The sequence below is a fragment of the Vigna umbellata genome, chromosome 1, assembly GCF_029865625.1.
Source record: "Vigna umbellata cultivar VRB3 chromosome 1, Vumbellata_1.0, whole genome shotgun sequence".
Lineage (NCBI taxonomy): Eukaryota > Viridiplantae > Streptophyta > Magnoliopsida > Fabales > Fabaceae > Vigna > Vigna umbellata.
Genome location: NC_142165.1, coordinates 69,851,288 through 69,988,768, shown reverse-complemented (window position 1 = coordinate 69,988,768; position 137,481 = coordinate 69,851,288). Strand labels below are relative to the sequence as shown.

Here is a 137,481-nt window from a genome sequence, read left to right as displayed (position 1 = left end):
ATTGAAATCTCGTAAGTGCTTGCTGCCAAAAGTGTGCTTAAGATAAATATATGAAATTATATGAACCTTAGTCCAAGCATGACATTTGATCTACACCTAAGGTGCCAAATTACATGTGAAGATAACATAGGAAATAGATTCAATCTCAGAGAAGCAAAAAGGACGCTTCTAATCATTGGGATGGCTAAAGCGGTATAAGATATCTTTTACCTGTGTTTAGAGGAAGGATTTCAACAATTTCAAATTTTAAAAATATGTATTTTAAAATTAAAATTTAGAAAAAGTATTAGTTAAATTTAAATATTAAAATAATGCTTAACTAATTAATTCTTTTGATATGTACACGTGTATAATGTGTATAGAGAGTAAAGTTGTCAATTTAGTCCAATCCATAGAACTTTGCTTTCATTCATATAGATTTGAGTCAAAAAAATTCCAAAATTTTAAAAACTCCACATAAAAAGATCTACAAAGTCAAAAGCCAAAATAATCAACTTAGGTTGAAAGTTGAGTCGAGTCAATCTGAACTGAAGATTAAGTTGAGATGACTAAGGACGAAGTTTGAACCAAGTCAATCGGGTTGAAGAATCAGTCCGAACCTCATGCCAAGTCGATCGGGCCAAAGGTTGAGCAGAGTCAACCTAATCAAATGTCAAGTCGAGTTGATATAGTCGAATGACAAGCTGAGTCAGCTTAGGCCAAAGGTCAACCCAAATTGATCGTGCCAAAGAATTAAGTTGAGTCACCCAAACCAAAGGTTGAGGCAAGTTGCCTTAAAGGTCAAGCCTATATGACTCGGGTTAAAGGTCGAGCCAAGCTAGACCATGGTGAAGGTAGAGTTGAGCCAACCCAAGCCACCAAAGGTCGAGTCAAGTTGGTTGAGACGAAGAATTAAGCTTAGTCGGTTGAGCAAAAGGTCGAGCCAAATTAGACCAAGTCGAATGTTGAGCCTTTCTAACTCTAGCTGAATGGGCCAAATTTTGAGCCAAGTCGGCTTGGGGAAAAGGTCAATTAGAGTTGATGGGACAAAAAGTCAAGTCAAGTTTGCTTAGGTGAAGCTCGACTCAAGTCAGTTGAGTCGAAGAATTAACTTTAGTCAGCCTAGACCAAAGATTAAGACAAGTCAAAGCAGATTAAAGGTTAACTTAAGTTAGCCCGAGTGAAGGTTGACCCTAGTCAGTTTGAGTCAAAAAGTCGACTCGAGTCATTTGGGTTGAAGAATCGAGTCAATTCAATTTAAGCAGAAGATCGAACCAAGTTAGTTTGGGAAAAATGGCCTAAGCTGAAGGTCAAGTTGAGTCGATTGAAGGTCGACTCGAGTCGACATGATCGAACTAAGTTGCTCTAATAGAAGGTTGACTTGAGTTGATCCAATGGACTAATAAAAAGAGAGCTTATTTTGAAATGAGGGAGTCAAGAGTGTAGCCATGCAAATTAACACACTTTTATGTTGTATTACTATTATAATCGTAATATATATGAGAAATGGTGTGTAGAGAACATTCTCATAGAGTTAAGAGTGTGTGTGTGTGTTATGTTATATTATTGTTATAATCATAATTGATATGAGAGATGGTGTGTAGAAAACATTCTCATAAGAGTATAATTTTGAAAAATTGAAGTGTGCGAGAGTTTTTAAAAAGAAGATAATACTATAATATTTTAATAGTAATAGGTTTGAACTAAAAATAAGTTTCTGATAATTGAAGTTCATTTTTATAAAATTATGATCTCTTTAAAACCTTCGTTCTTTACTTTCTCTTTACTCTCTCTCTAAATTCCTAACCACAATCTACATCCTTTTGAAAATCAAGAACCATAGGATTCTTTCTAGCTAGGAGCTCTACGCACCCATCCGATCAAAGAGTCGATCATAGTAAGTTCTCTTTTCACCCTTTTTTAGGTGTTTTAGCTCTTTGGGTTACAGGTTATAAGGCTAGGGATGCGACTCAAAGGTGCTCTTGGTGAATCTTTGTTGTCATATTATTTTAATGACATGCTTAGGTCTCCTATTTGGGTCTTTATTAGTCAGTTAGGTGATCTTATGGTGTTTAGAGCTCTAAGGAGCATGAGAGTGAGAAAGGCGTTTTGCCTTAAGTGAGGGAAGCTAATTTTTTCTCTTTCTTGAACTTTGGTTGGTTGGTTGCATTGTGATTTTGAGTTTAGAATTGCAAATCCCTTTTAAATTGAGTGGGTTGAAATTGGGTGTGAATTGTTGAATGTGGAATTTGTCTTATATGTCCAATTTGATATTAAGATGTGAAATATGGAATGAATTTGTGAATGTGATGATTCTGGTTGGGATGATTGGTTTCTACCTGTAATTGGTATGTTAGTGATTTGTTTGAAGCATGAGATGAACTATTGAAAACGATTTTGGCAGAGAGTTAAAGCAGGCTTGCTTATTAGGTGAGCAGACTCTACTTAGGGAAAGCCAAACTTGAGTTAGGCAAAGATTCATGGGAGGAGGACTTATTGGGCGAGTCTATTATTGTTAGAAAAATTATCTTGTATTTTGTCTCAATGCTAGACTCTTTGGGCCAAATACCAAGTTTTTGAGCGAGAAACCCTCTAAGGGAAACTCATTGGGCGAGTAAGTGATCTCGTTTCACGAATCTGTTAAATTTTAAGATCTTATATCTAGGATTGTGAACCACTTTTCTAACCGTTATAAGTGACCTCACCCTGTCATAAGGGAGGAAGAACCATGTTCAATTTCTAATTGTAACATTTAAGGATTTCATTTTAGATGACAAGTGCAAGGCTTCTAAGGCCTGAGTCAATGTATGAATTCGGGTAATTGAGTTTGTTATATATGTATATATATGAGTTTTATTATGTGATGTGTGCAAAACTAGTTGTTAGTTTGGTTTGGTAAATTAGCATTGGAGGTCATTTTATACAAGAGTTATTTATGTATGCTTAAAGTTATCATTAACTTATCTTTCTTATTTTGTTGGATGTATGTTTTCTTTTACAATGATCACTATTATGATATAAGCAAAAGGAGCTACAAAAGACAGTGAAGTTAAGCCATATGAGTAATGGTAACACGAGGAATTTTTGAGTTATGTTTAAATGTATATGAACAATTATGTATGGTGTAGTGATATCATTTTTATTTTGTAATTATGAGTAAACAAATATACTTGAATTTTGAGAAACTTGAATACTAAGAATCTCAACTACATTATGTATGTTTTCTTTGCTTCAATACCTATAATGTATGATTACTATAGATAAAACTTCTGTGTTTTTAGGATATACAATATAAATATATATATATATATATATATATATATATATATATATATATATATATATATATATATATATATAAGTTTTAAAATTTGAAATCTAGTTATTTTAAATGAAATTTTATTAACAATATTTTTTTTAACTCATCAATCATTTAGCTGTTCATCGAGTAATTGGATGAAATAGAAAATGAGGAAACAATTTGATAAGTCAATTTTCATATATGCATTCATGAAGTAATTATTTTTAATTTTCTTCATCATTGTTTAGTACTTTATCCTCAATAATAAAGAGATTTTTTTATTGACAAATGTTAGTTGTCAGTATTTTGTTAGTAAGAGAATTAAACTTGAAATCTTTCATCGTTTTTTTTTCAAAATCTTTCAAACCAACCTTACATCTCTTAATTCAATCTATAACTTTTTTCATAATCTTTTCTAACTTTTACCATTAAATCAATCTTATAACTCTTACGTACAATTCCATTTACAAGTAAAAAAAAAATTAGAAGAATCCATATGCATATTACTAATATCCTAAATACTAAATTATATAAAGAAAATTGAGAGAAAAGTATAAAAACAAAATAGGATTCTTCATCCATTAACAATCAAAGCATGATATATATTATATACTATATTATTAAGATAATTAAATTTAATGAAACTTTAAAGTAGTGGAAGTGGAATAATTAGGAAATAATTGAATTATTAACCTTGCTCGTAGGCATCTATGACTATACTAAAATATATTATTTTTGTGCCACTAAACTAATAATCAAATAGATGCCAATAAACAAAGGTGTTTAACACTTTTGACTGTGGCAAATGTACGATCACCAACACAGAAAAATAAAACACTTAAATCATATCTGCCAGCTGTTGACTTCAGTGCCATTAGGCATATTAATTCTTCTGGATAAAAATAATGTTATTATTTCACAATAAAATAAAATAAAAAGAAATGAAAAAAAGATAAAGGAGACAGTTGACATTCTGTGCGTGAGTCATAGCTTAAACCAACTTTCCTAAAACATATTTTATTAATTTAGTTTGTGCATCTTCGATAAATTAAATATGTTTTTTTTCTCTATACGTTGTAAACTTATATTTTATTTTTAAACAAAATTATAAAATATTTTTATGTTTATATTTTATAAAATAATGTAAAATATTACTTAACTATTTATTACGTATAAAATATTTTATATATGATTTGTTAGAAAAAGTATTTTATATAAGTTTAAAATAAGCTATTAAAATTTAATTAAAAAATATATTATTTTATATAATAATTTAAAAGTTAAGCTTCTTCATTTTATTCTAAAGTTAATCCCTTAATAGATTAATTCAATAGATTATACTATATAAAATATTATAGAATTTGCTATATCAAAATAGCATAATGATGTGATAAACAAACTTCAATACAATAATTCAATACATTAGAATTTTTCTTAAAAGAAAATAGTAGTTTTTCATTTTCATTATCTTTATGTAATGATGAATATTTGAAGATGGAAAAACTCATTTGTGTCGGCAACAACAACATGCAGTCCTTTCCCATTTCGTATCTTTTTTTTACACTTGGTGTCGGCAAAACATTCACATCCATGAAATCAAAAGACCGGGTTACAATAGATAGTGTCGTAAAACAAATAAAAATAAAAATTTTTAATATAAGTAATGTACCAGTAGAGACTGGGCAGCGAAATGAAGTTGTCATACAAGAAGAAAAGTCAGGAGCTTAGGAGAGAAAGGGCGGACGGGGGAAAACCGGACGCTTCGGCGGGAAAACCGGGCGACCCCAGACAGAAGGAACCACGTCGAGGACTCCGCTTTCAGCAGTACACCCCTTTAAACGCACCCAGGGAGAAGATCCTCCGAGAAGCGCTAAGCGTGGATTTGCTCCCAGAGCCCACGAAGCGACCTACTCCGTCGGGCGTGGACGGAAGTAAACACTGCGGATATCACAAGAACATGGGTCACACCACTGAAGAGTGTGTGACCCTGAAGGACAAAATTGAAGAGCTAATATGGGCAGGACAACTTAAAAAATACGTTCGAGTTGACCGTCCTCAGGCACCCGGGAGCGACCCAGCCCGCGGCAAGCGTTTAGACATGACAGGTCTAGGGACTATCGGACCGATCGCACGCGCTCGGAGCGGAGACGAAACAAAAGCCGCAGCAAAAGCCACGATCGTCCTTTGTAGGTACACATTAACACCATTTCAGGAGGCTTCGCCGGGGGAGGGTCATCTTGTCAGCCCGGAAGCGTCACGTGCGGGCTTTGCAGTCCGTTCACTCGGTGGACGTAACCCATCGCACGATGCCGCCTATGACGTTTTCGGACGACGACTTTCATGCCCCCGACCCCGACCAAGACGATCCGATGGTGATAACGGCCGAGATCGTCCGGTACGGTGTTAGCAAAGTCTTGGTGGACCAGGGAAGTTCAGTGAACATCCTCTATTGGAAAACCTTCCAGCAGATGGATATATCGGAGGATCTCATCGTTCCTTATAATTGGCAAATAGTAGGGTTCGCGGGCGAGAGGGTAGACACCCGAGGATACGTGGAGTTACGCACTAGATTGGGGACCGGGCGGTCTAGCAAGGAGAAGAGGGTCCGGTATTTGTTGATAGAAGCCAACACCTCTTACAATGTGTTGCTGGGCCGGCCGTGCCTTAATGCGTTTGGAGCGATTGTCTCCACTCCCCACCTCACTATGAAGTACCCCTCGGAGAAAGGAACAATATGCACCGTCCGAGCAGATCAGAAGACAACCAGGGAATGCTACGCCGCAGGACTCAAGCTTCATACCCGACAAGGGAAGAGAAGAACGACCGATTCTGAAGTAGCCATGGCTGATCTTGATCCAAGGACGAACACGGAGGACCGGCTGGAACCTATAGGAGAAACGCAACCCGTCCTAATAGGGAAAGATCCCTCCCAAACTACCACCATGGCTAGGGGCTTGGAGCCCGAGGAAGAAAAGGAGCTCAGGTCGCTCCTGTGGAAAAATCGAGACTTGTTTGCGTGGATAGCGGCCGACATGCCGGGGATCCACCCCTCGGTCGTGTCCCATAAATTGGCGTTGTTCAAGGAAGCTCGCCCAGTGGCACAGAAAAAACGACGAATGAGCGAGGAGAGTAGGAAAGTCGTCGAAGAAGAGGTGAGTAAACTAAAGGAGGCATGATTTGTCAGGGAAGTCACCTACACCACTTGGCTAGCCAACGTGGTGATGGTAAAAAAAACCAGCGGAAAGTGGCGCATGTGCACTGATTACACCGACCTGAATAAGACCTGCCCGAAGGATTCACACCACTTACCAAGCATAGACGCTTTGGTGGATGGCGCCTCCAATCATCGGATGTTGAGCGTCCTTGATGCTTACGCGGGATACAACCAAATTTCGATGTACGGGCCAGACCGGGAGAAGACGGCCTTCATCACCGAGAGGGCGAACTTCTGTTATGAAGTAATGCCTTTCGACTTGAAGAACGCTGGGGCCACCTATCAACGCTTGATGGATAGGATTTTCAAAGAACAAATCGGCCGATGTATGGACGTCTACGTGGACGATATGGTCGTTCGCTCGGCGGACGGCGTAGGTCACGTGCAGGACTTGGAGGAGGTGTTTCGCCAAGTCAGAAAGTTCGGGATGCGACTAAACCCGACCAAATGCACGTTCGGAGTAGCTGCCGGAAAATTCCTAGGCTTCATACTTACATCCCGAGGGATTGAAGCTAACCCTGACAAGTGCGAAGCAGTGTTGCAGATGCAAAGCCCGACCACTCTTAAGGAGGTCCAAAGACTTATCGGCCAGCTCACAGCGTTGTCGCGATTCATCCCGAAGCTGGCCGAAAGGGTCAGACCCGTCCTGCGAAAAATGAAAAAGGGAGCTGGCTCCATATGGGATGCTGAGTGTGAACAAGCATTTCAGGACGTTAAAACCATCCTGCTTAATCGACTAGTGATGAACTGCCCCGCACCGGGAGAGGATTAGCATATATTTTTGGGCGTATCGGAGTCGGCCATTAGTGTCGTGCTAATACAAGAGCGGCCCCAGCCAAGGCTCGTATACTTTGTCAGTCGAACCCTCCTGGATGCCGAAACTCGCTATCAACAAGTGGAGAAGTTGGCGCTGGCTTTGCTAAACGCATCTAGAAGGCTTCGGTCGTACTTTCAAAGTCACCAAGTGATCGTCAAAACCGATTTCCCCATCTCGAAAATCCTCAGGAAACCCGATCTGGCGGGGCTCATAGTGGCCTGGGCGGTAGAGCTGTCGGAGTTCGGCCTACGATATGAACCAAGGGGGTCGATCAAGGGCCAACACTTAGCCAATTTTGCGGCAGAATTGCCCCTCACAGTCCAAGATGAGTGGAGCCTGTATGTGGATGGGGCGTCCGGCAAATCAATAAGTGGGGAAGGCGTAGTTCTAGAGGGCCCGAACAGATTCCTGTTGGAGCATTTCTTGATATTCAAATTCGAGGTGTTCAATAACCAGGCAGAGTACGAAGGCCTGGTCGCCGGCCTAGAACTGGCAAGAGACATGGGGGCTCGAAAGGTCATGTGCGGGACGAATTCCCAATTGGTCGTGGGCCAGATGAATGGCGATTTTCAAGTAAAGGAGGAACAGTTGCTGCGGTACTTCCATCAAGCAACGGAACTGGCGAAGTCGTTCGAGAAAATCGACATCCAATACATCCCATGGAAAGATAATACCCGGGCAGATATGTTATCCAAGCTCTGCTCGGGAAAGGAAAAGGGGCAGTTAACGATTGTCGTGCGTCAAGTGCTACTACAACCATCGGTCGAGTGCCTGGCGGTGTCGGACGAGGAAGGGGACTGGCGATCGAAAATTCGGGAGATAATGTCCCGACAGAATGACGGACGACCCGTTAAACCAGGCGAAGCAAAGAGGATCGCCCGCTACCTCCAATGGGGAACGACTTGTACAGAAGAGGGTCCTCCACCCCCTCCTCAAGTGCTTGGAAACGGAGGAAGCGCGTTACGTAATGGACAAACTCCACAACGGCATCTGCGGTCTCCATACCGGATGGAGGGCTTTGAAAGCCCGGGTACTAAGAGCGGGGTACTACTGGCCGACCATGGAAGCGGACACAAAGACGTTCGTACAGAAATGCCTAAGTTGCCAAGCGCACGCTAACAATACCCACCTGCCGCCTCATACTTTACATACGATAGCGTCGCCATGGCCGTTCGCTCAGTGGGGCATGGAAATTTTTGGACCATTCCCCATAGGCCGGGCCCAGAAGAAATTCCTCCTAGTAGTAGTGGACTATTTTACAAAGTGGGTGGAGGCCGAGCCGTTAGCAACTATAACGGCTTCCCAGGTTAAGAAATTCTGTTGGAAGTTGGTGTGTCGTTTTGGTCTCCCTCAGACGATCATCACAGATAACGGCCGGCAATTCATCGATAAAAAACTGGTCGAATTTTTCAAAAACTTAGGGATCAAACACGTCACCAGTTCGGTGGAGCACTCACAGACGAACGGTCAGGTAGAGGCCATGAATAAAACCGTGGTTGCCGAGCTGAAACGGCGATTGGGGGAAAGAAACGGAGCTTGGGTTGACGAGTTACCAGAAGTACTATGGGCCTACCGATGCGCGCCCCATGGAACGACCGAAGAGACCCCTTTTAACCTAACGTACGGTACTGACGCCATGTTGCCCGTTGAGCTAGGGGAGCCCTCGTTACGATGTTAGGTAGAGGACCTACTGTTGAACGACCAAGAGCTGCGAATTGAGCTAGATTCTCTGAACGAAAGGAGGGACTAGGCGACATTAAGAGCCGAAGCATGCAAACGCATGGTGGAAAGAAAGTATAACTCCAAAGTTCGACCGAGGAGCTTTCAGGAGGGCGACTTAGTGTGGAGAAAGGTTGGAGAGGCTCGACGAGTGACCACTCACGGCAAATTGGCGGCAAAATGGGGGGACCTTTCCGGGTGGTAGAAGCACTGGGAAATGGAGCGTACAGACTGCAACGTGCAGATGGACGCCCAATTCCAAACACTTGGAATGCCACGCATTTAAAGTTTTATTTCAGTTGAATTACTCATAAATTGTACACTCATTTTTCAACGATTAATGAAATGGCAGGACGTCCGTCGTCTCTCACGACTAATTTCAATAAACACGAGGAAAGCACATCCACAAAGACCAAGATGATGAACGGAGAGTTCCCCCGGGAACCATTGTGAACTTTGCCAAACGGTGAACGGAGAGTTCTTTCCGAAGAACCACTTTCGTCCGAGCATCCAAAAAGACCAAGATGATGAACGGAAAGTTCCCTTGGGAACCATTGTCAACTTGGCCGGACGGTGAACGAAGCGTTCTTCCCGAAAAACCATTGTCGTCCGAGCATCCAAAAAGACCAAGTTGATGAACGGAGAGTTCTCCCGGGAACCACTATCAACATGGTCGGACGATGAACGGAGAGTCCATTCCGAAGGACCACTGTCGTCCGAGCATCCAAAAAGACCAAGTTGATGAACGGAGAGTTCCTCTAGGAACCACTGTCAACTTGGCCGAATGATGAACGGAGCAAAACGCGAAAATAAATCAATAGCAAAGCGCGGAAATAAAAATAACTAGATGAATAAAGAGAGATTGTATTCATTAGCATAGGCACCAAAATCGCCATCATTAACAAAAGGACGACCCGGCCAACACCCTGACAATTCGAAATGTTGGACGAGCGGCCTCAAGAATACATCAAAACATCTGAACAAAAAACCCTAAAAGCAAAAAGCAAAGACCATCAATTATCGTCGTCATCCGCCTCTTCATCCTCGACCTTCACCGCCTCGTCAACTACCGTAGCGCCGGAAGGCCCTTCAGTCTCCGGGCCCTCGTCATCCGCCATGGTGTTGAGATCAACCAAGACGCCATCGAATATGTCTTTCTCAATGTCAAAACCCAAGGAAAAGGGTTCATGTATTCCAGCAAGGACGGACGCCTGACGAAGGGCCTTGTTGAAACCCTCCTCGTGCTCGAAGACGATACTCGCCTCTAATTCGGATATCTTCTCCTTTGCCTTAGCGAGATCGTCGGTAAGAGCTCGATTTGACCGGAGAAGCCCGTTCTCAAAGCTTCTCTGACGAGAGACCTTCGCCTTTAACTGGCTGCACTCTTCTAGGAGCCGTTCATGATCGTTTCGGGTACGGCCAGGCGGTCGCTGGCATCAGCCGACTCCCTCTTGGCCTTCTCTAGGTCGGCCTCCAGAAGTTCGATCCTCTTGTCGTAATCGTCATGGGTTAGGATCAACTGTTCCATGGCCGACTAGAGGGACGCAGAGTTCTTCTTTTCGGCCAAGAGCTCGGCACGGACGACGTCCACCCCCCAGCAATAAGCAAACTCCTTTAGATACCAGGCGAGGGAGGCCGCCCAGGTGGACATCTCTAACATAGCGTTGGTTAACTCCACCTCAGAGAGCGGCTCGATCAAAGCTCGCTGAGAAGAGCTCATATGGAATTTTGTTCGGTCACTCATGTTGAATGCCAGACTAAATATCCCACCCGGTAGTGGCGGTGAGGGAACCTTCTCCTTTCCCTTACGGGCCTTCTTCGACGCCGACCAAGACGAAGAGCCTTCTTTATCTTTGTGACTCTCACCTACAGGCTCTTTCCTTTTTCGCACCGGGGGGCAACAGAGGCAGTGGCCGTCTCAGAAGACGGATCCACAAACACAGCCTCAAGGCTCAGGACGGGATCTACAACAGGCGCTCGACTTACAGGAGCAGGTCCCCAGTCGCCTTGACGGGAGGGGCTGATTGTGGCTCCACAGCGGATACAGGGGGCAGCCGACTAGTTGATGAAGACCACCTCACGAGAGGAGGGCGAGGAGCGATCGGTGCCCCCTTTTCCTAGGCCGACGACGAACTGACCCCGGCTCCCTTCCTGGCGGCCATAAAGTTGGATTGGCGGGGGGCAGGAGCTGTCATTAGATCTGGAAAAAACAAGAGAACTTAGATACGTTAAGGTCGACATACTAAAGAAAAATGAATTCAACATAATAATACCATATCGAATGTCATTCGTTCACAATTCTCATGACGAAGGCATTCAACCAAGTGATGGACAGAAATTCGGCAGGGGAGGGCGTTAATGGTGCGCACGGCCTCTAAGTCAGCCGGACCCAACACTCCCACGGGGAACACTTTTATTTTCTGGGGTTTCCTCGTCCAGTAAGAAGGGAACAAGGGGTTCCCCGCAGAGTCATGGAACTCATGACGACCGGAAGCATCGATGATGATCTTGAAGTAGTGTGCTTGAAGTTCTTGAACGAGTCGGAGTACGGACGGAAGAGTGTCCTATCCCGAACGGAAGTTAGAGACCCAACCGCCTTGAGGGAGCGGACGGACCTCGAAGTAGTGAAGGAAGACGGGGATTGTCAGAGTAACTCCCACGGCCAGGCACATTGCTAAAAATGCTTGCATGACCGCCCAAGAGTTGGGATGCAGCTGTGTCAGAGCTACGTTGGCTTCCCGAAGGACGGCCATCTGAAACTCCGTAAAGGGCACCCGGACGAAGAGTTGAGCAAAAACATTGGCATACATATAGAAGAAGTCGTCCGGGCTCGACCTCTTCCCGTAGTAAACTCTCTCGTTCCTCATACTAACCCCCGCCCGGACCAACCGAGAATCCCCCACATCCCGGACGATGTGAAGACGGTTGACCCTCCAGGCCAGTAAGTCGCAGGCGCCGTATGCGGAAGCAAATATATTAGCACCATAAGGAGCCCAGTCGTATTCTGTCACCACACTACCATCACCGTCCGGCTCAAATGGGGAACCATCGATGCGAATGCCGCCCTTGAGCAAAAATATGGGGATTCTGTTGATGATCCGACCATCCGCCACGCCCGGAGAGCTAGGCTCCCGTCCAAAAGACCAGACGGTCTCCTCCAGAAATGACGACGACACCGAACTCGAAGAAGCACCGGGCTCACCATCGGCCCTTGCCGAACTCCCCTCGACGACTCAGAAAAAGAATCAATATGGACAACAGCCATTTATTACCTGAGGGAAGAAGAATACTGAGCTCGAACAAACACGGAGAAAGTGAAAATGACAGCACCACATCTCCCTATTTATAGAAAAATTTATGTAATCGTCGAACACATTTGCGCCGTTGAAAGCCAGCACGAGCAACGCTCTAGATGCGAGGCCGCTTCAACTTCCGCCCCGGCAGACGCGACATGTGTATTTCCCGCCCAAATCCAAATTCGATAAAAATCGAGATCCCAAAGCCTATGAGATCCGGCCCAATACCAGTCCACTGACCCTTGCTACCCCACAATCAGGGTCAATGCCACGATCAAAACCCTACGTACACTGCATATACTAGGGCTTGGGGGGCTTGTGTACTAGTAGGGACTAGGTAGCGAACATACCGGACGTCCATAGGTTCGTAATTGTCCAATCACGCTACCTTGCCGCTCGTCATCAGGAGGGGTCGGGCAGGGATAGACCGAACGTCCGTAGGTTCGTAATTGTCCAATCACGCTACCTTGTCGCTCGCCATCCGGATGAACATCAACTCATTTGAAACCGGCCGACCACATCGTCAATTAACCATATTGCCTATATGGGCCTGTCGGTCGTAGGACCAAACTTCGGGAGGCCGACCGATCACATCGCTAATTAACCAGTTTAGGATTAAAATTAAGGTAAGTAGTCACTAAAAGCTATTGGGCTGAATTTGCGCCGTGATTAACTTTTCACCAATCCCAAGCCCATAGCAAAAACTATAAATACAGATCAGGGTGAGTGGCAGACAGGTTCATTTATTGCACATTTATTACTGTACTATTGAAAATGCCATTGCTCTCAAACTGACTTTGGCATCGAAGAATCTTTGGCAAGTCTTCTCCCACCCGCTGACAGAAGAGTGGAAGGAAGAGTAGATAGCGGACGGATGGCAAAGAGAGAGACGAAGGTGATAGACGACTCAACCCACAACCGAAACAAGTAACATATGATAAATATTACAGGAATATTATTTGGAAAACTTTTAAAAGGATAAATGAACTCTTTGCTAAAAAGGATAAATGAACTCCACTGTAATTGCTAATGCATTTTGACATTGTTTTATAAATAAATAAAAAAGATATTATTGATTGTTTAATTTATTCCCACGACCCTTTTAAAAGAATAATTTAACTAAATTGTGAGAAGTAGAAATTTAAGCTTTTAATATTGTTTAATTAATCAGGACACCTTTAAGATTTTATTGAAAATATAACCTAAACACTTCAAGTGAAAGATGTTTTGATTTTTTTAAAAATGGGTTATTCTTTTTAAGAAGAAATAAGGGTAATGAAAGTTTAGAGGAGAAGTTTTTTTGGCAAGTTGTGGTTGTGATGGTGTTTTAAAGTTGAGTAGTGTGGGTACGTGAAGAAGATATGAAAGAATAGTTACGTTTTGTTTCCTTTCATTTTAATGGTTCAGAATGCTCCTTTTATTTCTGCGTTCCAAATTCTGGAATATAGGCTCTTGGAACATGTATCGAGTATGAAAAAAAATTGTATTCTAGAATTTTGTATCTAGAATGAAAATGTACGATAGATTGTTGTACTCGGAAGGTTATTTTGTAAATTTAGAAAAGCACATTGTTTGGGAATGAGAATATGAAAACATTCTAAAATAATAAGGTGCTTCTCTTCTTCTGCACCTCCGTCTCTTTTCTGCATCTAAAAAAAAACAGCTTTAGAGGCAAACCCTATTCTAATAGAAAGTGTTGAGTGTTAAAAGTAATATGCGGATATTACAACCATGAACTGGTTGAGACTTAGTGGTCATCCTTGTGCTGGTAGATTAAATGCTCCTAAACAGTTATTACTTGTTGACATGACTAAGAGTCATGTAAAACCTTCAAATATTTCATTGACTCTAAAAAAAATTATTGATTCTAATGTGACAACAATAAAACAATCTATAATGCAAGGTATACATACAAGCGGTCTTTAAGAGGATCGAGAGATCAAGATAAATACATCTAATGGAGTAGTTATGTGGTTAATTCTGAGGTGGTAAGTGAGCTTTTCTAGATCCATGTTTAATGCTTATGTTGATTGCCTTTAGTATGTTTCTACTACACGGTCTTTGTTCTTGGAATATGTCAGACACACTTGGATCATTCCGTGTAAGGCATACATCGTTAAGGCGTGGACGAACAATGTTATGCATCTAGGCAACACAACAACAAAAAGGTAATTGTTATTGTTATTTTTTTTACTCATTTATGTTATATGTGTTATAACATTGTTAATGTCATTTGTATCAGGGTTGAGTTTGCACACTAGAGCTGGAAGAGAGTATTGGGGACCAGTATGGAAAACCTATATTCGTGTTGGGATGTTATCCATAATGTCATTGTCCTCCCTCATAATAAGATAAATGTGTCATTTGAAAAATGTCATAACCTCATGAGTGAAACTTATAAAGGATATAGATATAAAAGACTTGTTGGACACATTTCGAGATATGCTTTGGCACTCATTACTAACGAATTTAAATGAGTGAAGCATATAGGATTGAACAATGGACGTTGTCGATGTGTTTTGAGATCAATGTATGGTCTATCCTATGCTTGTGAATTAGCACGATATGACCCTGGAAGCATTTCTTTGGCAAAAATTCATGTCATATGGACTAGATTGAGCTTTCCAAGTATTATGACATATGAATCGCAGCCATAGCTATGCATTGACTGTGAGCTTATATAATTCACAAACGCTTCAAGAAGGTTGACATCGGAGAAAAGATCAACATCATGTAGAAGTTAGTTGAAATTGCTTGCCCTACAATGACATCTATGGTACTTCCTTTGCATAAAGTCAAAACCAAAGGTGCACAAAAGAGTAAATTTCACCAAAATGAAAGGTCTATGAAGCGTGACCCATCATAGTTTGAGCATGTGGGTGGACAATACATGCCTCTTTCTTATACCAAGGAAGTGCTCATAAATTTAACTCTACAAAAACATTACATAAATTGTTGTATACATTCCAAAAATATATGAAATAAAAATGGTTGAGAAATTTGTACTGGTAGAAGAGTAGAATATGTAATTATTTGCTTCATCTCAACAAAGTTGATATCTTCGAGTTACTCGTACATGTGGGCAAGTGCAACAACGTCCTAAGCATATCCGTCACAGGCGTGCAAGTCTCTAGACAACATCGGATACGATACACGTATAAAGGTGACACTTTCATTCGTGAAAATAGTGCATCCAACCAGAGGCAACAATTATGCTCATTTCACGCACTTCCAGTGTTATTGCTCACAATATCCTCCTACTCAACAACATGCTCCTGCTCTTCAGTAACATCATGTTCCTCAATAACATCAACATCAGCTTCTTTAATCCGTTCTCTACAAGATGATGTTGTAAGTCTTCTTTTTCTTTCCTGTAGAACTCTTACTATATATTTGCCTCTTGTTATAATCATATATATATATATATATATATATATATATATATATATATATATATATATATATATATATATATATATATATATATATATATATATATATAACCACCAAAAAAATATTCAAAACAAAATATATTAAATATTTAAATATACAAACAATAAAAATTAATAATATATTTAAATATTTCAAAAAATAAAATATAAAATAAATATATTAATAATAAACTTAAAAATCTATTCTCAACACATAAATTAACAAAACAAAAAACAAATTAAATTTAAAAAAGAAACAACAAAATATAAAAATAAATACAAAATTTAAAAAAAACAATACATAATAGATCTATAAAACATTTCGCAAGATAGAAATTAATAAAAAAAATAAAAAGAAAAATATATTTTAAAAAAATAAAAAAATATAACAAAAAAATCACAAAATTTGAAAAAAATAAACAAATTATAAAAAAAAAGAAAAATCTAAAAAACCTATTCGCAACAACATACATTAACAAAAATAAAACAAAATAATTTAAAAAAATTAACCTAAAAACCTAAACAAAAAAAAAAACTAAAAACCTATTTAAAATATAAGAAAAAAAAGTCTAAAACCTATTCGCAACAACATACATTAACAAAACAAAAAAAAAATAAAAAAAACAACAAAAAAATTAACCTAAAAACCTAAACAAAATATAACAAAAAGAAAATATAAACTAAAAACCTATTCTAAGGAAAAAAAACCTAAACACATTTTCCAATTACATAAATTAAGGAAAAAAAGCAAATAATATTTAAAAGAAAATAATTCAAATTCGTCCACTCTTTAATAGTATTCGAAAACAGGTGAAGTCTTAACTAGTTTTCAAAAACCACTTAAGAACTCACCGATTGTCGAAACCTATTGAGTTTTTAACTGATTTTCGAAAATTTCGTCACTTTTTAAAAATTGGTTAAGGTCTCAACGAGTTTTGAAAAATCAGCGAGTTTTTAACCGGTTTTGAAAAACCGATGAAACCTTAACGATTTTCGAATACTAATGAAGCCTTAACGATTTTTGAATACTAATGAAGCCTTACGGTTTTCGAATATCAATTAAGCCTTAACGATTTTCAAATACTAGTTAAGTCTTGAACAATATTGAATTTTCTTTCCTTTTTCAGAACAACTATGTACAATGCATATCAACCCACAAAGAATGTTCTATTATAATCATTCTCTACTATTTACAATTCCAAACACTGAATCAAATCCACTTACCTAGGGGGAAAAGAACGACGTGCAAAGGAGGAAAGGGAGGAACGATAGTAGACCTTCAATGTAAGTGTGAAACGAGCAAAGGAGAGAAGGAATGAGAAAATGAAGTAAACGAATAGAAAGAGAGCTAAGAACAACGTCATGGGTGAGGGAAGGAAAGGGAGAAAGTGTAGAAAACGTGCAACGAAATATTTAAGCGTAGGACAAACCAAGAGGAGTGAATTGGTTCGTATCAAAAGATTCTACGTCTAGTTGTTAATCTCTCTAAAAGAGGGATTAACTTTTTCACTAAATATAAAACAATTTACAAAAGATAATAAGAATGAGAGTATAAAACACTTCTCTTAATATATAAGATATGACCAACACCTTCTTTTGATCCACAAAAGAATGAACAACTTGATTCTACTTGGTAGAGAGACACCACGAACTTAGATAGACTAAGTAACAACTTCTCCTTCTTCAAGCACTGAAACAATCAAGCTAGCTTAAACACTCATAGTATTTCAAATTATTTTATGTGCTCTGTAAAAGTTTAAGTTAATTATTTATACTCTTGCATTTGAAAATTAGGTCAGAAAACTAAAAGTCAGGTTCACAACTATCACTGATGATCGATTATTATAAGTGATAATTGATCATTCCATAAACATTTTAAAAAATAATTTTTTCGTACTATGATAATCGATTATTCTTAGTGATAATCAATTATGACGGAGACTTTTATGAAAAATAAAACTTTTTCTATGTACTATGTGTTGGGATAAACTTAAATTTGAGGGTTTTATTAATATTGTAAGGGTGTTGCTCCCTCCACCACCACACCTTTCTCCCTCCACCTCCCCTTTACTATTTTACCCCTCAGTAAAATTTTATTTTTAGGAGGATCTTTGTTTTTTAATTTTACTCATTCATAGCCTATTTCACTGATAACCTATGTAGTTCCTTGCATGAGTAAAATATTTTCCTTTCATTTTAACATTATACTTATTCCTTTCTCTAGTGAGATACTACAAGTTGCAAAGGTCGGTGGTGGTTGAAAGAATTATCAAGTAATCTTCCTCTTGTGATGATATAGTGTTGCTCTTGTGGTGCAGTGCGTTTGTGGTACAGTGCGCTTGTGGTGCTTCCTCTCCAGGTGCGTAGTCCAATAATCCTTCGCATAAGACCTAAAAACCTAAAATAAAAACGAAACCTTTAATGGATGACAATCGTTGAAGGATGTCATCCATTAAAGGTTTCGTTTTTATTTTAGGTTTGTTTTATTATTTTATTAGATATTTTAATATTTTGATTTATTATTTTTGAATATATTTTTAATGTATTTTAATAATGTATATTTATATTAGTTTATAATTAAATTTTTAATTTTGGATGTTATATATAATTAGTTTTTAAACGTAATAATTTTGTAAAATATATATTTTTTATACATGATTTTTGTATCTTTAATTCTTTAACAATTTTATAATTGTATAAAAAAATTACTTATTACTTTATTTATATCAAATATATAATTTAATTATATTAATATTTTTATATTTGTTTGATTAATTATTAATTATGTTAATAAGGCTCATTATAATTTTGTAGGTGATTATTATTTAAAATGGATGAATATCTTCATATGGATTCTCAACTGGTTGTAGTTTGAAATCTGATTTGTCTTCATCAATTAGCAAAGTTGTAGAGAGGGATTTAACAAATAAATTTACAACAAATGAAATATTTTGTTCACGGGAGCACTTAATTCAATGGGTAAGAGGGATGACTTATGATTTAGGATTTGTTGTGCTAATAGTAAGATTTGACATAGCTACTAGTGTACGGGAAAGAAAAACGTTCGTCATACTTGGATGTGAAAGAGGGGGAAAATATAGGAAATACAAAGCTGATGCAGTGGCTAGTGTATACGGCACTCGTAAATGTGAATGTCCGTTTAGATTAAAGGGTAAACCATGTTCAGATGGGGTCGGATGGGTGTTGAAGGTGATGTGTGGACATCACAACCATGAGTTGGCTGAAACTTTAGTTGGTCACCCTTATGCTGGCAGGTTAAATACGAGTGAGAAGTCATTACTGGTTGATATGACAAAGAGTAAAGTTACACCTGCAAATATTTTATTAACACTCAAACAAAATAATGATCGAAATGTCACAACGATTAAACAAATCTACAACGCAAGGCATGCGTATAAACGATCATTAAGAGGGTCCAGAACTGAACTACAACAACTTATGATGTTGTTGGATCGGGATAAGTACATTCACTGGAGTAGGTGTGCTGATGATTCAGAGGTTGTTACTGACTTGTTTTGGACACATCCTGATGCGGTCAAATTGTTAAACTCATTTAATGTTGTATTTATGATGGATTCCACATATAAAACAAATAGATATAGACTTCCGTTGCTTGAGATTGTGGGTATGACGTCTACAGGGTTAACCTTCTCAGCAGCATTTGCTTTCTTGTCTACTGAAAGGCAGAGTAATTTCACATGGGCTTTGGAAAAGCTGAAAGGTTTATTTTTAACATCTGAGGGTGGTCCTAAAGTCATTGTCACTGACCGAGACTTGGCTTTGATGAATGCCATAACAAATGTATTCCCTGAGTCATATAAGATGTTATGTCAGTTCCACATCCTTAAAAATGTTAAAGCTAAATGCAAAATGTTAGTTCATTCTACTGAGGTTTGGGAAGTGTTGATGGATGCATGGGAAAACGTGATGGATTGTGCTGATGAAAGCTTGTTTGCTGAGTATATGAATGGTTTTCAATACGCAAGCAGTTCATGGCCTTTGTTCTTTGAATATGTGAATCAGACTTGGATTATTCCGTACAGCACATACTTTGTAAAGTTCTGGACGAACAAAGCAATGCATTTAGGGAACACAACCACAAATAGGTATGTTGTAATGTTATTTTATTTATTTGTTTTGTAGATAAATATTTATTTGCACTTGTTGAAGTTTTTTTTTTTGTTTCAAGGCTGAATCTGCTCATTGGAGCCTGAAGAAAGTTTTGGGCAATAGTATGGGTGATTTGTGTTCTTGTTGGGATAATATTCATAGCGTCATTATCCTACAACACAACAAGATTAAGGCGTCATTTGAAAGTAGTTTGTTGCTCAAGAGTGACCATTTTAAAGGCTACATATATAGAGAACTTATTGGACGTGTGTCTCGATATGCATTGGATCTCATTGCTAAGGAATTGAAAATAGTGCAGCAGATAGGATTGAACTCCTCAAAGTGTGGATGCGTATTGAGACGTACATTTGGTGTCCCATGTGCATGTGAATTAGCACGATATGATCCTAGGATGATCCCTATAGGTGAATTTCATATCATGTGGCGAAGATTGCATTTCTCAAATGTTGAATTAAATGAAACTGAGCCTCAGTTATCCATTAAAGATGAGTTGAAACAAGTAGAAGAACGATTCAATGAGGTTGACGTTGGCGGTAAAGTCACCATCAAGCAGAAGTTACTTGAGATTGTTTGTCCTACAATGACATCAATGGTCCCTCCATTACATAAAGTCAAGACAAAGGGTGCACAAAAAAGTAAAGTTAAACGAAATGAAAGGTCTACTACGCGGGATCCATCATATTTTGAGTATGTGGACATGATGGAATCCTACTTGGCTTAGTCTTCCTTTTGTATTTTTACTTTTCCTAGCTTAGCTCTTAAGGAGTATGGGTTACTATAAATACCCAACTCCTCTCTTGTATTCGGACTTTTGAGCTGAATGAGAATTATATTTCTGAAATCAGAATAATTCTTTCTTGAAAGTCATAGGCTAGAGAGTCCAAAGACTCCCTCTAGCCACCTTCCAAGCACACTCTCATTCTTCCATTTCTTCAAACTTCACGGTGCTTCTCTTTCATTTCCACGCTGAGCCTCCACTGCCACATCTGGCACGCGTCAGCTGCCAGTACGTCTCCATTCTCTCCTTCGCATTTCATTCTCGCGTCTTATTCCACCACAAAACAGATCTTCATTTCTTCACATCTCAGAATCCACATCTTTCCCTCTCACGTTGCACATCACAGAGCATCTCACTATCTCTCGAGAGTTCTCATCATCGAGAACCATTGCTTCCATCACAGTAAGCCTCTATTCCATTTCTCTCTTCACAGATTCCACATCCTTTTCACCATTTCTTCATTTTCTTTGAGTTTTGACCGATTAAACACCTCTCCAACCTTCGTTCTTTCCTTTTTCACCGTTTCAAACACCATTTCCACCGATTAATCGGTCAGTTTAGTGATTCCTCACCGTTCTAGGGTTTCCTTCGTGTTTATAAGGATTTCCACCGATTAAACTTTAGATCTTAGGGTTTTCTTGAGTCTGTTATTAGTTTAACAGTTTTCCTTCGAGTCAGCTCTCGATTTAGAGCTTCGTTTCCACTCCGCTGCGTCTTCACTCGTCGGAGAGAGCTTCGAGGAGGTTCAGTTTGTGTTCGCGCATCTTCAATCAATCTCTCCTCGGCGTTCGTCCATCAAGTGGTATTCAGAGCAAGGTCGAACACGCTTCGAAGGTAAGTATCTCGGTTCGTCTCTGTTCTGAGTTTTCTTCCATTATTGAGTTGTTTCGATTCTTCAGTTCTTGCGTTTGATTCGCGTCTCTGTTTTTGTTTCTAGTTATGTATCGGTTTGATTTTGATTCTGAGTATTTTGTGTTGTTTCTTTTCATTTCTGAGGTGTTCATTATTTTCCTTCATTGTCTTGAGTGTTCTGATTTGTTCTGTGCCTGGAGTCATTACTTTGAGTCTTAGTTCATTTTAATTCGGTGAATCTTCTTTGTTTGAGTCTTTTAATTTCTAAATCCATTTCTGTTTTGTCTATGTCATGTTACATTGTTTTAGTTGTCAATTAAATTCGAGTTTAACTAGCTGATGTTGGTGTTTTGTGATTCATTTGAGTTGCCTGCACTGAGTAAGTTCTGTTCACCATATATAAGCTATGACAATTAGATAAATGAGCTTGGTGGCAGATTTCAGTGGTAGAGATAATGAATCTCATGTTTTTTAATCTGTTTAATGATAGCTTTGTTTGGTTTCTGCCTAATCAATAACAAGTGCATACCAAGTGAGCAATGAAAGGCTCAGCCTAGCTCGGTTGCACATTGATTAATCAACAGATTTGTGATTTGGCCAGCTACACCGAACTGGTTTTTCTTTGAAGAGTCTGTGAGTCATTCATATTTGGTTTTAAATTCTTTGCCAAGTTCTGATTCAAATATTTTTTTCCAGTATTGTCTTCGTTTCATTGGCATCTATTGAGGTATATGAATCTGCAGAATTGCATTAAAACTGTTTACAACAGTGATTGAATTTAGTTTGAACTTCTGAGTTTGTGATCCATAGTGTGCATTCACTGTTTTCACTTTGCTATCAATTCTGCAATTGAGAATAAATTTTTGTTCACTCAAGGAAGCCTAAACCAGTGATATTGAAACTATAATTGTGGCTGAGAGTGATTAACCTCTTGTTTTTCCTTTAGATTTTTTTTTGAGTTGAACCATGTTCACTTTCCTTTGGCAAAAGTCTGATTAAGTTGCAAAACTGATTAGGTGATCTGTTGTGAATTGTGACTAAAAATAGCAAGTTCTAAAGTGTTATCCAACTCAGATTTGGCTATCAAATTGAAAAAAGAAAAAAAAAAAAAGCAAAGAGAATTGGTGCAATTCACATTATTGTTCACTGTTTCAGTAAACTATTTCTGCCAAAATCAAATCAGATATAACTTTCTTTAGTCATAACTGGTTCAACTTAAGTCCTTTTTATTGTTTTTAAAATCTGTTCTAGTTCTATTCCATAGGTTCTATTTGTTGTGCTTACTTTGATCAAAAGCTTTGTTTCTTGCTTGTCTTGGTTGATAACTCTGGTTTTGTCTCAGTGCACGTGTAAACTCTGATCTGCTGTTCTGTAATTGAGCTTTTGTTTGCTTTCATAATCTGATCTTGAGTCAGTTTCTCTGCTGTGTTGTCCTTATTTGTGGCTGTCCTGCTCTGATTTCTGATTTTTTTTGACCTTAGCCTAGCCATTCTTTATTGAGAAGCTTTTACACCTTGGTTTCTGGAATTTGAAAGAAGGTTTGTGTGCTTGGTAGCATCTTAGGTGGTGGTGGTCTAAAAGACTCTCAAGTCTTGAACTGCCAAGGGAGAATCTCCCTTCCAAACCTTTCATTTTTTTTTATGTGCTTTAAATTTCAAAAGAGAAGCCTGAGTGTTGTGAGTTTTGTAAGGCTGACTTGGCCTAATTTCTTGGCAATTTGAAATAGAGAATTTCATTGTTCATCTAACTGTGTTGCTGATTGTTCATTGTGCAGGAAAAGGAGTTTGAGTGATCAAACTAGAGCAACTGTGATTGTACTTATTTTAATCTGCTCTTGCATTCATTTTGAACCTTAATTTGTTTGCTGAATCACTGCTACTTTACCTGTACTGATTGCATTTTGAACTTCTTCATTTCTGCATCAACACTGTTTTAACTCCTAATTTTTGCATTGCATTGGATTGGTCAGGTTTGATTAATATTGAACATTGCTGTCACCAGTTTGGTCCATTGATTCTGACCAGTTTAATTCACTGATTTGCTATACAGGCTATACTGGTCATTTAATTGTGAATCAATTTTTTTTTCTTCATTTTTTCCTGCATTGTATCATGTGGTATATCTACTGTTTTTGGTGTAACTGTGCATATCTGATTTAATTGGTGTCATATAGCTAGTGCATCAGTTACAAGAATGCAGTGTAGGATGTCTACAAGTGAAGAATGAATCTGCTGATTAGTTGAGCACGAGGAAGAACCTAAAATCAACAACTAGAAATAGCATTAATCAGGGAAGTTGCTTAGCTATATTGTTTTTGTTTGTTTAAACTATTTGTGTTATAGCTTGCAATTTGTTGGATGTTGTGATTTGCTGAATTGGGTGTGATTTTCTTGCAGTTTATTCCTAGAGAGCAAAAGACAATTTCTTTGTAACTGCATCAAGGGCACAAGACCGAGAAAAGGGAAGTGCTTACTGCCATACACATCACCTTGTGTAATCTGTTTTGGATAAGCAAATTTTGATTGAAGATCCGTGCATTTACTTTGTAGGAAACTGATCAGGAAAGACCAAGAGAATTGATAGCCGAAGCACAAAGTGGAACAACAAAGTTGAGCATGAAGTGGACCAGTACCAAGACCGTAGCAGCCTAGTTTAGTTATTTTCTTTTGTAATTGTTTTCCTTTAATTTGTTTGTAATAGGCTTGTGTTAGCCTACTGTTAGTTTCATTTTTGTTGTGTAAAAGGGCCTTTTATAAAGTCCAAGTTCTTTGGAAGAGTCCTTGGTGCTCTTTCAAACTCTTGGCAACTTTATTTGCTTTTATTTTTAGCATAGCTAGACAGGTGAATGTGTCTTGTTAGCCAAAGCTACAAGCTTCACCATAGGAGTATATATTGATTTGATTTGTGTATCTCGTAGGGTCATTAGAGTCCGCTGGTTTCCTTAGTGTTTTGTTTCTTTGATTTTGTGTTCTACGTTTAGGGGTGATTTAGGCTAAAAGGGATTAAACTCTAAGCCTTTTCACATTAGAGTCCGAGAGTCTAGTCTTTTATTTGTGCTTAATTGTTTGAGTTGTGTACTTTGTTTCTAAAGGTGATTTTAGTTTAAGGGGTAATTAGTTAGTAGCCTAACACATTTCTGGCAAGGCAAGACTTGGTACTTAAGCAGCTTTTTAGCTCACCTCTCTTACCTGGGACTTGTCTAAGTGAAAGTTTTGAACCCTTTAGATTAAGAAAACTTTTAAAAACAAAGATGTCTTCTTATGGTTCATATAGGTCTTCTAGGTTAGATAAAGTTGATGAAATGTTTAAACAAGCTAGGAATCTTCCATTCTTTGGTAAAGACATAGGTGCATTAACATATCTAGCTTGGGAAAAAGAAATTGATAAAATAAATCCTTGGTTTTGTGAAGAGAGTGAATATTATGTTCTTAGTATATATCTCTCTAAGTTAGAAGAGCATGCAAGTGAGTGGTGGGATGAAAGACAATATCATGTTAGGAAAGGTAGAAAGTCCTCAATACGTGATTGGCATGATTTAAAAGCTTGCATGAGAAGAAAGTTTTTGTCTTCAAGCATTAAAAGAAACCTAGAACTAATTAGGGATTGCATTGATGGTGGAAATTTTTTTCTTGAGAGTTTAAAGGATCATGGGTTTCTTCGTAGAGAATTAGAATTTGGGGCAAGACTAAAGGAGATCAAGGATAAGAAAAGAGAAAGAGAGATTGAGAGAAAAGAAAAGGAAGAAAGGAAAAAAGAAGAGAAGAGAGAGAGAGAGAAGAAATAGAGAAAAGAGAAAAGAGAAAAAGAGAGGAATTAAGAAGAGAAGAGAGAAAAGAAGAAAAGAAAGAAAGGCAAGAAAAAGAGAAGAAAGAAAAGGAGAAATTGTTACTGATGACAAATCCTATTCTTTCAAAGAATGTGGAACCTAAAAGGGAAGGTTTCCAAATCTTTACTTCTTTTCCAATAATTGATTACTTTTCAATTTTTGACTTCTCTTTCAAACCAATTGTCATGAAAACATTTTCAGAATATGACAATTCAAATCTTGAGTTATTGTTATCTTTAAGAAAACAATTAACTCAAGATAAAATTGAATTTGGACTTCTAAGATTTTCAAAGATTACTAATCAAAGTATTAGAAGTTCTTATTCTCTTGTTTTTAAAGAAAAATTCTTTCTTGGATTGATATTAACCGAAGATATATTTGATGTGTATTGCAGATTCGTGTTTGATCCAGGAGGAAGAAAACTAGATCTAAAAGAATAAGGCCACTCCAAGATGGCCATGCTCCCAAAGATTGTGTGGAGCTTATTCATAAGGCGATTACCAGATTTGAGGACAAATCTTTTCTTAAGAGGGAGGGCATGATGGAATCCTACTTGGCTTAGTCTTCCTTTTGTATTTTTACTTTTCCTAGCTTAGCTCTTAAGGAGTATGGGTTACTATAAATACCCAACTCCTCTCTTGTATTCGGACTTTTGAGCTGAATGAGAATTATATTTCTGAAATCAGAATAATTCTTTCTTGAAAGTCATAGGCTAGAGAGTCCAAAGACTCCCTCTAGCCACCTTCCAAGCACACTCTCATTCTTCCATTTCTTCAAACTTCACGGTGCTTCTCTTTCATTTCCACGCTGAGCCTCCACTGCCACATCTGGCACGCGTCAGCTGCCAGTACGTCTCCATTCTCTCCTTCGCATTTCATTCTCGCGTCTTATTCCACCACAAAACAGATCTTCATTTCTTCACATCTCAGAATCCACATCTTTCCCTCTCACGTTGCACATCACAGAGCATCTCACTATCTCTCGAGAGTTCTCATCATCGAGAACCATTGCTTCCATCACAGTAAGCCTCTATTCCATTTCTCTCTTCACAGATTCCACATCCTTTTCACCATTTCTTCATTTTCTTTGAGTTTTGACCGATTAAACACCTCTCCAACCTTCGTTCTTTCCTTTTTCACCGTTTCAAACACCATTTCCACCGATTAATCGGTCAGTTTAGTGATTCCTCACCGTTCTAGGGTTTCCTTCGTGTTTATAAGGATTTCCACCGATTAAACTTTAGATCTTAGGGTTTTCTTGAGTCTGTTATTAGTTTAACAGTTTTCCTTCGAGTCAGCTCTCGATTTAGAGCTTTGTTTCCATTCCGCTGCGTCTTCACTCGTCGGAGAGAGCTTCGAGGAGGTTCAGTTTGTGTTCGCGCATCTTCAATCAATCTCTCCTCGGCGTTCGTCCATCAGGACGTCTTTCATTAAACCATAGAATCTTCATCTATGAGAAGTAAATTACAATCAAAGCCAAAACCAATGAAGAAAAGGAGAGTTCCAATGATAGACCAGTTTCATTTTACTACTCACCCCTTCATTGTGGACGTTGTTGATGTTGTGGCTGATGGTCACTGTGGGTATAGATGCATTGCTGCGTTGTTGGGACTCGGAGAAGATTCATGGCCCGTTATCAGGAATGAGTTGTACAAAGAACTCAGTGCATGGCGTGATGAATATGCAAGCCTAGTAGGAGGCTATGATAGACTAGAAGAATTGAGGAACTCTTTGTTGGTGCAATCACTGTTGGCGGTAAGTGTTTCTAGTTTTATGTAGTTTATTTATTACATTTGTTTTTTTTCTAACAACTTCTTTTATTCATAACAGGCTAACATGAACAAGTGGATGACACTACCAGACATTGGTTATGCAATTGATAACCGATATAACGTTATCTTAGTGTGTTTGTCATACTCTCAAAATTATATTATCTTCCCACTACGTTCCACACCACCTTCTGATATAACTCAACATCGCTTAATTTGTATAGGACATGTTCATGGATGTCATTTTGTGCAGGTAAGTGCATTTTTTATGATTTCATTTTAAAATTACTTATCACTCAATTAATTATTGTAATTTGTATAATGCAGGTTAAGCTACAAGAAGGTTGTCCGTTGCCCATGGTGAATATCATGTCCTCAACCCACTGTTATCCTGAGGCACGAGCGTGGTCATCTATTTATACTAGTAGGATGCACGCATTTAAACAGTTGATGGACATAACAACATCTTATGTTGACTTAGGTGATTCGTGATATTTATATTATGTATGAAGATATGTAAAAATACACTATTATATTTTGTTATTTAAGTACTTATTGTCAGTATTCGTGATATTTATATTATTATTATTCGTGATATTTATGTAGTATTTATTTATGTATGAACATATTTATATTATCAGTATTCGTGATATTTATATTAGTTGTTGTTAATTAAGTTCTTATTTTTTTCCACTTAAACATATAAATATTTGATCATCTATATAACCAATATAAAAGAACATGTAACTCAAAATGAAAACATTGAAATTATAAGAAATTATAAATGTCTATTACAAATACAAAGAAAATATGATGTCAAATAATACAAAGTCGTATCAATTAGACGTCGACCGTCTACCACGCACATGCCTCTGCCCTCTCCTAGTCAGGGAATATTCGTCGATGCCCTCATTAGCAATCTGAAGCAGGTCAATTGACACCTGATGTGCAACAGTACCCTCGATCACATGACGACACGATATCAAGGACTGTAATATTCTCGCCATTCGCCTAAATCTAGCCTGCATTATAATTATATCAAACAATTAAATAAACAAGGTGATCAAAATTTAATAATATAAGCAATGAAAAATAACATACCAGGGCGCCAAATGGTGAAGGTGGAGACGATCTACGATGGGGTCGTGCCTCTTGTGGAACATCGGGGCGCTGTCTAGGCGCAAGAGCCGGTCGCGCGTCATCTGCAACAGCAATAATATAAGGATGTGAAACCCTCCTGAACCACTGAATATACCCATCAACACAGTCAGAAGGGGATGCTGCATGTCTGACATTACTCACAACGTGAGCTCTGAAATGCAACCAAACATGATCAATGGCCACTACATCTGCATCTGGAACCGTAGTCGGTGATCGTGGAATGTCTTGCTGAAACCCAAATTGCCTCAGCACACGCTCAGGCAAATGACGACAAAGGGTGTCACCAATCCGAATCCATCCAGAATACATACAGATGCCAAAGAATGGTCGAATGCCTCGATGCCCCTCATACGGATGCCATACAACTCCACTGTATGTCAGCGCATCCAACTGTGACCGAATATCTGCGAGAGTGGAACTCTGCCTAGGGCTCTGCCACCTCATGGCACGTGGTGTGGTATCATCGTAAGAAGTCACCAACCGCCTCCTCCCTATGCCAGGGAAATGTTCGTATATCCAACTCTAAAAAAATAATTATTCAATTAAATTATATTCATGTTCGAACATGGAAATAAATACATGAAATAAATGTCAAAGTTATAATTGTACCTGAAATAGAGTCAAATATCCAGCCATCTGCTTCGTGGAGGCGAGACTCGCATCCCCGAGCTGGTCGTACAAATAGGCAAGTGCAGCAACACCCCAGGCATATCTGCCACACGCGTGTACGTCTCTAAATAACAATAAGTAAGACACGCGTATAGAACTGGCACTCTTATTTGCAAAATCGTGCATCCTACTAGATGCAACAAATATGCTCTAGCAGCATAGTCCCAATGCTGCGACTCACACCTCTGAACATATATCTCTCTAAGCCAGCTGAGTCTGACTTTCGGACCATGTGCGTCCTCCATCTCAGAACCTGTTGTGCCACCATCAACGCCGAGTAGTTGCACAAGGGCTATACGAGCCTCCTCAAACTCCAACTCCTCCAAATCACACATTTGTCCCATCACGGGCAGGTGAAGTAATGTCGAGACGTCATCAAGAGTAATCGACATCTCCCCTATAGGGAGATGGAAACTACTGGTCTCAAAATGCCACCTCTCTATGAATCCGAGGAGTAATCCCTTATCAACGTAATCATAACAAATCCCTGTAAGAGGCATCAAACTGGAATTCAACACAATGTGTTGAATTCCCTCGTGGCATGGTCCTAACTTATTTACTTTTTTTCCGTGGGAGATCAACTTCAGTGTGTCCCCTCGATCCTACACATCAATATTTAATAAAATTTCTATTAAAAAAATAATAAAATAAATTTTATTTTTGTACTCACCCGGCCTTGTGAAATAGCATAAGCTACATGCTGAACATAGTGCGTCAGCAATGAACCATCACGTGGACCTCCAGGAAATCCACCGACATCCTCTTGTATGTCATGAACATCCGCATGCTCCTCCTCATCATCATCGTCGTTAGGGGCCTTAAATGCATTCTCCTCACCATGAGTCTCATACGCCTCATATGTTTGTTCCTCAACGGCTCGCTCCTCAGCTATGGGTCATCCTGGATAGGAGCTGCACGACTTCTACGAGCAGAAACGGTAGGTCTTCTCCGAGCTTCGCCCTGCGACGAACTCTCTCCTCGAGAACTCTCACCTCGAGAACTAAAAGATGTATCACGTGTTCTTGCCATTTCTAACAATAATTTGTTTGTTTAATTTCAAAAATTAAGAAAATTATTGTTTTAAATATCATTAATAAACTATAACAAAATGCAATTCAAAATAAATTAAACTAATAAATAATTATTTTATTAACTACAAAAAAAATTAAATAAAAGAAACAATTAGCTAATTAATTAAAAAAATATATTTAAATAAATTTCCATTTAATTATTATTAAATTAATTATTATTAAATTAATTATTATTACAAATACAAATTTACTATAAATAAATTAAATACAAATACAAATTTACTAATATTAAATACAATTAAATTAATAATATTTATTTCAAGAAATAAAAATAATTTAAATATATAAAAGTTTACATATCTAATTCAAACTTAATCAATTCATTTAGAAACTATAGCAAAATTTATAAAATATTCAAATAATAATGTAAAAGGTTAAAGAAAATCTAAAAATAACTATATTTAAAAAAAATTAACAAAAAATATATCAAATATATATTTCAATTATAATAATTCTAAAAACAATTAAAATATTAAAAAAAATACAGCATCCCGAGAGCCAAAACGGATGTGGGATGTCCGATTAGCCTTCAATGGATATCCCACATCCGTCGACGGAAGTCAGACATCCGTCGAAGGCAAACGGATGTCCCACATCCGTTTTGGCCTTTCGTGGATACTGTTCAGATGCGACAAAGCAGAAAGTACCAGCACGTAAACGGAAAACAAACCTGGACGTCGCAGATCCGCTCCTCCACCCAGATGAACGGCCTCCTCCGCACCAACGGCTGCTCCACAAACGGTCCTCCGGAAAATGAAGAAGAAAGAAAGGGCCTCCGGAAAATGAAGAAGAAAGAAAGGGCCTCCGGAAAATGAAGAAGAAAGAAAGGGAGGAGGAGAAGTGAAAGCTTGACGGAAGAGAGAATGGTAAACGGAAATGGAAGGAGAAGAGGCTTGACGGAAGAGAGATTGGTAAACGGAAATGGAAGAGGTGCAGGAGTAAACCAGAGGTTTTAAATAAATTAAAATATTAAAATAGTAAAAGTAAATAAAAGTAAAAAATTTTAACCCGAGGATATAATTGGAATTAAAGAAAATTGGGGAGGTGGAGGAAGAGAGGTGTGGTGGTGGAGGCAGCAACACCCATATTGTAATTGTCACGGCTATTTAAAGCCCTTCAATTATCAATGAATAGCAAGACTCAATTTTAGGAAAATATATGAGTGTGTGTATCGTGAGATTAAGCAAGTGCTACAATTGTGGTAAGGTAGACCATATTGCAAGGTAGAGACAAAGGGGGAGACGAATCTCCTTATTGAAGATGTGGAAGAAGAGTGTGGAATTTTGTTGATGGCTAAGAGATCGAATGTAGTGGACATGGAGAGCCCAATCCCAACAATGGATGAAGTGATCTTGGTAAAGGATGCAACAATTGTGGAGAAAGAAAACCTGGAGAAAGAACTCAAACAAAAAAATGAAGAGATTCGGTGGATAGGGAGGCTTCTAGATGAAGCTAATGAAATTATGAATAAAGAGAGGGTTGAGCTTGAGGAGCTGAAGAAGGTGACTCTTGAAAAAGAAGAGAAAAAATCTAGTGTTCTTAAACCAGACGGTGAGGAAGATGAAGATGTTGAGAAAAATCCGATGAAGATGTCGGCCAAGATTGTTGAGAAATCGCCTAAGGTCATAAACGAGTTGGTCAAGGTTATTGAGAAGTCGGACATAACAATGTCAGTCAAAGCATTAAAGAGGTCAACCAAGGTAAAAGATAGGAAGGCCATAAGGAAAAAGAAGAAGTCAAATCTAATTGAAAGAAGCAAACCCGGTGTGGGATGATACACATGGAAAGCATAATGAAGGAAGGAAGAATTTAAGTTTATGGGGGAGTTTGTTGGGATAAACTTAAATTTTAGGGTTCTATTAATAATTTTTTGTAAATCTTATTTTATTAGTTTTTGGGTCTAATAATATTTAATTTGATTTGATAGAGATAAAATAGAGATACGTAGTTATGATTTTCAGTTTATCTAGATACAATATTATTTTATGATAGATTAAACAGATTTTATTTATAAGATAGTTGATATTTTATTTTCAGATTTTATTTTTATTCTCGTAATATTGTAAGTGTCATGGTTATTTAAAGTCATTCAATTATCAATGAATAGCAAGACTTAATTTTAGGAAAATATCTTAGTGTGTATCCTGAGATTTTCTTAACACTATGCTACTAGGTTCTATCTATTGACTCTTGAACTACTAAACTAATTAACAACTAAATTATTGAGTCTTTAAAGTATTTTTTGAAATCAATCACTTCTTTAGTTCTTTAATACTTTTTCATGAAACATCATCATCAAAATCCTTTATTAAAACATGATGTTATTTTTTTTTTTCTAACAAAAAAACACGACGGTGGAAGAGAGGAGAACAAACAGAACACACAAGCAAAGAATAAGGTGCAGACATAGGTTTGAAATTGAATGCATATTTCAAATGCACGGTGAAAAGTAATTTTTTTACTTGATCCAATAAAATTTACATTGGTCAAACTGTTAGAAGAATAATTTAATAAATATTGAAAAAAATGGAGATGAATATAAAAATGTCGGGATGTGTAAGGAAAAACATCCAAATAATAATTCTAAAAGACAATTGTGAGATGTTATCGAGAAAGTATATTCTGGAATAGTTATTTTAGGTTTTCGAACACATAATTCAGAAGAAGTTGAAATATATATTGTCAAGACCATTAAATTCAGCAAAGAGTGAAAATCAGGTGTAGGTGTAAAGATTTAGAAATTCAAAAAGTGGAAGACAGGTGTGTGTAGCTAAGTGGTCGATCGGTTTTTGACAGTAGTATATAAATAAACTTTTCAAAACTTCGAGTCATTTTCTGCATGCACCTCTTCTCTCCAAATTTCCTGAAGATCTTTTCTCCTCCTTCTTTCTATAATTCTCCTCCTTCTCTCTACAAATTCTCACTTTCTCCTCCTTATGGTCATCAATCAGATAGAGTTGAGTAATCAGAGTGTCAAAATCTTCCATCTTCACCGATCAAATTCAAGTTTGGAGCCGGTAAGTTCATTCTCTTCCTAAGAAAAGTGTTTTCGAACACCTACAAGTCAAATTTCTGGTTGCATGTGTTCATCTATTTCATCTTCACAAATTCTGATCATGTTTTGGTATGTTGGTTGATTATTCTTTCTTGATCGGTGGGGTATAGGTATTCTAGAAAGTTTTTGGTTTTGGGGAACGAATCCTGCTGTTGGCTGAGTTGTTATTCGGTTAAAAAGGTAAGGGAAGCTAGTAATTTAATTATGTTTTTCTGTGTTTGGAATTTTTGTTGGAACGTTTGCATGTATGAATAATTATATGTTTGATTGAATTGTATTCAAATTCTGTGTTTGGCCGAGACCTGTGAACTGAGTTGGAGTTTTCTGCAGTAAAGCGTTCGGTCTTTTATGGTTTTGGAAAAGAGAGTATATGAAATTGTGAGTTGGGGGTCAGTGTGAAATAGGTTCAGTAGGATAGGTTTAAAATAACTTATGAATCAAGTTTGGAGGTTTAGAAGTTAAGAAAAATATTTTGTTTTGGTTTAGGGAGTGTTATTCAGAATTTTGTAGAAGTTAATCGTTCGGTCGTGTTTTGTACTCAGTCATTAACTGGGTTTGGTCTCTTTAGTCTTACACGTTCATGACCGTTCGGCCATAGGTGTGTGGATGGTTTCTTGTTTAGCACTCGTTCTTGGTAGTGTTCGGTCTCGTACTAGCGATCGTTCTTGGTAGTGCTCGGTTTCGTACTAGCACTCGTTCTTGGTAGTTCTCAGTCTCGTACTAGCGCTCGTTATTGTACTAGTAGTTATGCTAGTGCTAGCGTTCGATCATATTCTTTGGGGTGGTGAGAAACTGTTCGGTTTCCAATGTTCACAGGATTTTCAGTCTTATGGGTGTCTATATAATTGTGCATGATATGCTATGATAATTGATAAGGATTTTTGTTTTCAAGTAATGTGAAGGAGAATTCCAAGGAGGAATGGCTCGTGGATGGTATTAAATGATAAAGTATGAATGTGGGTATCGTGCTAAGCTGGTGTTTATCCTTATATTCTATGATTACTCTCAAGTATAGAGGAATAACTCATGTGTGAGAATGGCAGGAGGTGCTTTAACCTCAAGGTATCGAGGTAATTTTCACTAGACTAACCTTGTGGGGTAGCTTGATGGGGGTCTTGCTATTTCACCACCACAAGTGCAGAAACACTTGTAGCTACACATTCATACAATCTGGATGGTCAAGTAATAGTGTTCGGTCTATACATGAATTGTGGTGTTCATTTTGTATACGATTGCTTGTATTCGGTGTTGGCATGAGGTAGCGTTTGGTCTCGCATGGTTTGAACTTGTATGAAATGTATAGATGTGTTTATAATTAAATTACATTAGTTTACCCTATTTTTCCTATCTTGTCTTATGTTTTCCGTTCGGTCGTATTTCTTTTGCAATGATTATCCTATGGATGTGAGCAGAAGGCGATGAGTGTTCGGCAGAACAAGCATTGGAAGGCGAGGATCCTGCTGCTTAGATTAAGACTGTTCGGTCATCAGTTGTATATAGTTTTTGGTAAACCGTTCGGTCACAAATCTATAATTGTAATAGTCGTTCGGTTATTTACTTTGTTTTGTAATAGTATAAGAACTTTCTAAAGTTTTAAATGTTTATGGTTATTTTTGGATAACTGTAATGTTAAATACTTTACTAACTCTTAGAGAACTGATCTATCATATTATTATATGTGATTAATCTATGATATAGTATTATGCTATATTTTGGAATGTTACCTATATTTATTTTGGAATTACACATTTTCAATTCTAGATTATGTGTTTTGGAAAAACCTGTCGGGTTTTTTTTTTCCTTTTTTTTGGCAGCTTAATTTCAGTTCTGCAGATTTAATATGGGTAAAGACTTTTTATATGAAAATCTCATATAGGGTTGTCAAGATAATAAATGTAGGCTACAAGATTATAGGGACACATTTAAAATAGATGGGATAAATGTTATTGGCATATCAATACTTTGATAGAGTGAAGTTATCAAGTAAAGATTATCTATAATTTTGGATTTATTATTATTATAACAAATGGATAAGGAAGATCTACATATTATTAGGTTATTAAGAAAGAGACAAATATAAGAAAAATAAAAAAAGAATTGTAAAAAATGTAAATGTCTTTTTAAATCCTAAGGAAAATTTAGAAAAAATGGTAAAAAATAGATTGTGAAATTATTGTGTCTTCTACAATCATAATTATCAATACAATAGCTTATTCATATGGTGATAGATTAACACATAATGAAAATTCGATGTGTTTTTATATGATAAAGAGTCTAGTGAAACTTATAAATATTTCACTAACTATTAAAGAACATAATGAGAAGAATCAGATGATCATAAAAAATTGTACAATGTGTCAGGCCTTGTTAAACGCACCCAAAACCACTCCCTTCAGGCTCATTAAAACGCACCCAAAACCCCTCTGAACGGACGCTAGGTGTCAAGCAACGAGGATTCGAAAATCAGATAGTGGAATGCAGGTGTCAGCAGATGAGCGGACGTTCGTCTTAAGCAAAACTGAGTTTTTAGAAAAATCACGTCCCACTCTCTGCATGCATCTTCTCCTCCAAACTCTGATCTTTTCAAATTCTCCTCCTTCTCACTAGAAAACTCTCCCTTCTCTCTAAGAAATCTTACCCTTTCTTTTCTCCGATCACCATTCAGGCACCGTGGAAGCGTTTTTGGCCCCCTGAGCTTCGTTCTGAACCGAACAGCTTCGAGTTCTGAACTGGTAAGTTTCTCATCTTTAACCGTCCGTTCTCTGGTACATGCAAACCAAGTATCGGTTGCATATTGTTACCTTGTCTGAACCACTATTGGTTTTTGGCTGTTTGGTTAGTTTGAAGAGTTGTAGAACGTCAGGGTAGAAAGATCTGTAGTCAGACGAAGCGTATCCTGTCTCTAGGACGATTGTTCACGCTTAGAGGTAAGGGAAGCTTATTTAATTTAATCTGTATGTTTATTGTGTTGAATGAACGATCGTTAATGGACTGAAATGAAAATAATGCATGATGGTTGATATGTTTGGATTGTATGAATGTTGATATGATTGTTTATGTGGAAAATGAGTTATTAGTATGATATGAATTTTATAAAGTTATGAAATTATGTAATGAGAAATGACTTGAAGCTAAACGAGTCCTGAATATGAAATTTCCTATGATAATATACGTTCGTCATTGAACAGTCCTTGACCGTTCGGTGTTTCTAGTTAACTTCTTTGAAATTGAATTCTTTCATTTGGGAAGAATTCTAGTTGAGGACGAGTGTCTTTTTGTAATAGTTCTACGTTTGAGCGTTCGACCAATCGTAGATGCAGCTGAGTGTTATGCAATGAACTGAAAATCTCGTAAACTTGTATTTGTATATTTAGTTATTTCCTAAACATTGTCTCCATCGTATCTTATTATATTATTATTAATGTTTCTAGTATAAGTTTAATTATTGATAGGCCTCACCCCAAGCTCTCGTAAAGAATGGCGCTCGGTATTATACCGAGCGTTTGTACTCGTTTCTAAGTGATCAACTTTGATAAAACAGCGTTCGTCCAATTTCAGTAGAATCTCCTTTACCGTGCTCAATCATTGACCGACACTTGGTCTCTATATATATATGAATTATTCTACGTATGGTTCTTTAAAAGTCTTGGCACATCTAAATTCATTGTCTCTGACCTAGAGTCCCTGTACCTGAGGTATTCTTTGAGTGTTGGTTGGAGTTCATGAGAGTTAGTTCATTTAACTGATTCATGTTGTAAGTAACGTTCGTCATATATTGTATGATTGTACTCGATTTATTCTTAAATCTAAAAGTAACCCTTTCGGTCTTATTCTATTCTAGAACGGGAGATTTCTCGGTCTCGTTCCTAGTGTTCGTCCTCGTTTTGAGTGAGGACTGAACGTTCGGTTTTTGTTGTTAGTCAAACTGGTGTTAAAGATGAAATTTAAATGATGGATAATAAGAGATGGAGAGTATATGAGATGGATAAACTGTTGTGGAATATGAACGAGCGTTCTGGGGAGCAACGACTCATGAGTGAATAATTGAAATTTGTAAAGTATGACTGTGGTAATGCTAAGCTGTCGATTCATCCTGATGTTCCGTGAGTACTCGTCCTCACGTAGAGGAGAGTAGGTCATGTGTGGGAACGGCAGGAGGTCCTAGTCCTTAGGGGTACTTCGGACAGATAGGACTAACCTCGGGTGGCAGCTGATGAGAGTATTCCAGTTACTACATCACCCGGGTGCACGAACGTCGTAGCTACACAGATTTCATACAGTCCGGACGGTCGGTCTAGTAGTAGGCCTTGCTTGAAACGTATTGTTAACTTTATCTGTGTGTTGATGGTATGAATTGTATGATTTGTAACTGAATTAAATTACATAAGCTTACCCTGTGTTTTCCTTGTGTTGTCTCGTCTTGTACGTTCGTCTTGTCGTTGCAATAATCATCCGTGTGGATGTGAGCAGAAGGAGACTCGTTGCTGGAAGAGGCGCTGGAAGAAGAGAATTTGGTAGAGGTAGAAGTGAAGACCGAACAGTAGGACGTTTGGTTAGTAGTTTTAGTTGTTTTGTAAGGTGGTCGTTCGATCACCTTTTTCTTTCGTTTTGTATGACCGTTCGATGTTGGTTTTGTAAACTGTTCGGTCAAATATTGCTTATCTTGTACAGTTTAGTTCGTGGCACTAGGTAAGGCTGTTCGGCCGTAAGCATGCGTCGTTTTAGTGTAAGACTGAATTGATATATTATTAAATGTAATTAATTCTATTATATGGTTTATTACTGTATTTTTGGGATGTTACAAAGATAAATTAAAATACAATAATTGATGATGTTATTTAGTGAGATATATGTTTATTCATTGGTGTAGGTTTAATGAGAATCGTGATAAATATATTTTAAACATATCTCATTTGGTGAAAGTCAGCAAGACATATATATTCATTGTTTAAAGAACTTTGTTAATAATAGTATATAAATAAGTTAATATATTTGGAGGTAATGAACGATACGAGGGTGATGACACTTTTATCTGAAAAATGGTGCAATCCATTAAATGCAAGAAATAAGCTCGTTCAACAATGGTCGATTGCTTGTACGTGACCATATGCTTTATCATAAATCTCTTTAACCAGCTCAAGTGCATGTGTTGCATTCTCTGGTTTCTATGGCTATTGCATCACAATCAACACAAAGGTCCTCTGCCAACACTTTTGTTGTTCCAATTGTGTCTATAATTACCTAAGTGTAGAATGGCCGATTCTAAACCCTAAACCCAATTCTGGAATACCTAATTTGACTCATTTCTAGAATGTTGATTTCAAAAGGGAAAAAAAAAAAAACATACCTGTATTAATGCAAATCTTTGCCAAGAGAAGGACGATGAATCAATGGATTAGGAACATCTTTCGACTGTAAAGCAACGTCTAACTAACACTGAGGAGATGATGAATATCAGCAATGGCCAAGTAGAAAAAACTCACATGCAAGTCGCAGTAAACGAAGAAGAAGAAGAAGAAGAATAAGGGTTAGTGTACAAAACCCATCAAGGGCTTTTTTGACTTTTGACTTAAGCTATGGAGTGAGATGGCAAAGAAGCGGATGCAGACAGTGAAAGCAAATTTAGCATTCTAATCTAGCCCGTTTTGGCCGAAAACATTAATGGGTCACGACTGGACTAACCCAAAAACAAATGGGTTGGCCTGTTTTAACATTAATAATATTTGGTATTGCTCCCTCCACCACCACCACTTATTCCCTCCACCTCCCCAATTTATCTTGTTTCCAAAACTACTCTTCTGTTTTAACTTTTTTACTTTTTATCTTTTGGGATATTTTAACATATTTTAAAACCTTAATTTACCTCTCACTTTCACTCACGCGGCGGCTGCATCCCACCACCACACCACATCTTTCACTCTTCTTCTCTTTCCATCTCCGTTCAAGATTTTCTTCTACCTTCTCTTTCTTTTTCTTTCAACCTTTTCTTCCCCACTTCCCTTTTCCTTTGCTTCCTTTCATTGTTGGTGTTGATTATGGTGTGGAGAAGTGTAGAGGAGGAGCGTAGATCTAGCGATGGATCTGGTTTTTCATCTCCATCCCAGGTTAGTTTAAATCTATATATCTGTTTATCATGTGCTGCTGTTGTGCTTGGTTGTCTCTCAGAGCCGCGAAGGCCAAAACGGATGTGAGATATCCATTCGGCTTTAAACGGATGTCAACATCCGTTTCACCTTTAACGGATGTTGACATCCGCTGAAGGATGACATCTGTTTAAAGTTTAAATCTTTATTTTAGGGTTTATTTGATTACACACCTGGACGAAGCACCACTGCAACCTTCGAGCACCACCACACCACCAAGACCGACTCCTGGCACTGGATCAATTCCTTCCACCACCACCAACCTTTGCAACCTCCCACGTACACCACGTAATGAAATTCTATCGTAGTCTAACACAACACAACGAATGAGAGGAAGAAATTCAACGTTAAAGAGAAAGAAGAGATTGCGTGTTTGCCACTGCATGTAGGGTACCAAGTATATGTCACTGAAAAGGGTTGGGAGTGGGTAAAATTTAAAAATATTAACCTTAAAAATAAAATTTTACTGAAGGACAAAACAGTAATGGAAAGGTGGCGGGAGTTAGGGGTGGTAGTGTAGGGAGCAACACCCTTACTTAATTAACAATTCCATGTAAAGAAAAAGAAAGAGATCCTAAATTTTTTTCCTTTTTACGAATTGCGCGCACACCTCCATCCCACCACCTCCTGCTCTCCCAACGACATCTCGGAGGATAGTTAAAAGCAATTAATTTAGTTGATTTTGCTAAATTTTTTAAACAATGTTAGAAATGCACAAAAATTAGCCTCTTTATTTTTATTTTTAAGAAATTCTTTGTAAACTAATGCCTTAAAAAGTTAAGGAACCTCAAACAAAAAGAACAACTTTAAGGCTTTGTTCGGTTGAGGGTATTTGGAGGAGATGATTTGGAGGAGAGTGATTGAATGGATTTGAGGGGATTTGAAAGTAAACTTTTTGTTGTTTGTTTGAGTGGATTTGAAGGTAATTGAGAGTGAAATTGAAGAAAAAGTTTGTTAGAATTAGTGTAGGATTTGATTGATGTGATAAATTTAAAAAAATTGTTTAATGGGTAGAAATTAAAGATTACCAAAATACCCCTAGTTATTAAAATAATATAAAATAATAGTTATTGACTTTATATTTAATTGTAAAAATATTTATAAAAAGTAAAAAATTAAAAATAATTATTAAAATTAAAAATAATTATTAAAATTAATTTTTAAAAAGTATGTAGATTGTGGTTATTAGAATACACATAAAAAAACAAAAAAAAAATCAAAGGAATATGTATAGTTTGTCATTGTGAAGTTGTATGAGAAGGTGAAGCACTTCGAAAGAATTGGATCATCTTGGATTACATCATTACACGCAAAATCATTTCGAAAAGGAAACGAAAAATTCTCTTCTCAGTCTCCACTTACCTAAATTCCCTACAACACCATTTGAAGTAGAAAAATTTAGAAAGATAGAGTCAAGAGAAAGAAATGGAGACAATAGAGCATATAATGGTCAAGCCCAGTGGTTTTGTTCCTCCACGGCATCTCGAAACTATGGTACTCGTGGCGCCACCAACTTCTGTCGCTCTCCGCCGTGGGTTACCGAGCAATCGCCCCTGACCTCCACGGTTATGGTGACACCGACACCCCATCCTCTGCTTCTTCTTACTCCACTCTCCACATCGTGGTCTCCACCTCTCTGGGACTCTCTTTGTCGACATAGCTCACCTCTCATTCCTCTCCAATCTCTCCCTCGCCGATAATAAATTCTTCGGCCCTATCCCTCCGCCTCTCTCCTCCCTCTCTGCCCTCCGCTTCCTCAACCTCTCCAACAATGGCTTTAACCAAACCGAATACACCCAATACACCACGTCGCACACAACCATGGAACCGGATAACCTTCATGGAACTGAATACGGAGGTCTTGTGGAGAAGAGGGAACCGAATAGTGAGCATGTGCGAGATCTGCGACAAAGGGGAACCGAATACTCATGAGCTGGAACCGGATACAGCTCATGTGTGAATGATTCTGAGCTCTAGAACCGAATACTTCAGCTATGGAACCAAAAACGTTGCCTTCAATTTCGTCATCTACCATTGTTCATCGTCTTCTTCAGCTTAAAACACGCAGATCCCATTTCACACTTTCTTCTTTATGCCATCAACACCTTCGTCTTCCTCATCTACAAGCTTGGAACTCAAAAACAACAAGAAAATTGGACAACCAACATACGACAATACTAACCTCACCTCAGACATTGCTCGTCGTCGTCAATGGAAGAACTGTCGTTGCTCTTCGTCGTCAATGGAAGAAACCCAGCACATTAGACTTTGAACACCGTCGTTGCTCCTCCTATTTAAAGATTGTGTCAAACAACTTCAGTGCTCAGGGAATCTCTGCAACCATACCAAGCTTTGCTCGTGAATCTACAATATCAGTAGTAAAAGCTTTTATCAACTGTTCTTCTTCAGGTTTTTAACATGTTGGAATCGATTATGAAGTTTTTGCGAATCGATTTTCTACGTAAAAGCTGATGTACATACAGGAAAATGTATAATAGGTTGAGGGTATATATGACATTTCAGTCACAATCCCTCCAAATCTCTTCAAAGTCACGGGTGATGAAAAACAGTGGTATCCCACAAATCCGTCTTTGCCTTTCCTTGCATTTCTTCTCATCCGAACACGACTGCATTCTGAAATCATCGCTCGCATTCGCGCTTGAACAGTAAAATCTGTTCAAGCGAACACTGCGTAAGATATCCCGTTTTGGCGAAGAACTAAAGTAATTTAACCAACGATGTGTAGTTGGTTGAAGGAAGATTAAACACTAACACATGGGCAATATAATCCCATTCTCCATCTTTGATCACTCGTACTACAGCCATCACTTTCAAAGGTTTAAGTTAGAGTGTGCGTTATCAGCTACATCTATTTTATGCAAACTGTTTTTTTCTCTGAAAATACATAAAAGGACAGCAGTGTAGTGGCTTCCTTTATAGCATCGAATAGACACGTGATAAACGAGATTCGAGAGGACCTTTCATTCTGTCTATTCACTCATTCATAAAGAACGAATTGTACTGTAATAACTACTATTCTAGTCATAAGAAATTTTAAATCTGTCACCATGCGTTACTGTACAGTGCATTACAGGCCCACTTCTTTTACTTTCTCCGGCTTTATACCTTGTTCTACCATGCAAAAGCACATGAGCTGCTGATCTTGTTACTTCTGATAATAACTGGCATAAGTGTCTCTACCATGTAAAATTACGCGGTCCACATTATATGAGGCAAATACTAGGATGTTACAAAAACTTCTCACTGCCAAAGCTTCTACTGCTCAAGAGAACATTGATCACTGTACCCAAGTATGCGTTATCACGGGGTGAATGGTAAATTCCCCTATGGGTATACATCTTCAGGAAAGATGGCTTTACCAGCATAAATATATTGCATTTCCTCTTTCCATGTCTGCATAATCAACAAAAATTGAGCAAGAAAGACTGAATACAAAATCAAACTGACAGTATATATGGTTTGTTTCTCAGTCTTTTTCACCTCGTATCGGAAAGAAATCCTCAAACTGGGGACATTTGTTTTATGGATATCATTTCCTTCAGGACCTCTCAACAAATATTTTTCCCCAAGCCAGTGTGACTGTAAAGGAGGGAAAAAAACATTATGAAATTAATATAAACAGAAAATACATTCATAAATAAGAACAGAGTGATTCAATAAGAACTTAAAAAAGATGTATCAAAAGAAGATCAAACCTAACACCTACAACTGTCCATAATAAGCCTAAGAATGTGAATAACTTTTCAGAGCCTTGGTACAGATGAGCAAAAACAGAATATTCCTACATTGTCTTCTAATTTACCTTTGCCTGGTGTGAAAATCCAGACTGGTAGACAGAATTTCTAGCTATCTCACACAGATCACAGGCTGAGAGCTTCCATACCTGCAATGCACGTGTTTAAGTAAAATAATTCAGAAGCAAAATTCAGAAGCAAACATAAAAACAGAATATTTAACCAACTTATATCTACAGAGGCTAGGAGTTTGGCAGAAGCTAGACCTTTGCTGCAACACTATATTCTTCTAGCAGTGCCTCTTTTGTCAAATGAATTTGCAAAGGATCATCGGAGGAGAGAGAGACATTTAAACCTCGCTGGAAAAACATTGGCAATGGATTGCGATGATAGTCCAAGAAAAGGGAATTATTGCTAAGTGGTGACATAGCCAATCCAATCTAGAGTGATAACATAATGGTATTAATATATTGTCACAATTTATCATGACAGAGAAAGTAACAAAAGTATTGGTAAGAACAGGACCCAAACTCAGAATGGCAATGAAATATGTAGTGTTCGGTTTAAACATTTATAGATAACAAGGTTGACCAAATGATATTCCTAAGGGCTAACCTGTGCAAGATAATACAAGTACTGCAAAACTGGAGTTTTACGTAGATTAATCCCATGAGAAATGTTATGGCACAGAAGGAAAGCGGCAGCCAAATGATCACTGTCACCTGCCTGCATGAGTAGATTGGGTAATAAATATCATATTGAACATAAAGAATTAAACTATGCTTCTTGTGAATAGAAAACAACCTCTCCGCAGTGAGGCCGCAACTTTATTGTGGTCATTCCCTTAGATTCACGCAACTGAAACAGATGGTGAGATATTAATATTGTTGATAACCAGGAATTATTTTATAAATCTATTCTTGTTTTAAGTTGTCTATCAAGTAGCTTGAACTTGAAGACCTCAACTGAACCACACCCCACAAAAAAAGAAACAAAAAAAAGTCAACCACAACTAAAACAAACCACCAATTATAGAAGAAAAAAAGATTATTGATAGGGATCCCGAGGTGCTAGAATCCCTATAAATTGCTTACCAAGTTTCTCTCCAGACGGGACTTGACCGTGGAAAAAAAAAATTGCCCATGATTAGAAAGGCTCTCTAAAAGATTTGTTAGGCACCAGATAAGAAAAATGTATGGTATATTATTGATAGGGATCCCAGTAAGGTGCTAGAATCCCTATAAATTAGGAACAAGATACACAGGAACAATTCGTGATGAGAGAATTGTAGAGCCCTCAGAAAATGATTAAAACTAACTGTTTCCTTCCTGTTACACTTTTTTCTTTGCCTCTACAACTGGTTTTCCTGCCGAAAGCCTTCCCCTCACTAACTACTTTTCTTCAAAGCCTATGTTGAACCAAATTTATTTGCAACTAGGCCATATTATGACCCATACCCTTGTCATGCCTATTTTTTCAAGTATAGAGCTAAACAAAAAACCTCCGCCCCCAATGGAAATTAAAAAAGCAATGGTTAGTTGTTAAACTCTTAAGCTCTACAAAGAAAGAAATAGTATAAACCTTGTTGAGCGTGTACAAGTTTGCATAGCTGTAATAAAGGTAATAAGAATATGCAGGATTAAATTCATTTGTCCACTCAGCTGGAGTAGGCATGTGCTTAGTTGGACGCCTTTCTGGTTTACTTTCATCATCTACAAGATCAAATCCAACCACCTGTATGCAGAAGAAGCTACTTAGAAAAGAAAGAAACTCTAGAAAGAACAGAGTTGCTTCATTTTATCAATATCCTTCATCTATCAGTTTTAAACAAAAATAAAAACTGACTCATCATGAGAAACAAATTTAATGGTGAATACGTTTCAGTCCTCAACTTATTCTATACTAGCAAAAAAATCTTACATTTATAAACTGCATAAAAAATAAATAAATACAGTAGATACATCCCTATATTACTTTCAAGTGCATATAGTTTTTTAAAAATTGCTTGCAACAAAATCAGAAAATCAGTTTGATTTTACAGATATGGAGCTGATTCAATTAAAACTTCAATTGAATAATAAGAATTGGCAACAAGAGAAAAGAGTAGAATTGCAAAGTAAACTGTTAGGACTGGCATTTACATAGATTAAAAACAACAGATAAAATCCTACAACAGAGGGAATACATCTGAAAACAGAATAATAACCTTATCTCACTTGATGAGATGGATCACAAGTCATTGGGCTTAGTTTAAAACCAATTTCTCATGAATATTATTCATCTCAAAATTGCTTCTATTAATTTCTTCTAACGTCCTTCTCCCCCACCCTTCAAGCCCATTTCACCAATGCCTCCAGTGGCATTTGAATGTGCCCAAATCATCTTAACCAACTTTCTATCATCTTTTCCTCAATAGGTACGTCTGCCAGTTAGTTGTCCCATTTGTAATATCGATTCCAAATATTTAAACTTAATCTACACTGTAATATATTCTCCATTTTTTACCTCGAAGATATTTTCCCCTAGCTTCTTATTAGATATGCAAGTTAAAACCACTCCCTTTACTTGTATTCAAGTTAAAAACACTTGATCCTGACTTCGTTCTCCAAAGCTCTAGTTTGGAGTTAACTCTTTCCCCTATTCCTCAATCAAAACAATATTATCTGCAAAAGCCACATATTCAGGGGTAATCTTCTATAATATATGTTCATGGTAAGGCCTAAGCACATGAAGACTAGATTAAATAAGCAAGGACTTAAAGCTGAACCCTGATGATGTAAGCCTATCCTTGTGGGAAATTCCTTGGTCTTGCCTTCAAGAGTTATCTCTGGAATTATTTCACATTATACTTATCTATCCATTCTCTAGTAGATATAAATAACACAAACCCCTTTCTTTTCAAAAGTCTTTACCAATTTTGAATACTTTTGCTTCCATGTAAATCAAAACCATATGCAAGACACTTTCTTTATTTTAGTACCTTTCTATCAGCTCCCATACAAGATAACATCGATTGCAGAACTTTCAGTATAAATCCAAATTGATTTCTTGCAATCCTGATCTCTAAACCTGTGCCATCCTTTTTTCCTATGATTCCATAGCATGAATCCGTAGTTATTTTATCCCTTTGCAGCAGACAGAATGCTTATAACCAAAGTGCTACTCCACTCATTTATTATTTTCTTAGATATCAAACTCCATTAAATGGCTTTGCAAGGAAATTGAAAACGAACTTCAATAAGAACACAATCAACATCAACTTTACTCTTATTAATTTTGAAGGCTTCTTTTACCACTCCATTTCCAACTTGGATTTTACGATAATAAGCCAAAGTTTGGCTATCCCTGTTGGATTTCTAATCATTCAATATTACAGGTTGATCATTGATCATGCTTGGATAAAATCTTCATTTTTCATCTTTAATACATCTTACTGGTTCAAATCTCTTGACTTCTTTCCCTAATTTTGACAGCTTATATAAAGTATATTCCTATTATGTCCAAGATCACAGGAAAACTCCTCAAAAACTTTGGATTCTACCTCACTCGCAGCTTTTCCTATCTTATTTCTTGCCTTTTGATAGCATGCCTATTTTCAATGTTATTGAACTGCATGCCTATTTCTGTTTCTTATATAACAAGATAGGTTTCATGCACCAGTGGCACAGTGTAACAGCAACACCAAGAAATACATACAGTTGTTAAAATGCTACATTTGAAAAATTAGGTAACCATACAACTAAATACATGTACACGCAAAACAAAAGTAGGGTGTGCAAATAAGAAAAAAAAATGACTAACCTGCATCAAAAACAAATGTAATTGAGGATGAGAATTTGGATCCACTGTGACTTCAAATAGAGGAATAAACACATTATCGAGAATATTCTGAAAGGAGGTAACAATTCCCATATTCTTGTACACATTGTATAACCGTGGTAACTGTGCCAATAAAAGTTCACAAAACAAGGTCAAAGTCAACAAACAGAAAAATATCCCAAATCAAAAGATGAGAACAGGGAAAGCAGTCAAAGCACCAAACAAAATTCTAAATAAACACTAACAAATAAGGAACATTAAATCAAATCAAATATACATAAAATCCATATTTGTGGTGATTCTCATGATACAATCTGAAATAAAGTCACTGACTTTTTGCAAAATAAGTTGCATTATACATTCCACTCTATATAATAAGAATTAGTACCATATAAAGTGGACTTTTCTGCATGTAGTTCTACTAGGACTAGAGTACAAAAGGAGTCTCCAATCCAAAAGACTAGTATATCCAATCCAAAAGACCCGTCTATATGGTGAGAGAACCTTGTGGCTTATGTACCACATCAAGTAGCTCATCATACATAATGTGAGACTCCTAAATTTGTCACCCCTTTCAAGTGCTGACATCCACAATGACTTTCACTTTATTGATTTTGACCATATGAGTATTCGGTTTGCACCTTAGTCCAGCTTATGAGTAGTCCCTTTCGTAGCTTAACACTTAATTAAAGCATCCATTGCTAGGATTTAAGCATAAGAGGAGAGCTCAACCCAAAAAGAATAGTCCATTAGGTGGGAGAACCTCATAACTTAAATACCACATCAAGTAGCTGATCTACTCAATGTAGAACTCCTAACAAGTTCCAAAGATACAAATAATGTTACCTAACTCCCACTTTTTGCATTTTTTTTTGAGGTTGAGGTTGCTTACGTTAAGAGACCATGTTAGTTGTTAAACAAAATGCTAATCCCAATGAGCACTTCAAACACTTCTCAAGCCTTGAAGAAGGAACAGATGTAGACAATCTGGTGATAACGCTGTTGACAACAAGAAGCCTTTTCCTAGTGCAACCATCAACACTCCAAATAAATAAAAGTAACATAGAAGAAGTAGAGGTGGAAGATCCATCCAAAACGGTAGAAAAATTTATCGGAAAATAAGAGAGAATGCAAAATCACAAAATAGAAAATATTGTTTGCAACAATGATATTGTTGCTGCTGATGCAATTAAGCATCACATGTTTCGCAATTGTGTAAAAGGATTACTACACACTTCTTGAGGAGATATTGACATACACAAGTTAATCTTATATGGAAAACCAAGTTGAGTATAGAGAAAATGGGCAATATGATGCATAGACTGTTAGAAACCTCATATTAAGTAAAAAATTATTTTGACCAATGTTCCATGGGCATTTGTCAAGACTCTGCCTAAACATTGTACCATTGCCGCTGTCATTGGGATAAATAATGAAATGGTCCTAAAACTCAAAGACAAGGAAGACTCACTCAAGTATTAATCCTTCAAGAATTAAATAAAAAAAGGGATGTTACTGTCAAATGGAAAACTCTTTTACCATAAATTCACGTGAAACTGGTGTAAACCAATCTGATCGAAACTGGGTTAGAGTTAGAAGCCTAAAATTAAGTAGGAAGTGATTTTCACCAAAGTTCCTAGGGCATTTGTCAAAATTCTATCTAAACACTACTATTTTCATTGTCATTGTGCTAAAAGATGAAACAGTCCCAAAACTCAAAGACAAGGAAGAAAGAATGAAGTAGTAATTTCAAGAATTAACGAGGAAAAAGGTAGGTTAGTGTCTTAATGGAAAAAAACTTCTACCAAAACACACTAGAAGCTGAATAGTACCTGGATTAGCCAGACAGCATTCTTACTGTAAAGAGCATTGTTAACAAACCAACTAGCCAGCTGATCCCACTCACTCTGTTTTCTTCCATAGACAGATATCCTATACTCAGCCATCTGTAAATTTTATTTTTATACGTAAAAAATGAATTAGGATGAGAGACATCAAAACAAAATATATTATACTGGGGATAAATAACCTGATATTTGCTTGCTTCAAGATCTATCAAAACCTCCTTTGTTACTTCAGCAAGAAACCTTCCTGTGAATTTTAGTGGCTTTAAGCCATTATGAATTCATGAAGCAAAAACTAACACTTCTAATATTCAAATAGAATTAATAAAATACAAGAAAATAATATGGAACATTCATATACAGCAACCAACCCTGGATAAGATTATCCTGCTTTAAAAATATCTCTCTTAGTCTGCTCTGTCCACAAGGATTATACTTAAGGTTGAATTTGTCAAATCTATGGAATGTGGTCTTATCTGCATGCACGTCCAACAAATCAACATTCAGATCATATCTGCGTCAATTTCCATTAATTAGAAAAGGTGCCGACATGCAAGCAAATAAATATTTACAGAACTCGTTATCCAAATAGTAAGATGAAAAAAAATCAGAGAATAAAATATTGCATACCCAGTCAAATCCAAACTCTCAAAAACCTCCTTAAGTGTCATATACTTTCCATCTCTAAAGATAACAACCTGTTAAAATAAGTACTGATAAAGAAAATTAGGAAGAACTAAGAATCTCCAAAGTAAAATAGAAAGAGAGGTTGGGGGAAACAACCAACAAATTACAACCTCAAAAAAATTAAGTAGAACCAAAAGTATATTTTCACCTCATCAGGTTCTTTTCTTAATTTTGACTTGATGAAGCGCACAAGATGCTTCTGATTCATGCAAGCTGAATGATGAATATGAGTATCAACTTTTCTGATATTGTAAAAATCCCGATGTGGCGCACCCTTCTGAGCCAGAAACTCCCTATCTGCATTTAGTAACAGATGAAGGCGGAATTTCTGTATAATGATCAGATGAATGTTATAAACAAATGCCACTGGCAAGCACAAAGAGACCATGTAGACTAAAGTTTGTGAAAACACACTTCCTCAAGAAATCGTAGCCTGTGGTAGCATGCAGAGCGAACATTGCCAATAGACATAACTTTTAGAATGTAATGCATATCTGTAAAAAATCTTGTTGAGCTCGCAACAGGGAAGAGCTCTTCGGTATCTGAGCAGTTTCACAGAAATATCAGTTCTTTGAACGTTTTTTATCCTTAACAAACTAAATAATCGACAAAATAAAGATAGCAGGGAAACCATTCCATTTTCATGCTGTTAACGCTCCATGCTTACCAGTTTTACTTGCAAAAACATGAATGACTCCATCTTCCATCCTAAAGTGGTGCTGTTTGCAACATAAAGAGTCAATATAAAAATATCAGTTGAACACTTCAGAACAATACAACAATAGCAAAAGAACACTTCAGAACAAAATTGATCATAAATAGCTCAAGAAGAGTCCACATGTAGCAATATGTGCGACTAATAAAAAAGTAATAACAGAGAAGCAGCAAACTTACTGTTGTTGCTTCAACTGGTTCAAAATGATACGGGTCAAAGTTAGTTTCCACTGGTTCTGTCCTCAATGCAATATCTTCCTTGTAAACATACTTCTCACGCAAATCTAAGCACTCTTGAATCATTTTGCATACTTCATCCTCTTCTATATTTGTCTCTGAATATATTTTGTAGAGTAAGAAAAAGATTATGTATTAAATTCTAGCTTTTGCCACTTGCTTCATATTATACAAGTCACACAATGAACAAAATAAATTAAAATAACTATATCGTTTGATATACGTAAAAAAGGAAAATAAAACTGGGGGCATTTAAAATCAACTTATAGATAGAAAAAAGGGGATAAAAATATATAACATGTAATGCAGGGGTAATGCTTAAATTATTTCACATGAACCAATATATAGAAGGATTAAGTAGAACAGTAAAGATAATGATAGTGACATGAAAGTACCATGCACAGGGATTATTGCAGGCGAGACATTATTGGCAAACACACGGTCATCCCCAGCTACATGTACAGAAGTTGAAGAAACCACATTCATATTTGCACCAGCTTTCGCTTCCTTTGAAACCTCTCCATACATCTGATTTGTTGCACAGTTTGCATCATCACCTATGAATGGAACAGAAGACAAATTGCACATGTTTGAATTTACTCCCTGCAACATCATGAATCACTAGAATATAAGGATAGAAATAACTGTAAAATGAACAATGACACTCAAAAAATAAGCATAGATTAGGAAGCCAGAAGATTTATGATTATGCACCAGACCCAACTGATACTATATAGTTTCCAAATTATTAATAAAAGAAGTTTGTATACCATGAAACCCTGAACCATCAAAGCACTACGTTGACAAACAAAAAGAAACTCAAGACCTCAAGCTAAATAATATCCATTCATTTTGAAACCTGATAAAACGGTAACTAAAATTATTGAAAGGAGGATGCATCTTTCTCAACTCCCCCGAATAACAATCAACTACAGGCCATACTTTTAGTCGACAAAGTTTAAAACAGTTGTCATCCTTGCAACAAAGAAGAAATCAGTATTCTCACGTAAGTATCTGAGAAAGGAAGGGTATTGTCATTAGCAAGCTGTGTTTCCTCCTCATCAGAATCCCCAGCACTTTCGAATGCGTTTCTCCCTGGTGACCTCGGAGTCATAATTCTACCAACAGAAGCTATCCTCTTATACGAACGCGAAATCTGAGCACTCTCACCTTCACAAACCAAATCAAAGAGAACATCATTTAAACAAACAAAAAAAAAAGCTTAATTTTCAAACACTATCAGTATATTATTGTACAGGCAACGAATTAAAAACCACAATTTTAAAGTAAATATAACAAAAAACAACAGTCATGCTATATATGACATTTTATGTTTTGATGACAGTCTAAAATGCATGCTAATTAAGTTTTAAGAAAAACTCCCATTTTAACAAAAAGTAGAAACATAACAGAACTGAACAAAAACTGTAGATAGCTAAATCGAGAATTAACATTCACACCATTGGTGGAACCCGTTCGATTAGACGGAAGCCCTAGCGGAGCGAATTGAAGATTTTCGAGCGACGAGGCACGATTTTTAGTGTCCTGGGGGAACCAATCCGCTGCGGAAACCACGTTTGGCATCGAAGACGAAAACCTATAGCTCCGAAGCACGTTTGATGTTTCGTCCACGGACTTCGAAAAGGTTCGGAGATAGTTCCTGGGATCGGCGTCCTTATCTGTTCCTCCGTCGTCGTGTCCGAGCCCGCTAAGATCGTCGTCGTCATCCTCACTGTCATCGTCGGAAGCGGCGAGTGGCTTGCGTCGGATTTCGACGAGGCGGTGGAGCACGTGGTCGACGGTGCGGCGGTGCATGTAGAAGGCGGAGATGGCCATGAAGGAGGCTCCGAGCAACGCCGCCATGGCGAGGTGAAGCGATGGAGGGAACGACGTGGAAGATGAGGGTTCCATTGGAGAAAGCGACTATGAATGCGTTTGGTTTGAATGATGAACTTGGAGGCTTCAAAGTCGATCGTTGATTGAAGAGCAGTGAGACACGGTCTCACGCACTATCTGAAGTGTGAGTGGAAAAGTGAGGAGGGAAATGAGAAAGTTGGCTTTAGCTCGACCTAACTAACTGAATGCGTTGGCTTCTCTCACATGGGAACCAAGAAGAAGCCACACGTGGCTATTTTATATTTTTGTTGAAACTTTTCTGATGTTAACCCGTGAAAAAAAAAAGGTGTAGTGGACAGATATCAGGTAAATGATTAAGCTTCAGAATATATTTTTCTCCTTGTACCAAAATTATTATGACTGAAAAGACATTAAGTTTTTAACTCTTATTTCTCGGACAAGGCCTAATCGTTATCAAAGTCCCCTGCTTGACTTGTTGAATGCTTGAAATTAAAACTTTTAAGTGGTACAGTGGTATGTGGAATGACTCTATTTGGTCCTTCTAAAATCTCACCATTGTGATTTTTTGTTTTCTTACAATCATTCACTCCAGATTAATTCGTGTTAATGAGATTGAAAAAGTAGAGGATGATTTTTTTTTGTTAATGCTAAAGTCGTCTGGGTCAAATGTGACTTCTATGGGGATTAACTTTAATTAATCACATATTTAATTTTTCATTAAGCTGAAGTAGTGTGGTGATTGAGAGAATTCTTTCCAAATTAATTACATATTATAAAGTTACAATGAAGTCGTGTGTTGATTAACTTTTCGAATTAAATTGTATTGAAGTCGTGCTTAGCTCTAACAATTTAAATTAATGTGGTTTTGAATTAAAGACGTTCTTGGGTATATTAAATTTTCACTCAAGTAGTGTCTACAAGCGGGTACTTTAGTGTTTTTTTTTTTCACGTACATTAACGAGAAGTTGAAACAAATTATTGATTCGATCTTATTTAAGAAATAGTACATCGTTTTTTAATTTGATAGGAATAGAGTGTTATATTATACAATACAAGAATTATTGTGTAACATCCTGATTTTTGAAAAGTCACGGTGTAATAGTTTTTTAGAAAACCTTTCTATAAAACATTCAATTAAAATTAGATTATAACTGTAAATGAAAATCTTAGAATATCACTTTTCCATAACAATACTGAATCTAAAAACTTTTAAATAATAGAAAATAAATGATAAAACCTCGAACATAACATCTCAACTCTCATCAGTTACTCAGATCTGATCCTTATCAATAAACTATCTATTCCCGTAAAAACACGATCATTGTAGGTAGAAACCATAAACACAACATTTTAGGGTGAGCAACTAGAAATATCATCAAATCAATCGATATAACATTTATATCATAGTTGTTAAGTCTTTATCATAATTATATCACATCCAACAATCAACCATACTCAATAAGACTACAACAACCATCATCACTCTCCTAAACCATTCCCTTAACCGGAATATGTACCATTCTGATTAACTCTACCCCCTATTGAGCAAAGGCAACTCGTGCCTATACCAAATTCCCTTATAATATCTTATCATCTTCTATATTTTCACATGTATCTTCCATTTTATCGAAACAAAACGATTCGAGTGGTCCTCCACTACAGCTTCGGACCTGTCTCCCCTGCTCCAAGATGTCAATCATGACACTTAACTCAACATGAGTCAGAACCCTATGGGTGAGACATTCATCCCTTTCTACCCTTTTGCAAGAGGAAAGAGTAGCACTCGAATTCCAGCCTCTTCTACCGCCCCTCAAGGACGAAGAGACCAATCTCTTCCACCGCCTCTCAAAGATGAAGAGATTCATCTTTCTACCCCCTCGCAAGAGGAAAGGTGACTACATTTCTACCCCCTCGAAAGAGGAAAGGTAACACTCAATTTCCAGTCTCTTCTACCGCCTCTCAAGGACGAAGAGACCTATCTCTTCCACCGCTTCCTAAAGACGAAGAGATCCACTTTTCTACCCTCTCGCAAGAGGAAAAGTGTCAATCGGATTAAAGAGATATTAACTGAAACTTCTTCAATGATAAAACACCACAACTATCATTATCACATGAATTAAACCATTTCCATAATTACAAAATGCGTTCACATGATTCTCACCACTCATCTCTTCAAACATACAAACTATATAATTCCATCCTTCCTTTTTCCCTCGTAAAGCACCTATGCAGATAACTCCCCTGCCTACAATCAAAGAGTATACTACTCCCCATGTGTGTCCCAGACTCACAACCCCTCAAAGTATGCATACACAATATACAACTCAAGCTTTCAATCCCCAAGAATGCATTACTTACCCAATCATAAGGTTTACATCCTCATTCGCAATAGTATACGTATTTCTATCCATAAAAGGTACACCACCCTCATAACAGTAAACGTGATCTTAATATTATGCCATATTCACCAATAAAAGTAAACGTGATCACTAAGATGAATCAATAAGGTATATAAACACTACTAGAAATAGTGACTTCACATGGCCCAAAAGAAAAGAAAAACCCAATCAGATCACCACTAGCATGGTTCTACACGTCCATGCAAGACTTGGCTAGTAATCTATCTACCAAAGCCCCTTATTCACTCCAAAAACAATTTTCATTCTTTCTAACTTACAACCCCTAGTACCCACTTATGATTCATGAGATAAATAGCAATTCCAATAGCTTCTTCCTAATATTTAGACGACATATGTGCTTCAATCAACAATGTCCTTGCTATTTCTAAAATATGGCAATTTTTTTGTTCGACTACACCATTTTGTTGAGTATCACTATGTATGTTGACATCTTTGTTAGATTGACACCTTAAATCATTTGCCATCACATGAAAAATATACTAAAATAAAAATTATATGAATAAAGAATATAAAATGTGGATGGATCACACCAAATCCATGTTAAAGTAATACAAAAGTAAAAAAAAAAAAAAAAACTCTACACTTCACAAAACATAGATATATGACACCTAATACGAAAAAAAAAATCAAAACTAATAACTATAGGCATGACATTATACTACTTATATTACTCTTTATTCTAATCATGCAAATTCTTCAACTTATCCTCCCAATGATTTTTTTCATGAAAATATGTGAAATTCTAAATTCAGTTTTTGTTGCAAATATGTATACATCTATGTTATATTTCCTTAAGAATCCTTTAAGAATAAAAAGATTAGCAAACAAAAAAGGGTCACATTCCACTTAAAGTTTTTTAAAGTCTATAGTGCAAGCATGTTCCAATGCATAATGGTCTCCATAAAAATTCTACATAAACAAAAACTTTGTATACTTTTCTTAACGAAAATATGTAAAATTTTAAATTGAGTTTTTGTTGCAAATATGTATACATCTATGTTATATTCCCTTAAGATTTCAAGACATTGTCCTTTAAGAATAAAAAGCTTAGCAAACAAAAAAAAGGATCACATTCCACTTAAAGTTTTTTAAAATCTATAGTACAAACATGTTCCAATGCATAAATGGTCTCCATAAATTCTGTATAAACAAAAACTTTGTATACTTAAGATCACAAAAAAACTATTAATATATTCACTTATATTTCTTCTAAAAATATTACCACACATTACTAGACTAGAACAATCTCATGTATATCATATGTTTAACATGCAATAGATGTTTTAATAGTTAAATGAATTATAAAATAAATGGTTAAATATGTTTTCAGTTTCTTTATTTTCAGTGAAAATTAGAATTAGTCACTCTTTAAAACTATGACTCAATTTAATCTCAGAACTTTAAAAATGTGTAAATTTAGTCATTTAAACCAAATTTTATTAAATTTATTTGACGTTTCAAATATGTTTCATGATACTATTTGAGTTGTTTACATTATTTGACACCTTTTTACTTTAATATTAGTTAAGAAATGGGTTAGAAATTATAATATATTTTAAATATATTTAACTCTAAAATAAAAGTAAAATGTAAAATATAGATTTAATACAAAATTATTAGAATATTTATTTTTAGTACAATAAAAAATATAACAATCTTAATTTAATACAATAAGTTTAATCTTCTTTCAACTTTCTTAATTGTATTAAGTGAGCGGAAGTACTTTATTACATGAAAAATCAATCGATGTTTTGTCCACATGCACACATTACACTTTCATTCGAAGCTTTGAGAGGCATATTTCTGGAACGCAATGTTCAGGCAAAATGTAACAGGACACCTAACCACATGTATATAAAAGGCATTGTACACATATTTTATCATAAAATATTTTTGGTATTGAACAAATATTTTATCCTAAAATAAAAAAGTGCAAAATAGATGGATGTATAAGAAAAAACTGGGAGTGCAAAAAACACCCTTTAAAATGGAGATTTGGTCCAATCACTTCATATAATTGATCCCAAGCTTCTTCCTACACCTCCGTATATTTCAACCTCCATAGATTTGTGAAATTACTTATTTACCCTCATCTTCTTTTTTCCATATTTTATACTAAAATAAATCAAACATAATATGTGCATTAGCTTTTTTATATATTTGAGCCACAAGGTTATGTGAGAGAAAGGAACTATTTTATTTTTATTTTTCAAATAATTAAGATTGTTTGAATTCAAATAAACTAATTCCTGAATAGGTCGTTTATATACGAGTATATTAAGTTTTTCTTTGTAACGTGAAATCATAGCCATAATGGGAATGATTTTGTGTTTCAAATAAGAAATTATAATATATTTTAAACATCTTATTACTAAGTAAAATTTATGTAGCTTTATCAGTCTTAATTATTAAGACGCGAAAGAAAAACTCATTAGAGAATGAGCAAAATATATTAAATAATAAATTGAGTCGATAGGTAACTAATAGAGTGGCCATATATTTTTAGATTTTATTGTTTAAGTTCATCTAATATAGAAATATTATACTGTCAAATTATTAAAAATTATGTTAGATTTCTTATTAAGATAATAGCTGAAAAAACTAGTTACTTTATCATCATTTTGTAATTAAATAGCAATGTAGAAACTCTTTATATTGTTAATGTTTGGATTATTTTCTCTATAGTTTAATATACCTCAATGTGTATACTGACAATTTTTTAATCCAAATTAAAATGTTGCATTTATTTCAATCTTTGTAAAATGATATATTAATTAAATAATATAAATAAAATTAATAAATCTGTATTTATTACAAGTTTTACAATTAGGGTTATGACCATTTCGATTTTTGAGAATAGGTAGCGCTATCCTTTGATTAATTCCCATGATAAAAAAAAATAAACAATGTTCTTTAAATATTAAAATTTAAGTTTAAACCCTCGGTTGGTCCTCATTTTTATATGGTAATCTCAGTTGGGTTCTCATTTTTGCAAGTGTCTCGATTGGATCATATTTTTTGTAAAAATGAGTCAATTTTACCCTAACCGTTAAGTGCTCTCAAACAACGTTAAGTTTAGCTGAGCTGTATTTTATATTTTGATGGTGTGGCATTGTTCATTAAAATTGGATGGGTGATGTGTTTTAAATCATCAAATCCACGACGCTGATGCTTCTTCTTCCCTCCAACCTTTCACCTCTTCCGCTCCTCCGCCCAAGCTGCTTTCTTCCCACTCCCACTCTCAAACCCTCACTCCCTAGACACACACCTTTTCTCCCTCTCAAACTAAAAACCTCGCCGTCGGAGCGCGTTTGTCGAACTCCTCTTCTCCTCCGCTGACGGAGCATCTCATCTTCCATTCTCTCACTTCTCTTTTTCCCTCACTCTCTCTTCATTTCTCTCTCTCTAGAAATGGCATCAAAACTCTCATTCATGGTGTGTTTCATGGCTCTATGCGCCGTTGATCTAGCACGCAAGGGAATTATTCATGGATCATCTACAAACATTGATGTGTTCATGTTGCATTTGAAAGTGAGACCAGAAGAGAGAGAGAGGAATAAGGGAATTATTCATGGATCATCTACAAACATTAAATTATATGTTACTTTAAAGTTAAAATTATATCGATTTTCCTTTGGGTCTAGATATAGTTTGGGGCTCCATGTTTGATTTTGTTTATGGTGCTTAATATTATTGACAGGATGATGGGGTGGGTGGTAGGAGGAGGTGCTAGCAAAAATGTTACTTGTGGCTCAGGGAAAAGTGACTTCTTTGACATCAGGAGATATTAATATGTGTAATTTTTCATGGATATCCAGCCGTGTACTACTTGAACAAGCTTGGAGAGAGATGGCACAGACTCTCACAGAGGCCAATTTTGGTAATGTGAAGGAACTATTAGAAGCCGAGCCCCCAAAGTGGTTAGCTGATAGTGCTGCTTCTTCTTGTATGCTTTGTGGTGTGAGGTTTCATCCCATCATCTGCTCTCGACATCACTGCCGGTTTTGTGGAGGATTATTTTGTGGTGAGTGCTTTAAAGGGAGGAGCTTGTTGCCATCAAAATTCCGAGATTGTTGCCATCACTGCTGTGTTTTCCTAAAGAAATACGATTCTTGTTTCATCAACTTCCTAGAATATTTATATTTGAATTGGAATAGTTGTAAACTATAGAAATGTTGTTTGTAAAAATAAAACCTTTAACCAATCCAGAAGTCGAAAGCACTGATCTTTATGAAGAAATTTACCATAAAGAAAATGAAAAGACAAAAGAAAAGAGAAAACAGAGACCCCAAATGGGAAAAGAAAAAAGTAGAAGAATTTACTCACATCCACAGTTGGCGGCAGAAAGGGTAGAGACTTTGCATGAAGCAGGGAGGAGCAGAAGAGGTGAAAGGTGATCAATGGTTGGAGGGAAGAAGAAGCATCAACGCCACGTGGATTTGATGATTTAAAACACATCACCCATTCAATTTTAATGAACAATGCCACGCCATCCAAATATAAAATACAGCTCAGCTAAACTTAACGTCGTTCGAGAGCACTTAACGGTTAGGGTAAAATTGACTCATTTTTACAAAAAATATGACCCAATTGAGACAATTGCAAAAATGAGGACCCAACTAAGATTACCATACAAAAATGAGGACCAACCGAGAGTTTAAACCTAAAATTTATTATATAATGTTAGGTAGAAATTCTCATTATCTTTTATCCTTACTTGAAATGGTAAGAATCTAGAAAATAAAGTATTAGAGTTGATGAATGTTTTAAAATAATGAGACCGATTATTTTAATGATAAAATAATTCAATCATATAATAAAATTTCATAAACACATCTCAATATCTAAAACATTTACCATCTTTCTAGAATTCTTTCTCTCTGAGTTCTTTCTCTTTTCTTTTTGAGATTTCTAACTCATGACTCATTTGATTGACAACTAGAAAGTGTTTAGGAGATCACAACGATGAATTCTTCATGGTCTACCAATTAGTTTTCTTGATAGAGCAAGTGAGTTTCTACTTTTTTCTTTAATTTTTAGTTTAAGGCACATGCAATTAGAACTTCTCGCATGTATCGTCTACTCTTTTTTTTATCTCTTTGTCGATTAGTGGTCTTAAGGACTTACTTTGATCACGATTTTGTGGTTTGTAGGCGTTTTTAGAGTTTCCTAAGCTAAGGTAGGGGTAATACATTGTATTAAGTCGTGGTAATTTCTTAATAAGGTAAGGGAAACTAGTAATCTTTCTTTAATTTTCATTTGACATGTATGATTTTGGTGGGTAGTATGTTATGTTGATTTAGTGGTAATTGAAACAATCGTTTTAGTGTAAATTGTGATTTTGATGAGTGCAATTAGCTATTTGATGCTTGATGCGTTGGATGATTTTGTTTTAGACTTGATTGGTCTTACGAGTGTTGTCATTGTAAAGATTAATGGTATACAATTGGTGTATTGTTGAAAAGTGGGGATTAAACTGAGTTATAGGTAGTTTTTAGTCTGAAAATGAGGTTTTGATAGGTGAGATTTTGAAGAAATGGTCAAAAGGGGTAACTTGAGTTTTTGGATCTATTTTGTGGTCATTTGCAACTTGGTTGAGCCTTGATTTGGTAGAAATCTACTATAGAAATAATTAGTTGTTAATAAGTTGTGTTTGGTATGGTTTTTAGTTCATTTTTGTGGCTTTTGACTAGTGAGATTCTAAGATAGAAGGTCTGAGCTAAAGTAGAGGGTTTGAGGTCTGTTGATGAGTTATTTATGACTTGATTAGACCCCTACATGGGCAAGTTTTGTGTTAGAAAAGGTGGAATTGAATTCATGGACCATAGAGTGGTGTTTTAGTTGGTGTAAGTTTCATAGAAACATTAAGTTTAAAGGAACTTGATTTGAGCTATGAACACTTGGATAGGTTAATTTGAGATGAGGAATGTCAAATAGAAGTAGTGGATACATGGGGAGGTATAGGAGTTTGAATATGTGAAGTAGAAAGGTGCAAATTCTACATAATTGGTGTTTTGCAAAATTCTACAGGTTAGCTAGGTGAATGGATAGCTCGTTGGGCGAGTAAATTGGAGTTTTGGTAATGGATTTTAGTAGGCGAGACTATCTCGTTGGGTTGGGAAAGTTGTCTATTTGTGCTCTCGTTGGGCAAGAGAGAGTTGCTCGTTGGGCTAGCCTGTCTACACTAGGCACAAGGATTCTAGCATTGGGCACCCAGTGTGAGTGTTCTTGGCTATTCTCTTTTCCTTTCTCTATTATGTATGGATATATGTAGTATGATGCTTTATTTTGTGTTCAATAATATAATTTGGAATATATGGTGGTAGTGGATGAGTTTATGTATGTATGCAAAATGTGTTTATAAGAGTTTCTAAGGAGAAATTCTTGGTGGTTATTTCAAGTTTGTGTATGGATGTAGGAAGCTCAATCTTGTGAGTTATCTTGACACTCTAATGGTCATTCATTCTCATTTAGAAAGGAGTGATGCATATGGTGAGAGTAGTAGATGTCTTAGTATAGGTGCTCCATTATGGCCTAAGACACAGAATGGACTAACCTTGTGCGTGTGGCAGGGTGAAACTAATTGACAATGACTCTATAGAGCAATAGAGGTCACAACAAATGCATGACTCGCCATAGCTTGACATTCATACTATATCTCGATGGTCAGGTCTAGATTCATGGTATGCTTAAGATGTTTGTTTAACTATATATAAAATGTAATGTATGATGAATTCTAATATTTTGTGTTTATGCCTTTTACCATTAGCTTACCTTTCGTGTGTTTCTTTGTTTATTTGTTATATATGATTGGTTTCTTTTGCAATGATCACGTAATTGATGTGAGTAGAGATAACTGATGTATTTGTAGAGCAAGCCTCGGGAGGGGACACAACTCATCTATAACTTGAGTAGAGTAGTTAGTTTAGCATAGTTATATTTTGAGAGACTTTATGTAAATATTTCTTTATTCTCTTTTAGTGTTGTGAATATAAAATAGAACTGTATTGATATTTTATATATATTTCTTAAGTTTAACTGATATATTTTATTGAATTTGTGATAATTCCTTACTAATGTTTATATTATTTAAATGAGATGTGACATAAATTATATTTAAATTCATTTCAACTTCATAAAATTCACTTATAGATTTTAATAATATATATTTTAAATATAATTCAATAATTAAATTATATTTATATCACTTTATATATTATAATTTAATTTAATCATATTTTTATTTGTTATAATGAAATAAAATTTACATTCACTTATATAAAATTAAGATTTATAGTTCTATCAAGTATAACTAAATTTAGATTAACATTAATTTATATATTATAATTTCATCATATTTTTCTTCAATATGAATAAATACGATAATGAAACCAATTATGTAAGGATTTCACTTTTCATTTTCACAATATAAATTTATATCCTCGTAATCTCTTCGACAAGTAAGAAATTTTTATCACTTCCTCATCCCATTAGATAGATAATGAGTATATACTCATATTCCAATTTGTACCTTATTGTTTATTGTTTTGAATATTAATTAAATAATATTTTTAATAAAAACAGAAATTATAGCAAAGAAAAATAAAAGTCTAAGATAAACACTTCTTTTAGTTTTGAATATAAATAAAAAATTATAATTGTAAACTAAACACCAAAGAAAAGGTCTAACACATGTTAGATAATATAATGAATTAAAGATATTTTAGTATTCTAAAACATGAACGAATATGAAATGAAAACTGGTGTTGGAACGTGTACATGGACGAAGATATGAGGACATGGTGGATATTTATATATACATTCTTAATTTAAAAAATTCAAAAATTTGAATATTACGTTGTTTTCATATATAATTAATTTGATAATTCTCTATCAAAATTAGAATAGATTTAAATATTAATAAAAACATAAATTCATTTGTCATCCCCATATGGGATTTGCGAAAGATTTTGAAAAATCTAAAAAGTTTTATTATAATTGCACATGTACTTTATCAGTTCGTCCAAAATATATTCTTATAATTTCATTATAAGTCTTAAAACAAATCCAAACTCAAGGGATAAACCATTGATGATTCTTGATGTGACACGTTTTTCTCCATATTCGTAGAGACACAGCAAATTACAGTGAATTTGGAAAGCGACATTATCTTACAACTATACAACACTCTTACTTCTCTATTCTCTCATTTGAAAATCATCACCCACCGTCCACTGTGGAGCCTCCATGCATAATTCCAAACACAATAAAATTCTACTGCTTATAGAAGAACTTCAAAAATTATACTTTCGACATGCTAAAGCAACTGCACTATCACATCACAGAGAAAGGAAAATATAATTCTTCTACTCAACCATGATATAGAAACTTCAAAAAGACTATGCAAAACAAAACAAAAATAATTAATAATCTTTATTTGATGTTATACATAATCAAAACATATAATAGAAAAAGAGAAAGTAAGTCAAAGTTTTATCCCATCCCAATTTCATGCAACTTGTGTTCTCCTTGACAAAAACCAAACAAATAATATATCAAATAGATAAGAATATATATATATATATATATATATATATATATATATATATATATATATATATATATATATATATTAAACTATTCAAACCATTATATCTTTTAAGTGATGACATATCTCATAGCTATGGCTAAACATTTTCAAGAAGAGTTGAAGTTATTTGTGGAAGATGGACTTATACTCTATCTCTTGGGTCATCTTAAGCTACCATGAAGCTTTTAGAGTAAAAATAATTTTTGACCTTGTATTTTGGACCAAATAGTCTAAAATTTATTTGAGTTTTCTATTATGAACCTAGTAGTGTAGGATTTAATTTGGGTCTTAATTTTGAGCCAAGTATAATAGGATTTTGTTCACCTAAGTCAACAAAGGGTCAATATTAGACCTTTTATCAACTAAGATGGACATATACTCTATCTCTTGGGCTATCTTAGGCTATCATGAATGTTTTAGAGTAAAAATAATTTTAGACCTTTTATTTTGGACATATTAGTCTAAGATTTATTTGGACTTTCTATTATGAGCGTAGTAGTGTAGGATCTAATTTGGGTCTTTTATTTTTGGCCAAGTAGAATAGGGTTTTGACCACCCAAGTCAACAAAGGGTCAAGGCCCAATGTTGGCCAAGGTGGGATGTCCATACCTTGAGTTGATCAAGGGGTCAACATTTTTAGCTAGCTTGGTGGACAAGAGAGAGTGAATGACCTTGACGAGTGTCAACCTCCTATTGGAGAGTTTTTCCTCCTAGTTAGTGGTCCTATGTCACTCTAGGAATGAAGAGTATTTTTCATAGGTAGTGGCCACATGTCACCCTCTCATTTGAGATGACTTTTGCCACTTGTCTCCTTCCTATTGGAAAAGATTTCTTTTTACTCTCCAAGCTAGCCAAGGTGACTCTTTTAAGTTAAAGTTTATGCTTATTTTGAGACACCTTAGCCTATAAATAGAGGTGTTTCTCCTTCATGTAATGATCTTTGATGTTGAGTAAAATTATGCTGCCCATTTTTTCATACTACTCATCTTAAGATCAAGACTAGATCAACCCATGAGACCCCTCTAGTCACCTTCCTTTTAGAGTTGGCTTAACCTATCTTAGAGCACCACAAACACCACCTTCATCACCCATAAACAACATCAAAATCGTGAGCCTAGCTCCCTTGTCCATCAAAGCTTTGCACCATGTCATCTTTCACCCCCTTCATGACTTTTTTTCTAGTTTTGGCCTAACCTAGCTAGAAGATTGTCATCACTAAGTTTCAGTGGGAGAGTTGAATCCACACTATTTTTCATATTTTTTTTAACTTTATCACTAAATCAACCTTATATCTCTTGACGAGTATCAAATTAATAAACATGGTAAATATATACTATGAGAGGTCACTTAATAACTAATATAACAACTTTTTCCTTTAATTAAAATTGTGACACTGTGTTCACTTATTATTATGATAGGTCCACTTACATATTATGTAAATATCTTTTATATACTATAATATTTATTAGTCGTAGGATATTACTTTTTTAAAAACTACTAATTATTTTTAAGATATTTTTGGAATGTTACGTAATGTATAGCTAATCATAAAATAAATACAGTAATCATCAACATCTATATTGTTTATTTGTTTTTGTTTTATATCTATTTAGTGAAATGCAATTATAAATCACAATTTTTATCATAATCCACTACTAATAATTATAAATAAATAGTCTAACACTATTTTGAATCAACGTATAGTGTAACTGACTTTGTATATATAATTCTCTATACATATATATAATTCTCTATTTTTCTTTTTAAATTCCAACTTTTTGTTTCTTTTTTTTATCAAGCATAAAGGACAAAAGTTATAAGAGATTAAAGAATTGTAAGTCATTCTTAAATATAAGATAATTAATAAGTCATTCACTATAAAAAAGTAATATATTTTAGAAGAGGTTATTTTTTTGACAGTTTTATAAATTTTGAATAATTTTCATTTCCGGCGGTTTATGACTAAAACCGTAGTTAACCTTTTCTTTTTTTAAAAAAATTCCGACAGTTTAGAACAAAACCGTCCCTATTTTTTTTTATTTTTAAAACAATTTTCTAACAATTATTTAATGAAACTGCTGGTACTCCTAAATATTTTCCACGTGCCTTCATTCGTTCTGTATCTAATTCCCTAAATATTTTTCCCCAAACCCTAATCCCTCCCACACCATTTCTCCCAAACCCCTTGCTCGCATCACAATCTTCATTTTGCTGCACCACAAGCTTTATTATTCGTGGATTTTCAACTGCTTTGTGTTGGTCTTCCTCTACTTGGGCTAAGCAAAGTGTTTGTCTTCAACTTCAACCTTATCTTTGAATTCTCTCTACTTAATCCGTGGATTTTCTTGGTTAAACCTTTCGTTTCTCTCCAAGGTATGATCGTTAGTTTTTCTATATAAATTACCGGTTTAATAAAAGATAATAAACACTTCTAAATCATAATTTTGGTGGTGTTTAATTTTGGTGTGTTTGTTGGTTGATTGAAGAAAGTGTTAGATTAATTGAATGTTAGGGAAAGTGGAAGAAGAAAGGGTGGATGAGGTGGGTGGGTAGTGTTACGTAATGGAATTGATGAGTGCTAGTTGGATAGGGTTCCTAAATTACTTGGTAAATTTTTACCTATATGCGTATGTGGTCTGACAAATATGCATGAATGTGTACAATAAGGTCAAGTATTTGATGCAACTTTGGGATTGATGAAAGAACTTTTGATTTTGTCTGCGATAGAGATTGATGAATGGAATAAATAACAGGAAATGGAGGAGATAAGCGGTGTGAGTGTAACTTGATTGCTTCATAGCACCCATAATGAATGTACAAACCATATTAACCCGCTTTTATTTCCAAAATACATGTGATTACTAGCAGAGCACCTTAATCCAAAGAGTGTTATACCCTAGTATATCATCGCCTACTTGATGTGAGTGAGTTTTTGTTGGATTTTTTGGTGAAGTAGATTCTTTTGTAAAGTATCTTGGTTTCCATTAATAGAAGAAGGTATAAGAAGAAGCTGATAAGACAGGCTGCAACCATAACTATGAATAATAGCCTATAACAATGAGGTCCAATATAAGTGTTGCCTCCGTCTATGAGGGTAGTAGCCTCCATATCATAGAGAATGCCAGCTAGCAGACTAGAAAAAAGGAAAGAGCCAAGGGGAAGGTTAAGGATTATAATGTTGTAAATGAGTCCATAATATTTGAGGCCAAATAAGTCTGAGGCTATTGGTATAGTGATGGCTAGCCTCACTCTAGAGTATATGTCAACCACAATGGAGCCTATATAAAGTGAACTTGGCATAACCATGGCCAGCAATATGTTTTTGATGAACGAGTTTCATTTGTTTTGGGTTTTATGGTGTTGTCTTGTTCGTTGTCATGTTGTGACTATATATGATAATCCTAATTCTGACTGAAAATGATATCTATAATAAGCTTGGTGCATAGGTAAGAAATTATGTTCAAATTCTATTGATTTTTGCCATATGTTCTGATTCTTTCATGGAAATTGTGAGATGTTCTGTAATTTGAATTAACTGTAACACCCTAAGGTTTTATTGTTCTACTGTCATGATAATTATGTGCATGGATGTTGGATTGAGTTTGGAGTTTAAGTCAAGGAAAAAAAAACTGGTTAGAAAATCATTTGATGTGTAGTATATGTCCTAACATGACTTGAATGGAAAGATACAATGATCCATTATATTAAAGCTTATTATGAAAATGATAGTGTATATGTGGTTTCGATTCTCTCAGAATTTGTTTTGAAAGGAATGTGTAGAAATAAGAAATGTTTGTAGAGTAGTTAAGTTCCATAAGCAACCGAAATCAACATGCTTAGAATTATAGTAAAGGAAAATTATTTGATTAGTGGGCCAATTAATTGATGCATTAAATTATGTGTAATAATATCTCATTTATACGCATCAAATGTGCTATATAACTTGCTACCCAAATCAATCATTGCTATTGTTTGGAGTCAAGTCATGTTTGATTAATCAACATATTTTCTTTTTGAAAATTTCAGCTACTCATTTGGATACTCAAGCACATAATAAATCGTAGTTTTTCATCACTACATTTCCAGCAGTTTTGGAAGAAAGCCCTGGAAATAGGGTGGTTATAATAAATTCCGATTATTTTCGACAGTTGATATCAAACCCTGATGATTTTTGTGAACCTCGGAAAATTGTGGCGATTTTAGCAGAATCCTGGGAAATTATAACGGTTTCCAGATACCCTGAAAAATTGTAACGGTTTAGTATAAAGTCACTGATAATGCTTGACGATGCTACTTTTTTCAGTGTTTTTTGCAATCGAGAGAAACACATTTTTCAGGAATTAAAATCGTCGATAATACTAAAAATAATCCTTGTAAAAATTATATGTTTTAGTAATGATTTGCCTATGAAAAATAACTTATTCGTGATTTTAAACTCAAAACATCTTTATCAAATTGGACTGATAAATGATTATAATTCAATATAGATTATTCCAGGATATGCTGGTTTTGTTTGTTTCTAAAGTTATAATGTGAAAGAAGAGAAATTATGGAATTGCGTGGATTAATTGTTGAGGTTTGGATGAATCCATTTGTGTCTAGATGCAAACAAAAATGGTAGGGTCTACATGGGTCAAATAATTTGATAAATACATAAGATTTGTGAAAATTAGTCACCGAATGAAGTGTATTAATAAGATTTTTTATTACATTAATTAATTCACAAACTTTTTCCGTTTTTTATATTATTATTTTTATCCTTTTCTTAATTTAAATAATTTAATTGATTAATATTTTTTATCTTATCTTTTACTTTCTCGCTTTTATCTCTTTAATGTAAAGAAACTAAAAAGATAAAGTGAAAAAAAAGATATTCAATTCATTTTAGTTGAGTTGAGTTTAGTTTAGTTAGATTGATAAAAATAAATAAATTACATCCTAATTTAATTAAATTTAACAAATATAATTGAAAATTACGTAAATTAATTGAAGTTAGATTCCATGACTCAGGATATTTTTTCCTTTTTTTATGTTTGAAAAGAAAATCTCAATAACCAATATCATCTCTAATAAAGTTTTAAATAGGTAGGTTTTTAATTTTATAAAATTAACTTACAAGTCAAGTTTGTATTTAGATATAGTAAAAAAATTGCACTCGCATGTATTCGCAAATTGAAATAAATATACTTAATGTATAGTTGTGAAAAGTAGGTAAGAATATTTAATTACTCACTAGATAAGAGTATTTAATCACTCCCTTACTCATGGGTAAATACAGTATGATGGTATCCAGTCCGTGAATACTTACTATTTTCTCATAATTATTAATGAGTTTTATTTGAGATTTTTTTTTTTAAATTTAAGTGATTAAAATAAAATTATCAGTGAGAGATATTAATCATGAAAAAATTATTTAATTCATATATTTTTATTTTTCTATTCAAAACCATGAAATTGAAATTATTTTGTAAAAATATAATTTTTTAAAATTTAATAGTGCAACTTATTTAAATTTGATTTTTAAGAAAGACTATATTTATTTGCATTAATATTTTATTAAATACTTTGACTTGAATTATATTTAAAAATTAAGTTTATATTTTAAAGAATTTTATTTATAGGTTTTTTAAAAATTTAAATCTATGATTATTCATTAATATTTTTTTACATATATGATACATGAGACGGATAAGGATGAATTTTTTTAAAAGAATAAGTAGTAGTAGAGACTGCCCATACTCCACTCCATCCATTTTCCTCTATATTTAGTTTCATTATATATTGTAAATTTATCTAATATATTTTTTGATTTTAAGATACGGCTATAAATAGAGGCATAAAAATTTTAACAAAAAAATATTTTCTTTTAAATAATCATTAAAATTATTTTGATATTATCTTTAAAAATTAATTTTAAATTTATTTAGATTCTAGCAAAATAACTTATAAAGTAAAATTCAAATTATATACCATAAATATCTAATGAAAATGGAATCTTGAAGATAAGGAGATTTCTTGCTTTGTTTGAAAGGGAAAGCTGGATATCATCCTTTATGTTCAAACTACATTAAATGCATATTAATGACACTATTAAATGGCTAATGAAAAGGTTCAGTAAATGCCAAGAGTATAACATTTTCCTTGAGAAATGTTACCGATTATGACGTCTAGAATAGACCAAACATAAATATAGTCAAAAGACAAACCAAATCAAATGAGTCACGGGAGGTAATTATTGTCGTTGACAAATATGCACCTTCATAACTTCAAATCTTTTTCCACACTTTTTTTCAAGCATGTTATATGAAGAAAATATCTATCAATTTTTATTAGTAGTCAATATTTTTAGGAAAACTTAAAATTTAAATTCAATTTTACTCGTAAGCACAACTTGTTATTATGTCCATACTTCCTATTGTTTCAACCAACTTACATAGTTTAGGAGAGATTTACGTTGTGTTTGTTTTAAGTCAATTTACTATTTACGTTAATTTGTTTAAATGGATTCTGAAATTAAATAATGTTTTATTTAAATGATTAAAAAAAATAAACAATTGCGATGTAATTATTTTTTTCATTCTTTGAAATATGGTAAGATTTGAAGAGACTGTGTTTGAAATGTCACTTCTAATAAAAGGCTTAAATAATCATGATAAACGAAATGTCACTTCATCCAAATCAAAATATGTGAACAAGATTTAAGTAAAATTGAATAAAAATAGTAAAATGTTAACTTAGAAAAGTAAACAAGAATAATAGAATATGATAAAATAAATATATTATAAGACTTGTTTATATATTGATAAAAAAATTGTATAAAGTATATTTCCTATTTTTATATGATATTTTTAAAATACGATGGTAAAAAAATATTCTTTCATCAACAACTTTGTATTTTTCAATTTCTACTTAATTTTACATTTATTAAATTTGTCAGTGTTAATTAATTTATTTAATATTTTCTACTCCATAAAATAAAACACTGAAAATTTTGAAATTACTCTAAATGCAATTATTGGAATATTATACAGATTCAAACATGTAGTTATTTTTGTAAGTAATATTATTGTCCTATTCGGCTTATTGATTGCAATAGATGAAGGTAAAACATTATGGAAATGGTTGGATTATGCGAGATTAAGAATAAATATGTCCATAGGATGTAGAGCGTGGAAGAAAATATAGATGAAAATAAATGGAGTAGTGTGTACAAAATTAATTAAACTGTATTAAACTAAATTATCTAAAGTATATTGAATTTCTATAACAAACTAAAAAATAGTTTGTTTGAACTAAATTAAACTAAAAATTAGTTAAATAGAAGTGAGTTATTTTTTTGTTATATCTAGATGGTAATATGAATTGAATTCAACTTCCTAATTATATTAATTTTAAACTGAATTACATTATTTTTTAATTAAATTATAATATTTTTGAATTAAAAATTTAAAAGGGTAGTTATCCATTTCATTCATAATATAGGTTCTTATTATAAACAAAAAAAACATAAAACTAAGTAGATAAAGAAAGATTTGTCTCTACTAAAAAATATAAATTCTTCCCTAAACAACAAAATTAAAAAATTTAATACATCTTCAAATATAAGTTACGTTATAAAATATAACTTATCAATACATCTTCAATCATCCAAATTAATAAAATTTAAAGGTCTCAATTCATCCTCAAACTTTATCTCTTCAAAATAAAAATTATTTCATAATTTTTGAAAACTTAAAACATAAACTAAAAAATATATAAATTTTTCTTATAGACAAAAGTATAAAAATGTTCCTTTTAATCAATCTTATGTAAACAAGTGCTGTAGATAGAAATGACTAACAACTGTCACTTAACGTTTTAAATATCCATTATTTTTATATTCATGAAATCTACACTTTCATAGATATAAAAATTATTACTTTGTTATTTGTGTAATTTAAAAATAAAAAATAGATCACAAAATCAAAAGGTTATTTTTTATTTTTAGATTATATAAATCTAAAATTATACATTTTGAAAAGTAAAAAAGTAAAAGAATAAATTTTAAATTATATAATTTAAAAACAAAAATAACTCATCATTGTTTATGATTTCGTTGAAGGAGTGCAAATCTAAAAGAATTAGATTACAACGATAAAAAATGAATTGGATTAGAAAATTCTATAATACATAAATTACTTTTACTTTTCGATTATCCAATTTAAAAGATATATATTTTTTTTAAATTATTACATGTTTGAAAAGGAAAAGTGGAAAGTTTTATATCTCCTTTATAATTATATAATTCATTTTTTTTCTAAATTGTACAATGCTAAAAATATTTAACTTATTACATATTTGAGAAAGGAAAAGTGGAAAGTTTTATATTTCCAAGAATAGAAGACGAAAATACATAGGTGTCATAAGAATTAGCCCATGAAGTCTCTTTTAGCCAGAGGAGAATATTTTTATTTTTATATAGATAAAATAAAGGTAACATGTTAGTGTAAAAGAGAAAGAGAAAAATAAAAATAAAAATAAAATAAAATAAAAAGGACAATTCATTTCAAATGATACAAGTTTATTTTTTTTAAAATTGAATCCTAAAAGAGTACAATCCAATTATTATTCTAAGTAGTTCAATGTTGTTTAGTTTATTGTAGTATATTTAACTATAGTTTATTATAATTAGGTTAGTTTTTCCCATACAATGCAGTGTTAAAGGAAGAAGTTCCAGATAAAATGTTAAATTCATATATAATGATTGGTGTTTATGCACCTTACTTGTACTTAAAATATTTGTTAGAAATATTTCAGGTATCTAAAAACATCATCACCTAAATGAAGGAAAGGAGCGAGAAACAAAGGTAAAACTCAGCAGCTAAGATGAAGAGATAAAAAGACACATAATTTGAAGAGAGGTTGGTTATAAGCACAATGTAAATATCATAAAAGAACTTTATCCACCTTCTCAACAGGAAGTAACACTATCCACCTTCTTAAAGGGAAGCAATATCAAATGGCCAACATTAGTACTTCTTCTTTTGACTAGGATTGATGCAAATCTAAAAGTTGTTTGGGTATACATTCCTTACTTGAATTTTACTTGAATTTTGTTCTAGTGCACCTTAATTATGTCTTGCCAAGCTTAATATATAGATGTATATGTCCATTAATGGTTAAAAAGAGTATACACACCCAACTTAATATGTATGTGTTGTTCTTTTAAACTTATGTGGGCTTTCAATTATCTAGAGAAGTATCTTTTTAACTATTTTGTAAGAAGTTGTTTTTTCGGTGGTTCATGATGTTATGTCCTTTAAACCTCTTATGAAAGGATATCATATACATTTTTTGTAAAGGGGTTAAAGCATCCCGTAAGTGTTATACTATATTTATTTATTCTTTGTAATGATATTAAAAAATACTAAAAGTTTAATTTACGTATAAACATTAACTTCTTGTTTATATATATATATATATATATATTAGTGCAGGAAATAATACCAATTAAACAAAGGCTTTCCATACTTGTTCTAAAACTGTATAGATACATACTTTATATACTAGTTCAAGAATCAATATTGAAAGTGTCACTTTTCATAAGGACACATTGATATAAAAAGTATTTCACACATCTGCATTCATTCTCTCCTCTATTTTTCTTCATCTCGTTCCATCACTCATGTCTAATCAGAAGTGAAATCAATAATGATTTGAACATCAATTGTAACTATTGAAATCCATGCATAACTCGAATTAATAAGATGATTAGAACATCAATTGTAGCTATTGAAATTCTTGCATAACCTAACACTAGTAAAAAAAGAGGTTTTTAACTCGCACGTTACGCTTCGGTTCAATTGGAACTAATGCCTAAAGGGTATACTGCCTCGGTTCTCTAACCAACCGAGGCAAAAAACCCTGCTTTTCTTATGTAGACTTTTTCACCTGCCAGCTTTTTCAAAATAGGTTTATTGCCTTGGTTCTGTGCAGAACCAAGACATTATGTCCTGCCAAAAGCTGACAACCTCTGTATTTGAACGTTTAAAATCCATTTTGACAACCTCTACTGCCTCGGTTCCATTTGAACCGATGAACCGATGTCATAAGGCTTTTATGCCTCAGTTTAATTGCTAACCGATGCCTATAATTAGAAATATCTTTAAATTTTTCTATTTATAATTTTATTTTGAATTTTTTCTGAAAGGTTTACACCTCGATTGTCATTAGAACCGAGGCAGTAGAGTCTTATTGCCTAGGTTATCTACTTAACCGAGCTAATAACTTCTTCGATTTTTAAAATTCAGACCTTTCATTCTCCCATTTCATTCTCCTGTTTCATTCTCCCCTTTCATTATTCCCTTTCATTATCCTCTTCCGCAAGCTTCTCACCACCGTCATCCTCAACTCGCACCAGTCAAACTCAACCTCATACTCACCTGCAAATTGCTGCTTCTCATCTCGCGCGAATAGCTTGTAGATCTACCGCGGCTACCTTCACCACTAGTCATCGTCGTTGCCTCCACCAGTGGTCGTAGTCGTTGCCTCCACCAGTGGTCGTCGTCGTTGCCTCCACCATGGTTCATCGTTGTTACCTCCACCACTGGCTGCCCGATAAAAAATTTTAACCTATTGTTCCAAGTTTTTGCCTCTACTTCTCTCACGCAAACTATGTTGTTTGTTGTCGCCATTGGTCGTTCGCCGTCGCCACCGGCTGTTCGTCACCGTCTTTGGTCGTTTGTCGCCACCTTTGGCCGTTCATCGTCGCTGCCTTTGACCGTTTGTCACACTGTTTTCTCGTCGCCTCCGCTGTTGTAGATAAAATAGAAAAAAATGATTTTGAAAGGCAAAAGTCAGAATTTTCTGAAAAAAAAAAAAATATACCGCCTCGGTTCGAAACCAACCAAGGCATAAGACTCTCACATACTTCCTCGGTTCATAACCAAGGCAAAAGGGCTACCCTTTTTACCTCGCCTGTATATACGTCGGTTCAGGAACCGCTACATATAAACGAAAATAACCGGTGTCGTTTCCCTGTACTGCACTAGTGTAACTTGCACAAAAGGGGAAAATAATCGTAAGAAATTTTGACCTTCTTCCCCCAAATCTAGAGAATCATAATTATATCTAAACACAATAAACAAGTATTCATTGATACATCTAATTCCATAAACACACAAAACATAATGAAAGGAAAACTCTCAACGAGTACCAGTCACCTAGCAAGTATTATCATCCCCACTTCCTCTGTTAAAAATTAGGAAGAAGAAAATGACGCCACTAACTCTGACAACATTTAAAATCTTAGATATTGTTCTGACTCGCATGCAAGAAGAATTTGAGTTATGCGGTGACATTCATGATGAGGCATGGTGGTTCTTGAGTTGAATTTCGTGAGAGAGAAAGGGGAAGACAAAATCCCTATTACTTACAAGGAGCAGTGATCCTAAAAAGATTTTTCGCCATTAGCATTCGCATCAACGTCACCAACGATAAATTTTATATCTCACGAGTTTGACTATTGACACCTTAGATATGAACGTTCATCGACTCTAACCACTAGTTATCTTCAGCCATATAAATCCAATTACTAATAGATTCAAGTTGATCCCATTTTAGTTCCTGTCGTTAATAAATTACACATAAAACCAACTTATTGTAATATTTCCATCTTAGAGTTAACTACTTCATCATTCCATTGATATTTATTTCAATTCATCACTAGCATTTTTATGATAGTAAGCACAAGCACAAAGAAAGTACCAAAAATCCATACATAGTTAACTACTAGGACTGGTGTACTGACTAACACATTGAGATCATGCACCTATCATTGCTCAATCACATTATTGATTATAAATTACTGTAAATCTAAGATATTTACAAGTTATCAATGACACTTAAAAGAAAGGAAACCCACTTGCTTCTAATTTCTTCGATCTCTCTACCTTCCAATATGGATGAATAATTAAATATCTACAAAAAAAAATGAAGTTAAACAACTAACAAGGTCAAATTTTTATCTGCATCTTTTGTATATTATTACTATATGTAAGAAATAAATACAAAACACTATCTAAGTGTATGAAGTATCCAAGTAAAAAGTAGGGGACAAAATCCAAGTTTGGTAAGAAATGTACTTGATTGAGATCTTTGTTTATGATTCTTAAGTAATGATCTAAAGGATTGTAGAGAGGTGGGCAGGGAAAACCATTCGAAAAGAAAAATTGCACAGAAGGAAAAATGTGACTATATATAGAAACATCAAGTGAATATATAGGTGGAACTACAAAGGATTTTAGTTTGTAACCTAATTTGCATGAGAGGCTGGTCCAAAATACATTATCTCTCCTAAAGGGAGAAAATAAAGATAATGAAAAAGTTAGAAAACCTGACTGCTAGGTTGGTGGATGGAAGCCACAATAGTCTTGTGATTTCCATCCTTTAGATTGAGACTTGTTATTCCAGTCATAACATAATAAAAAGTTGCACTATTAAGGCCACTAGTTGGTTCGTAGGAGTCTGGGATGTGTTAGAATCTCAATGCTAAGTATTTGCTTTTGTCCCCCACTTAAACCTTTACAACTCCATCCTACAACCCTTATGTGTTGATGGAATCTTACAGACCCATTTCTCTTAGTGTATAATTTTTTTATTCCTTCTTCTCAGTTATAGACATGTTGTTTGGAAATTAGAGCTCAACTAAGTAGTATAACATTTCCCTAACTGTTAAACATGACAACATTGCATCGTCTTGTGTCATATACCCCTGTTTTCACATTTTTCACAGTTATTATTTTTTTATACCAAAATCTTATTATCTATTTTCAAAATCAGTATAGCTCTTACTGATGTTCCATATGTCAGTTCTTCCTTTAGGGCATTGATTATAATCTTCCCTGTTTGATTTATGTTTGATCCCAATCTTCTTGCATTGTTGTTTCAATCGTATAATCACAATTGTTATATATATTAACTAGCATATATAAAGAAAACAACTTTTTCTAACACATATAACTTATCATACATGCTAAAGCAGCAAGAAGTGTTTATTTGCCACAACTAGAAGGACCTATTATAGCCAAAAGCTTCCCTGGTTGTGCATAACTAGTTAGATCATTCAATAATTTTATATTTTTTCCACTAGTAACTCTAGCCTGCAAATTCTCCCATGTCACTGTTATGTCATTCTCTTCCTCCATTTGTGTGCACTCTGTACCAATTTGATTACATATTGGTGTGGAGGTGATTATTTATAGAGAAGAACTAATTGCACTCATGGCACTTATGTACACCTTCATCCGAGGAGCTCCATTTCATTTATTCGGCCATCGCCATTTTGAATCTCCCTCCCCTTTTGATACCCATCGTTACAATACCCACAACCCATTCACAATATAGTAAAACTAGAAAAAATGAAATCCTTGTAAACAAATAAGAAGAAATAACAGAAAATCATAATGCAAGGAAGCACGATGAAGCCAAGGTGTTTCTGGTAACATTTCAATATGCCACTGGCCAATCGTAGTTTCAAATAGAGGTTGAAACAAATCGATGACCTTAAGTAATGTAGTTATGTCACACGTGAGAGTGTGAGCAAAAGGGGTTGAGCCATCACGGAAGTTGATGACACTTCTAGAATTAGCCCACGAACGTTGCTAGTGGTGCTTCTTGCCGACCATGAGATGAGCAATAATGGAGGACCCATGGAAGAAGGGGGATCCAGGGAGAAGAGGAGAATATGAGAGGTCACACACTCCTCATTCGTGCGAGTAATGTTGTCGATATCGCCGATGGTGATAGTGGAGCCAATGGTGGCTTTAAGAGGCGCAACGATGTATGGCTATGTCGGAGGTGCGACAAAGGTTCCAACAGTGGCAAGCTTAATCACGACACATTTTGCTTGAGGGAGAAAAGGTGAAGCCCTTAGAGGAGATCTGATCGAAAGAGGAAGTTCAATCCCTTAAGATTTCTGATTTGAAGAGTGTTTTGAGTTGTGCTGAGTTTGAGAGAAAGGCATGAGAAATAGAGAAGGCAGAGATCGTTGTGTTGACGGTTGTGGGAGACGACGACATCTTTCGTCGATGGCATGAGGACGCAACAACTTGCGGGACTGTGCGTGAGGACTTATGTGTAGAGGATTCATGGATACTAAAACAATAGATAAATTAAGGATTTAAACATACTATGACATGTGATAAACTAATAGTCATGGTAAACTGTTACTATGACAAATCTTCTTGTCATAATAAGTTTTAAACATAATTTCAAATTTTCCACCACACCCAACATTCTATGAAGAGTGCAAAACACTTGTCATATTAAGTTTACCCTTTTTCACTTATTATGATAGATCTCAATTTACCAGTCATAATAAGTGTTACTTTTATTTTGAAAATTGCATCGATTACCTTATTATGACATGTCCCCTTTTACTAGTCATAATAACGATTACTTTTATTACGAAGATGTTATCGATCAACTTATTATGACAGGTGAACTATATATGTCATAGTATCTGTCATAATAACGCTATCATCATTCTCATTATATCATCATAATGAATATCATAACAACATCAACCTTATCATAACATCGTCACACTGTTGTACCTAATCACCATCATGAAAGACATTAGTCACACTATTGTACCTAACCTCACACGCCTGTTGTACCAAAGAAATTCGTCCAAGTCGTCTTGCTCTTACAATGAAAGGACTTGTTTCCGTACTCCACAAAGACATGCGAGTAAAAGTGTTGTCGCATCGCACATCAAGTACTATACTCACAAATGAGCCAAAGACCAGGAAAAACATCATTCCCCTCTTTCCGAATCACATGGTCGAAGAAGGTGCAACACTCAAACACCACTCTTTTCCCTCATCCACAGCCAAAGACAACCTCTATCCCGCATCACATGGTCGATAACACAAAATTCAGAACTTACGAGATACAACAAGTAGACATGTCATTCCTCTCACATGCCCATCGATTAACCACAACCTTTGTACAATCCATTCACTTATCCATGTTCCGTCATCAATCAAGAGTCAAACATCACCCAAATGTAGCAACTAGCTCACTTTCCTCGTGAAACATCATGCCTTGTAGCCCATCAAACTTGGTCCTCGTCCATTCTCCATCCAAACTCAAATTCATAGAAAATACACTTGGATAATCTATTACCAGTAGTGATAATCGATTATTCTAGTAAGGTTTACAAACTAAACTTTCGGGTTTTCAACTTACGTAGAGATAACAATTATAACTCAAGATAATCTATTATTCTAGAGATAAAACTCTAAAATGACTCGTGGATAATCGATTATCACTCATGATAATCCATTAGTCCTGAAACCAAACCACACGAGAAAGATTCAAAAGGTTGATACAATCCATACATAATCTCTAAACTTCATAAAAAGAATATTAACACCTCAAGCACACATTCAAGCATCCTAGATACATGGAAAAATACCTAGATACTAATATATCTCAAGAATAATCCATAATCCTTAAAATACATATTAGAGACCAACACCTGAACACAAAATGAACTACTAAACATAGCCACTGGATTTAAACAATACAGCCCCCAACCTGCATATTATGAATCTCAACATTAGTATCCTATATATACCCACGTAGTACATGCTTATTCATCCTCCCAAAACCACCACGACACCATGCAATCATCTTAATCCTCTCCATATTCTCATCAATCCAAATAAAACTTCACAATAACAAGCATAAGTATCAAGTCCCAACCCAGAAACTCATGCACGCTACTGTTGCATGCATTCTAATTACATCAGACATAAGAGAACAATATGATAGCCACAATATACATAATATCTTAATACAAGAATCATTCCCACATTCATATAACTACACCTATCCAGAAAATAAAAAATAAAAAGAAGGGCATTACCAATGACCCTAGTCCGTCAGAAACAGCCAAAAAGCCATTAGTAATGCCTATTATCGACGGATTAACAACGACATGTTTTCTTTCGATAAATCGTTTGTCGCTAACAATTATCGGCGACCTTTGTCCTTTGGTAATTACCGAAAGGCAAAAGCCTTTGATAATTATCGAAGGACAAAAGTCTTCTGTAATTACCGAAGGACAAAGGCCTTCGGTAAGTCCTTCGGTAAGGACTAGGCATAATTAAGTGATAATCTGCCAGAGGGTGTTTTTTGTATAATCTGCTTTGGCTAGTATCACCGTGAAGCTGCTACACCAGGAAAATTCAACACTTGATTCCGCCCTTACTCCACTTCCTAAGAGGCTACCTTAGATGTATAAGTTTCTGGTTATGTTGCACCACATAAAGCACCTTACACAGATCACCGCAACACCACTAAAACACCAATATAAAACTATGACATTGCCAGGAGTTTGACTCAAAATGACAAGAGCACACAACCTTTTATCGAACAGTTCGTGTGCAGAATGACCAAGAATTCAAAAATCAAGCAGATTTCGAAAATGGTTGCACTGGTCCAATTAGCTTTTTAATTTCATTCCAATTCTTTTGAATGTTCTAATTATTTTATATGGACTCAAGCTTTTGCTACAACTTACAAACAATGTTCAATGCACCAAATCAATTTTTAAAATAGTATAATTCTACTGCAGCAAATGATTTGAGCCAGAAAAGTGCTTAAAAGTGGATGAGTTGGCTAGTGAAAATGCACATAACCATTTATAATCAGATTAGCTTTGCACAAACATGTTTGGTTGATCAATATAAACTTGATTGAATGATTTTTCTTGACAGATTCAAGTTATATAACAATTTGGCATATCTAGTTCATGTGCAAGTCAAAATAAACAACTTTAGTATCCAAATTTTGAAACAACACTTTAATCAGACTTGGAACAATGAATTAGACTCCAAAACAGCAATTAAAAGTTGCTTAAAGTAGCAGAAAAACGTATCGGATGGTTAGTAAAGATTTAGATGCTCATACCAAATTTAAAACACAAAAATGACCCAACAAATAAAGTACAGATTAACCAACTGCTTTTAAGAGTGCTACTGAATTTTCTCAATGCATCCAAGCTATGCCTAAGCATTTCATGGCTCATATGGTATGCAATTGAATTTGGACAACATAAAACTCTTAACAGATTTGCTCAAACAAAATTTACATCCAATAAAACAATACCAGATTTATTCAAACAGTTCCAATGTAGTGATTTAAATTCCAAAACCTGATTGCACATTTGCCATCGAGCTCATTCTAATGAATTTAATAGCTCTTTGATGATGGACAAAATGTATTCACAATCCAAATTCTCTTGATGCACAAAAACAAATAAAATAAGTAGCTGAATACTCATAATTTATGACAAACAAAAGCTTTTTAATATTCATTTCTATTTAATTGTTTTTCATATTTAATACTCTAGGCCAAGCTTTTGCTAACAAGTTTTAAACTATTAGAATGCACCAAGACATTAAAGAATGAAATTTATAATAGGCACCTTGCTAAAAAAATGTTGACTAAACTAGTTGCTTTGTTTGGATAGTGAAACTGTGCAGGCTACAAGTCCAAATTGCTTTGCTTAACCAAATTTAATTAATCAAAACAAAGTTGTTGGCACTGAATTTTGATGCAAAATCATATGATTTCAAAATTTGACTCGTCCAACCCTCTTTATGTAGCAAAATGCACAACTTAACCAACCAGATTTTAGGACACTGAATGAATGGACCTTTTGCATAAGCAAATTAGTGCTTATATGGTGTGCATCAAGTATTGGCTCAATTTGGCACTCTAACATAGATCCAATTTCAACAATTCAAATACAAAAAACACCAACAACTATACTACTGCACTGGTTTTAGAAACTGGAATGGTTAACACAACTCATGCACTTGAGTTCCTCATGGAGTTTGTCACAACTCTTTTAATGTGCAAATAGTGCTCACTCATTCAGATATCTCAGATTGCGACAATACATCAAATTAAACCAGATTTAAAGATAGAAAATCAAATGCACATGACAACAACATTATAAGAAAGGATGATCAAATAAAAATGACTCAAAACAACAAATGAACCGATTAAAATGAAGAAAGACAAACAAATTAAAGCTGGCACAAAAACAAAGACTCAAACAAAACCTATAAACCCACAATTTTCAATGGAAAGTAACAAAACATGCAAAGACAGTGAAGGAAAGCTTGAAACAGTGTGGAATTAAAAGAGGAAACACTTAGCTCACTGGTGCACTTCGAACCTGTCTCTAGATACTTACATTCTAGTTTTATTTGCTACTTATTGTAGTTTTAGTTTTTACTTGGTTAGATTGTTTTGGCCCCCTTTTGTACGACTTGGGATTGTGGTGGGAATAGAGGAGAGGGTGCTTGTGATTGTCCAAAATTTATCATAAGCTTGATCATGGGGTTTGTGTGTTTTCCCATGTTTCTTATTGATAGATTTAGAGCTTGTACTAAGGTCATCAATTGGCCCAAGTATCAGTGAATATAACTTTATTGTTTTGAAATGGATCATTATGTGTGATAACATAGGAAGACAAGGGAACTGGTTTTGGTTTCATTGTTGACTTTTTATTGTACAAACTTAAGGGACTCCTTCCCCTTCCTTAGTTGTAGCATGTGTTCTCATAGGTGAGTGTGTTGTGCTAGTTTATGTGAGTCAATTGCTGGTTAAATTGTGTAGTTTTTTTTGAAATCCATTATATCTAGTTAAAATGAAGAAGACAAAAGTTTTACACTAAAAAAATGTCTTATTTCACTTTGTTGGCCGAAGAAGGAATGTCCAATTTATAGTAACAACCAAATCGTATCCTACTTGGTGAGGTTGATTAGATCAATCAACCTAGAATGTTGACTTCTATCAAAGCAAAAATCATTTAAAAGAACTATTTTCTCAATGGTTTGTTTCTCCTATGTGTACATGTGGAGTTATATACCCGAGACCTTCTTCTGTTGCATTTTTCTGCTCGTTTTAAATGAAGATTGAAATATATTTAGGTGATCGTAATTTATCTTTATTGTACTTTACAAGATCTGTTCCTCAAACCAGATGAGAGAAAGTATGAAAATAAACCTGCTACCAAGTAGGTGAAAAGAAGGGATAAAAATGGAAAATGAAATTCTTCTCTAGATTAAAACTCTCGTTGATGCCCTAAATGAGAACGACTTTATTAAGGGTAAGAGTGTTAATTATTGTATTTAACTTGCTTTTGAAGCAATTAATATTCTTCTTAAGATGGTCCATAAAGGTAATGTGACTTTAAAGATTAATATTTCCAAGGCATTTGATACTATTAATTGGAAATTTTTAGTTAAAGTCTTGCATTGTTTTTGGATTTCAAGAGAGCATTTCTCATGTTCATATTCTTCATATTTCTAATAAGGTTAATGATAGTTTGGTTGGCTATTTTACCTGTAGTAAAAGGGTTAGACATGGGGATCATTTATCACCCTTGCTTTTTTGTTTGGTTCAGGAGGTTTTAAGTAGGGATATTTCTACTCTAATCTCTACTAAATTTATTTTACCTATGGTTTATGTTAGGGGAATGTGATTCCCTTCTCATAATCTATATGTCAATGATATCTTTGTTTTTTTTTGTTCAATGGGTTAATCCTACTAAAAGTCAATTTTACAAAGCTACTACTTCTCCTTTATTTGTTAGAGTATCCAAAGGCTACTTCCTTGTTAGAGTATCTAGAGGCTATTCTTTTCCTATTTGATAATGGAGACAAATATGTGCCTAATTGTATTTTCAGGATTCTAGGTTGTTGTCCATTAAACTTGCTACCTATTTTTACTCATCATGTTCATATGTTGTAGAATGAGTTAAGTTGATTTTGTTTGATGATTTGTCACCAGCTAGATCTTTGATTTTATGGAAGCTACTTCATAAAGATTTGCCTATTGACTTCGATGTGTAAAAGAGAGGAACTCCATATGTTCTTTATGTAGAAATGATGTGGAATCTTTAGCTAATTCATTTTTTGAATGTTTTTTTCTTTGTTTTTTGGTTTTGAGACTTGGCGAAAACATATTTTTGAAGAAGCTATAATATTCTTTAGTTGCATCGCTTGTAATATTTATGAAGAATCTTAGTAGTTCCTTGCTCAAAATGGTTAAAACCAAGGTTGTTAAACTCTGAAAATTTACATAAATTTGTGGGAATTCGGTAAATGCAGATCGTCAACTTGACTCATAAACTTGTAAGAGTTTACTTTATATACAAAAACAAGTATTAAAATATTCATAAATAATATATTAATATATTGTTATATGATATTATAAATATGTTTATATTTTTTAGTGAAATATCACTATAATTATTATTAGTTGATCATATTGTATTTTTAAATATTTTTTTAACTATTTTTTAAAATAAATTTATTAATTTTACGTATCATATTTAATATTTAATATAATACAAAAAATGTCTGAATTTTTCTATGTGTAGACTTTGAGATCCAAAGACTTTGAGATCCAAAGACTTTGAGTCCAAATGCTAGTAGAAACCCTATCTTACAAATTTCATCTTCCTAAACTTCCTAAGTTACCAGCACATCAACCTTACTAGCAACAACCTTATGTGCTCAAAAGGAAGGCAGTATAAGAAGGTTGTAAACCACAAACACCATCACGAACATGAGCACTCATGAACGCGAGCACCTACAAACACAAGGTCCAACGTGCGACGAACACCAAGTGATAGTAAGCAACTGCGATGACAAGCACCACAACAAGAAAAGGTCTAATAAATGCATGATGGAAAGTGTTGTAGAAAAAGGAATGAAGAAGTGTTGAATCAGAAAACACCCAAACCTTGATCCTAGAGAGTTTTCTCCATAAATACGCTCCAAACAACCATTTTCATTTAAATGTTTTTCTTTCTCATCGAACATGCCAAATCGTTCGAAACTCACAAGTTTGATCGAGTGAATTGAGTCTACGTCTAATTCTACTGAGTTCACTTGAAAAATAAATTTATTTCCAAATTAAGTCGAAAACTGTAAGTATGAACATAAAATTATTCGAGTTAACTAATTAACTCACAAGTTTAATAACCATAGTTAAAACAATTATTGTTAGTATGGTAATTTAGATAATATGGGGCGAATGAGAAATGGTTGGCATCATGTCCTCTATTTGAAATATGTAGTATACCGACATTTCAAAGCACGATAATTGACAAATTTGTGACAAAGGATGAAATCTGGAGACATATGCGTGGAATAAGAGAAGATTAAGTCCAAACAAGAGAGAAACATATCTATGGTGATGTGTTTAATCACTAAAAAATGTAGGCCCGACATCATCCGTCTTGTTAGAATGATTTAGTTTGACTGTGTGTTTGAAAAGTCACTTAGTGGGTTTTTCTTTGTCCTTTTTACAATCATGTAGAATTTGTTTCTTCTAAGCAATGTGAAGTGCCTCCTTTTGTGAGTAGCGTAAAGGTTCTACAAAACCTTAGTGCAAAATAAGGTTTTTAGTATCTAATTACACCATCTTACTATTAAAAAAATCATTTAATTACTCCAGATGACGAACCGATGTTCATATGCACTAGTGTAGAAAGGGCTTTAGACGTCTGTTATTTTGGGCTTTTAACATCAGATCCCGATCCGATGTCTTTATGGGTTACGTTAATGGGACGTCGGATTACACCAAAACCGACGTCTAAGGGCACTATAGACGTTGAACATGGCATTAACCAACGTCTCCTGCAGCTCGTGTCTTTGGGTAGCGTAGTAGCACCTTCTTCCTTGTTTCCTCATAAGAAAAGCTTGCGTCTTCTACACCTCTTATGGCATTTCAACCGAAAACCGAATATGGGTCCTTGCCTAGTTCCATTCCAACCGCCAATGAAAAAAAATACGGTGACATAAGAACTAGGCAAGGACCCAAGTTCGATTTTGGGTTGAAATGTTATAAGAGATCCAAAAGATGTAAGCTTTTCTTACGAGAAAACTAGCAAAGGGAGAAGGTGCTACTACGCTACCCAAAGACACGAGAAAAACTGCACAAAAATACAACAAAAACTCATTTTAATCGGTTCAAATGGAAGATAATCCATCAAAGACTAATTTAATCGGAGTAAAAGTATGTTTAAACGGTTAAAAAGAGATAAAACGCACTTGGAAATGCAATGCCGCGGAGAGAAAAGGCGAGGAGGAAGCCGATGAAGTGTGCGTAACCGTGAGTTCGCGATTTCTGATTTAACAGGAATCAAGACGTCGGTGCCCTAAGTTCCCGACGTCTGTTCTCGACTAGACGTCAGGGACCTCAATAATATGACGTCCATTCGATTTAAAGATTAATATTCGCGGTGTATATAGACGTCGAATGTAAGGGGAGTCAACGTCCAAAACAACTTTTCACATACCTTGTCAGGCCATTTAGGCGTCGAATGTAAGGGGGACCGACGTCTCAATGACTATCTAGACATCGGTGTGGCGGGATTTGACGTCAACATGGCGAAAAAAATGACTTTTCACATTCTGACGCTACCTTTTTGGCGTCTAATTGTACGAACTGACGTGGTTTAAAGTATAGACGTCGAGCCCCCCATGAACCGACATCGCCAATGCCAACTTATTTACCAAAATGCTCCTAATCAATCTTTTACGTTGGATATTGTAGGATCCGACGTCTAAGGGGTGACATTAAAGGTCATTTCTGCACTAGTGTACTGTGATGTAAAAGTCATCACATTTTTACATCCAACATGCATATGACTTAAAATAAACATTTACAGTGGTTCAAGTTAAACTTAAAAACAATAATTTTCATATATATATATATATATATATATATATATATATATAATTAATGATAGTGTGTATTAGTCATTTTTAACATTAGTTTTATCATGTTTAATCGAAAAATAATAATATTTTACATCATTTATAAAATTAAAAAGAAAAATAGTCATATTTCAGATAAATTTTGATGTAACGACATAAAATATGAATATTTCGTTTAAATTTTATTTATTTCGTTTAGTCACATTATAAGTATGAAATGAAATATTTATAACTAAAGATTCAATTAAATTATATAATTTTAACTAAAGTTTCTTACACTACAAAAATAATGAATTTTAAGAGGGGTTATTTTCCGGCGATTATGGAAACCCCGAAAAATTCCAACTGTTCATAATAAAAACCGTTCATAATTTTTTTTTTTATTTTTGGAATAATTTTTCAAAAATATCTACCCAACTCGTTCCCTTCCCCTAAAATACTTCACGACACATTCCTTTGAAAAATATCTACCATGCCTTCATTTTTGCTCCTAATTTTCCCCAAACCCTAATTCTCTCTCTCAATTCATTTCTGCCTTCATACATTTTCCTCTAAAAGTTCACCATAATTATTTTCCTCCAAGTCCCTTCCCCGCACCATCTTCTTGTTGGTCTTCCCCTACGTTGTGTTCGTCGTCGAGGCGTCGAGGCGTTGTGGCTGCGTAGGTCGTGTTCGCTCTCGGAGTTCCTCGCATCTGCGTAGGTCACTTCATTTTCATTCCATTCATTGATTCGTTTTTCTTCCCGTTTATTTTCACTCTATGCGTTTGAACTTATGATTACTCTCGGAATTGAAACCATAGAAAAGCACATTTTAGGTTTATGATTAGTCTTGTGTTTTCTAAGAATACTAATGTATGAGAAGGGTGTGAAGTATAAGGAAGTGAGAGGCGAGGCAAGGCAAGGGGTAGGAATGATGAATCTCTTGAGCTCTGCACTATTGGGAGCAGAGGAAGATGTTCCTCACGGATCTTGTTACACTTAAGAAATTTTAAGAAAACCCAATTCATTTATTTTGGTTCTGAGGGACGTTCTCATTTTGCTTAGTTTTTGTTTTATTTTTTGTTTTTCTTTATACCACGTCGTTTTGGTTTAAACATGACCGAATGCGTTATGTGTGAGACAGGAAGTGTCTCCATTAACGTCAGGGAGACTGTCTCACAACGGTGAACCTTTGAACGGTGGTGCTTCTTTAACTGGAACGAACAGTCCATCAATCTCTCATTCTAACGAGTTTGACGATGTTGTCAATAAAAAAAATATCCAGTTCAGATTCATTGGCTCATGCTTTAGGAATCCAAGAGCATTGTTGATGGAATCGTGCTTGACGTAGTCCTTTTTTTGTATTTTTACCTTTCATAGCTTAGCTCTTAAGGAGCATGGGTTACTATAAATACTCAGCTCCTCTCTTGTATTGACACTTTTGAGCTTAATGAGAATTTGAATTTCTGACCTTCAGAAATAATTCTCTCTTGAAAGTCACATGCTAGAGAGTCCAAAGACTCCCTCTAGCCACCTTCCTTGCACACTGCCTCCATTCTCATTTTCCTTGAATTCTACCGTGCTCCACCTTATTTCTCTCACTTCCACGACGCTGCTTCCATACGCGTCAGCCATTCCTTCGCTGACACATCCTTGCGCACGCGTCAACATTCATTGCCTCATCATTTTTCTCTCTCGCTCATTCAAGACCACTTCATCTTCTCATATCAGAGAGCCTCACTTCATTTCTCACAATTCCACATCTCAGAAACCACATCTTTCATTCTCGCTCTCGAGCTCCTCACTGTAAGTCACATTTCTCCTCACAGATTCATATTTCTTCCTTCTACTTTAGCTTTGCTCATCCTCTGACAACATCATCCGCTAGGGTTTCCAGCTTCTCTCATCATTTCCTTCATTTTCACCATTTGTTTTCATTTTCCACCGAGTAAACCCTCCTTTTCTCTGATCTAACCCATTTCCACAAATTAATCACTTGTTTTCACCGTTTAATCGAACCAAACTAGAGTTTCTTGAGTCTGATCTCGGTGTCGGTGAGTTCGCACTCGAACTCAAGTTCTCTCTTGGCGATTAGGGTTTTCAACCGTTCACATAAGTTTTGCTCCGATTTCTCTCTCGATTTAGAGTGTCCTATCAATTCCGCTGCGTCATCTCTCTGGAGGAAGCTTCGAGGATTCCGCGTCGCGCCTTCGGTCACTTCTCGGAATCGTTTTTCCATCAATTGTGGACGCGTTCGCGGTCTACGTTTGGGTCCTTGCCCATCTAAAGTCTTTAGAGTCAAAGCTCGTTCTCATAGTGGATCATCTTCAGTTGCCCCTTCTAATAATGAATTACAAACTCAGGTTAATGAATATTTTATCAATTACTTGGTTTATTCCTTTTATGATTAACTTGTTAGGTATAATTTTTCTTACTTTTTAAATAATTTCATCTGTTACAGGTATCTTCATTGACATCAGAAGTCAATGACATGATATCACAAGTCAATAAAATGAAGGAAATGATAACAATTATGTTGCAAATTTATCAGGGTTAATTACCTTCAAAGTTTGCCTCATTTCAATAATCGGTAATAATTGTTATATTTATTTGTATGATTTTTTTTTAAATATATAACCGACTAACTATTATGTTATATTGTAGGTATCTGATTAAGGAAGCGTGCCAAACAATGAATGTAATGAAGATGAAGAAAATTAGACATGTATGAACAATTAGTTATGTCTGGATTGATATGCAATGTATGAAGTTTTGAGGAAGCAAATATCACATGTACATCCTTTTAGTTGTGTATGTATTGATATGCTAGTATCTTTAAGTGCTTTCCTAAAGCTGCCAAACAAGGGAAGGATCATCCTCATCAGTCCCTGAGCTAGTCTCCATGTATATTTCATCTTTTGAATCACTTTTCTTGTTAGTCTCTCTTAAATATAGTTCTAGTTTTATTATGGCTATTTCTAAATATTGATATGGTTGTTTCTGATGAATGAGTTTCATTTGTTTTGGATTTTATGGTGTTATCTTGTTCGTTGCCATGTTGACCGAAAATGGTATTTATATTATAATAAGCTTGGTGCAGAGGTAAGAAATTATGTTCAAATTCTATAATAAAAATTTGAGCATGATTTATGGAGAGATAACTCAAGTTATTAGCTTTGCAGTGTTATTGATTTTGTATTGGCAGAATAGGACTAACAGCAACCAACACATTTACATATAAATATGAATATGAATATATAAAGACTTGTATTGCATAGGAAAAAAATAGTAGAATTTTTTTAATATGAATATGAAATTACACATTTACATATCATAACAGTAACTGTAATGAATCAGGGAAAGACCTTGTGATAGATGGCATTGTTGCTACAATCTCAGCACTAAAATAAATAATAGGGATGAGGGTCTTGGGCTTATTTTTTCGAAGCCACATCAAATATCCAAGTGCAGCTAGGGATATGCTCAACACCTGTAAAGAGGCAAGGGCAGCAACATTTTAAGTTACACATAATACATATACTACAAACTGCACATGAATTAAGTCGTGTTTTCACTAATAACATTTACAAACATAGACAAACAATCTCATCATTTAAATGAATGTAGATTTAAAAGAAGTTCCAAATTTCAGGAAAATAATACTAATGAGGACTGTATTTCAGTATTAGAAAGAAAACTAAAAAACTAAAAAGGCTATAAACGAAAGGACACACCAAATTCGCATTAGCCTCAAGGCCCTGGAGAATGTAATCCCAAGTAAATTCTATTGTGTGGAAGTTGGTGATCAAGAAGAACTAGTAGTTCAAGTATCTTTGGGTGGCTGCTTTGATGGAATGATTTGGGAAAAAGATATATTGATAAATAAAAATAAAAATTTGAGTTATCACTACATTTTCGACAGTTTTGGAGGAAACTCTTGAAAATAAGAGCAGTTATAAGAAACCCCAACTATTTTTTGCGGTTTCTGCAAAACCCCGGCTATTTCCGACTGTTTCTACAAAAACCCTGACTATATCCGACGGTTTTTCAAAAACCCCTGGAAATTGCGACAGTTTCGTAAAAAACCGCCGGTAATGTTTAACGACACTGCTTTTCCCAAAGGTCTTTTGCAATTGCGTGAAACAAATTTTTCAGGGATTAAAACTGTCCGGTAACACTAAAAATAACCCCTGCAAAAATTATATATTTTTGTAGTATTATATTATAAATAAAGATAAAAGAAACCTCAAATAATAAAATTAAGTCCAAGTACACTTAACTCTTATAAAAAAATGATAAAATTAATTATTAGGCACACATTGATTTATTAGATAATTAACAGAAAAGTAATGGTATAATAAACAAATTTTTAATGAATGAATCTTAATAGTATCATAATAGTCTCTGAAGAACTTTTTTATTTGATTAGTATAGAATCTGATAGCATTTTAATAAGTAGATATTGATATTCAATATCATAAAATAGACTTATAAGTTTCATTTAATATAAGATATTGAACACGGATGCAAGAGTAGAGTAATTAGAAAAGGATAGATTTATTTTGTGTTATACGTTTTTTACAAGGAGTTTGAGTTACATGACAATCAATGAGTATATGCACTCCGGTAATAATCCATGTTAATAGAAATTCTAACACATTTTGTCAAGAAGAAAAGTCAAATATACTTTTCTTATTATAAGGAGAAAAAGAAAATATAAATGTTAAGGAGAAAAACATATTTAAGTTTTATTTTGTAACGTAACTTCTGAAAGGAATATATATATAAAAGTCTTTCAATTTATTTGTGTGATGTCTTCCTATATACATACACACATTGATGCATATCTACATTAACTTTATTATCTTTCTTAAAACTTAGGGTTTGTGAGATCCAAGCTCCACTTGGTGAGTTTCATCATCGAAGTCCACACTTCCCTTGTACTGATATCTTCTAGCAACAAATATAAAAAAGAACAGGTTGAAGGTGGCTAACACTGCTATAAGATAGTAAAAGTAGTCTATTCTCCCAGCATTTATATCATTTGTCAACCAATCTGGGTGGCTAGATTTTCTTGTACTGTGATGAACCACATTCACTATTATGGTGCTCACATAGTTAGCAACAGCAAAAGAACAGGAAAACAAGGAATTGCCAATGCTTCTCATATGTTCAGGAAATTGTCTGTTGAAGAACTCAATTTGTCCTATTATATTGAATGCCTCACAGAGCCCCATAAGGATCAAGTGTGGAGCCAGCCAAAAGACTGACATGGGAGCAATTCCAAGTGGTGTTGGATTTGAATTTGCTGAATCCCTTCTCAGTTTTTCAACCATGCCAGCCACAACCATGGAAAGAATAGAGAAAACCATGCCAATTCCAATTCTTAGGAGTAGAGTGATGCCCCCTTCATGGTTGGTAATTTTTCTGAGCTTTGGCACTAAGAATCTGTCATAGAATGGGAGCCACAAAGCTATGGTGATTAATGATATGACTGTCACTGAACCAGCTGGGACTTGGAAGTTGGGTCCCAGGTGTCTGTTCATTTTCATTGCTTGTGACACAGTAAATGTCCCTTGTTGTGCCATGGAAATGAGACTAAGGATCCCTGCTGCCCAAATTGGGATAATTCTGACTAAGCATTTCACCTCTTCTACTTTTTGGATGCTAACCAGCCTCCATCTATTCACTATGGTCCCATCTGTGTTTAACTCACCTTCCATTATTAAAGCAGCTTTGTTCAAGGCCCTAGCAAAATCCAAGTATCAACATAAGTTCACTATGTTAATTAGTATTTTAATGCTTGTTTACAGATTAATTAAAGTAGAAAAGGTAAATCATAAAATTTACTTTTAAATCTGTGCGGTATTGTTAATTTAGTCTTTGTACAAAAAAAAAATGTTTTTCTTAAATAGATATTAGTTTCTGTAAAGTATTAATAGATATTATTATATTATAAAGCGAATTGCTTTTTCGTGTAGAAGTTTGTTAAAATAATTGAGGTTTTGAAAGCAATTAGTAGACATCTTTCATGATATTCATGGCACATAACAACTATAATCATTGGGCAATGATATATATATATATACATGTATTAAAAACATAAGAGAAGTTCCTCCACCACATGTATAAAAGTTTTGCTAATGGAACTCAAATGAAGATTTTAGTCTTAATGACAGCAACGTTTCTGACCTGAATTGTTTGGTTAAAGGCAGCTTTGACACAACGGTGGTCCCAGTAAGTGGAGGATCATAGAAAAACCCTTCTTGCTTCTCCTCACTCATTGGAAACCTGAGTTTTCTCTTTCTATAAGCAGCCATTAGAACTTGAGCAACACCAGAAAAAACGCTTCCTTCAGGCTTCACACGTACATAAAGGTTTGTTCCCACAAAGAACATGATTATGGAGCAGAGCATGCAGAGAGTAGGTATCCCAAACCCGATTTTCCAGCTGATAGAGTCTTGGATGTAGACCACCACTGTCTGAGTGACCAGAAGGACCATGGTGAATGTGGTGTAGTACCAGTTGAAGAAGCTGTTGATCCCTTTCTTCCCTTCTTCAGTCGTTGGATCAAATTGGTCAACACCAAATGGGATGCTGCATGGTCTAACCCCAGAAGAACCTATGGTTAAACAGCATAGTCCCAAAATCAACACACCCATTTGAGAATTGCTTGCCCTAACACACTTCCCAGATGCCAGTTCCTCAGGGCTACAAGATGGAGGCTGCAACTGTGGTAACCATGATGTTAAAGTCACCACCACCATCCCCTGTTGCGAAACATTCCATTCAAATATATTATACCAAAAAAAATAAAATATAAAAACAAATAGAAGTGATTATGCATTATCATAAACTTTAAAAACTAGAATTATTAAATGCATGAAAATTTGTGTTCGTACAGTGCACCTGTCTGTATGATGCTTGCTTTGCACATTTTTCCTTATAATAAATAATACGAAAAATAGTCACCTTCAACATTTAATGCTAACTCAGGTAGGACATGTGGGTGTTTATGAAATTTGTCGTTCATATATGAAATTGATTATTGAATAAACTAGAATTGCATAATAGTTGTACGAAATGAATCAAATTTGAGAAAGGAAAACAACTAGTGAAATGGTAGCTCTGAGGGACTGTTAAAGATAGTTTTTATGACTTTAGAAAACAAGAAAACCACGTTTGATTGTCTCCCAAATTATTTAATTATTTTTTTTTCAATCATAACAATATTTGACTACATGTATTTATTTAAAAAAATATTTTGACACATATATTTTAACAACATTTTATATATTATGTGAAAATATTGTCCAAAAATTTATGTTAATATAATTGTTCTATTATTAGGTTGATTGAATGGCACATGCATAACTTCCTCTTATATCGAAACCTACAAAAAAAGGCGAGGTGAGTAAATGTGCAAGTTGTATTAAATTTAGACCTAAAAAGAAAAGTTGTATACAGTTTTGTTTTTTATTCTGAAAAATATGAGAGAGCTTACCAAAAGGGTACCAAATGATGCAAAAGCTATGGTCCGGAAACGACCAACATAGGCGTCAGAAATGAAGGCACCAACTAGTGGGGAAAAGTTTGTGATCCCAAACCATAAACTCAGAATGTTAGAAGCAGTAACTTGGTCCAAATGAAGTTCTCTTGTCAAATACACCATAAAGTTCGCAAATAAACCAAACACTGCCAACCTCTCAAAAGTTTCATTCCCTGCAACGTTAACCAAAATCCAACAAAAAACAATAATTGATTATCAGTATTTCACTGGGAAGAGTCTTTGTAGTTTAATGATTTTCTTAAGTTATTTTCTAATTTGAGCTTCAGTTCTATGTAAGAGTTTCACTCAAAGCCACTTCTCCTCTCTTAAACATAGGATAATGATAATTGCTTTATAAACTGCTAAATTTGTCTGTAATTATGGTAGTTTTAAAAAATTATTATCATAAGGAGAGAAAGTGATAACAAAATTATTACATTCTTAAATTTTCCAGATAAGAGAGTAAAAAGGAGACAGTTCATAATGTTTATGAATTAAAACAATTACAAGTATTAGTAAGAAAACAACTAATGTAAGAAATTATTAGACAAGAATCTTAAAAAAAAAGACAAATGAATTAGAATAGTGTTTTCTAAAATATAAGCTAGAAGAAGTATAAATTATTGAGTTGAATCTCTTAAGTGAAGTTTTGTACTAAGTTTTGGTTTTTTAAAATTGTGTGATTAAACTCAATTGGAATTGTGTAGTTTAGAACTCTCTACTATCTTTCTCTTGCTATCTGAGACAGACTGTAGTTGTATCTTAATTGAAAAGAGTGTGAATATATATGCATGAAGGAATGAAGTAGTGGAGAGAAAATCATATGTAGCAAGATAAAAAAAGAGAAGTAGACCTAAAATAAAAGTTATGGCCTTCCATCCTCCACGCTTCTTCTTGGGGTTGGTATGTGGTGATTCAGAAGCAGCTTTAGGAAGGTTTCTGAGGGTTGGCTCCATTTTTACAGATGGTGAAAAACATGAAGAAATGCATCTTCCAAGCGACCAAGAAGGAGTATTATCATGGTCATGAGTACCCAACATCTTTTCACTATTTCTCGCTTGTTTGGTTGTCTTGGCCGACATCGGCGCATACCAAAATGTTCTGTATTTGACTGTTATAACTAGGTTTTGGTGGATGAAATTGCTGAGGAACAAGACCCATATTTATATGCAAAAAACAAAGATATGTCTGAACGGTGCTGTGCGGGCAACATTGCATATGGTGCTGAATTTCTAATAAATATCTATACTCAGAAATACTCTTTTCCACTATAACTATTTATGATCTCATGCCCCCTCAATATTTATGATATTACATGTGTATATATAAATTTCATAACGAGAAACATTTTTCGAAAATTTAAACATAAGAAATAACTAACATTTCATAAATTTAAAAATTGAAATATTAAATTTATCAATTCAAAAGTACATATACCAGAAACGTAATTTTCTCTTATGATAATTGCGTAACGTGTTTGTCATCATGAGTGGTGGAGTGGGGTGAGGGGACCAAGTTCTTCCAATTTGTATCCCTCGTCACAAAGTTACACATTCAAATGTGATGAACCAATTTGCTTTAACAACCTTAGGTCATTCCAAATATTTACAAAAGAAAAAAGGCGCCAAGTCGTTAGCCTAAAAATCACTGAGAAAAAATGTTTTATTCAAAAAAATTTCAGCTTTTAACTTTGTAGAAGACCCGTGATTGACTTGATTGTAAATGAAAATAAAATAGAGTTGTCTACGTAACATCTCATAAAAAATGACATTTTAGACGTGACAGTGGTTTAAACACACAGTCTTTCTATAAACTACATTTTTAGAGTTATGTGACTTCTTTCCAGGAGTTTTTCTCATGTGTTTATCTATTTAAATATCAGAAACCGCTTAAGTAATAACAACAACTAGATCTTCAAGTCTACCTGATCAGTTTCTTCAAAAGAGTAAGTTAGTTTATACTATTTTTCTTTGATCTTTCTTGTTTCCTTTGCGTACAAACCGTAGTATTTTTGCATGTGTCATCTGAGTCTTTTATAAGACTATCTGCTGATCAGTGATTCTAATGGTATACCTTGACCATGTTTATGTGATTGTGGGTGCAGATAGAATTCTTTGAACTGGTGGAGTCGTCTTAGCTCTTGTAGAGCAGTTGGATCCTCTCACTAGTGCAAAAAAAGCGTATAACATCACGCATTCAACGTCTAACTACTCAATAGCCAACATTAAAAATGATCGGTGACAATTTTGTAAATAATTCCAATTATTAAACGTCGTTTAGAATTATAATTCGATGTAAAAAGATATAAAACGTCGAATGTCTCAGCGTTAGACGTCAAAAGGTTAGTGAATTCAATAAAACTTTTCTCGAACGAAGTTTGACGACCCTCTTCTCTGCTCAAACTTTTCTCGAACAAAGTTTGACGACCATCACATGTAATATTTCTTTCATTTGATACAAATGCATGTTAATTAACTACTTCAGGTATGATTTTCGTTTTATTTTCACCGATTATTTTCGTGTTCTTGTTTTTCATAGGCGCATTCTGCTTTCTCTCTCACTGGTGGCAACACTTTATTCCGATGAACCCACCTTTTGAAGGTTAGTTTTCGTTTTCGTTTTGAAGAACTTATTTGTTGAACTTGTTTGTTGTTTGTTATTGTTATTTGTTGTTGATTCTATATTACCCTTCATAGTTTTGTTTTTCAGGTCTCATAGAGTTGTAAAAAAGGATTACAATTAATTAAAAAATATATATAAAAAAACTTATTAACGTCGTATAATGACAATTTAACGTCGAAGTTTTTAAATTCGATGTCAATTTAACCTCTCTCAAGATGACGTCGTTCTCGAATTCGACGTGAAAGGCCAAAAATATTTGACATTGTACTCTTTTTTTGTACTAGTGTCTGTAAGGTAAGGGAAGCTAAATACCTTGCTTTAAGTTTTAAGTAATTTGATAACATGAGTTGGTATGTTTAAGTTGAATTAAATGTGTTGATAGGGGGAGCTATGTGAAAGTTAAACCCAAACCCTTGTGTATTTTTTATGCTGACAACAACAGAAATGTTTCAGTAAGTTACTTGCACAACAACATAAACGTTTTAATATGCAAAGCTGCATTTACATGTGTGTTTGTACTTGAATTGTTTGGTTTGCATACTTATTGTGGTTATACATGAGTTTATATTTGTGGTATGCATGTTCATTGTTTTGAATTATGAAACTCTTTGCATAAGGCATATTTGTATGAGTTAATCGATTATAATGTTTATGTAATCAATTAGATTCATTAGATATCAACAAATGTTTAACTATGACAAACTGCAAGTTTTAACCGATTACATTATATGTATAATCGATTAAAACTTGTGTCTTTGCTTACACCTGATTGTTGAGTGCAGTGATGTGTTTTCAGATGAAAAAGTTTTCAAATTTGCTTAAGTGTCATACTTAACCGATTACACGGTTTTCTTAATCAGTTAAATCTCGTGCACACTGAAAATTGTTTTCATGATAAGTCTTAACTAACATAACGATCATATTTTGAATTCTTTTGACTTATACTAATTTTGCAATCGATTACATTAAATGCGTAATTTGTTAAATATATTTTAATGTAATTATGGTATAGCAGTGTTAATTGGTTAACCGATTACATTAATATGGTAATCGATTAAGATGCGTTAGACTTGAGAAAACTATATATTAACGCATAGCTCTTTACATAGATAACTTTTGATCTTTCATCTTTAATATCTGATCAAGTGAGTTTTGAGATAAGATTTTGTAGGGGTGCTTATTCTCCAAGAACTAAAAAGCGTTAGTTTGGAAGATTCAAAGGATTCTTGAAGGAATTGTTGTGTGCTTTCATTTCCTGATCATCATCCGCACTCTAAGGTGTTCTAAATCATATTAGTGTTGATTTTGTAGTCTGTGGATTGTGGTTTTCCTGTTGCCGGTGGCCAGGAAGAGAACGTGAGGTTCTGGTTTCTTTGAGAGGTGTCTCGGAGGGTTTCTATAAGAAGAAGGTTGTTCTTTCTGTTTTGTGTTCTTCTATATTAGATTTGAAGTTGAAGAGGAGATTACATTAAGAGAGGGTCTCTGTATATATTGTTGTATAACTTAATCTTTATAGGGAAGTGGCTTTCAATCTCAAATTGATTAAAGGAGACTAGATGTAGGCATTAGGCTGAACCAGTATAAAATTCTTGGTGTTTGTCTTTCTATCCCTTATCTCTTTTATTGCTTTACAATCTTTATTTGCTTGTGTTTCAAGAAAAGGTTAAAGATTTTCAAAGGTTTTGAAAATAACATTTTTTTTATACAAAACTAATTCACCCTGTAACATCCCATTTTAATAGTATCAAACTACCAAAACGAAACATTATGTAGATGCTACAAGAACAACTAGGTAAAACAAACCTCTTTCAAAATAGAGATCTACTTCTGTAGATCTATCTAACAACTCATCTGCTTCTCCCTCACCTCTAGCTAGAACAACTAAGAAGGTGAATCCCTAAGCTCACACCATTAGGTGATCATCGCAAAAGAGAAACAACATACAAAGACAGACAACAAAAACCAAGGGTAAGCTAGATACAAAACAATACATCATAAGTTTAAAGCATTTCATATAAGAACCATATGTAATTTAATCCCATCAAAACATCTTAACATGCAAAGACCTAAACCGACTGTCTGGACTTATAATGAATACCAAGCTATGACGGGTTGTGCATTTGTGGTGGCATGTACTACTTTGCAAAGCCATTGCCAATGGGTTTCACCCTACCACACACACAAGGTTAGTCCGTTACTGTGTGATAGGCCTCCAAGTAGCGCCTATACTAGGACTTCCTAGTACTCTCACCACATGTATTAATCCTCTCTATTGACTTCCTAGTACTCTCACCACATGTATTAATCCTCTCTATTTGAGAATGAAAGGTCATTAGAGTGTTAGGATAACCCCTGATGTTGAGCTCCCTGTATACATTCTAAAATACTTGAAACCATACCGAAGGAGTTCCCTGTGTGGAACCCATGTTACCAACCGTGAAATCATACCGAAGGAGTTTCCCGTGGAACCCAAATTACCAACCCTAAAACCATTTGAAACCATGCACATATGTCACTTTACTTTCACAATGAATACCAACATATCTCATCTTTAATCATACATCAAATACATGCATAACTTCAACAATAAACCATCATAGAATACTTTAAATATTTATACACCATCCTCAAAATCAAAACATAGCTCAAAGTTATCATAAAATAAAGAAATATTCAAAACAGGTTCTGGACTGGTCACTCCGTGCACCAAACTCGTGTGAAAACATAAACAATGGGTTCTGCTCACTCACCTCTCGCTCAGTGCACCAAGTTTGTTCGCTCAGCTAAAGCCCACTCGCTCAACACACCAAGTCGGTTCGCTTAACAAGACTGCATAATTCTGCAGTACCAATTCTGCACTATGATTATGTATATATATGAGTGCATGTAAGTGGAGCTAGTCTTCAATATCTATGTTAGAGTAATTATGCATGAGTGCATGTATATTTTGGTTATGTATGTGTCATGAAAGTGAGGGGACTACATTTGTTTTATCCAAATGTCATTATGTTATCATGGTATTTTGTAAGAAGTTGTAATATTTTTATATGATGTCATGGGGTTATGTATGATTTCTAGTATTTTTATATATTGTCGTGGTGTTTTATAGGAAGTCGTAATATATTTATATCGTGATATTATATATGAAACTATGGTATTTTATATGTTGTCGTGGTGCTTTATAAGAAACCATAATAATTTTATATGATGTTGTAGTGTTGTATATGAGTCCATTGTCGTGGTGTTATATAGGAAGTCATAATATTTTTATATGTTGTGGTGGTATTGTATATGAAGTTGTGGTATTTTAAATGTTTTCGTGGACTTTTATAGGAAACCGTAATATTTTATCTGATGTCGTAGTGTTGTATATGAAGTTGTAGTATTTTTATATGTTGTTGTTGTGTTTTGTAAGAAATCATAATATATTTATATGATATTATGGCATTGTATATGAAGTTGTGGTATTGTTATATGTTGTCGTGGTGTTTTATAGGAAGTTGTAGTATTTTTATATGATGTTATGGTGATAAACAAGAGAGTTCTACTTTGGTAAGTAGGCCTTGTTTTGGTAAATAGGATCAAAACATAACTGCTTTAGTAAGTGGACCCTGTTTTGGTAAACAAGAGAGTCCTATCTTGGTAAGTAGGCCCTATTTTGGTAAAAAGGATTGTGGAAGTGATGTTTTGGTAAGTGAGTCATGTTTTGGTAAACAAGCCGAGTGGCTAAAGTACAGAAGTAAACATAGTGGTGGTGATGATAACATGGTCTGTTTGAATTGAAGTATGGATTGACAATGTTTGATTGTGTGGTGGATTTGATTTGAGTAAGAGTGTTATGAGCTTAGACTGTAATTGATAATCATATTATTATATGTTGTTTTGATGTTTATTCTGATAGTTCACATTTATATTGGTAATATTCACCTATAATGATCGTATTTATACGGGAGCAGATGATATTATAAAGAAGATTGTTGATGTTGTGTAGAGAGAGAGAAGAGTGAAAAATTATTGTTAGGATTTTCAAAACATTCTTAGACAATTAAATGATTTATGTTTTTGTATGTTATTTGAAGTTGTAATTACATTAATTAATATTCTCTCATGTTTTTGTTTATTTCACGATAATGAAATAAAGTTTCAAATTTTCACTATAGTATTTTTTCTAAATAACAAACATTGTTTTACTTACACATGACGTTCTAAATTAGAAAATTACATATTTCATATTCTTTATAACTTTTTCTAATATAAAATGTCGGTGAGTGATTTTGGTCAATTAAAATTTTTATTAAACGTGTACTCAAATCTCATTTGTAGATATTTTTTTTTTTAAATGAGATGTTAGAATTTTGTTATTGTGAAGAGTTGAACATATAACATGTCCCACTCTTCCTTCTAAACATTTAAATTAATCTTAAAACTCTTAAATAATGTTGGAACCACAACTTTTCTTACCTTCTCTCTTCAAACTTTTTCTACTAAATCAACCTTATAATTCTATTTGTAGAGTTTTGTTATTGGGCGTGAGATCATACCCAAATGAATAAATCTCTATCAAAATAGGTATGCGTGGATATGTTTTGTTTCTGAATCAAACATCATGAGAACAAGTTAGGAATTCTCCAGATTTTTTTAAGCTTTTGAACTAATCCAATAATATAGTAATTAAGGTATAAGAGGATTTACTTTTAAATCATAGTTGAAATATGGGATTTGGTATGTTTTGGACTTGTTAGTAGTATATAATGTTTTGTTAGATTAGATTGAAATATAAATTTTAGTTCGTACTCTTATTGCACCGTTAAAACTTTGAATTTCATTGTCGAAATTTTCGCTTATATGTCCTATTCGACGGGTTTTATCCAACTAAAATTAAAATCAGATTTTAGCAAGAGTATTTTTCCAACGATCCCACAAATTACTATGATTTTCGCAAGTAACCTTTGTGTTGCAAAATCTTTTCTAATATATATAAATTCACTATATATAGTGCTATGAATTTAGCAATGGACACATTTAGCTTCGCAATAGAAATATTTATTAATTCGATGACATTTCGTAAGATAGCAGCTCTCAAAGCGATTAAAAAAGAAACCTGTATCGTTTCTATTGGATCGAAAACAAATTACATAAAGTGAATATCAAATCCAATATATGGTGTTTTTGCAATGTGCAACCTAACTTACTAGAGACAGATACCATGGTGGAACATGATTTGTCTGCCAATAATATAAACTTCATTCTATCATAAATCCAATATGTACAATCGTTGGTATTGATAGAATTGGAGTTTTACTATATTTGCTTAAATGAAATTTCAATTTATAATGAAAGAACAACACGAACAACATCGAAAGAATAAAGTTTTCTCCATCAGTTATTCTTCACAAGGACCTTATAACGATAGCTACGTGAACATGCTACGAAACATAACATGTTTAACAATCCAAATGCGGCAACCACGAAATAGAAGTTCTCTAATCTGCCCTTATTAATGTCTCCATCAAGCCAATCTGGTTGGCCTTGCTTCCCAGTGAAAGAATGCACAATGTTTACTATGAAGCTGCTCAAGTTGCTAGCAGCTGACACATTGAGGCATAGCAATGAATTTGCAATACTTCTCAAGCCCTCAGGGGACTCATTGTTGAAAAACTCGGTGTGACCAACTGTTGCAAAAACATGACAACATGCTAAAAGAATGAACTGAGGAGCCAGCCACAGCACTGATATGGGTGCAACCCCATCCGATGCCCCAGATGAAATGGCCAATTCCCTTCTCTTGATCTCCACCAACCCTGAAACCACCATTGATAGAAAACCAAAAGCATGTCCAAATCCAATCCTTTGAAGGGCTGTCAGTCCCCCTTCTTGCTTCGTTACTTTCTCCAGTGCAGGAACAACAATTCGATCGTAGAATGGGAGCAATATGCCTATTGACAGCAGCATTATCACATTTATTGAGCCAGGATGAATCTCGAAGTTATGTCCCAAGTGCCTATCCATTTTCATGGCTTGTGATACTCCAAATATTGCTTGTTGTCCTAAGGGAATGTTGACTATGATGCTGGTCACGAATATCGGCATGATTTTCAGCAAGCATTTCAGCTCTTCCACTTGCTGGATGCTACTTAGTCTCCAAGGCTTTTTGTTCAATCCATCATTGTCCAAGTCGTTCTCCACCACTATAGCAGCTTTGTTTAAACATCTAATAAACAAAAACCAATCAGTAACACAAGAAATTATGCGACCCCACAAAGGAATTTACCTTTTTGTAATCTTAAGAAGCAGATTATAATTTCAGGGACTAGATTAACATTTAACTTGAGATATATCATTTACCCAAAATCATTTGTAAGAAGCAGCTTTCCTTCTGAATCATTTTCGAGTGGTGGATCGTAAAGTGCTGCTTGTGTGTCCCTGGCAGCAGACATACGAAAATGGCGCTTGTGTTGTGCTGCAACTAGCACTTGAACTATGCTAGAAAGGTTGCTTCCCTTAGGCTTAACATAGGCATAAACTTTGGAGCCAGCAAAGAAGAAAAGGATTGAAACAATCATGTACACAGTGGGCAGTGCAAAACCAAGGGTCCAACTAACAGAATCTTGAATATAAACCAATACAGTTTGGTTTATCAACATGACCAGTGTCTGTGTGGTGTAGTACAGAGTGTAGAAGCTGCTACTTCCATGCCTTCCTTCAGCAGTGGTCAAATCAAATTGGTCAACGGCAAAGGGAACACTGCAAGGCCTTATTCCACCAGAACCAATCGATAACCAGAACAGACCAAAAACTAGCACACCCATTTGGAAATTTGATTGGCCTTGGCACGCACCATTCTGCTGCTGCTCAACGGAGCATGGTGCAGGATGAAATTGTGGCACCCAAGCAGTTAGCATCACAGTAACCATGCCCTAGACAAATAGAAACAAAAGTTAAAATCCAAATTATTATACATTCACCATTGGTTTTATTGTAACTGTGTATGAAAAACCTGAGATAGAAGTTATAATCAATCCAAATGAAAATAAAAGGTACCACAAGGCTGGCAAAGGATGCAAGGGCAATTGTTCGAAACTTTCCCAAGTAGGCATCAGCAAAAAAGGCTCCGATCAGAGGAGTAATATTGGACACAGCAATCCATGTGTTCAAAATGTTTGCTGAAAGAACCTGATCCATGTTATACACTTTCATCAAATACACCACAAAATTCGCCTGCATTCCAAATGTTGCTAGCCTCTCAATTGTGTCATTTCCTGCACATTTCATTCTAATTATAGTCCCAAGCACATTTCCATTTTGGTCTCTTTAACTTAATAAAATGTGACAAGTTAAAAGTAACACTAGTGAAAGAATCAATTAGTGCAAAAAACTCACTAAATTTAGAAGATGAAATTCAAGTAGCAGAAGTTACAAGACAGACCTAGAATGTAAGGCATGGCTTTCCATCCAGGCTTTCTAGAGTGTGTGTTTGGCTCTGATTGAGCAAGGCTTTCTTCATCTAGCAATTTCTGTTGCAGAGAGGGCATTGAATTGCGTTTTCGTTTAGCAAATGAAAACAGTGAGCTCAATCTATCCATTGTTAATAGCTTAATCAGTTTTTGCAATTGTTGTGTAGAAAATCTGCAAAACTATGGACCTTATATAACACAAAATTCTTGGTCTTGCCTATAGAGTAAGAAACTAAAAAAAAGGTACAAGTGCTGATCTGTCATGCAGATGCTTTGGTCATCACATGAAAAATCTGCTAAGAAGTGCTTTTTTACTACATTTTATGATTAGGATTGCTTTAACGTTTGAATGTATTAACTATACCATTAATTAAATGCCTTCCTTAGTTCTTATAATTCCTTCTGTAGAACTTTGACCAAGTTCAAAGTTAGACTAATTACTTTTATTAAGATTTAGTTATTATTATTTTCTGTCAAAATATCCTTAATTACTAATTTTTTTCTAAATTCAATGAGTAACAAATCAAATGTATTAATGTCTTTCTTGCCTTTTCTTTATAATCTAATCTTGTATCCTACAGGGATCATTCAAGAATTAATTTTTAATATTCTCGTCAACAAAAATTGAAGCGATGGATAGATTAATTATGAAAGACATTAACATAACTACTAGAACTAATACAAATAATTTCAAAAATTAAAATATGTTTCATTAATGTGAGGGTGATTATATAAAAGTATATAAATTTATTATTTATAATTACATTATTTAATTTTTGAATCTTGATGAATGAATTAAACCTGTCTAATAAAAGACATTGGAACTACTCTTGCTTCTACTTAAGAAAAATAATAAATAAACAATTTATTGTAGTTATTTAGCTACTAAATTAAAACGTGTAGTGAACATATCTTCTAAAAAAGAATGTTCAAACAAATAATTGAGTTAAACCCACTTAATTAAAAGTGACATGACAACAAGGTTATTCAGGGTATGCTTGTTTAAAGTTTTTTCAGAAAAAAGAAATTGTTTTTAATAAAATAATCATGTATTATTATTTAATAAACCAATTGTTGTAATAGGAAATTTTAATTTTATATTTTGGCTAAGTTATCATATACTTTAACTCGTTTAGTTAAACTTGACAAATTGAATTAGTATTATTATAGTGTAAAAAGTTAAAACTTTTTAATTTCTTAAAAAATTTGTGATACAGAAGTCTGTGGGTTCAGTCCAGACACGGAACGGTTCAAAACTTGCCGAACTGTGGCCCATTTTACCCCTAATAGCTTTCTTACGTTTACATATTCTTAACTTTAGTGGTTCTTGTGTATACATAAAGAATATATGTTGTTTAGTCCAGTTTATATTTTATTTAAAGAATACTTCTAAATTTAATTTAAAAATAACATTTTTAAAAATCAGGAAATTATCTTCAAAATTCCTTTTTAGTCTTAAAAGCTCATTTAAAAATAAACATTTCTTTTGTAAAACTATATTTGTACAAAACAAAACTCTTATACTGAAAAAAAAACTATGTATAAACTTATAGTGTGGAATATTAGTTATAACAAAAATAAACATTTCTTTTATAAAATTATATTTGTTAAAAAAATATGTTATTATTGTCTAGCCCATAACGGTTCAATAAGTATATAAGATCCAAGTGTAAAATTTGGAAAAAAAATATTAATAATCCTAAAATCAAGAAAAAATAATATTTATGATAATATAAACGTAATTTAAGATTAATAAACTAAATTCAGTTATTATATTTATTAATATGTTGTTATATCTTAAGTTTTATTTATTTATTTGTTATTATTTTTCGGACATTAGCAAATCTACAAAAACTTATAAATATCCTCTATCACATATAGTAATATAATTTAATACTTATTCTAAATTCAAATTGGAGTCCTTACAGTGGATTTTTCCTTTTTAGCGATGAGAGGCTCAAATATACATTGGTAGCTGGTTCCTTCCACTTTGGATCAACTTGGCAAATTTTGGTAAAAGCACTAGAAATTAAAAATAATTTACTTGGTAAGTTGAAAAGAAAAAGACCTTTAGTACCAATTTTGTTGTAAAAGAAATGCATTTAAATGCACGACGATCAAACTTAGTTCTTTCAAGACAAAATGGTCGCAAAAGCCAAACAACAAACATCTATGAGTTTAGTGAGGTAAGGAATGTAACATCCCAAAAATACAGTATAAACCATATACGAGAATAATCACATATTAATAATATGACAGATCAGTCTTACAAAAGATCGGAAGCACAGTTATGGCCGAACGGCCTTACAAAATCCTACAGAATTTAAAACTGTACAATGGCTATAACTAGACCGAACGGTTTACAAAATAAACTTATAACGAACGGTTCTACAAAAGAAGAGGCCAACAACTAACCGAACGTTCCTAAGGTTCGACCTTCACTTCTACCTCTTCCCGTGCTTCTTCCAGCAACTCTTCTCCTTCTGCTCACATCCACACGGATGATCATTGCAACATGACCAACAACCGAACGTACAACACAGACAAGATAATAAATAGGGTAAGCTTATGTAATTTAATTTATTCAATAAAACATACAATTTTCTTGATTAAATCAAACAACAACCAAATCATAATTCATATATCATGGCATGCAAAGACCGATCATTTGACTCTGATTGTCCGGACTGTATGAATCATGTGTAGCTACGACGTTTGTGCACCCAGGTGATGTAGTAACTGGGATACCCTCAACAGCTGTCACCCGAGGTTAATCCGTTTCGTCCAAGTTAACTTTATGGACTAGGACTTCCTGTCATTCCCACACATGACTTACTCCTCTCTACGTGAGAATAAGTAATCAAGGAATATCAGGATAAACGCCCGCTAAGCTTTACCCACATTCATACTTTACCATTCAATAACCACTTTTTGAGATATTCCTCCCTGGAATACTCTTTCATAACCAAACTATTTCATTCGCATCACATTTCAAATTTCCTTATACTTCATCATCAATAAATTCAACTGAAATAAGATCACACTTTCTCATCATAGCACAAGTCCGAATGGAATAACACTTCTTAGAAACTAATCATGACCGAGCGCTATTTACGAATTTATCCGCTTCAATGAACAAACCCTTAAGAGTTTAAACCGGACGCCACGAAGCCTAGGAGTACTAAGACTCTAGGTCGAACACCTTTTAAAGACCAATACTGTTTGACACTAAATACTAATAAATGATGAGATACTATGAAGAAACGAACGCTATTGAGTTTGGCCAAAGACTCTTATTTTAAAAACGGTAATAATAGATTTCTGAAATGAGACCGAGCGCTTGGTTTAAGATCGAGCCCTGTAGAAACCGAACGCTACTTATACTTAGCTTTTAGTATCAGACTAACATTAAAGAGACCGAGTGCTAGTCTAAGACCGAACACTACCAACTTAGTACAAGTAAGATATTGAGCACTAGTATAAGAACGAATGCTCATAAGAGACCACACAACTCAATAATACCGATCGTTATTACTAACATAAATACTAATACAAAACCGAGCACCATATTGAACGAGTGTTGATCTAAGACCAAACACTTAAAAAGAACGAGCGCTTAGTACAGCAGAAGCACTACGGAGACCGAACACTCATTTGCATATATTTAATAATATAAAATCAATCGTCATTAACTAAATTCTCTACAGAAGAAGAATTTAGTTTAGACGGACACTCAAAGGAAAACCGAACGGTCAATACTGACTCTCGGTTACAGTTTACATAATTCTGCAGAGTATTACAGAGTGACTCTCAGACAATATCCCTAAAGCATAAGAATTCAGTTAAGACCCTACACTTCCATGAAGAATCGAACGATCACGAATGACGCTCGACCACAATTACAGAATTTACTCAGAACACTGCAGTTTGAAGATCAAACCCTATTTCAACTCAGTTCACACCATTTATCAGTCATCCATCCTCACATTCAAACATGCAGTAACACGCATATTTCATACTCATCGAATAATCAAACAAAGTATCATACAAACATACAACCATTCAAAATAAGAATCTTAATCAAATTATATAAGCTTCCCTTACCTCTAAACGTAACCGAACACTCACGGATGCAGAATATAGCTCACCACTACCAAAGACCTTAACGTTCGATAGTCACGCTTTAAGAAACTGAACCAAATAGAAGACCAGAAATACTCATAATAATATGATCCGCTCAGGCAAATAGAAATCTGGGTTTGCGTGCGAAAAGAAATGAACGTGCTAAGGAGAAAGTAACTCACCGGCTTAGAACCACAACTCGATCGGTTTAAATGAAAGCCCTTGATGCCGGGAGAGTTCAAACGATGCCTGAGAGGTGATCGGAAGAAGAAAATATGAGATTTTCTTAGAGAGAAGGTGGAGATGGTAGAGAGAAGGAGGAGATTCAGAAGGAGATTCAAAAGGTTGAAGATGAATGGTGCATGCAGAGAAGTGACACGAAAATTTGAAAGTTTAAGTTTTATTCCTACCGTCAAAATCGTTCGTCCAATCTACATCACACACCTATCTTCCACTTTCTGAATTTCACACACCCCTTTCGCTTACACATGTACTCTACTAAGTTGGGGTTTTAAGGGTTCTGACAAGGAATACAATTATAAATCATATCTAATAGTACTTTTTAAAGTAACAAACGAGTTGAAAACCGATTATTAATAATGTGAATAGTGTATTCAACAATGAAGAACCAAAATTTGTGAAAGTTTTGCTCGAAAAAGTAAGCATGATGTACATGGAGATTGTGTTAATGCTTATGTTCAATAATTCAATTTTGTTGTAACACATAAAATTTCTTGTAAAATACTTTTATTTTGAAAAAAAAAAATCTTTTACTTCAGCTGTTTCAAATAAACATCAAATTATTCTTCAATGAGAGTAATAAAATAGGAAAGTGTGACTTTTACTTCAGATTTAATTTTTAATAAATGAGTCCAAATGAAATGGTTGTAATTAACAATGATGGTTAACAAAAATTATGACCTTGAAAATAATTGATACTTAAAGACCTCAAAAATGAACATGCATTAGTTCAAAAAATCTAGAAGATGCAATATGACTATTTGGAAAAGACAAAATCTTTTGTTTAGAGTAATAACAAACATCACAAACTTCAAATTTATGAAAAGGAAATTTTATAATAATGAGAAAAATATTTGCTTTATTACTTTGTTAGAGACATGACCAAACTTTAAATGCCACAACATGGAATCATTCAAAATATTATTAATAACAATATTATTGTACAATATATCATGCAAAGTGTTATTAATATGGAAAAACATTGATTGAAAAAAAGGACCAGTATTAATTAAATGCACTCAAGTCAAGTCATTCTTAGTAGAATTCAAAAGACAAAAGACCTTACTTCTTCTTAGCTATACCTTCAAGGTGAATTTAAGTACCACAAAAGAGTACCATAAAATTGTAAGAAATAAGTTTGGAAATAAAAGTCAAATACATTACAAAATGATATGTACATAAAAATTATTAGGCAAAACCAAGTCACTTAATCCAACACTACCAGACAATTTCACTAAAACATATGGTTAGGAAGAGAAAAAGGTATAGGATCAACAATTAAAAAACAATTAAACAAATATTAATAATAACAAATAGAGTAATGATATCATGACACACTTTTACATTCATTTGACATAGACTATAAAGGTAAAATGGTAAAAGAAGTGTAAACTTTTTTATTATTTCAAGAAAGAAAAAAGTAAAAAGAAAGTAAAGATAGTGTCAAATAAATGTAAAATATTTAGATGTGTCAAAAAATTAATTCACAATTCTTATACAAAAGACATAGACCAATCCAACTTAGTTTTTTACAAACCAAATGAGGCACGTTGCTATCTCTATTTAAAACTACATTCTACAAAAATTAATAGTTGGTTTTCTTACTAAGGTTTATTTACCTATAAACCACATTTGGTTGTTTGTAGGAGATGAATCACAAATGTACACAGAATCACACGTTATCCACCAAATGCCAAAACATTTAACTTTATGATTAGGCTCCGTGTTGCCAGTGGGTCCTTCAACAAATTTACATCTAGTATATTCTATGTTAATGTATATCTACCTTCCCAATATCAACATCTTAAGCTACCTTTTGCATTCTTTACTAATTCATTTCCACCAGTTTTACTTTCTTATCCCTTTGACCGTATCCATTTATAATCCAATAATTAAATAAACTAAGAACTGGCTAGTGCTCATCAACCTTGAACTTCACTTTAGTTAGATCAAAGTAAACACAGATGTTTAAAAGTTAAATTACAAGTGTTCTTTCTTTTCGGATCACAAACCTGCTTTTCACCTTAGCTCAATAAGAATCCCAAAGTATTATGATATCTTCCAACATACACGCAAGAGCAAGACATTCATGCCTACTTTCTTTCAATTTCTAGAGTATACCCATCTAATCTTTTTAAAAAAAAACCCAACAAATTAACTCAATATTTACTGTTATTTCTTTAGTTTTTGTCCCCCTTCATATTCTTAGAATGTCTAGAACTATTAAATATATAAAAAAAAAGAAAATCATTTTCATTATTAGATTGAAAACACACATCTATTACACATCTTATTATCATGAATATAGAATACCTTTTTTCACGTGAATTATGTCAAACACACAACATCCTAAAAGTTATTTCCACTGAATAAAATATGAAAGCAGATAATATTTTAAAGGGTGAGAACTTTTACTTGAACTTTGTCATGGGCGAACCATGGTCATGGACAAGATTTCGTGAAGAAATAAATCATGGTTTCAAACGATGAAGAATATATTCCTACTGATAAAAAGGAAATCATGATCTACATTTGCAATAAGCTTATTGGGTCGAAGAACTTCGTATTAATCAGCAGTAGCAATGGAAGATCATCAATAGTGGAAAACTGATGATACCTATAAAGACGCACAAAAGTCATACTTCCGAATAATAAACCTTTATGCTAATAATTGAGCAGTACCCGTACGTTGCATGGGTTCCAATTTCAAAAGTACAAGTTCTCATTTAAAAGTAACCAATTTATAATTTTTTAAAAAGTTAAGGAAGTTCGGTCTCATTATTCATTTTTGAATTCAAATCCTTATATTATAATTTTTTTTCATTTAAATAATTTGATGTTTTTAATGAATTTAGTTTTTAAAATTTTAAGTGAAATTTAATGGACAAGTTTTGATTAAAACAAGATATTGTCTGTATGACTTTGGTAGTTGAATAAAAGTGACCACAAGTTTATAATTCAATAACAACATAAAATTGTTTTTTGCTATCAAGGTATGATGAATTTTCAATGGTAATCAGAACTCTTAGGACACTGTTAAGGAATCATAGGTGAGGTTTTTAGTAGAACGCGTTGGAATATATTTTTCTTAAACCATTTAATGCTTTGATACGATTTTAAATATATCTTTTAATTATTTAACTGAAACCATTGTAAGATCGAATAAATTATACCAATATTTCAATTAACATCCTGAATGAGCTAGTTGGGAAAATGTTCCCACACCAATCAAACTTGTTTCAGTGAACCACACCTGAACCTTGACTTGCACAGCAGATTCAGTATTTCACCATGTTTTGCGTTTGCTACTTTTTCCTCAATTTGATGTAAAAGTCCGGTTTTTCACATACTGTTCCTGACAATTAATTTAATTACACTTCTCCCAAGGGTGTGATTTCTTAAGGAACAAGCATTATTAATCCATTGATTTTTGTAACAACTTTTACAACCTTCAAGTGTCTCACTTCACTCCACACGAGCAGGCTCCAAGACTTGCAGTTGATGTCAACAGTTTCAATGTGACCATATTCATTGATTTTGTAAACAATATCAAATGGGTATGCCGTTGTAACACTTTATTGGTCCACTCCTGTCTCATCAGAAGAAAAAAGGTTTCATTTTGAAATTTTGGTTCAGAAAAACTTAGCCCAAAAAATCTACCAAGAGTAACAGTAAGATGTGAATCTATGACCGTCTACTAGAGTTTGGTGCGGATGGTAAAAAGGTTTAAGCTGTTAGATAGACCTAGGAATTGGTGTTTTTTTTACTATCTTTAACACGTATAGTAGTGTTAAAATATTGTTTGAGAGAACAAGTTTCACATCAATATATATTAGTCATTGGTTCTGCTGAGTTTTGAAATTACTTGCGAATCATATTCATGGAAGAAAACAGGTAAAGATTAAGTAAATGTTACTAATGTAATCGTAAATACTGAGAATAAGGCAATGGTTACGGTTTTGAAGAATTCAAAAGACAGTAATAAAGGTGGTGTGGTGTGCACACATAAACTTTCATTCCAAAGTAGAAAAACAATACCAATTTCGTTGATTTTGGTAGGGAGTTACAAGTAGCAAACCTTAAGATTCTCCTAGTAGTAGTAGTAGTAGCAGTGAGGGCTTAACAAGACCAAAAACAGAAGGTTTGATCTTCAACTGGGAACCGGAACGTGAAAGGATTTTCAGGTGGTTCATCATAGCAGACATATTCAACTTCAAACTTTGGTAGGAGTGGCATGTTTTGGCTGAGGATGTCTTCCTCATCCTGTGAGAAATCCGAGTGGTCTGGTTCCAGAGCATGAGAGGAATCTGCAGGCTCAAAGATTGAGGATTGGTTTCCATCAGTGAAATGTGGGCTCTCCGAATCAAGCACGTCACTTTTAGCTGAATTAGCATCTTTCTGTTTGCTTATTACCATAACAGGAAGTGCCACTTTGGATTCATTTTCAGAACCTCCATTTATGATCAAATCCTTCTGCTCTTTATGTCCTGAGTTGACAGCATCACAGCTGGTATCATCCAAATTCTGTTTCTCTTTCTCTCTGGGAATCACCTTCTTCAGAGAATAAACCTGTAACAAGGAAAAACTAAACTGATAATCTACTGAAGAACTAAATTCATACAGAGGAAAGAAAGAGCAGAAGAAGATTTTTTGAGTGAGTGTTTGTTATTATTGTTGAAAACACTATGTGGAATCTTTTCTAAACCACAAGTTGTTGAGATTCACTAGTTTTGATTGGTAGACCACAAAAAAGAAGTTAACTGGATGACTTTATTTATGTCTAACCATTGTTACCTCTTCCTTGAGTTTGGCATTCTCTTGAACGAGATTGTCATAGTCCCTTTTGAGAATGTCAAAGCGAGCTTTCAGCATGCCATAGTCATTTTCTAGCTGTTTGGTCTTGAACCTTGCCCTACGGTTTTGGAACCATATGGCCACTTGCCTTGGTTGCATGCCAAGTTCCTTTGCAAGTTGGACTTTCCTTTCGGGTTCAAGCTTGTTTTCCATCTCGAAGTTACTTTCAAGGAACTGAACTTGTTCGCTTGTGAGCCTCCTTTTCTTACCGGGTTGATGTGGGAATACCTCAAAATCCTCATCATCATCGTTTTCTTCTCTCTCAACCCCTCGGAAGAAGGGTCTATCCCTCACATTCACAACATTAACCAAGGATTTTGAGCCTGAATTCAAACATCAGAAAGGATAATAACCAAGCTAAAGAGTTCAAACATAAACGGTTTTCAGTGAAAAAAAAAAATCTTTTTTAACTTGGTTTCATATGGGAAAGATTCTATATCAGAAGAAAACCAGTATCTACAAGAAACCCAATTCTGATTTTGTTAAGAAAAATACTTTCTAAAAGTTTAGAAGTTTTGATGAGCAAAAGAAATCAGCAACTCCAAGGAGCTCATGAAGGCACATGCCAGAGACAATAATCAAGAAACCAACAACATGGTCATAGCAAATCACCTTGGAAAGAAGGTTGAGAGTTTTGAACCCAAAAGGTTTGGATATGCTCAGGGGAGCATGGAAGCCTTTCTTTTTGGAGTAGAAGCGTCATTCTTGAACCCCCATTCAGCTTCTCACCAGCCATGGCCTTCTTTATGGAAACTTTTTGGTGAGTTAATAGTATATATAGGTAGAACTTGCAAGACTGTTAGGTGTAGATTGTTGATAGAATTTAAACTAAAGGGTCATAGTCAAATATAGCGAATAGAAGGAGCAGAGGGATGAGGGTCTTTATGTTGATCAAAATGAAGGGTGAAAGGTGGAGGTGGTGGTGAAGAATGTGACGTGGGAATTGTGAGAGTGGGGAGTGAGCATCATATCCATAAAAGACAGAGGAATCAAAATTGTAGGACGAAGGGTGGTGCATTCTTCTATGTTTTGAAAGAGACAGAGAGCATGGTGAGAGGGAGAAGCAAGAGTTTTATCTGTGTGTTGATGGGAGTTGGAAATTTGGTGTTGAGTTGAGAAGTGATGTAAAGGGAGATTCTGTTGATGATAGTGGGGAACTATGATGGGGTTTATATGGAGAGTCATGGAATGGTGAAGCGATTGGGGAAACATTCACAAACTAGGCCCCTCCAACCACACACAACTTTATTTTTTGCATTTTGTTTCTTGGAATCTTCTTTCTTCAAAAACCAGTTCCATCAAGGTAGTAGAGACGTCTTTTTCCTTCTTTAAGCAATTCATTTAATTAAGAAAACTACTTTATTATATACACTTATTTTTTTATATTTAGGAAAAGAGATATTTTTTCCCTTTTTCATATTTTCTTTAAAGTAACTTTTTTAATTGAGATTATTCAAATTGTTAAAAGGCATGCAAATAACACGGTTTTGTTAACCTCGTTCTCAAATATTTACCTATTTAAATAGCACGAAATATAATTAAATTTTAATTATTTATTAATTTAAGTAATGCTAAAAATATCTCTTCTTTTATCGTTCTTTTGCCGCGTTTCGCCTTCTTAAACCCTTAACGCATCACACGTCACACTGAATCGCTCCCTACTAGTCCCTAGCATCAAGCGCACCGTCGTGAGGCTGTGGACCAGCGCAACCGTCTCACCGGAACTCTTAGGGCCGCCGTCGCTCTTGAAGTCATTGTTGTACCAGCGTCCGAAGCATCTCCGCCTTCACACCGAAGGTTATTTCTTGCTTTATCTTCTATTGTCCTTAGTCATACTCCGATTTGGCCCCTGTTTTGTGATCAATTATGTCTCCCAAACAGTACTCTTTGGTTCCATGATAAAAGTCCACATTAATTAATCATTCAATCAATATTGGAAAGGTAAACGTAATTATATACACCTAATACCTAAATGTCGATTACGCCTTGCATGTTGAAACTTTTCCTTCCATTTTTCTTTGATCGAACGCCAGAGGCTGATGAAAACAAGAACTTAATGTTATAATTGCACCATTAGTTTTTATCTAATTTTATTACATCATAATGAAAATTGAAGAGTAGCTCAGGTAGTTAAATTCGTGTTAATAGGTTTGCATTATGCTCATAATCCTAGTACTCTAAAGCCTAATTTATAGACTTGGAATCAAATTGCTTGTTTATGTATGGACAAGACAGACTTAGGATAAAGAAAAGTGAATCAATTAAATAGGAAATGTTCCAATTTAAACATAGCAGAAGACCAAATATAGCTTTCAAGAGAAACCACTAAAAAGGGCTCTTTGACCGGAATTCTCACTGCCAAAACTCCAAACAAAGGTAATCTTTAGGTGAAACATTGTGAATAAAGTCTCACTGGAATATATGATTGTAGGATTCAAAGCTTGACATGGTTAGATGAAGTCTTTCTAGAATATATACTTCCATATTGTGATCATTTCATTTTTACAGTCAGTGTTGCCCTTCAAAGGATTTTCTTAAATTGACTTTTGTGATTCAATTCACCTGCTCCTTGGATCTAACCATTATTCAACACAATATATACTTGTTTCGGATGTGAAGGGATGTGTCGTCCAATGTCTCCACGTCTTCTTATACTCGTACTCCGTGCGTCCGGTCCTCCGTCGATGCCAAAGTCAGTTGAGAGCAATGACGTTTTTCTATCGAATAGTAATAAATGTGCAGTAAATGCAACTATCTACCACTCACCCTGGATCTTTATTTATAGTTTTCACTATGGGCTTGGGATTAGCGAAAAGTTAATTACGGCCCAAATTCAGTCCAATAGCTTTTAACCTCAACTTATCTTAAACCTGGTTAATTAGCAGCATGGTCGGCCGGTCTCCCAAAGTTTGGCTTTTCAACCAGCTAATCCCTATAGGCAGCATGATTAGCAGGCGGCATGACCGGTCGGCCTCATCATGTATCCGACTGACGAGGGGCAAGGTTGTGTGATTGCGGACGCACGGACGTCCAGCTTGGTGCGTCGAACCCTCGATGACGATCCGAAGAGTAGTGTGTTTGGTCTACTGTGGACGTCCGGCCTATCTGACGTCCGGTCCCTATTGGTACAATACTCTTTGAAAGAGATTTTGAAAAATTATCTTAAACAAAATTCAACACCTCATCTTATGTTTCTTTTTTATGTTTACATTGCAACATTAAATTTTGATTATTTTTGTATGATTATTCCATTTAAAATTATTGTTCTTATTCTTATAAAAGAATTTCCTCCCAAGATATGTATTAATTGAATGAGACAAATATCTATAAATAGATTCATTCAAGAAATTATTTTAAAATCTTTTATTTCTGACCATGTCTTGAAACTTAATAAAACAAACATTTTATGGTTAAAAGCAAACTATTTGAACTTTGTGTGGTAGGTTGAGTAAGTTTTTATTTAAAAGGGTTTGGAAATGGTTTGATTTGATTCTATTCTTTTTTATATAAAAAATATAAAGCTCTTGTTTATGTTTAAAAAGGAAAAAGAGCATTTAACCCTTAAACTTTACTCATTTTATAGTTTACATATACTCCTTAAACTTTAATTTTATTTCAATTAATTCTTAAACTTTGTTTTGAAAATTTCCCTGGCTGTCCTATTTGGTTCTATTACATCATGTATACAATTGTGTCGGTACCGAAAGATCTAAGTAAATTCTCTGATTTAAAATTAGAAAAAGGCCTTAAAGAGAAAAATATTAGAGTCCCGGGAATAAGGAGTTGGACTGTCTCGGTGTCATTTTCTAAATATAAACTTATTTCTATCTTCATTCTTATGATTCTTATAATGGGTATATATATATATATATATATATATATTTATATATATATATATATATATATATATATATATATTTATATATATATATATATATATATATATTTATATATATATATATATATATATATATATATATATTTATATATATATATATATATATTTATATATATATATATATATATATATTTGTAGATAAAGTTTAAGTGAATACTTTAAATAGATATTTGTGGATTGATATAGATATCATATTATCTTATTTGTTATCTTATTCATGAATACTTCTTATCCATAAAAAAGTAAATATATATTTTATTGGATTAAATTCATATTTAATTAGTTTAAATTTAATTTAAATTTAAATTTATATTTAATTTAATTTACATTCTATTTTATTTTTTTAAATTTTGTTTGGATTTTATTTTAAACATTTGTAAACTTTTATTTTTAATATTTACAAGTATTTATAAAATTCGTAAATTATGGTTGATATTTTATTTGGGCAATTGCTTGTTAAAGTTTGATGATTTTTTATTTGGGCAATTTCTTATTGCATCGGATAGTTTTCTTCTTCACCTCACTGGAGGTGTGTACAAGTCCCAAAAGGTCTTTTACTTGATAACTCAATTTCCTCTATCTCTTCCCACACTCCTTACACCTATGCTTCCTCGCTTCGGTCCGCCTTTTCCCCTTGCCACTCTAGTGACGTTTTCATTCCAGTGTTGTTGCTCTAGTGTTGCATGAAATCGTTGTGTGGTGGCCTTGAAAAATTAGGTTTACTTCATTTTGTTTTTTTCTGTGGATTTTGTTGATTGTTGGTATGCTAACACTTTTGGATAATAGAATCTTAGAAGTTATTATAGATATTGTGATCAGGAAATGTTTTCAACATAAAAATATGTTTTAAATTGTATAATCTATAATGTATTTTTAATCTAAACATATATTTTAAATTGTAAAATCTAAAATATATTTTTTATATGTAGTCCAAAATGTTTATCTAGATTCAAAAAGTCCTTTTGGATTGTAAATACATATTTTTATGCATGAAATATACATTGAACACATATTCAATAAATAATAACCATGAGGAACAAGCAATTTCAAAATATTATTGCAATTTGATAATCCAACATGCTTCTTATGAGAGACATCATAACCTTCCACGCTTCTATGGAATCCACTAAAGTTTTACATTTACTTTAATGTTCTTATTAGTATGAAATTGACAATAAAGGTTAAAAGCTTAAGGAAAAGTGATCTTAATTGTATTTACTAAAGTAAATCTCTATCACTGACAATTAGTGGGAAGACATCTACTATAAAAAACAATACTAAAAGCCTTTGAAGACACTAAATAAATAAAAAAATTCGTTATGTTGTCAATAACACAAGAACCATAAAGGAAGCTAACCCAATGGAGATCACAAATGATCTCAAGTGAAAGAAACCTATATAAAGAAACTTATATATATATATATATATATATATATATATATATATATATATTCGTCTTGTATGTATTAATAATACAATACTAAATGCTTTAAGTAATTTCACTTAATTTCTGTGTGTAAGAAAAAACATTTACAACAACTTCCGAGATTTCATTACACTTATAGTGAATATACATGTCATACTCCAACATCATTAATTATTACATTTGATTCTTTATTCTTTTTTTTTATCTTCAATATGTACTCATTGTTTATGATGGTGACATTATTTTCATTGTTGTCTTTCATAATTAGTAAAATATTTACAGGGTTTGCCAAACTCATAGTCATGTTAACGAACATGAACTGCTCATTAAGTTTCAATTAGTGAGCATATGGATAACTAAACTTACTGTTGTATCATCCTTATAATTTACACTTATTACCTTCGCAACCCACCATCCTCCATTACATACTAGTTTACTATACAATTTAAATAAACAATCACATTTTCTTGTTCTACTAACAATGAGTTGTAAACCCTTTTTGTAGCTCATATATTTCTCACCCATTCATGGCCTAACAATATATATATCTTTTTTTCTTTATTGTCCATTTATTTTATCAACCTTAATATTATATAATGAAATATCTAAGTTCAAATGCTAGAGGAGTATGAGTGATGGAGATGAAAGTGGATGAAGGAGAGATGAGTGTGGATGAAGGAGACATTATATGATTCGAAAATAGAATAGATGTAAATATTTAAGAATTGTAATTAGTTAAAAACAGAAAATTAGAAATTTTTTAAAAAATAGAGAAAACCTGGATAAATGGAAGGTGCCACAAATCGATGTTTGATAAATCTAAAAGTCATCGCAACTAGGGAAATTATAAAATTACAAAATTATAAGTTATTAAGATATAAAATTATAAAATCATAAAAACTTATGAATTATAAAATTTTAAAATTATAAAACCATGAATTATACAATTTTAAAATTATAAACCTATAAATTATAGTTTTAAAATAATAAAATAATATGTGACCACAACTCAAGATAACCATGTAAGCCACTTAACAATCACATAATCTATTTAAAAAAAATTAATAGTGCAAATTCTATTAAAAAATATAAATTTATTAACCAAGGTATGACTTAACTCAGTTCAAGATAGATGGAATCAACTTAGTCTTATATAAGTCCAACATTGACTTGAGCGATTCAATTTGTCATGTTCTGACTCGACCTAACATAAACACAACTTTATAGTCAACCAAACATGGTCTTGACTACTAGGTCTGAGGTGGGTTAAACATGACTTAGTCTAAGATGGGCCCAACATGACTTATTCGGAGATGGGCACAACATGAATCAACTAGAGGTGGGCCCAACTTGACTTTGTATGAGGTAGACTTGACTTGACTTAGTTCGAGGTGGATTCAACTTGATTTGGTCAAAGGTGAGTCTGACCAAACTCAACTAGAGATGAACCTAACATGACTCGATCAAAGGTGGACCTGACATGACTCAACCAAGGTGAGTTCGACACAACTTGACTAAAGATGGGTTCGACTTGATTCAATATGAGATGAAACTAATTTAACTCAGCTCAAACCGACTCAAGTAGACTTGCTCCAAGTTAACTAAAAATTTAGGATATTTTGTATATATTTATGGTAATTGAATATTTATTAGTTACTTATATATATACTATAACATTAAAATACTTATATTTTAGAAAAATAAAATAGTTAAAAACTTTATCCAAGTATTTTGTATAATAAATGAAGTAATTAACAAGTTAATCCAAATGGTATAGTTTCCTTTGTCTTAAAACTTCTTAGACATCTCATACTTACATAAAAAATGTATAAATTTGATATTCTTAAGATTAATTATATTTTCTTATTTAATACAAAGAAGATAAATAAAAGTAAATTATTAAAAGAGGATCGGAGGATGTATATATATATTTTGAAAACAAAAGCAGTATAACGAAAAAACAACTCTAATGCTGTTATAAACTCGGAAAACAACAATTATGTTGTGGGGTCAATGGTAGCATTAATATATATTGCATTTCAAATTGCAAAAGCAATTTATAATAATTACACATATCTATCATATTAATTAAGAAAAATATAAGAGTTTGTGAGAGCAAGTCCTAATACCCAATATAATGCAAACACGTAGCAAATTCGATCGCTTTGAAGAATTCTTAACGAATTAGATTCCTTTGACATGAATAGATCTATTACGATTTTCATAAATTAGGTATATGATAATGACGTATTATTGGGGCTGGTAACAGCACAGATTCTTATGTCAGATATATATATATATATATATATATATATATACACTAACAAGTAATTCCAAGAGGTGAAATCTCTTGTGTTGTATGTGTGGTTGAGTTTTGTTGATCCTTTCCTTTACAGTATGGATCCTCCTTTTTCCCCTTTACAGAGAAAATTAGCGGTGAAAGAGAAATGTCAAGAATAAATAATGAAAAATGTACCACGAAAAGGTAGAGAAGCGCTTTAATTCTTTCTTTTTCTGGCGAATAATCACAGTTGGGGTGTTTGTCTTTATGCATGGTACGACTCAGTTTGTTTGTGGTTACGACAGATTCCTAAGATATTGCATGGTGTTAATATCGGCGTACTCGTAAATAGCAGATATTTGTAAATGTTCTGTTTCATTGGTTTCAATATATGAAGAAAATGCAGACATGAATTTGATGCTTCTGCTGCATAGCTTGCATCGGTGGAATTGGAGAAAATGCAGACATCAAGTTGGAGCACCCAAGGAAGTTGAATTATAATTAATAAACCCATTGATGGACCTGTCATTGTTAAATGAACAGACAAGACACATGAATGCAAGGATAATTTCAAGTATATTGTTCACTTGGTTCTGTCTGCTAGTTTTTGTTAAAGCAGAATAAAGTGTGCCGCACATGCAAGAACAAACCAAAACCATTTATCAATCTGTGGATTTCAGGACTGGTAAGTTCATGCTGATTTTAAGAGTTTCGTACTTTTTTATAGAAATGAAAATGACCTACTAAATTAAACTCTCTTATCATTCCTTCAGAGTTAACTATAATTCAGAAACGTAAAAATCTACACCTGCATGGCAACTGTTTATCTTTAATATTATGGTTATTTGTTTTGGAGTATTTTTTTTTAAATCAAAATTATGGTCCATTAGAAGTTTTCTCTCTAAATAAATATTTATGTAGTTGCATCTTAAACTCTTAAGACTACTAGTTAATTTCAAACAATCTTTCTCAATATCTGTTCATTGTTTTATTTTAATGAATTTTACTACCTATTGTATGTTACAAAAGATCTAGGATGGAAAACTTCTACCATTTATTAATAGGAAACTAGTCCACATCTCTATTTTAAAAGCTTTCTATGCTAAATTATTAGGATTGGTTTAGTCGTTTAGGTCATAGATGTTTCATCTGGTCATTACAAGAAACCAATAAAAAGAATAAAAAAAATCTGTTTGTGCTTAAGCTAAATATTGATTTAACTAACCCAGTTATATGGCAAGGAGGGGTACTGGTTATGCCATTATCAACCCCAAAATATGTATTTTGCTTTAAATTTTCTATGTATAAATAAATATTATAGCACCTAAGAAAGAAAATTAACAAAATATTTACTGACTATTTCAAGTTTTCTGAAAATATTTGAAGTATGATTCTGGCTTGCTGCCACATGATGAGTTTCTCTTTCAAGCTAGTTGTATTTCCTGCAAAGTCTTAACCACCTTTGAAATGCTATTTTATAGCATTGAGTAACATTCTCCATTGTTCAGGTTTTGGGTTCAAGTAAGGGTCATATGTCTCCACTGTTATTATTCTTCTTCTCATATGTAGGTATTATTCTAATAGAAATATAAGATCATAATCATCTTCATTTTATAAATATAATTAGTATTTTTCAAAGAATATTTACTCTCACATTTTATCATAAACATTGATACACTCAATTATAAAAAGATTTGAATTCACTTGTTTAAACAATAATCATAAAAGGTTCATCAATTAGATCTACATTTCCAAAATGAAATTCAAACTCATTTATTTACATCATGATTGAATATCGAGTTTATCATTGAAGTAAGACACACTATTTAGATTAAAAAATAATTTAAAGTAAATATAAAACTAGACATTTAAAAAAATATATTAATAGATTGATTCAAAAAGATTTTTAAATATAGTTTAGGTGTATGTTACCAATGAGAAACATTGATGCTTTGAACATATTTTGATGATGATGCACTTGAAGCCTTGAAGAATTATTTATATACATTGTTAAAGCATTTTTATAGAAAACAGTGTATTAGGCTTTTGCTTTCACTTGTACATCATAAGAAGACTTGTAAATTGTTTTTTAGTATAGCTATGTTACGACAATAATCAATTAACATGAGAGATAATCAATTATCATGTGTAAAACGAGAAAACACTTTAAATCGGCAATAATCGATTATCTCTCAAGATAATCGATTATCACTGAAAGTTATGATTGTTCGGGGTCCGGCAATGATCAATTATCGATCATCACCATTTCAAAAAGGCTTAATTACCTACTTAGTCCCCATGTTCGGAGGTAATTTGCTGTTTAGTACCCGGTTTTAAAAATGTAGGCATTTGGTACCTATGTTTTGAAATTTGTATCAATTGAATCCTACCCACTTAACGCCGTTATAAATCTAACGTTTTTGTGACTGTGTATGTGATTTGTGGACGAGCGTTTGTGGACGAGCGTTCAGGACGATCGTCCAGCGAAGAGGACGCTCGTCCAGCGAGGCAGAAGAGGACGCTCGTCCAGCGAAGCGAACGCCCAGTCAGGCAGAAGAGGACGCTCGTCCAGCGAAGCGAACGCCCAGTCAGGCAGAAGAGGACGCTCGTCCAGCGAAGCGAACGCCCAGTCAGGCAGAAGAGGACGCTCGTCCAGCGAAGCGAACGCCCAGTCAGGCAGAAAAGGACGCTCGTCCAGCGAAGCGAACGCTCGTCCATAACCGCTCGTCCACAAATCACATACACAGTCAGAAAAAACGTTAGATTTATAACGGCGTTAAGTGGGTAGGATTCAATTGATACAAATTTCAAAACATAGGTACCAAATGCCTACATTTTTAAAACCGGGTACTAAACAGCAAATTACCTCCGAACATGGGGACTAAGTAGGTAATTAAGCCTTTCAAAAACCTTATAATGACAAAAAATAATCGATTATCACACTTTTGGTAATCAATTATCATTGATAATAGGGAGATGTCTTTTCAGTTTCTGACTCAACTCGAACCTTGGGTTATAAGTAGTGTTCTCCACAATTCTTAGAGAGTAGCTTTTCATTTAAGAGTATTAGAGCATGTGCCTAAGAGAAACTCTTTGTTTGTGAAAAGGGAGCTTGTGTTACTTGGTGCTTATAGGAGGAAGTGTTCGTTCTTAGTGTGTCTAAGTGGTGGAGTATACTTATAAAGTAGAGTCAAATTGTTCATCCTTTTGTGCATCAAAAAGAGGTGTCTTTCATCTCTTATCTGTTAAATAGGTGATTTATAATCTCAATCCTTATTTCTCTATTGTAAATTGTTATTTATTTTAGTGGAAAGGTTAATCCCCTTTTTGGAGAGATTAACAACTAGACGTAGGGTCTTTTGATCCGAACCAGTATAAAACTACTTGTGTTATTTTTCTCCATCCTTCTTTACTTTATTTATCTACTTTTATTCAACGTAAGTTTTCATATTTATCAAAGAAACTTTTAGAAGCAATAATCTATTAAAGAGAAGCAATTTTCAACTGAATCAATTCTCTCCCCTCTTGGTTTTGTCCGAACAATAAGTTGGTATGCCCCATATAGTCGTCCTTTCTTCTTTCCACCGATAATGTTTGATCGAGACAATACCCGAATCAAATTAATATGAAATTAAGTGCATTATAGACTAGCAAGTGATTCTTAGGTTGTCTCTCAAGGACCAAATATTGGTTTAGTCATTAGATCAAACACTTGGTGGGGGGGGGGTGTTTGTGAACAATTTTGTGAACTAAAATCAACGAAATTAAACACAAATGCAAATGCATATTTGAAACGGTGGATCACTAGCTTAATTACAATGCTTTCAATCATAGATTAACAACAATTACACATTAATCTAACTGCTAATCAAACACAAGTTAACCAACTAAGCGAAGACTAACCATGTTTTCATAAAAGCGAATTAAGCAAACGCAATGCTAATATTCAATAAATTATGCACCACACAGTTTCATCAACTAAGCAAAGATTAAAACCAATTAGGCAACTAAGCGTGTACTCAATTGTAAGTGCACAAACAAATTTAATATTAGCCAAATTAGAGCAGCAAAAACATAATTACGGTTTAGAAATCTCATGGAAACGATGCAATTTCACTATTGACCAACCAAGAACACTTAATCTACCATTAAAGCGAGATTAAAACAGAAAAACCGAAGTGAATTCATTAAAACCAATAACAGAATAAATGAAAACTCAATTCTAGAACGAAAATAGACTTAAAAAACGCAAACAAAAACGCAATTGAAAAATGCAATGGGAAACGAAATTCTGGACGAAATTGAAATGCACAAAATTGAAATTAAAATGCAAAATTTAACAGCAATCATAAACAAAATTGCAATTACAAATTAAAAACGAGATTCATTCATTAATGGAAAGGAAAAGAGAACAAAACCTAAACCCTCGAAACGGGGGATGGAAAAACGTCCCAAGCTCCATAAACCTAAGAGAAAACGTGAATTTAGGAGAAGAGAGAGACCCCTAAATCTGATTTTGGGTCTTTATAACCCCAAAAGACATTTAAATCCTAACTTTGACCAAAAATGGGTCCAAAGTCATAAAGTTTGACCCAATTACATTATAAACGAATTCAAAACGAAATTAAATTATAATGTTGACGTGACCACACTCTTGTTGTCCCAAAACATGATTCCAAAATGGTCTTGCAAATAATAATTGGAATAAAACCCAAATAATTCAAATTAATAAAAATAATAATTATTAGTCAAATTAAGTCCACATAGTGAAAATGAGACAATAAGAGAGAAAATATAAAGATGTGAAGATATCTCACCATCTATTGAGTAATGAATTCTCTTTAAGCTATTAAGGAAAAGGAGAAAGAGAAGAGCTCAATAAAAGAAGAACACTCTTAAGCTTCATAAAAATATCCACTTGAAGAAAGAATAAAAGATTGAAAAACAAGAGAGAAAGAGTAAAGCATCTCCCTTGCACCTCATTGTATTGTATGCTTACTTTTGTAAGGAGAGAAAAAGATAGATGAGAGAAACACCTGGGAGTGTTTAGACTGCTTTGTATTGTATTCAAGTCCTCTCATAGAGAGTTATAGTATGAACAACTTGTAAGAAATCTATGATTGCAATTCAGAAGAGAATCAAAACACTTACAACTTAACTTTTACAAGTTAAGGAAATCTAGTACTAGGAGTAGTGCGAATACTCAGCTGATCTAGGATAACTGAAGGTTATTCGTTGATCAGTGATACCATGAGTGGTGAATAATACTACATAACCAAGAGTGGGTGAAACTCAAGGAAATCTCGACAGGTAGTTGAGTACCAAAAGTGGTACGAATAATCAACTAATCTAGGGTAACTGGGGGTTATTTGTTGATCAGGGATACTAGGAGTGGTGAATAATACTACACAACCAGAAGGCAGGGAAACATATCAGACGTGGTGAATAATATTATGCAATCAGGAGTGAGTTAAATTCAATTGTACTTCATTGAATATCTACTGGAATCCTCTAAGTTTATTTAGAGGAGAATTGGATGTAGCCCGGTGAACCAGTATAAAATATCTTGTGTGTTTTTATCTATAGATAGATGATGTAGTTTGTCAAACTCTCCCAAGCTCACTCTTGTACAACGTGCGTAATATTGGTTAAGTAAACGATCTCAGTAGGATAACGTTTACTAACCGAACGTAAGTATCATACAAGTATTATGTACATCATGATAAGATCGTAAATTATGAAAAAGTTTGGAAACACTATTAAACCCCCTTCTAGTGTTTCTTCGCACCTTCAATATTGACTAAAAATTAGTGTTAATGTATGTGTGCCTGGTATGGTGTATATATGATGTGAGGTAAAGTAAGAGTCATAAATAAAGGAAACTTTAAATATATGAAACATAAAATTTAAGTAGAGTTGAACATCTTTATTGTTTCCATTCATAAATTGTCCAATAAGTTTTAGTTTATAATTCCAAATACAAGATTACAAAGAAACTAAGAACAAAAGTTGAATAGAAAAGACAACAATTTGAAAAAGAAAATGGACAGGAGTCTTTAGGAGATGAAAGAAATAAGGTTAAACCACTTACGCAGTTCCTATTTATGTGGTTTTTCCGAGTTAGATCCCTATATTATTGTTTTCCCCAATTTAGCCTTTAAAAGTGAAAAATTGACTCAATTAAGTCCCTACCGTTAAATTGGCTTAACGGGGTTAAATTTTTTCTGACCTGGCATGTTGACATGGTAATTTTTTTCTATGTGGCATTCACATAGCTCTATAAATGGAATTTGATAATATTTAATATTTTAAAAATAAGGTTTGTTGATGGATTTTTCAACCACAGTCAACAATCATGACCACCTTCGTCAACATCACGGGCAGACCTTCTTCAACCACAATTTGCAATCAGTACTTACATTATCCCAACACAACATCGGACCACCTAAACCAGAATATCAAACCTCAACTCCTTCCACCACCATCATCTTCTCCCTCACGGCCCAACCTACAAAACCACCCACAAGCAGCAGATACTCCCAAATTCACAAAAAACCAATCGCAGATCCCTAACCTGCAGAGAAGCTCAGATCAACAACCCCAAACATAAGATCAAAACCCAAAAACATTATTGATCACCATCAAAGGTTTTGTTCTTCACGGCTCATTCCCAACATCGACGCGTCGTCGTCGTCTCCTTCCGCCATCGCGATGTCGTTCGCACTCCGGCATGGTCAAAACTGAACACGTGTCCACCATCGCAACTCCCACTTCCCGGGTACGCCCATGCTCAGATGATCGATGGCGCCACCGCTATAGCCCCTCACTATTCTGCGAGGAAGGGGCTTGCGCCCTAGCCATTGGAAAACTTATCTCCTACCTGCAAAACCCCCCACTAGATCCGCGAATGAGAAGAAAAGAAGAAAGTTGTCCCTCCTTAGGAGGTTGTCGAGAACAATAAAAGAGGGAAAAATGAAGAAGAAGATAGTACCCCTTGGGCGACGAAGGCCTTGCGATTTCACCGCTAGCCTCCATCGAAGGCGAGAACACCATCTAAATTGTGCCTTTGTAGTGTCGTCGCTTCGCGCCACCACTAGGACGTTGCTTTTGTTCTTAAAAGAGAAATTTCCCAATTTGGAATTAATTAGGGTTTAGTCAGATTTAATTTCTCTGACCTAGGAATTTATAACCAAACTAAAAGAATTTGATTAAATTTTAGGTAAATCTGATAAAAAAAATAATTGGAGCCAAGTTAATTAGAACCTGGCATTTAATATAAAATGCAAATAAAAGTTAATTCTTAATCACATTATAAATTTCACAAATCCTTATTTTTAAAATGTTAAATATTATCAAATTCCATGTATAGAACTCTGTGAATGCCACGTATAAAAAAATTACCACGTACAAAATAATTACCACGTCAACGTGTTAGGTTATAAAAAACCTAATCTCGTTAAACCAATTTAACAATAGTGATCCAATTGAGTGATTTTTTCACTTTTAAGGACTAAATTGGAAAAAAGAATAACACAGGAATCTAACTGGAAAAAACTCACATAAATAAGGACGGTGGTTTAACCAAGAAATAATGTGTCACTTAAAAAGTCTTCCTCCTTTGGAATAAGTACTATTTGATAAATTGTCACTTGACTACTACAATCAAGATAAAATTCTTAAAGAAGGACCATGATATTTTAACAACTTTTTGATAACAGACGATGTGTCACTATTTTATTGGTCCGTATATTTGAAACAAACCAATCACACGCTACCATATAGGTGGTTGTTAAAAAGTTGTCAAAGTGTCATTTTCCCTTAAAGAAATATGGATCCCGATATGTAAACAACAACTTGTTAACACCATTTTGACAACAAACATGTGTGAAAATGCTATTGGGTCATTTAAAATAATATTGTTTTGAAAAAGCTAGCGTGCAAGGATGTTGGAAATTGGTTTCCAAAAATACCTCTGTCACTTTCGTTTTCATCCTCTTTCTACTCTACACTTTCATTTTCATTTTTTGTGTGCTCTCTCTTAGAGTGTATGGTTCCTCTCCTTTCTCTCTCATGAAGCAAGCATAAAAGGTCATCTTCTCTGGCGAGACAATCTGATGAGACTTTGCTAAAGCAATGGAAAACTCTAGTAAGAAGTTATTTCCTTTCCCCTTTGCATTGTCAATTTCTCCTTTCCCATGTCCCCTTTCCCCTTTCCCCTTTCCTCTTTTCACTTACTCCATTTTGATTTACCCTTTAGCATTCTCAATGTACCCATTTTCATTTTACCCTTTGGTCATTGATTTATTTTTCATGCAGTTGAATGTGCGTCATTCTTTCAAAACGAAGTATGTTGGTGATTTGAATGGAAGATTGACCCTGCACCAGAGAAAGTTAATTGCAAAGACACCATTCAGTTGGTTTTTACAATTGTGACAATGTTAAGCTAGATAGAAATTTGTTGAATGAGTTATTAGTTAGATAGGTAGACTCTAGTGGTGCGTTTTTTTTCTAGAGAAAAATTTGTAGAGTTCAAGGAAATGGATGTGTGCTTAATAAAGATAATTGTATTATTTTTTAAGATGACTGTATTATTTTTTATGATTAATGTATAATGGTATCATTGTAATGAACATGGTCAGGTTAATAGTAATGGAATACAATGAACCTATGGTCATCATTGAATGTTAAAATATTTTACCATCGTTGCACTTAAAAGATAACCATTCACATTCAACTTACTCACTCATCTAAAAAAATGAGCAAAAGCATAGCAAAACCCTTCATGGGGAGTGTTCTTCATCCAACTAAGGGGAGTATAGTTGAAAATTTTGTACAAATGACTCTCAGGCCTCTAGTAATCGATTACAATATCCTTGTAATCGATTACCAAGGCAGAAAATGGACACCAATGCTCATGAACCACATCTAACTTACATGAAAGCACCTAAATGACCTTTTTTTTTCTCAACAATTCAATAACTTAATGTTTTCATTAATGCACTAAACATCACCCATGACCATTAAACTCACTCACCCATCTAAAATAAGAAACATGAAACAATAACTGAAAGTAAACTCATTTAGGAAGCTTAGAAAAACATTGCTTTTGGGAAATTAATAGCATCTAGTACATTGGTCTAAAAATTATGAGTTGGTAGTCATTTGAAAGCTCTGAGTCTAGATTCCAACAAAACAAGAATCAAATCATTTCGAGTTCGGTGGAGAAAGTTAAGAGCAAAACAACCAGCAAAGGTAAGAGTTGGCAGGAATATATAAAGTGTTAATTTTAAGGAATAAACTGTACCTACTCAGATGTCCAAAAATTATAAATTAGTAGTCATTGGAAATATTTTTGAGTCTAGTTTCTAATAAAAAAAGAATCGCATCATTTGGAGGTCGATGGGAAAAGTTATCTTTAAAATAGCCAGAAAGGTCAAAGTTGACAACATGTTATCTCACTCAAATTGCCTTTGGCTACTTAAGTGCCCACAACTAGATCTTGCATCACAAGTTTTTGTACAAAACCATATTCTTGTTCGTGTAATCGTTTACAAGGCCCTTGTAATTGATTACACGAACAAAAATATGATTTTGTACAGAAACCTATGCTGTAGGAGTCAGTTGTGGGCACACAAGTAGCCAAAGACATTTGACGTAATTTTTTCATATTTCTTGAATGGATGAGAGGTATTTTTAGTTTTTAAGTGTGAATAGAGCCTCAAAACTGAGGTTTGGACAGTCTATGGTGGAGGAAAGACCGAATGTTGGTGTCATGACAAGGTTAGGTGAAGTCTTGAAACATGTTACACCATTTTGTACATTGTAATCGATTACAAGGCCCTTGTAATCGATTACAAGGTACAAAATGACCTACACTTGTTTCGGGACTTCGTCTAATTTGGTCATGACACCAACATTGGGTCTTTCCTTGACCAAGGATGGCCCAAAACCCAGTTTTTAGGATCTACTCACAGTTAAACATTCAAAAGAACTTTCATCCACTCAAGAAATATGAAAAAATTACGTAAAATGTCTTTGGCTACCTGTGTGCCCACAGTTGGTTTATACAACACAAGTTTTTGTACAAAACCATATTCTTGTTCGTGTAATCGATTAAAGGGCCTTCTAAACGATTATAAGAACAAAAATCTGGTTTTGTACAAAAACTTGTGCTGCAGGACCCAGTTGTGGGCACATAAGTAGCCAAAACAATTTGAGTAAGATAACATGTTGTAAACTTTGACCTTTGTTGGCTATTTTAATGATAACTTTTCCCACCAACCTCCAAATGATGCGATTCTTTTTTTATTAGAAACTAGACTCAAAAAGCTTTCCAATGACTACTAATTTATAATTTTTGGACATCTGAGTAGGTACAATTTATTTCTTGAAGTTAACGCTTTATATATTCTTGCCAACTCTGACTTTTGCTGGTTGTTTTGCTCTTAACTTTCTCCACCGAACTCAAAATTAGTTGATTCTTGTTTTATTGGAATATAGACTCAAAGACCTTTTAAATTATGCCTTGGTAATCAAGTGTAGGCCTTTTTTGCCATTGTAATCGATTACTAGGAACCTGTAAACGATTACACGAAAAAAATCTGGTTTTATACAAAAACTTGTGTTGTAGGAGCCAACTGTGGGCACATAAGTAGCTAAAGACATTTTACGTAATTAATTCATATTTCTTGAATGGATGAGAGTTCTTTTTAATGTTTAAGTGTGGGTAGAGCCTAAAAACTGGGTTTTAGGCAGCCTTTGGTGGAGGAAATACCCAATGTTGGTGTCATGACCAAGTTAACATGTTGTCAACTTTGACCTTTGCTGGCTATTTTACTGATAACTTTTTCCACCGACCTCCAAATGATGTAATTCTTTTTTTATTAGAAACTAGACTAAAAACACTTTCCAATGACTATTAATTTGTAATTTTTGGACATCTGAGTAGGTACAATTTATTTCTTGAAGATAACGCTTTCTATATTCTTGCCAATTCTGACTTTTGCTGGTTGTTTTGCTCTTAACTTTCTCCACCGAACTCAAAATTAGTTGATTCTTGTCTTATTGGAATATAGACTCAAAGACCTTTCAAATTATGCCTTGGTAATCAAGTGTAGGCCTTTTTGGCCATTGTAATTGATTACAAGGACCCTGTAAACGATTACACGAACAAAAATCTGGTTTTGCACAAAAACTTGTGCTGCATGAGCCATTGTGGGCACATAAGTAGCCAAAGACATTTTACGTAATTTTTTCATATTTGTTGAATGGATGAGAGTTCTTTTTAATGTTTAATTGTGAGTAGAGCCCAAAAACTAGGTTTTGGACAACCCTTGGTGGAGGAAAGACCCAATGTTGGTGTCATGACCAAGTTAACATCCTCCAACTTTGACCTTTGCTGGCTATTTTAGTGATAACTTTTCCCACCTACCTCCAAATGATGTGATTCTTTTTTTATTAGAGACTAGACTCAAAAAGCTTAACAATGACTATTAATTTGTAATTTTTGGACATCTGAGTAGGTACATACCTCCAAATGATGTGATTCTTTTTTTATTAGAGACTAGACTCAAAAAGCTTAACAATGACTATTAATTTGTAATTTTTGGACATCTGAGTAGGTACATATTAATCCTTAAAGTAAACGCTTTATATATTCCTGCCAACTCTAACCTTTGTTAGTTGTTTTGCTCTTAACTTTCTCCACCGAACTCCAAATGAGTTGATTCTTTTTTTGTTGGAATATAGACTCAAAGACCTTTCAAATTATTGCTTGGTAATCAAGTGTAGGCCTTTTTGGCCATAGTAATCGATTACACGAAAAAAAATATGGTTTTGTACAAAAACTTGTGTTATAGGAGCCAACTGTGGGCACACAAGTAGCTAAAGACATTTTACGTAATTGTTTCATATTTCTTGAATGAATGAGAGTTCTTTTTAATGTTTAAGTGTGAGTAGAGCCTAAAAACTGGGTTTTGGGCAGCCCTTGGTGGAGAAAATACCTAATGTTGGTGTCATGACCAAGTTAACATGTTGTCAACTTTGATCTTTGGTAGCTATTTTAGTGATAACTTTCCCCACCGACCTCCAAATGAAGTGATTCTTTTTTGTTAGAAACTAGACTAAAAAAGCTTTCCAATGACTATTAATTTGTAATTTTTGGATATCTGAGTAGGTACAATTTAATCCTTAAAGTAAATGCTTTATATATTCCTGCAACTTTAACATTTGTTGGTTGTTTCTCTCTTAACTTTATCTACCAAACTCCAAATGAGTTGATTCTTGTTTTGTTGAAATCTATACTCAAAGACCTTTCAAATTATGCCTTGGTAATCAAGTGTAGGCCTTTTTGGCCATTGTAATCAATTACAAAGACCCTATAAACGATTACACGAACAAAAATCTGGTTTTGTACAAAAACTTGTGCTGCAGGAGCCTACTGTGGGCACATAAGTAGCAAAAGACATTTTACGTAATTTTTTCATATTTTTTGAATGGATGAGAGTTCTTTTCAATGTTTAAGTGTGAGTAGAGCCGAAAAACTAGGTTTTGGACAGCCGTTGGTGGAGGAAAGACTCAATGTTGGTGTCATGACCAAGTTAACATGCTGTCAACTTTGACCTTTGTTGGCTATTTTAGTGATAACTTTTCCCACCTACCTCCAAATGATGTGATTCTTTTTTTATTAGAAACTAGACTCAAAAAGCTTTCCAATAACTATTAATTTGTAATTTTTGGACATCTGAATAGGTATAGTTTAATCCTTAAAGTTAACGCTTTATATATTCCTGCCAACTCTAACCTTTGCTAGTTGTTTTGCTCTTAACTTTCTCCACCGAACTTCAAATGAGTTGATTCTTGTTTTTTTGAATCTATACTTAAAGACCTTTCAAATTATGTCTTGGTAATCAAGTGTAGGCCTTTTTGGCCATTGTAATCGATTACAAGGACCCTGTAAACGATTACACAAAAAAAAAATCTGATTTTGTACAAAAACTTGTGCGACAGGAGCCATTGTGGGAACATAAGTAGACAAAGACATTTTACGTAATTTTTTCATATTTCTTGAATGAATGAGAGTTATTTTTATTGTTTAAGTGTGTGTAGAGCTTGAAGACTAGGTTTTGGGCAGTCCTTGGTGGAGGAAAGACCCAATGTTGTGTGATGATCATGTTAACTAAGTCTTGAACCTAACTGTGAGAATGTTACTCCCCAAAAACAATTTGAGTGAGATAACATGCTGTCAACTTTGACCTTTGCTGACTATTTTAAACATAACTTTTCCCACAAACCTCCAAATGACGTTATTATTTTTTTATTAGAAAATAGACTCAAAAACTCTTTGCAATGACTACTAATTTGTGATTTTTGGGCAGCTGAGTAGGTGCAGTTAATTCCTTAAAGTTAACGTTTTATAAATTAATGTCACCTCTGACCTATGCTGGTTGTTTTGCTCATAACTTTCTTCACCGAACTCGAAATGAGTTGATTCTTGTTTTTTTGAAATAATGCCAACCACAATGCGATGGAGCGAGAGTGAAATGGAGACCGAACTCCAATCAATGGAGCGAGATGGACATCCAAAGAGAGAAATGTGCTGACAATGATGAAGATACAGCGACGTGCAAAGAGAGAAAAATCCAACTCAAATGGTGGACTGAGAGCATCATTCAATGGTCGAGAGAGAGTGACGAGCAAAGGCAAAAAGAAAGAAGACGAGAGAGAGAAATTCAACTCAAATGATGGACTGAGAGCGTCGTTCAATGGTCGAGAGAGAGTGATGAGCAAAGGCATAAAGGAAGAAGAGGAGAGAGAATGACGATGAGCGTCGTTCAATGGTCAAGAGAGAGTGACGAGCAAAGCCAAAAAGGAAGAAGAGAGAAATCTGAAATGAAAGGAAAATTCTTAATTTTCTTTCCAAATATGCTCTCTTCATCAGAAAACAACTTTTTTCAAACCTTTTAAAAATCAACCAATGAAATTGTTAACACGTGTAGTTGTCAAATAATTATTGACAAAACTTTGGTGTTAAAGAAACATTTTCCGAGAAATATAGTCACTTTCGTAAGAGCTAATTCACAACAGTATACAAAATTATTTTAGGATGAGTTTTTTTATCATAAACTCTTCATTTTAATAACATTTGGTTTACAATAATCTAACTTATTACTCTTAGAACAATATAAAATTATTATATTTCATAACGGCCTTATTGATCAAATCTCGCAAACCCCACAAAAGAATATTATTTACTTTAAGTACCCTGTCCAATAGAACAATACATCACTTAAAATAACCATGTACAACACATTTAAAATTAGGAGAAATAATTAAATTAGATTTAGAGAGAAAACATTTATTATATCTCTTGAAAAATGATGTGTGATTATCCATTAATAAAATAAGAGCAATATTTAGATTATTGGAGGGTGAGCATTTTGCAGTTGATGCAGCAAAGCAAGATGAAGTGTTTGAAAAGGATCGCAAAGCACCCTACGATTTCACTGCTAATTTCATGTACCACATTGAAAGAGGTGAAGCAAATACATGGTCAGTTGGTGGTTAAGGGTACCCTCAACAAACCCCATTTCCATGGCCAATTTGTTGCCACCATAGCCCTTCATAACACAACCAATCTTCTTCAATATGCCAACAAGATTCTCCATTCCCAACAAACCCACCCCACACTCTTTACTCTCAACTCCATGATCAGAGCCTACTCTAAAAGCTCCACTCCCTCCAAAAGCTTCCACTTTTACACCTACATTCTTCACTCTAATACCCTCTCTCCTGACAACTACACCTTCACCTTCCTGGTCCGCACGTGTGCCCAACTCCACCTGCACGTCACTGGTTTGTGCGTTCATGCTGCAGTCATAAAGCACGGCTTTGAGCACGACCCACATGTGCAAACCGGCTTAGTTTTCATGTATGCTGAACTGGGTTGTCTCAGTTCGTGTTACGGTGTGTTTGAAGGGGTTTCTGAACCGGACTTGGTTTCTCAAACCGCCATGTTGCATGCTTGTGCCAAGTGTGGTGACGTAGACTTTGCGAGAAAGTTGTTTGATGAAATGCCTGAGAGAGATTATGTTGCGTGGAACGCGATGATTGCGGGGTATGCGCAGAGTGGAAGGCCCATAGAGGCGTTGGATATGTTTCGTTTGATGCAATTGGAGGGTGTGAAACTTAATGAGGTGTCTACGGTTTTGGTTTTGTTTGCGTGTACCCAACTGGGTGCATTGGATCAGGGGAGATGGGTGCATGCATATGTGGAGAGGTATAAGGTTGGGATGACAGTGACACTGGGAACTGCACTACTTGACATGTATGCAAAATGTGGGAACATTGATAAGGCAATGGAGGTTTTTTGGGGAATGAAGGAGAGGAATGTTTACACTTGGAGTAGTGCAATAGGTGGGTTGGCCATGAATGGTCTTGGTGAGGAGAGTTTAGATCTTTTTTATACTATGAAACGAGAGGGAGTTCAGCCGAATGGAGTCACCTTTATTTCTGTCCTGAAAGGATGCAGTGTGGTTGGGTTGGTGGAGGAAGGTCGAAAGCATTTTGACGCAATGAGGAGTGTTTATGGAATTGACCCCCAGCTTGAACATTATGGCCTGATGGTTGATATCTATGGTAGAGCAGGGCGTGTGGAGGAAGCTTTGAACTTCATCAATTGCATGCCTATGAAGCCTCATGTTGGTGCATGGAGTGCTTTGCTTCATGCTTGTAGAGTGTGTAAAAACAAGGAACTTGGTGAGGTTGCACTGAAAAAGATAGTGGAACTAGAAGACAAAAACGATAGTGCTTATGTCCTTTTGTCAAATATATATGCTGAGTATAAGAATTGGGAAAAGGTGAGTAGTTTGAGGCAGACCATGAAGGCTAAGGGTGTGAGAAAGCTCCCTGGTTGTAGTGTCATAGAAGCTGATGGTGAAGTTCATGAGTTCATTGTTGGGGACAACTCTCACCCAAGATATGGTGAGATTGAATTGAAGCTGGAAGAAATCTCTAGGTGTTTAAGGGTAGCAGGGTATGTGGCTGACACTAACCCTGTGCTTTTTGATATAGAAGAAGAGGAGAAGGAGGATGCTTTGAGTAAACATAGTGAGAAGATAGCCATTGCTTTTGGGTTAATTAGTTTGAAGGGTGTTCCCATTAGGGTTGTTATGAACCTGAGGATTTGCTGGGATTGCCATAATGTAGCAAAGATGATATCCAAAATTTTTAACAGGGAAATTATTGTCAGGGACAGAAACAGGTTTCATCATTTTAAGCAAGGCGAATGCTCTTGTAAAGATTATTGGTAAACGAATCAGCATTAACAATGATTTTGTTTTCTTCAAACATGTTACTTCTTTTTAGTGTGTAAAGAATGTTCAATTGCATTCGCTATCTTCTACAATTTTCACGCGAGAGCATATTTATATCACAGCTTTAGTTAGGGAAAATAACTCATGCTTTTGCTGGTAAAAAGGGAAAGAAAATAAATAAAATAAAGTTAATTTTTTTAAATAGGGAAGAAATTAAAAATATAGTGACAATTTAAAATTTTAAAAAATTAAAACACAAATGAACTTTGGCATTATTATATTTGAAAGGATACACTGCCAAAAAGTATATTTAAAAAGGCCCCAATTGGTCTCTTAAAAATCAACCAAAGGCAGCTTTTTTTCTACACTCCATCACATTTCTTCTGGCACCCATTCTGGATTTTATTTTCCAGAATACATTAAATCAATTCCGGAAAACTTTTTCCAAAAGACACTCATCACAATCCTATTCTGGATAAAAATTTCCCGAAGTTTTGATGGGGTGTAAGAAGAAATTTGATGGGACGTAAGAAGAAGCTGGGTCCGCCAAACCCAACTTGTTCAAGACTTGTAACTGCACTCCCATCTACATTTAGTTCACTTTGGGTCTTTGCAAAGTGTCTATCAGTCTTAAAATATGGCTAGTTTGAAACGATTTTTATTTTTCATTTTCAAAATATTATTTTAACTCGGATTTTAAATTTTTTTTTGAAAAACAAATTATGAAAATCAACAAAAAAAAAATATTCGATTCCATATTTTCTTTCCAAAAG

General features: G+C 34.4%; 7 protein-coding genes, 1 long non-coding RNA gene and 1 pseudogene across 10 annotated transcripts; 4 read left to right on the top strand and 5 right to left on the bottom strand.

Moving 5' to 3' along the window:
- The first annotated feature begins 18,745 nt into the window (after positions 1–18,745).
- LOC148206177 (uncharacterized) lies at positions 18,746–20,630 on the top strand. Its single transcript, XM_088107032.1, has 2 exons — positions 18,746–19,888; positions 19,968–20,630. Exons 1-2 carry the CDS (start codon positions 18,746–18,748, stop codon positions 20,628–20,630), a joined length of 1,806 nt encoding a protein of 601 aa, XP_087963158.1.
- Positions 20,631–26,849: 6,219 nt separating this feature from the next.
- On the top strand, positions 26,850–27,625 carry LOC148206176 (uncharacterized). The gene is made up of 3 exons (XM_088112997.1): positions 26,850–27,119; positions 27,195–27,386; positions 27,461–27,625. The coding sequence occupies exons 1-3, from the start codon at positions 26,850–26,852 to the stop codon at positions 27,623–27,625; spliced, it is 627 nt and encodes a 208-aa protein (XP_087969123.1).
- A 14,479-nt stretch (positions 27,626–42,104) lies between these two features.
- Positions 42,105–52,408, bottom strand: LOC124848384 (putative AMP deaminase). 2 transcript variants are annotated; one of them, XM_047326041.2, is made up of 19 exons: positions 51,769–52,408; positions 51,315–51,478; positions 50,704–50,911; positions 50,252–50,406; positions 50,025–50,076; positions 49,772–49,899; positions 49,506–49,685; positions 49,301–49,368; positions 49,042–49,184; positions 48,856–48,917; positions 48,659–48,772; positions 46,809–46,949; positions 44,589–44,741; positions 43,812–43,865; positions 43,623–43,733; positions 43,274–43,447; positions 43,076–43,156; positions 42,754–42,852; positions 42,105–42,666 (listed from the first exon to the last, which is right to left on the bottom strand). In XM_047326041.2, the coding sequence occupies exons 1-19, from the start codon at positions 52,217–52,219 to the stop codon at positions 42,598–42,600; spliced, it is 2,607 nt and encodes an 868-aa protein (XP_047181997.2). In that variant the 5' UTR covers positions 52,220–52,408; the 3' UTR covers positions 42,105–42,597. The 2 variants fall into 2 exon arrangements, with proteins under 2 accessions (XP_047181997.2, XP_087960248.1); XM_088104122.1 differs by lacking the exon at positions 49,772–49,899 and having other exon boundaries at positions 49,506–49,654.
- Positions 52,409–75,467: 23,059 nt separating this feature from the next.
- Positions 75,468–76,359, bottom strand: LOC124842033 (ABC transporter G family member 1 pseudogene; annotated as a pseudogene).
- A 14,313-nt stretch (positions 76,360–90,672) lies between these two features.
- On the bottom strand, positions 90,673–94,690 carry LOC124830031 (protein NRT1/ PTR FAMILY 2.13-like). The gene is made up of 4 exons (XM_047303637.2): positions 94,352–94,690; positions 93,454–93,671; positions 92,142–92,719; positions 90,673–91,697 (listed from the first exon to the last, which is right to left on the bottom strand). The coding sequence occupies exons 1-4, from the start codon at positions 94,578–94,580 to the stop codon at positions 90,827–90,829; spliced, it is 1,896 nt and encodes a 631-aa protein (XP_047159593.2). The 5' UTR covers positions 94,581–94,690; the 3' UTR covers positions 90,673–90,826.
- A 6,631-nt stretch (positions 94,691–101,321) lies between these two features.
- On the bottom strand, positions 101,322–103,037 carry LOC124830036 (protein NRT1/ PTR FAMILY 2.13-like). The gene is made up of 2 exons (XM_088112991.1): positions 102,466–103,037; positions 101,322–102,331 (listed from the first exon to the last, which is right to left on the bottom strand). The coding sequence occupies exons 1-2, from the start codon at positions 103,032–103,034 to the stop codon at positions 101,500–101,502; spliced, it is 1,401 nt and encodes a 466-aa protein (XP_087969117.1). The 5' UTR covers positions 103,035–103,037; the 3' UTR covers positions 101,322–101,499.
- Positions 103,038–111,089: 8,052 nt separating this feature from the next.
- LOC124830033 (homeobox-leucine zipper protein HAT5-like) lies at positions 111,090–113,942 on the bottom strand. Of its 2 annotated transcripts, XM_047303639.2 has the most exons (4): positions 113,403–113,942; positions 112,731–113,113; positions 112,015–112,505; positions 111,090–111,525 (listed from the first exon to the last, which is right to left on the bottom strand). In XM_047303639.2, the coding sequence occupies exons 1-3, from the start codon at positions 113,524–113,526 to the stop codon at positions 112,056–112,058; spliced, it is 957 nt and encodes a 318-aa protein (XP_047159595.1). In that variant the 5' UTR covers positions 113,527–113,942; the 3' UTR covers positions 111,090–111,525; positions 112,015–112,055. The 2 variants fall into 2 exon arrangements, with proteins under 2 accessions (XP_047159595.1, XP_047159594.1); XM_047303638.2 differs by lacking the exon at positions 111,090–111,525 and having other exon boundaries at positions 111,919–112,505; positions 113,403–113,940.
- A 465-nt stretch (positions 113,943–114,407) lies between these two features.
- On the top strand, positions 114,408–116,087 carry LOC148206175 (uncharacterized). Its single transcript, XR_015785926.1, has 2 exons — positions 114,408–114,587; positions 115,410–116,087. It is a non-coding gene; the product is annotated as an uncharacterized LOC148206175 (long non-coding RNA).
- Positions 116,088–134,775: 18,688 nt separating this feature from the next.
- Positions 134,776–136,765, top strand: LOC124830034 (Tetratricopeptide repeat (TPR)-like superfamily protein). Its single transcript, XM_047303640.2, has one exon. The coding sequence runs from the start codon at positions 134,843–134,845 to the stop codon at positions 136,703–136,705; it is 1,863 nt and encodes a 620-aa protein (XP_047159596.2). The 5' UTR covers positions 134,776–134,842; the 3' UTR covers positions 136,706–136,765.
- Positions 136,766–137,481: the final 716 nt, after the last annotated feature.

Coding starts and splice junctions, on each gene's coding strand:
- LOC148206177 (XM_088107032.1), top strand. CDS start 18,746: ATGACTTATGATTTAGGATTTGTTGTGCTAATAGTAAGATTTGACATA. Junction 19,889..19,967: donor ACACAACCACAAATAGGTAT/GTTGTAATGTTA, acceptor TTTTGTTTCAAG/GCTGAATCTGCTCATTGGAG.
- LOC148206176 (XM_088112997.1), top strand. CDS start 26,850: ATGAAGAAAAGGAGAGTTCCAATGATAGACCAGTTTCATTTTACTACT. Junction 27,120..27,194: donor TGGTGCAATCACTGTTGGCG/GTAAGTGTTTCT, acceptor TATTCATAACAG/GCTAACATGAACAAGTGGAT. Junction 27,387..27,460: donor ATGGATGTCATTTTGTGCAG/GTAAGTGCATTT, acceptor TGTATAATGCAG/GTTAAGCTACAAGAAGGTTG.
- LOC124848384 (XM_047326041.2), bottom strand. CDS start 52,219: ATGGAACCCTCATCTTCCACGTCGTTCCCTCCATCGCTTCACCTCGCC. Junction 43,734..43,811: donor TGCGGCCTCACTGCGGAGAG/GTTGTTTTCTAT, acceptor CTACTCATGCAG/GCAGGTGACAGTGATCATTT. Junction 43,448..43,622: donor ACTTGTATTATCTTGCACAG/GTTAGCCCTTAG, acceptor TTATCACTCTAG/ATTGGATTGGCTATGTCACC.
- LOC124830031 (XM_047303637.2), bottom strand. CDS start 94,580: ATGTCGGCCAAGACAACCAAACAAGCGAGAAATAGTGAAAAGATGTTG. Junction 93,672..94,351: donor GGCCATAACTTTTATTTTAG/GTCTACTTCTCT, acceptor TTAACGTTGCAG/GGAATGAAACTTTTGAGAGG. Junction 92,720..93,453: donor CATCATTTGGTACCCTTTTG/GTAAGCTCTCTC, acceptor GTTTCGCAACAG/GGGATGGTGGTGGTGACTTT.
- LOC124830036 (XM_088112991.1), bottom strand. CDS start 103,034: ATGGTTACTGTGATGCTAACTGCTTGGGTGCCACAATTTCATCCTGCA. Junction 102,332..102,465: donor CTTCTTACAAATGATTTTGG/GTAAATGATATA, acceptor TTTGTTTATTAG/ATGTTTAAACAAAGCTGCTA.
- LOC124830033 (XM_047303639.2), bottom strand. CDS start 113,526: ATGGCTGGTGAGAAGCTGAATGGGGGTTCAAGAATGACGCTTCTACTC. Junction 113,114..113,402: donor CTCTCAACCTTCTTTCCAAG/GTGATTTGCTAT, acceptor GTTTGAATTCAG/GCTCAAAATCCTTGGTTAAT. Junction 112,506..112,730: donor ATGCCAAACTCAAGGAAGAG/GTAACAATGGTT, acceptor TCCTTGTTACAG/GTTTATTCTCTGAAGAAGGT.
- LOC124830034 (XM_047303640.2), top strand. CDS start 134,843: ATGCAGCAAAGCAAGATGAAGTGTTTGAAAAGGATCGCAAAGCACCCT.